The sequence below is a fragment of the Rousettus aegyptiacus genome, unplaced genomic scaffold, assembly GCF_014176215.1.
Source record: "Rousettus aegyptiacus isolate mRouAeg1 unplaced genomic scaffold, mRouAeg1.p scaffold_m13_p_7, whole genome shotgun sequence".
NCBI lineage: Eukaryota > Metazoa > Chordata > Mammalia > Chiroptera > Pteropodidae > Rousettus > Rousettus aegyptiacus.
This window is the reverse complement of record NW_023416310.1, coordinates 107,242,465-107,349,383: the sequence shown is the minus strand read 5'-3', so window position 1 is coordinate 107,349,383 and position 106,919 is coordinate 107,242,465. Positions and strand designations below refer to the sequence as shown.

Genomic DNA, 106,919 nt, shown 5'->3' with positions numbered 1-106,919 from the left:
TTTTTTTTTAGCCTTTTTTTTCTAAATGTGTTTCAGTTGAATAGTTTCTATTGCTATGTTTTGAGTTCCCTAGTTTTTTCTTCTGCTAACCTATTATTAAGCCCTTCCAGTGAATTTTCATTTCTGATATTATAATTTTCAGCTCCAGGATTCCATCTGATCTTTTTATATGTCTTCCAATTCTGCGCTCATTATGTTCATTTGTTTTCTTTTTAAATTCTTCAACATACCTACAACTGTGTTAAAGTTATTGTCTGCTAATTCCATCATCTCTCTTGTTTATGGGTCTGTTTCTGTTGACTAGTTTTTCTCCTGGTTTTAGTGTCATTTTCCTGCTTCTTTACAGGATTAGTAATTGTTATTGGAAGTTGGATATTTTTAACATTACACTAATGAATGTCTGGGTTTTTTATGTTCCTTCAAAGGGTACTACTATTTGGTCTGGCAGAAAGTTAACTTACTCTTAGATCAGTTTGTTTCTTTTAACACTTATTTTTAAGCTTTGTGGTGGTAATGTGGTACCCTCCTATTACGGCTTTATTCTTTTGGGGTTTCTACTGAATGCCTCAGATGTGCAATGAGGTTTCTCCATTTTGACTGTTGCTTTAGTCCTTTTTGAGGTCTTGGGAATTTCTCAGCCTGTAGACCTTTGCCTGGCCTCTTGGAGTTTTGCCTTATACAAAGGCAAATACAGCTCAGCACTAAGGACAAAACTTAAGGTAACTCATTTCCATATTCTGGAGGGCTTTTTCTGTATAACTCAATCTTGTCCTATACCCTGTATCAAAAATTCCAGCTGCCTTGGCCTTCCCAATTCTAAGGTCTGTCACCTTAGAATTGGCAGTTCTACCATGCCTTATATGGGTTTATTCTCCTTGTGCCCTGATCTAGAAAGCTGAAAATTTTGTAGGACACACCCAGCAAGAAAGTTGAAATATATGTAGAAATCACCTGGCTTGTTGAACAATATCTGAAAAGCATTGTTTCATATGATCTGTCCAGTTTTCTAGCTGTTTATGATAGGAAGAAAAATTTTTCATGGCGAAAGTGGAAGTCTTCTCATTTGGTTTAATTTTTCTTTTATATGTATATTGGTTATTTGAATATTCTCATTTTTATAGTGTCTGTTCAATTCTTTGGTCTATTTTCTATTGGATAGTCTTTTTGTTAATCTGTGGAATATTTTTACATATTCTGGATACAAATCCTTTGATGCGCATATGCATTGCAAAAATCATTTACTCAGTGACTTGCCTTTCATTTTTTTAATGCTGTTTTAGATAAAAGTAAGTTATTATTTTTAATATTATCCATTTTGTAATCTTTTCATTTTGTGCATATCTTTTTATGTTCTATTCTAAAATGTTTCTGCTTACATCAAAGTCATAAAGATATTTCTTCCACTTTTTTTTCTCAATATTTTAGTTTTCCCTTTGCAGTTATATCGCCAACCCATCTAGAAGATAGGTATTAATATTCACATTTTCCTCATGTTATTTATTGACTTAGTGTAATTTGTTAAAATAATCAGTCTTTCCTCACTGCATTGCTAAGGTACATTTGACATAAACTTTGTCATCTTAGATAGATGGGTCTGTATCTGAACTGTTATGTTTTATTTGTCTACTTGCCTATTCTTGTCTTCGTTCTACATAGTTGTAATTAATGTGGTTTCTGAATAACTTTTACTATTTGGGATTGTTAGTTCTTGAAATTCATGTTTCTTTTTCTGGAATACTAAAACTCAGTAAGAATAGCAAGAGTCTTGATAACTAGACCACAACCCGCTCTACCCCTCCTTCAGCTCAGAGTAATGGAAACTCAATTCCAGACAGGTGTAGCCAAGAACACAGAGCATTCTCTCCCCTAGCCCTCAATTGGAGGCCCGTGGCATCTTCTTAGGAGCGGCAGGGCATCAGAATTTCTTGTTATGCCCCTGACTAGCCATTGCAGAGGCTAAGTTCTGGATGAATGTAGCCAAGAAGTGGGGTGCCTGTCTTCTGTTTAGCCCCAACTCATAGGACAGAGGCTTTACCTTGGGTGTGGGGCCCTGAATATTCTTGCCACAGCTTGTTTGTAAACTTCCTGTGAGAAAGATCAGGTGTTTGATTTAACAAAGACTCCCATGCCAGGAGATGCAAATCAAGAAAACCAGAGACAGCAGCTCCCCCTCTTCTTTTATGGAGCATCCAGATCCTAAAGCAGTTGTTTCTCCCAGAGAGAGACATGCCACTGTCCTCACTCCTAGATCTAGACGAGTGGCTCAGAGATTGTTCCCAGAGGGAGAGATGGGTGTAAAACAAAGTACTTTGAAGCTCTTCCAAAAAAAATAACAGAACACCCTGAGTTTATTTTCAACAAGACATAAGAATATTGAAGCCTAAGGGTATGTCAAAAACAATGGATGTCGTGATGAAAAATAATGAAAGGGGACACCGATAGATTTATTAGAGATATAAGTTAAACCATAGGGTGCCTAGTTTATCAGAGAGAACCAGGAAATGAAACAGCTAAGAAGAGGCCTCCTCTCAAACACTGACTTCAAAATCTATCCCTGTAAAGAAGCCCAGATTTAATTTAATCAATCTGTTTAAGCCCCGGGTTATTGTTAGAAACAATAGAGCAATCAGTCAACAATTAGTGGGGCTTAACATCTGGGTGTGGGGAGAGAAAGAGAGAGGCGGGGGGAGAGAGAGAGACAGAGACAGAGAGAGACAGAGACAGAGAGACAGAGAGACAAAGAGACAGAGAGACAGAGAATGAATATCAGAGAGGCCCAAATCACTGTCATCCCAGGGTGACTGCACATGCTTAAAGCTGTACCTGCCAAGGAGTGCAACGCAGGCTTCACACTGCTAGGAGAAATTGATGCCACTAAAATAATACACTAAAGAGATAAACAACAAATAACAAGTCCTAAGGAAAGGAAAGGTGGAGGCCAGTATCCAGAGTTGCTATAATATATTACCTAAAATGCTTAGTTTTCAACAAAAAAATGTATAAGACATGAAAGAAATCCAGGAAAGTCTGACTCGTACATGGAGTAAAAAAATCAGGCAACAGAAACTTCCTGTGAGAAATATCAGGTGTCTGATTTAACAAAGACTTCAAAGTAGTCGTAAACATCTTCAAAGAACTAAGGTAAACCATGCTTAACATAATGGAGGTATGATGACAATGTCTAATTAAATGGAGACTATAAGAGTATAAATAATTAAAAAGAATCAAATGGAAATTCTAGAGCAGAAAAATACACTAACCGAAATGTAAAATTCACTATAGTAGGCTTAACAGTATATTTGAACTAGCAGAAGAAAGAATTAGTGAACTTGAAGATAGAACAATAAAGAGTATATAATCTGAAGAACACAGCGAATAAAGGATGAAGAAACACGAATAGAGCCTCATAGAAATGTGGGACACAATTAAGTGCACAAACATATGTGAAATGAGAATGCCAAAAAAGTTTGGAGACAGTGAAAGCAGAAAAAATATTTGAAGAATCAATGGCTGAAATCACCCGATTTGAAGGAAAATTTTAATTTATACATTTGAGAAGCTCAATGAAATTCAAGTAAGAGAAACAGGAAAAACACAGAGATCCACAAACAGAAATATCCTAGTAAAAATATTGAAAGACAAAGAGAAAATCTTTAAAGCAGCTAGAGCAAAATGAATTATTACCTACGAAGTAACCTCAGTAAAATTAAAAGCTGACTTCTTAGCAGATACAATGGACGACATAAAGTACTTGGATGACATATTTGAAATGTTCAAAGAAAAAAATTTTCAACCAAGAATCCTATGTCCAATAAAGCTTTCAAAAATGAAGGCATAATAGACATCCCTAGAAAAACAGTAACTGAGAATTTGTTTCTAGAAAACACATCTTACACAAAATACCAAAGGAAGTTCTTCAAACTGGAAGCAAGTGATCCCAGACAGTAATTCAATCCACATGAAAAAATAAAGAACACCAGTAAAGATAAGTATAAAAGACAATGCAAATGACCATTTCTTTTCCTTTCTACCTCTAACAGATATGAAAGACAATTGTATGAAACAATATGTATGTACTTGTGTTGTAAGGCCTTTAACAAATAGAAATGCAATATATTTGCAATAATAGCGAAAAAGAGGAGGGTGGAATCAAAGCTGTTTGGGGCTAAGGAAATGGCTCCTAATGGTAACTTGAAGCCACAGGAACAAATGAAGAGAACCAGAAATGGTAAATAAGAAGGCTAATGTGACAAAAGCTATAAGTATATGCTTGTCTCTTCTCTAAGCTTCATTAAAAGACATAAAATTATGTAATGTTTTAACAATGTATTTGTAACATAAATGAAATAAGTATATAAATATTGCCATAAAAGGGGGGGAATAGAATAGAGCTATACAGTAGTAACATTTCTATGTGTACTGGAATTAAATTAGTGTAAATATGAGTAGATTCTGATTGGTTAAGATGTACATGTAAACCCAAGAGCAATTACTAAGGAAATAACAAAAAACAGTTCAAAAATTATTAAAGAAATTAAAATGTTAAAAAAGAAAATATTCACTGCCTGCAGAAAAAAACAGAGCAGCAATAGGACAGAAAAGACATGAGACATACAAAAACCAAAAATATAAGATAGCAGACAAAAATGCATCTATAGCAATAATAACATTAAATGTGAATGAACTAAATAATCTGGTCAAAAGGTAGAGATTGTCAGAGTATACAAAAACAAGAACTGGCTATATGTTGTCCACAGAAGATACACTTTAGAGTCGAAGATACAAATAGATCAAAAGCAAAAAAAAAAAAGATAGAAAAAGATATAGCATTCAAACAGCAGCCATAGGAAAGCTGGAGTAGCTATGCTAATATCAGACCAAATACGCTTTAAAACAAATGATGCTACCAGATATAAAGAGGAACATTTTATATTGATAAAAAGATTAATCCATCAGATATATCAATTATAGACATATATGCCCCTAACAACAGAGCATTAAAATACATGAATCAAAAACATGTAGCAATAAATGAAGAAATAGACTACTAATTACAAAGTTGGAGACTTAAATACCCTACTTTCGATAAGGGATGGAACAACTAGGTACAAGAGCAATGAGGAAATAGAAGACCCAAACAGCACCATGAACCAACCAGACCCATAGAACCTGTAAGAATACTCGACCCAACAACAGCAATGAAATTATATAACATATGTTCTCTGACCACAATAGAAAGAAATTTGGGAAACTCACAAACATGTGGAAATTAAACAGCACATTTCTTTTCTTTTTTACTCTCTTTAATGTGGCTACTAGAAATATTTTTTTTTAATTATTTACTTATTTTTTTTATGGCGACATTGGCTAATGAAATCCAATAAGTTTCAGCTGTAAACTTTAACAGTAGGGTAGGTACACATACACACACACACATGCACACACACACACACACACACATATATTTACATTGTGTGTTCACTCCCATAGTTAGATTTCTTTCTGTCACCACATATTTGACCCCTTTTACCCCTTTTACCCCGTCTACTTCCTCCCTTGCCCCTCTCCCATTCCTTCTGGTGACTAGTCTATTGTCCATGTCTATGAGTCTCTGTTTGTTTGTTCTGTTCATTTGTTGGTTTTAGGTTTATATCCCACATATAGGTGATATTATGTGGTTTTCAACTTTTTCAGTCTGGCTTATTTTGCTTAGCATGATTATCTCGAGGTCCATCCATGTTCTCGCAAATGGCAGTATTTCATCTCTTCTTATGGCTGAGTAATATTCCATTGTATATATGTACCACAACTTCTTTACCCAATCATCTGTCATAGGATACTTCAGTTGCTTCCATGTCCTGGCCACTGTGAAAAATGCAGCTGTGAACATTGGTGTGCAAATATCTTTTCTGATATGAGTTTTCAAGTCTTTGGGGTAAATACCCAGTAGAGGAATTGCTGGATCATATAGTAGATAAATTCTTAGTTTTCTGAGGAACTTCCATACTGTTTTCCATAGTGGCTGTACCAATGTGCAGTCCCACCAGCAGTGTATGAGGGTTCCTTTTTCTCCACATCCTCTCCAACATTTGTTATTACTTGTCCTGTTGATTATAGCTATTGTAACAGATGTGAGATGGTATCTCATTGTGGCATTTACTTAATAGCTAGTGACGTTGAGCATCTTTTCATATAGTTTTTGGCCATTTGCATGTCCTTTAGGGAGAAGTGTCTATTCACATCTTCTGCCTATTTTTCGATTGGATTTTTTGTTGTTGTTGTTATTGAGTTGTGTGAGTTCTTTGTATATTTTGGATATTAAGCCCTTATCGGAGGCATTGCTTGTAAATACATTTTCCCATTTGGATGGTTCTCTCTGTACCTTGTTGATGGTTTCATTTCCTCTGCAGAAGGTTTTAGTTTGATGTAGTCCCATTCATTTATTTTTGCTTTTACTTCCTTTGCTTTTGATGTCAAATTAATAAAATCTCTTTAAGTCCAAGATCCTTGAGCTTAGTTCCTATGTTTTCTTCTATGCATTTTATTTTAACTCCATTTTGAGTTAATTTTGGGGTGTGGTGATAGACAACAGTCTAGTTTCATTCTTTTGCAGGCGGCTTTCCAGTTTTCCAAGCACAATTTATTGAAGAAGTTTGCCTTTCTCCGCTGTATGTTTTTGGCTTTTTTGTCAAAAATTATTTGTTCATATAATATGGATTTACTTCTGGACTCTCAGTTCTGTTCCACTGGTCTGTGTGTCTGTTTTGCTGCCAATACCATACCATTTTGATTATCGTCGCTTTGTACTATACTTTGAAGTCACGTAGAGTGATGCCTCTAGCCTCATTCTTTTTTCTCAGGATGGCTTTGGCAATTTGGGGTCTTTTGTGCTTCCTTACATATCTGATGATTTTTTGTTCTATTTCTTTTAAAAATGCTGATGGGATTTTGATGAGGAGTGCATTAAAGCTGTATAATGCTTTAGGTAATATGGTCATTTTAACTATGTTGATTCTTTCAATCCAAGAACATGGAATATCTTTCCATTTCTTTGTGTCTTTGATTTCTTTTTAATAGGATCTTATAGTTTTCATTATATAGGTTCTTCACATGTTTTGTTAAATTTATTCCTAAGTATTTTATTCTTTTTGTTGATATTGCAAAAGGAATCATTTTTTCCACTTCTTTTTCTGATGCTTCATTATTAGAGTATAGGAAAGCTATGGATTTTTGAATGTTGATTTCGTATCCAGAGACTTTACTGTATTTGCTTATTGTTTCTAGTAGTGTTCTTGTGGAATCTTTAGGGTTTTCTATATAGAGAATCATGTCATCTGCAAATAGTGACAGTTTGACTTCTTCGTTTCCTATTTGGATGCTTTTTATGTCTTTCTCTTGTCTGACTGCACTCTCTGGGATCACCAGTGTTATATTGAATAACAGTGGTGATAGGGGACAGCCTTGCCTTTAGAGGTAAGGTTTTTAGTTTTTCATCATTAAGTATAATGTTGACTGAGGGTTTGTCATATATGGCCTTTATGATGTTAAGGTACTTTCCTTCTATACTGATTTTGTTAAGTGTTTTGATCATAAATGGATGCTGTGTCTCGTCAAAGGCTTTTTCTGCATCTATTGATATAATCATATGATTCTTATTTTTTAATTTGTTTATATGGTGTATCATAATCGATTTCCATATGTTGAACCATCACTGTGACCTTGGGATGAAGCCCACTTGATCGTGGTATATAATCTTTTTAATATGTTGCTATATTTGGTTCACTAGCATCTTATTTAGGAATTTTGCATCTGTGTTCATGAGAGATATTGGTCTGTATTTTCTTTTTTTGTGTTACATGATTTTGGTATAAGGTTAATATTGGCCTTATAAAATGAGTTGGGAAGTATTGCTTCCTTTTCAATTTTTTGGAAAAATTTGAGGAGAATAGGTATTAAATCTTCTTTGAATGTTTCATAGAATTCACGGTAAAGCCATCTGGTCCTGGACTTTTACTTTTGGGTAGATTTTTGATGATTGTTTTGACTTTCATTATGCTGATCGGTCTATTTAGATTTTTCAGTATTTCTTGATTCAGTTTAGGAAGATTGTATTGTTCTAAGCACCGGTCCATTTCTTCTAGGTTATTAAATTTAGTGTTATATACTTTTTCATAGTATTCTTGTATGATCCTTTGTATTTCTTTAGTATTTCTTTGTATTTCTTTGTATTTCTCTGTTATAATTTTCCCCTCTTTCATCCCTGATTTTGTTTATTTGTGTCCTTTCTCTTTTTTCTTTACTAAGTCTAGCCATAGGTTTGTCAATTTTATTAACCTTCTCAAAAATCAGCTCTTTGTTGCATTTATTTTTTGTATCTTTTGTTTCAATTTCATTTATCTCTGCTCTAATTTTGATTATTTCTTTCCTTCTGCTGACTTTAGGCTTCATTTGTTCTTCCTTTTCTAGTGTTTTTAAGATGAAGGGTCAGATTGTTTATTTGGACTCATTCTTGGTTTTGGAGGTAGGCCTGTAATGATATAAACTTTTTTTTTATGACCATTTTTGCCATGTCCCAAAAGTTTTGATATGCTGTACTATCATTATCATTCATTTCTATGTATATTTTGATCTTTTTTTATTTCTTCTGTGACCCAGTTATTCTTTGTTTAATCTCCATGTATTTGTGGTTCTACCTGATTTCTTTTTGCAGTTGATCTCTAGTCAGAGCATTATGATCAGAGAATATGGTATGATTTCAACCCTCTTATATTTGTTGAGGCTATCTCTGTGTCCCAGTATGTGGTCGATTCTTGAGAATGTTCCTTGTGCACTAGAGAAGAATATATAAGCAGCTGTTTGGGGATGAAAGGCTCTTTGAATATCACTTATGTCCAGTTGATCTCATGTGTCATTTAAGGATATTATTTCCTTATTGATTTTCTGTTTGAATGATCTGTCCATATCTGTCAGTGGGGTATTCAGGTCCCCTACTATGATAGTGTTTTGGTCTGTTTCTCCCTTTGGTTCTGTTAGCAATTGCTTTACGTATTTTGGGGCTCCCTGATTGGGAGCATAGATATTAATAAGTGTTATGTCTTCTTGGTGCATGATCACCTTTATCATTATGAAGTGTCCTTCAGTTTCTTTCTTTACCTTTTTTATTTTGAAGTCTATTTCGTCCAATATTAGTACCACTACTCCTGCTTTTCTCTGAATGCCATTTGATCAAAATGTCATTTTCCACCCTTTTACTTTGAATCTATATTTGCCTTTCGAACTGAAATGTGTCTCCTGGAGGTAGCATATGATTGGGTTTTGTTTTTTGATCCAATCTGCAACTCTGTGCCTTTTTATTGTTGAGTTCAGTCCATTTACATTTAGGGCGATTATTGAAATATGAGGCTTTCCTATAACCATTTTATGTTTTGCTTTTTGTTGGCTTGGTGTTTGCATTGTTTCCTTGTCCTCGTGTTTCTGTTTTCTTTATTTTGGTTGGGTTTTGTAGGTTTTCCCTCTGGTCTTTGTTTTATGTTATGTACTTTGGTTCTGAATCTTTGGTATGTGGTTACTATTACGAATATGTAAAGGATAGTTAAATATGTATACACATATATATACAGTGTGTGTGTGTGTGTGTATATACACACATACATACACATATATATACAGTCATTCATTTTCTTCTGTGCATGTCTTATCTCCATTCTCCTTTGAGAATTTGGAACTTTGAATCCTCTCCATTTCAGTCATTATTGTCTCAATTTGTCCCTATGTATGCTGAATGTTTATTATTATCTTGCTATAGCAATTCTCTTCTTATTGTTTAAGCTTATAATGCCATATTATTATTAAGGGTTGCACTACTCTGCTTCTGTCAGCCTGCTAGTCACCTTACTCTTAATTATGTATTTTTTGTCATTTTGTCTTAGGCAAGCTGACCCCTTTTGGTATTGCTTCTAATGCAGGCCTCGTGGTGGAGAATTCCCTCAATTTTTGTATGTCTGGAAAGGTCTTTATTTCTCTTTCATATCTAAAGAAGAGCTTAGCTGGATACATTATTCTTAGCTGGTAGTTCCTCTCATTTAATAGTTGAAGAAGATTTGATTCCATTCCTTTCTGGCTTGTATGGTTTCTGCTGAGGAGTTCGATGATAATCTAATGCTTTTTTCTTTATAGGTTATACCATCTTCTTTTCCCTGGCTTCTCTGAGAATTCTGTCTTTATCATAGATTTTTGATAACTTTAATACAGTGTGTCTTGGTGGAGGCCTTTTTGGGTTGAAATATTTGAGTATTCTGTTGACTTGTTGAGTTCCAAGCTCCAGCTCATTCCTTAGATTTGGAAAATTCATGTCCACTCTTTGTCTGAACATGCTTTCTAATCCCTGTTCCTTTCCTCTCCTTCGAGAATGATCATTATTCTTATGTTTCTTCTCCTGATGGTGTCAGCTAGTTCTTGTATTTCTCTTTCACTATTTTTCATTCTTAGGTTCCTCTCTTCTTCCTTCTGCTTTATTTCTATATTTCTGTCTTCGATATCACTGACCCTTCCCTACATTTGGTCAACTCTATTTCCCAAGCTTGCTATTTCATTTTGCAACTATTGCAGTGTGTTCTTTATCTCCAGAAGTTATTTTCAGTTCTTTTTTAAGGTTTCAATCTCCTTGCTAAAAATCTCATTCTGCTCATGTAGTTGTTTTTCCGATTCCTGAAATTGTTGATATGAATTGTTTCAGATCTCATTGAGCTTTTTCATAGCACCATCCTGAATTCTCTGTTAAGTTGCATATTTCTTTGTCTGTAAACTTATTTCATGGAGATTTTTATTTTTCTTTCTGAGATGCCTCGTTGCTTTGTTTGTTCATGGTGTTTAACAGACTATTTCTCCACCTGGGTATTAATGGAAGTGTATTCTGCTTTTTTTCCAGAAAGAAGATTTATTATATAAAGGTCTCTCTTTAGCCTGTTGCAAAGGATTTTTTCTTTTGGTTTTCAGATGGCGTCTAAGCCTCTTTGGGCCCTGTTTTTATAAAGCCTTAATAATGCCTTATTTTCCTTCTTATTGATGTTTTATAATGCTCATTATCCTCAGTCTCCATCTCTGTCAGTATTAGCGACAGTTTCGGTAGTATTTGCTCAGATTCCCATGGGGCTTCATGGTGTTCATTTTCAGAAGATATAGGGAAGGGTGGCCCTCTGGATTGGGGGATGAGTGCTGTGGATTTTTTTTTTTACCAGCCTCAGTTTTGCAACCATAGCTGGTAAAAATCAACTGTTTTCCTCTTCCATCCCTGCTTCTCTGTCGTCTTCACTTCTCTGCTATCTGCCCTGATGACTGGGCCCTGCCACTGGCCACATGGAGCTCCCAGCTCTCCCAGGCAGGGCTGTTCAGAAAACTTGTCATACTTTCTCACCTCTTCCTTCTCCTACAGTGAGCTCCGGCTGTGAGAGGGAGCTTCTTTATTTCTCCCAGTCCACCACTTAATACCCTGACCTGTGGTAGCTATAATTCACAGATTCCATGCTCAGATGTGCTGGTGTGCAGTGCAGGTGTTTTTTGTTGAGTTTTAGATTTCAGCTTATCATTGTTTCAATGGCAGAGATCTGAAGACATCACTAACTTTGCCATGTTTCTAACGTCACTCACAACACATTTCTTAATATCAATTTGGTCAAAGAAATCAAAAGGGAAATTACAAAATACTTCAAGATGAATGAAAATGAAGGCACAACACACCAAAACCTATTGAGTGCAGCTAAGGCAATGCTCAGAGGGAAATTTATAGCTGTAAATGCCTGTATAAGCAAAGAAAAAAGACGCTACAAAAAGAAGAGCACACTAAGCCTGAAGAAATAATATGAAAATAAATAATGAAAATTAGAGTGGAAATTATAAAATTCAGAAGAGAAAAACAATTAAAAAATGAAACAAAAAATTGAATCTTTGAAAAGATTAACAGTTTTGACAAAACTTTAGCTAGAGTGACCAAGAATAAAATAGAGGCGATACCAATTAGTTGCATCAGAAATTTTTTTAAAGTATGACATTACCACTGACCTTCCAAGAATAAAAGGATTATAAAGGAATATTATGAATAAATTTATCACATTATATTATATTCCCGAGATGAAATGAACAAATTATTTAAGAAACCAACTACAAAACTACAAAAACTGACTTAAGAAGGACTAGATAATCTGAAAAGACCTATAATAAATAAGAAGATTGAATTAGGAATCAAAAAACTACCCACAAAAAAAAAAAAAAACGAGGTCTAAATGGCTTCACTACTAAATTCAATTAAACATTTCAAGAAGAATTAATACCAATTGTTCGCAAAGTATTCTGAAAAACAGGAGAGGAAAGAACACTTCCCAACTCATCCTATGAAGTCATTATTAGCCCAATACCAAAACCAGACAAAATTATCACAAGGAAAAAAAATATATCCCAATGTCTTTTATGAATATAGATGCAAACATCCTCAACAAAATACTAGCATACCATATTCACTAACACATACACTATGACCAAACTACAAGAGTTTGTGGAGACTTTAAATGAGATCTTAATAAATGGAAAGATGTTTCATGTTTTAGGGTTGAAAGACTTAATAGTGTTAATATGGCAATATTCCCCACACTGACCTACAGATTCAGTGTAACCCCTATCAAAACCCAAATGGACTTTTTGCAGAAATGAGCAAGCTCATTCTAAAATATGAAAACCCAAAGTACCCAGAATTGCCAAACAAATTTGAAAAAGAACAGCAAAGTTGGAGGACTCACAACTTTGTTATCAAAACTTACCACGAAGCAACAGTTATCCAGACAGTATGGCACTGGCATGAAGGTAGACATAAAGATCAATAGAATAGCATTGAAAGTTCAGAAATAAACCTATTTATCCATAGTTAATTGATTTTTTACAAGGGCGCAAAGCTGTTCAGTAAGGGATGAGATAGTTTCTTCAACAAATGGTGCTCATACAGTCACATGCAGAAGAATGAAGTTGGACACCTCGCACCATATACAAAAATTCATTCAGACTGTATCTAGATCTAAATATAAGATCCAAAACTATAAAACTCTCAGAATAAAGCATAAAGGTAAATCTTCATTACCTTGGACTTGGCAGTGGATTCTTAGATATGATGACATCAAAAACACAAGCAACAGAAGAAAAACATGGATAAATTAGACTCATCAAAATTAAGAAATTTTGTGCATCAGAAGGTACTACCAAGAGAGTGAAAAGAGCACACTGAATGTGATAAAGTATTTGCAAATAATACATCGGATAAGACACATATCTAGAATCTATTTAAAAAGCTCAATAACGAGAAGGCAAATAATTGAATTAAACATGGGCAAATGATCTGAATAGACACTTCTCTAAAGAAGAGCTACAAATGGTCAATGAGAACACGAAAATAAGCTTAACGTCATTAGCCATTAAAATAATGCAAATCAAAATCACAAGATGACACTTTGTGGTAAGATGGCCATGAAAACAATGGAAAATAACAAGTTTTAGTGAAGAGGTGGAGAAATTAGTACCATTACACACTTCTGGTGGGAATGTTAGATGGTGTAGTCACTTTGGAAACAGTCTGACCATTCCTTAGAAAGAAAAGCAAGTTCACTGGGTCTATAGTTAACTTTTTACTATGTAACCCAGAAAATTTACTCCTAGGTGTGTGTATGTGTGTGTGTGTGTGTGTGCGCGCGCGTGTTTATCCAAGAGAAATGAAAACGTATGTCTACGTAAAAGTGTGTATACAGATATTAACAGAGCATGATTTAGAATAGCTCAAAGGTGAAAACTCAAATTTCAATCAACTGATGATGAATGTATATCTTTTCAATGGAATATTATTCTACTACAGAAAGGGATGAAGTACTGATACATGTTATGCATGGACAAACCTTGAAACATGCTAAGTGAAAGAAGGTAGTCACAAAAGACCATATATTATATGACTCCATTTATATGAAATAGCCAGTATAGACAAAAATATAACAACAGAGAGTATATAGTGGTTGCTTGGAGTAGCGGGGAATGAGAGCATAGGGCAATAATAGCTTAAGAGTATGAGGTTTCTTCTTAAAGTGGTGAAATATTCTAAAATTGATTTGGTGTTGATTGAACAATGTCTGAATATATGAAGAACCATTGAACTTTAAATACATGAATTGTGTGGCATATGAATTAGTAGCACCATCTTACACATGGTAAATGGTTAAGAAATACATAAACACTACCATAAATATAGCATTTTATCCTGGCCCAAACCTCAAAGTTGCTTGTGGAAATGGTTGTATGAATCACTGAGGAGTGGTAGAAAGGAGGTTATCAGAAATCAGACAGGATAGAAAGTTATACCAAACATGGATGGGTATGGCTCATAACACACACACACACGGTGAAATGAGGTAGCTGGTGGATGTTGGAGGTGCGTGCATTTACCGTTTTTGTGCACTTCTACATGTTTGGAACTGGGTACAGTTTTCTGCATTCACTCATATTTCTTGCAAATGAAATCACTGTGAGCAAATGCAAAATTCATGTTATGCTCAAATTGACAGTTCAAGCATTTACCCAAAGGAGCCTGAGTTAGCCTGGGAGGATCTAGGAGTCAATCTAGAAATGACTGAACAAATGTGTAGGCACAGGTTTGTTTGTTTACACCATCTGTGGAAATGGCAAATGGTGCCTGAGAGTAATTTTATTCAATTACGAATAAAGAAACATATATTTCTGTGCCTCTGAGTTACAACGTGTATATGTCAAAACATTTGTGAGTGAGAGAAAAGTTTCAAAAAGGGGTTTGGTTAAATAAATTGTTATGGCTATGCAGCATGGAATGCCAGACAGCCACTTAAAGAAAGTGATTCTGCTCTCACCACACCCTGGTGATTCTCTGAGAACCCGATTCACATATCTGGCCTGAAAATCTTTCAGAGGCTAATCCACGCAAGTGGCTGGCCTTGGCCTGGGCTGCAGACTTTTCCTAATACCTCTCAAAGGTCCACAAATCCCTCTGAAAACAGCATCTGTCCTCAGTGTGCCCTATATCTCTTGTTAAGCAGCCCTGGGCCCAACACTAGTGGCAACTGGCCTTGGTTCACAGTTTAGCCCCTCTCAGATGCCTCCAAGCCCAGGTGAGAACCAACTGCAGATCATTTTATAGATCCTACCAGATGGTCCCAGGTGGGACACAGGCAGTAGCTGACCTTGGTCTGCACTGGAGACTCTCCCAAGAGGCCCCAGAACCCACCACCTGGTAGCTGGTTTCAGACCACAACAGAGCATCACTAGAGCCTCACTAAAGCAAATCTTGCTCCATGGGGTCAATTCCTGCATGATAGCTTGTTCGGTGAAGTCGCAGCCAGTCTTCACAGCCAGTCAGCCTGAAAGTAAATCCAACCCACTGACATGCAAACAGAAATCAAGGCTAAACTACACAGGAGGGCACATACAACCCACCCAAGGGACACCCCTGGAATGCCTGCCTCAGATGAACGGGGAGACTGTACCACAGGGCACCGTAGGACACCTACTACAAAAGGCCACTCTGCCAGAACTGGGAAATGTAACAGATTTACCTAATACATAGAAACAAACACATGGAGGCAGCCAAAATGAGGAGACAAAGAAATATGTCCCAAATGAAAGAAAAGGACAAAACTCCAGGAAAAGAACTAAACAAAATGGAGGCAAAAAATCTACCAGACGCAGAGTTTGAAACACCATTTTTAAGGATATTCAATGAATTTAAGGGAATAATAGATTACCTCAATGGGCACTTCAATGATGAAATAGGAAACATAAAAAAGGAGACAGAAAACATAAAAAAAGAAAGTCTGAAATGAAGAGTACATTAGAGGGAATCAACAGCAGATTGGATGAAGCAGAGGATCTGTTGTAAGAGACGCCTGCGGTACAGAATGTTCCTATCAGAATGTCTGGTGCTTGGAGCAACAAGAACATCGGAAGTGGATGTGGACTTGCACACAAGGACACATTGCAGGGAGGGCGCACATACCTGGTGGATTCCGAGACTTCTTGCTCTAGGGACTAGAAAAAGATACGTAAGAAGAGATAGCTGAGAACACAGAGGTGACTTTGAGGCTGAATCTTGGAGTTGGCTGTAGATTGTATCTGTTGACCTGAGAGTAACTATTGTTAAATTAGACAGCCAGCATTGTTGCGAAACTTAATAAAAGGCCATGGAGATAGGGGTTGGGGATGCTAGCATTGCCAATCCTTCTCTCCTTTATCCATGTAAGTTAAACGTTTCCAGACTCTGACTCTTCTTCCAAACCGTCTCTGCAATGAGTGGCACCCAACATGGGGCTCGAAGAAGAGGGTGCGGAACTACACTGGAAACCGAAGGGGTAAGTCTGCTCATGGGTAAGCGATACCTTTGGCATAATTTTATACACATTTCCAGACTACACTGGAAACCGAAAGGGGTAAATTCGCTCACGGGTAAGTGATACTTTCGGCATAATTTTATCATGGGGAATTCTCCGTCAAATGTGGAGGCCCAGTATATTAACTTATTGTCATCTTCAGGAGTAAAAGTGAAGAAAAGTTAATTTTGTGAATTGTTTTTGCATGTAGGTAGACATTGCTACTGGTTCAAGCCAGAGGGAAAACCCCAATTAAATGCTAAAGTGTGGAAACAAGTTATGAGAGCTTTGCGGAGAGCTCATCAACAGGGGGATCCCATCCTTGTTTCTGTTTTGTCCTTATGCACTTTAATTTCTCAGGCTTTACGGCCTCTGCAATCTGACTCTGAGGGCGCTGCAAATGATTTTCCAATACACCAAGGAGGAATGGCCAACAGCTTCAGGATAGAGAAAAGTTTGCATTTACAATTCTTACTTTAAATAATGCTCAGCCTACTCAGCCATATCAATGGAAGGTATTACCCCAAGGCATGCTTAATAATCCTACCATGTGCCAAGCATTTGTAAATATGCCTTTGCAAGAAGTAAGGGAAAATTTTCCTCAGGGACTTGTGATTCAGTACATGAATGATATTCTTTTTAGACATGAAAAGAAAGAAATATTAGAAGAAATGTTTTTATTTGGAAAAATTGCTCTGGAGAAGTATGGGCTTGAGATAGCCCCTGAGAAAACAGAAGATTCCATTCCTTATCAATATTTAGGATATAAAATTTTGCAACAGAAAATTATTCCTCAAAAGATAGAAATTAGACGAGATGCTCTCAATATTCTTAATGATTTTCGAAAATTATTGGGCGATATTAATTGGCTTCGACCTTTCCCCAGTATCCCCACATATGCTTTAACTAATTTGTTCTCTGTTGTAGAAGGGCCCACTGCATTGGATAGTCCTCGGGAACTAATGCTGTTGGCGGAAAAGAAATTACGAAAAATTGATGAGGCCTTACGACAGGCCCAATTAGATCGCATTGAATTTTTTGACAAATTATTATTGGTCATTTGTCATTCTCCTCATTCTCTCACTGCCATCCTCATGCAGGACACCAATATTATTGAGTGGATGTTCTTAGGTCATAAGCCTAAGAGAAAATTAGAGGCTTATATTGTGTTGGCTGGTCCAAGTGCAATAGTGTCTACAATTAATTGATCACAGCCAGTTACAGATTTCTTTGTTCCTGGTCCCGACGGGAATCTCCGAGGCCTCGACGTCTGGATAAAAGGTACCTTTCTGTTCCTGTTTCTGTTGACCAGTCACCAGGGATCCATGGAGAGACTGGACGCAGTCATATCTCCCAGACTGTGGCCAGGCTGCAGGACACTGCCTCCTGTGCCCTATTGTCAGGTCCTGTTTATTGTCTTTGGTCTTGTCTAGGTTGTAGGTGGCAAACTTCTCTGGGTCCACCTATACCCCAGTAATTGTTCTTGTCTGAGTGTCTGTTTTGTGTTCTCTGTGCAAGTGATAGGGGGAAACCAGAGTTCACAGAAGACACCCTTGGGGTGTCTCCTGTGACATTACAAAGAAGGATTTGCATGAGAGCTGGAGAGCACTGCCTACAGTTGGGTGCTCAAGCTGATAATCTTGCAGTCTTCCGAACAGAATGCTGGGGTAGGTCACTTGTTTTCGTTAAGCATGGGAGGATTTAAAAATGTTACAGAACCTGTGGATGACACCTCTCCACCTGATTTACTATGGTGTGCCACTCCGAAGGTTCAGACGCTTGAACATTGGGTTCAGTGGACTCAGTGTGAAGCTGAACAGGCTCGGGTTTTAGTTAATACTTCCTATGGAAGAGTCATTGATTGGAGTCCTTCTGGCTCCACCCGAGTGAAAGGAGAAAGTGTAATTTGCGGTGGCACCGAGAGGTAGAGAGTGGTTCAGTAAGCATTTCATCACACGGAACTTGCAATAATACAGTCATCTGGCATGATGGGGGGGTTCCCTCTCCTCCCCATCACTCCAACTGCCCCATCAAGGGCTACAGATTCATGTATGGAAGTTAGGGGCTGCTTTATTTCCCATGCATGCCTGGAAGGGTTCCATAAGTCAATCTGGGAATTCTTCTCATATCGCCTTTCATCAAAATATTACTCAATTTGCTCAAGCCTGTGTTCGACTCCCCTATATCATTATGAAGTGGAATGAAACTTTAGGTTATATTTCATGTAAAAACTGTTCCTTTTATACTTGTATTAACTCTTCTATTCCTTTTAACAAATCACATGAACGTTCACATATTCTTAGAGCTAGAACTGGAGTATGGATGCCGGTTAAATTATCTCGACCCTGGCAGGACTCCCCTGCCACTATGATATTGCAGCAACTGATGGACCATGTTAAAAGAAGAGCTAAAAGATTCCATGGCATGTTGATCGCTGCTATTGTGGGTATCATCACTGTTACTGCTGCTGCTGCTGCTGCTGCTGCTGCGGCTGGAGTGGCTCTGCATCAATCTGTACAGATTGCTGAATATGTTAGAACCTGGCATTGGGATGCTGAACAATTATGGACTTCTCAAAGACAAATTAACTCCGTATTGCAGAGTCTCAAGTGGCAGATTTACAGCAAGCAGTTATATTGTTAGGAAATCAAATTATTAGTTTGGAGAAACGGATACAACTTAAATGTGATTAGAATACAACTTCCTTTTGTATAACTCCTGTACCATATAATGAAAGTATGTTTGAATGGGATAAAGTAAGATAGCATATTTTGGGGTACGGTAATGCTTCAAGTTTAATTACAGACTTATAAACACATATTGTTGATACTTTTCAAAAACAGCTTCCTGAATTACAGGGGATTGCAGTGCTACAAAGCATGGTGATGGTATTAAAGATTTAAATCCTAGTCCACAAATTCATGGGTTAATGGGTTCATCTATTGCTTCTTGGATAGTAATTTGTTTGTTACTTGTTCTTCTTTATCTAGTCTAAAAGAGATTCTCAAGAAGCCAAGGATTAAGAAAGACTCAGGCCGCTGTGTTCTCAGTAATGCTGAATAAAATTCAGCAAAAAGAAAAGGGGATATGTTGTAAGAGACGCCTGCAGTACAGAATGTTCCTAGCAACAAGAGCAACAAGAACATCGGAAGTAGATGTGGACTTGCACACAAGGACACATTGCAGGGAGGGTGCACATACCTGACGGATTCCGAGACTTCTTGCTCTAGGGACTAGAAAAAGATATTTAAGAGGAGATAGCTAAGAACACGGAGGTGACTTTGAGGCTAAATTGGGAGTTGGCTGTAGATTGTATCTGCTGACCTGAGAGTAACTATTGTTAAATTAGACAGCCAGCATTGTTGTGAAACTTAATAAAAGGCCATGGAGATAGGGGTTGGGGATGCTAGCATTGCCAATCCTTCTCTCCTTTATCCATGTAAGTTAAACGTTTCCAGACTCTGACTCTTCTTCTAAACTGTCTCTGCAACAAGGATCGAATCAGAGATTTGGAAGACAACATAGCAGAAAATACCTAATCAGAAAAGCAAAAAGAAAAAATAATCAAGAAATGAGAATAGTTTAAGGAACCTCTGGAACAACATCAAGTGTAACAACATTCACATCATAGAAATATCAGAAGAAGAAAGAGAGCAAGGAATTGAAAACCTAACTGAAGAAATAATGATGGAAAACTTCCCTAACCTGGCAAAGGAAACAGACATACAAGTCCAGCAAGCACAGAGAGTCCCCGAAAAGATGAACCAAAAGAAGCCCACACCAAGACACATCGTAATTAAAATGTCAGAGGATAAAGACAAAGAGAGAATCTTAAAAGCAGCAAGAGAAAAGAAGCTAGTTACATACAAGGGAGCTCCCATAAGACTATCAGCTGATTTCTCAACAGAAATTTTGCTGGCCAGAAGGGATTGACACAAAATATTCACAGTGATGAAAAGCAAGGACCTACAACCACGATGACTCTACCCAGCAAGGATATCATTTAGAATTGAAGGACAGATAAAGAACTACCCAAACAAGATAAATCTTAAGGAACTCATCATCACCAAACCAGCATTACAAGATATGTTAAAGAGACTTCTTTAAGAGTAAGAAGAAAAAAATAAAAAATATGAATAAGAGAATATTGGAGAGAAAAATTTCATAATGACAAAGGCAAACACACAATAAAAGCTGTAGGTCAACCAACACTAAAGCTAATACAAAGGTTAAAAGGCCAAAGTAGGAATATCATGTATGACTACAACAGTAAAATAAGAGGTACACACATAGAGAAGAAGTAAAAAAAAATGATGAAAAATAAATGAGAGGGTGAGTAAAAATGGTAGTGATTTTAAAAGGTGTTTAAACCTAAGCAACTATCAACTTAAAATAGTCTGTTATAAACATAGTTGCTACATATGAAGCATGTGATAACCACAGACCAAAATCTACAAGAGATATACGAGAAATAGAAAGGATCCAAACACAACACTACAGAAAGTCATGAACATACAAGAGGAGAGAGCAAAAGAATAAGAAATAAACAAAGAACTGCAAAAACAATCAGAAAACAATAAATAGCAATAATTACATACCTAGCAATAATTACTTTAAATATAAATGGATTAAATGCTCCAATGAAAAGATGAATGGATAAAGAAGAGGTGGTACATCTATACAATAGAATATTACTCAGCCATAAAAAAGAATGAAATATTACTATTTGTGACAACAAATAGAGGGTACCGTGCTAAGTGAAATAATTCAGATGAAAAGACAAATACCATATGATTTCACGTATTTGTGAAATCCAAGAGACAAAATAAACCAACAAACATAACGGAAATAAACTCGTAGATACAGAGAACAAACTGATGGTTGCCAGGTGAGAGGGAGGTTGAGAGGCTAGGTGAAAAGGGTGAAGGGTGTATAGGAATATCATCAATAATATCAATACTATATATTGTATCAGGTGGGTTCAAGGCTTATTGGGGGGATCACATTGTAAATTATGTAAATGTCTAATCACTATGCTGTACACCTGAAACTAATATCATATTGAATGTCAACTGTAATTTTAAAATATTTTTAAATTTTTTTTTGAAAAGGAGGTGATTGCTTTTTATACACTGATGTAGAGAGATGTCCATGAGATATCGTTAAGTGAAAAAAAGCAAGTGACTGAGCAAGTGATCCCCTTTAAGTGAGAAAAAAAGGAAGGCAGGGAGGGAGATGTGCAGGAGGAATAGGTCAAGGGACCTGCCACTGTGCCCGGCATGTTGCTCAGGTGTCAGGGCTCATTTAAACGAAGAAGGGGGAGACCCCTTAGGCAAGTTTTCCACACAAGGCCAGCAGCCCTGACCCCTCCCTCATGGGCCACCCAACCTGTTCGTCCTCATTCTCTCCCAGTGCACACGGTCAGACTGTGACCTCATTTTCCTGAGATTGGCCCACATGGGGACAGTCCCTGTCCTCAAATACTTAACAACTGATGTGGGAACAGGATTTGATTCCTTCTGCCTATCTCTGGGGGATGTATTTAGGAACACAAATTTTCAAGTGGTTCCACTTTGTTTGAAGTAACGTGCTTTTGAAGACCCCGCATAATTGGAACATACATTTATGAAGACTAATTTTCCCCTTTGACCTTGAGAGAGAGAAAGAGAGAGAGAGAGAGAGAAAAAGAGAGAGAGAGAGAGAGAGAGAGAGAGAGAGAGAGAGAGAGTGTGTGTGTGTGTGTGTGTTCTTGGTGCTCAGCACTCTACGGCTGCTGGCGCGCATTTCTACATTCACAGTATCTTTCCTCTTCTCCCTGTTCTCGCTTCCATCCACAGACCCTCTTGGACTGCAGCATGGCTTTGTCTGCTTCATAACCTTTCACCACATGTAATTTCAAGCTCTGATTCTTATTTGTGTTTTTCAGGTCTGGCATTAATGCTGCCACCTAAAGAATAAAAAGCTTATACTGTGACAAGCATAGTCACAGAAACCACTTGCAGAATGTGAGATGCAGAAGATACAATACACAGCCTGGGTTGCAATATAACTGAGCAACCATGGCAACGGTTTGGTTATTGCCTAATGGCGTCACCATGTGGCCATAGTGTGCCATCTGGCCACGCACTCAAGACCAGTCATCTTTAAAATCTACTGCTTTACTTAATTTTTTTAATTTAGGAAGATTCACTTTATCTTCAAAAATTGTGCACTAAGTGAGACTATGAATGGTTTTCCGCATGCAATTTCCAATTCATATAATCTATATGTATAGAAAATAAGAGTGCTCCAGAAAGGACTTGAGCTGAACTACTGGAAAGAAGAACTGAATGGACAATGCAAGTCAAGAGTGTCTGTCTTTCCTCTTCTCACTTGTGCTGGGGTGCTTGTGCCCAGAGAAGAGACCCTCTTTAGAGTAGGTGACAGATCCAGTCACAGCGGTTATATTTACCAGTGCTGACTGTGGCCAGCCTCTGTGCTAAGCACACATGCATTTATTTAATTATTTACTTAGTCATTCAAATGGTGTTTTTTGCACTTCCACCACGTGGCAGGCACTCAAGACATAGGAGTGAAAGAGCAGGGGAGTGTTGCTGCTCTGTAATCCATTGGCCTCATCACAACCCTGGGAGGGAGGTGCATTTTCAGTCTTTCTTTTCATCTTGGGAAACTGAGTCATGGAGCAGTGAACCGATTTGCCCCATAGCATGACTCAGGTTAGTGGTTTGGAGATGCCTCTGGCACCTGTGGTCCCCTGCAGAAGCCATCTCTTGGAGAATGTGTCATGTAGGCAGGAAGGGTGAGGAGGAGCCAGGAGAGCTTTGCCTGTGTCCATTCAGTCGCTTACTCAACAGGGGCACATCAGTCCCATCTAAGGAGCTCTTGGTGATACAATGGACAACCCGTCAGGGATACCCAGTGGGAATGTTAGGTTGGACGGGCCTTGAGAGGTGACGCAGCTTGCACTCCAGCCTAGCACAGCAACCTCCGCAGAGGACCTCTGCTTTGGCTTGTATACTTTCAGTGACAAGGTACTCGGCCTTTATAAAGCAGCTGATGAGACAAGCCAAATTTCCCTTTACAGTTGACGAAAAATACAGAAGTCTCATGAAGAAGTGAACCTATATTTTCAATTAATATTTTATACACTCAGGAAATTAAGATGTGGGTATTCCTTTGCCCAAAATGCCAAGTACTTAAAACACCTATATTGAGTAGTCCCCGCCCTCCAGACCATATTTTAAAGTTGCGTCTGCTCTAGATTTGTTTCCAGGTTCCCCGCTCTATGCTTCTATCTCTGTGCCAGTACCAAACCATCCTAATTATTATGGCTTCAAAATCAATCTCATGTCTGCTGTAGCAAGTCACACCTCTTTATTTTTCTCTTTTAGAAGCGTCTCTGTGGTTCTAAACAAATTTCGTGTCTGTTTTAATATAGGTTTTAATATTATTTAAATATGGCTGGGCCAACAGATGATGAGACAACTGGCATTGAAAAGACTCCAGGTACATGTTGCCCCACAATGGGGGCCACACAGGAAAGGTGGGGGGTGGCAAGCAGGAGGCGGAGGGAGAGGGGGAACTGTGGTCAAGAGCCTTTATTGCAGTTTCTTTAGGAAGAAACAGGTGAGGCCAGGTAAGCAGGCTTAGGATTGGCCAGAGTGAATGGTTTCCATGGGCTCAGGGGCTTAGCGGCTGCTCCTAGCCTTCTGGTGCTCATGTCTGGGTGATCAGGCCTGCGGCCCAGGTGTGAGAGCCTGTTAAGTGGATGCTTGGGGTAGGGGCTCTGGATTAGGGGTTTGCATATGACAGGCTCTCTCATTATTGGTTCACTATCTCTAGGAACTGGCTGATCCTGGGAGAGTCAGTCTCTCCAGAGTCACCAAGGCCCCAAATGTCATAGCTTCAGAATCCAGAGAATGACAAATATGATTAATACCATATCTGTTTAAACATATATTTTAAAATTTACTTGTAATAAATTATCTGTAATATGTAGTTTTATAAATTTTATCAAATGCATAGATGGGTGTGTCAACTACCATCCATAATCACGAGACACAACAAATCCATCAATTCCCCCAAATTCCTTCATGCAGTCCCCCAGCCCCAACCTATGGCAACAGTAAATCTGGTTTGCCTTTTTCAGAATATCATATAAATATAATTGTGCGTAGGTAGGCAGCTATTCAGAGTGGCTTCTTTCACTTAGCATTATGCTTTTGAGAGTGATTTAAATTATTGTTAACAGTAATCAGTTCCTTTCTGTTGAGGTAGAACTCCCATAACAAAATTCACTATTCTAAACATTTTTAAAGTATACCATTCCATGAGATTTAGTACTTATAATGTTGTGCAACTATCACTACTCTCTAGTTCCATAACATGTTTTCATTTCCCCAAAAGGGTTTGAGGAATTTACTTATAAGAGGATTTACTTATAAAGCAGTCAAGTCTATTCCCGCTCTTCTCATCTCCTGTCAACCAAAGATCTGCTTTTGGTCTCTAATTTGCTTATTCTAGGCATTCATGTAGATAACTCTATACAATATGTGGCCTTTTGTGTCTGGCTTCTTTCACTTAACATGTTTTTCAGGTTCACTCAGGTCATAGCCTGTGTCAGAGCGCCATTCTTTTTGGTGACTGAATAATATTCTGTTTTATGAATGGACCACATACATATTGCTTGCCCATTCATCCATGGGTGGACATTTAGGGTGTCTCCACCTTCTGGTTACTGTGGATAGTGCTGCTATGACCATGTGTGTAGAGGTATGTGTTCAATTCTTTTAGGTACATACTTAGGAGCAGAATTGCTAGGTTATATGGCAATTCTAGCTTAATTTTTTGAGGAACCATCAAGCTGTTTTCCTTAGCAACCACACCATTTTACATTACTACCAGAAATGTGTGGGGCCTTCAATTTCTCCATGTCTTGGATGACATTTGTTATCTTTTGCTTTGTTGATAATGGCCATCCTAGTGGACGTAAAGTAGAATCTCATTGTAGTGTTGGTTTGCGTTTTCCAAATGATTGATCATACTGAACATCTTTTCATGTGCCTGTTGGCCATTTGTATATCTTTATTAGAAAAATGTCTATTCAAATCCCTTGCCCATTTTTTAATTGAGTATTTTGTCTTTTTGTCATTGACTTGTAGGAATTCTTTATATTCTATATACTAGAACTTTACCAGATATATAATTTGCAAATATTTTATCCCATTCTGTGAGTTGTCTTTGCACTCTCTTGATAGTGGACTGTGAAACACAAACTTTTTAATTTTGATGAAGTCCAGTTTATTTTTTCTTTGTTACTTATACATTAGGTGTCATACCCAAGAAACCATAGTTAAATCCAAAGTCAAAAAAGACTTACCACTAAATTTTATTCTATGAGTTTTAAAGTTTTAGCTCTTACATTTAAATCTTTGATCCATTTTGAGTTAATTTTTATTTATGGCATGAGACTGGGATCCAGTTTCTTTCACATGTTGGATATCCCTCTGTCTCAGTACCATTTGTTGAAGACATTATTTTTTTGCCACTGAATTATCTTGGGCACCAAGGTTGCAAATCAATTGACCATAGATGTAGGAGTTTTTTTCTGGATTCTAAATTCTATTTCATCATTCTTTCTATCTATCCTCATGCCACTACCACAGTCTTGATTACTGTTATTTTGTAATAAGTTTTGAAATCAAAGATTGAGTCTTCCAACTTTGTTTTTATTTTTTCAAGAGTATTTGTCTATTTAGGTTCCCTTGGAATTCCACTTGAATTTAAGGTTGACTTTTCCATTTCTTAAAAAAAAAAATTGCCATGGTCCAAACTCATTCTATAAGGCCAGCATTACCCTGATCCCAAAACCAAAGACACCACAAAAAAATTAAGTTACAGGCCAATATCCCTGATGAACAAGATGCAAAAATTGTTAACAAAATATTAGCAAACCAAATTTAACGATACATTAAAAAGATCATACACCATGACCAGGTAGGACTTATTCCAGGAATGCAAGATGGTTCAATAACTGCAAATCAATCAACATGACATACCACATTAGCAAAATGAAGGATAAAAATCATATGATCATCTCAATAGATGAAAAAAAAGCATTTGACAAAATTCAAGATCCAAAATTCAGCTCTCAACAAAGTGGATATAAAAGGTACTTACCTCATCTTGACAGAGGCCATATATGACAAGCTCACAGCTAGCATCATAGTCAATGGGGGAAAGCTAAAAACTATTTCCCTATGATCAAGAACAAGACAAGGATGCCCACTCTCACTACTCTTATTCAACAAGTATTGGAAGTCCTAGCCCCATCAATTAGACAAGAAAAAAAGGTATCCAAATTGTAAAGGAAGAAATAAAATTGTCACTACTTACAGATGACATGATAATGCATATAGAAAACCCTAAAGAGCCCACCAAAAAACTGTTAGAATAAATGGATTTAGTAAAATTACAAAATACAAAATTAATATTCAGAAATAGGTTGCATTTTTATACACAAATAACAAAATATAAGAAAGAGAAATTAAGATAACAAACCCATTTGCAGTTGCACCAACATAAATAACCAAGCAGGTAAAAGACCTGTGCTCTTAAAACTATAAGATGATGATGAAATAAATTGTTAAGGACACAAATAAATGGAAGGATATACAATGCTCATGGATTGGAAGAATTAATATCATTAAAATGGTCATCTACCCAAAGCAATCTACAGATTCATTGCAATCCCTATCAAAATGCCAATGGCATTTTTCACAGAACATGAACAAATAATCTTAAATTTTATATGGAACCACAAAAGACTCTGAAGAGCCAAAGAAATCTTGAAAAAGAACAAAAAAGTTGGAGGTATCATGCTACCTGTTTCAAATTAGACTACAAAGTTATAGTAATCAAAACAGCACCGTACTGGCCAAAACAGACACATAGATCAATGGAACAGAATAGAGAGCCCAGAAATAAATTTTGATTTATATGGTCAATAAATTGATGACAAAGGAGGCAAGAATACACAATGGGTTTACGGCAATCTCTTCAATAAATGGTGTTGGGATAACTAGACAGATACATGCAAAGAAATGAAACCAGACCATTTTCTTACAGAAGGTATAGAAATAAACTCAAAATGGATTAAAAACTTAATTGTAAAACCTGAAACCACAGAACTTCTAGAAAAAAAAAAAGCCAATAAACACTTCGATGTTGGCCTTAGCAATATCTTTTCGGATATGCCTCCTTGGGCAAAGGCCACAAATGCAAAAATAAACAAATGGTACTCTATCATACTAAAAAGCTTTTGCACAGTGCAGGAAACTATCAACAAGACAAAAAGGCAACCTATTGAATGGTAGAAGATATTTGCCAATGATATATATGATAAGGGGTTAATATTCAAAATATATAAAGAACTCGTAATGCAACTCAACATAAAAAATAAAAATCCAACTAAAAAATGAGCAGAGGATCTGAACAGACATTTCTCCAAAGAGATACAGATGGCCAACAGACACATGAAGAGATGCTCAGCATCAATAATTATTAGGAAAGTGCAAATCAAAACCACAGCAATTGGATAGGGAAAAAAATCTAAATATATGTTGTGTAAAGGAGACATTTCTGATTAAAATATGCAAATAGGTTGAAGTAAGTTTATAGAAAAAGATATGTCATCAAAACAATAACCACAAGAGAGCAGGAAAGGCCATATTAATATTAGGTAAAATAGACTTTAAGACAAAAAAAATTGCTAGAGACAATGGCAATTTATAATAATTAAAGTCATAACTAATAAATATAACAATTATAAGCATATATGAACCCAGCAACAGAGCTCTAAAATATATGGAGAAAAACCAAGTTGAAGAGAGACAAGCAATTCAACAATGATCATTGAACCTTCAATACTCCACTCCCAATAATAAATAAGACAACTAGACAGAAAATCAGCAACACTATTTACAAACTACACCTAACTGACATCTATCAAACATTCCACTCAACAACACCAGAATGCACATTCTTCTTGGGTGTACATAGAATGATATCCAGGATAGACAATATGTTGTACTTTAAAACAATTATAAATTTAAATTAATTAATTAAATGTATAGATGTCAACGACAAAAGGAAATTTGGAAAATTCTACATATATGTGGAAATTAAATGGCACTCAACAGCCAATGCATAGGAGAAGAAATCACAAAAGGAATTAGAAATTAAGAAATTATGCTGCATTAAATGATAAATACAACAAAGAAAATTTATAAAATGTAGAAAAATGTTTAGAGGAAAAATTTATAGCTTGAAACACATGTATTAGAAAAAAAGAAAACTCTCAAATTGATAACCTAAGAAATTCAAAAAAGAGAGGAAACTAAACTAAGCAGAAAGAAATAATAAGGATAATAGTGGGAATAAATTAAATAGAAAATCAAAAATAGAGAAAATTAATAAAACCAAAAGTTAGTTCTTTGAAAACATTTGAAAAACTGACAAAGGTTCATCCAGATTAACCAAGAAAAATGAGAAGACACAAATTGGTAAAATCAAGAAGGAAAGAGGGGATATCACTACTAACTTTACATAAATCAAAAGGATTTTAAGGGAGACCTATAAACAACTTTATGCCAATAAATTAGACTCCTAAGATGAAATAGAAAATTCCTAGAAAGATACAAATTATCAAAACTGAATGCAAAAGAAATAGAAAATCTAAACCTACCTATAAGAAGCAAATATCGATAATAATTAAAAATTTCAAAGTAGTGTGGATGTGGTTATTAAGTGGTAGCGTTAGAGGATCTTGTGGTGAAGGTGGAATTCTGAACCTTGATTGGGTTGGTGGTTATGTGAATCCACACATGTAATAAAATTGCATAGAGCAATGTGCATGTGCACACATACATGCACACACATAAATGAGTGCATGTGAAATGGTGAAATCTGAATAGATGTCGATTTCCTGATTTTAATATTGTACTATAGCTGTGCAAGATATTACCGTTTGAAGTGCAGTAAGCTGATAGTAGTCAATAGTATTAAAATCTCTTTGTATAAAAACAAAAGTCAGATTCCTGAATTTTAAAACCCATCTGTAAATTTCATTAATGTACAGCCCTTTAGATATTGGTTACACAATTTTTTCCTCCTCTGTTCACTGAGAGCAGTGCCTACTGGTATAAACTCCCTCGAAGAGCTACCTGGCCTAGCAAAATGAGATGAGGGGCTCACTAAGTGATGACAATACTAAAGAAGGCAGATTAAAACACACACATGTAGAGGTAAGTACTAGGACATCAAAAAGTTTAAATACTCTGAATATCCTAATATAGTCACCATTCAACTAATAATATTAACTTGAATCAGAGTGCTTACAGGGAGCCAAATTCCGAGTTCCAGCTTGAATTGCCAGGTGGCCTCTACCATCCTGCAGACACAGACTTACTGAAAAGGAATCACACAGGATGTGTTGAGCAGAAAACAAAGATTAGGGTGATGGCAAAGCATGACCTTCAAAACAGAAATTCAAGTTTTAGGTACCAGGTAATACGGCTCCTGGCTGTCTGAGCTGCCCCAAAAGGTATCAAATCAATTTGCTACATCTAAGTTCTGATTTCTGGTCACCGCCAACTGCGTCTGGGGCTTTTGCTTCCCAAGAAAGAGGAAGAGGAGCCAAGATTCTCTGCGAAGTGGAGAAGTTGGGGGTCGCGCCTTGCAGGTCTCCTCCTGGGGTCCTCCCGGCCGCTGGGCGCCCAAGCTGTGCGTCCCCGCAGGATGTGAGCGGCACCGGTGCGCACTGGCTCTGCGCCTCTCTCCGCTGGGGTACCAGGAGTGAGAGGAGAGCGCCGGCGGACGTACGATGCTGACCCTGAAGCTTCCGCCTCCAGGGGGCGCTGCTGATCCCGGAGCCGTTCTCAGCTCGGCCACCACTGTCCAGCACTGTCGCCCGACGGAGCCGGGGCCTGGCTCCTCTACTTCATGCCAACCCTTCCGCACGCAGCAGGGCCGAGAAGCACCTGGGTGCGCGCGCCCTCCCCCACGCAGCCTCGCGCGCCCCTTTCTTCGCTCACGCGTTCCGACGACGCGTCACAGGCGGCACACCCACCAGTGCGCTCTTTGCCTGAGGCCCCTTCGGGAGCCAACGGAAAAGTCTCTGAGCCACTGACTCCGTGAGAAGGACCCGACCGTGCTGAAGTGCGCCACATGGGCAGTTACCTGAGCCGGCCTCGCTCCAGGCCGCCGTCCCCTGTTCTGCCGGGTGGGGACCGGCGGGAGGGACCCGACCGACTCGGGCCCGTTTCCCCGGCCCGCCGTCTTTCCCCGGCTTGTCGGGTTCACTCCAGGGGCCGGTCCCTGGACTTGGCTTCGCCCCATTGTCGTCGGAACCATCGGCGTTTTGTCATTGTCCATCGGCGTCAATATCCAATCCAGCAGACCCGGTGTTTGTTCCTGGGGGTCTTTGCCTCGGTGCCCCGGAGTAGCCCTCAGAAGCCACTACTATCTGCCTGCAGCTGCAAGATGCTGTGCACCTCAGTGATCTTGAAGATGGCATCTGCTAAGGGCAAACTGATGTTACGTTTGGCTCTGAAGCAGACTGTCATCTGCATGTGGTCTTCACTGTCAGGTCACCTTCTCAACCCTGGTGGAAAGGAGACCCGGATGAAGGCCCTCGAACAGGGATGTCAACTGAAGGCCAAGGAAGAACAGGACCCGGCTGCCCTGGTGGACAGCAGGACAGGGCCAGCGTGGCAGGAGGAAGGGCACCCAGTCCCCGAGAGGCAGGCACATCAGAGAAGGAGCCCCATTGGCAGCGGGGGCACACGGTCCGCGTTTAGGCGCCTGGTGGTCAACGGAGTCCTCTCTTCCTTTGTGCCCAGACCAGGCCCTCTGCGGAGAGATTTCTGTTCCAAGGGCACCGAAGACAGCCTGGTTAAAAGGCCCCACACCCACTTTCTGAGCTCATGCAGCAAACGAAACGCCATCAGCAGTTCCTACAGCTCCACCCAAGGTATCCCACCGCTGCAGAGGAGCCGGCCAAGCGGAGCCATGCTCTGGGGCCCAGCCTCAAACCATGCCCAAGGGCCCGTGGAGAAAGGCAGCGGGGAAAGCCAGCGGCCTAGCTTGTCAGCCTCAGCGGAAGCGCAAAGGGGGACCACGCTGGAAAAGGTCCAGGACATCTCTTCGGGGCAGAACCTGAGGAGTTGCTTACCCCCATTGGACAATCCCAGGCCCCTGAAGCGCAAGATTCCCCTGCTGATGCCCTCGAAGCAGGATGATCCACTGATCCTACCCCCAGCCCCGCAGCTGGGCTATAGAGTCACTACTGAAGACTTTGACTTAGAGAAGAAAATTGCGCTCCAGTGGATCAACAAGGTCTTGGAAGGGTAAGACAGGCGGTCTCAGACTGCCATGCCCTCAGCCCTATACATATATTATGTGCATATATGAAACATAAGATATGCATGTATTACATGTAATTAACATATAATTACAATACGTCATTAATGTGCAACATATATGTATATATTGCACACATATGTTACACATGTAATGTGTATAACAGTGCATATTATGTACGGTATATGTATATGTATAATATGTATAGAACAGATAATATGTATTCTATTACATATAATAATACGTATTGAGTATATATGACTTTTGTTAATTTACCGAATGTTCTTGTGTCTTTGCTCTTTGAATTGACTTGTGACCACACCTAACTGTGTCACGTTTTCTGTGGCCCAGCAGATGGGAAAGTAGCTCAGCTTTATGCCTGTAAATGCCAACTCCTGATTTCTGCATTTGAGTGATGGGCTGGCACCCCATGCGTCTGCCTTTTCCCTCTTCTCACCTGCCCCCCTGACTTCACTGTGGGCCAGATCATGCCTCCTGTATGTTAGGAAATGGCTCCTGACAACTTTAGTCTTTAAAAAAAAATTGATTTCGGTATAATTTTAGACTTACAGTACAGCTGCAAAGACAGTACAGAGAATCCCCATCTCATCTCCACTCAGCTTATGTTAACATCTTACAGTACTGAAACCAGGGAACGAACACTGATACAATGATATTAGCTAAACTTCAGACTTTAATTGGATTTCTCCAGCTTTTCCAGTAAGTTTTCTTTCTGTCCCATATCATTCCAGAATCCCAAATTGCACTTAGTGGTCATGCCTCCTTAGTATCCTCTAAACTGTGACTATTTTTTCATCTTACTATCTCGTGTAACCTTGATATGTCTGAAGAGTACCAGTTAGGTATTTTGTACTGCTTCCTTTAATCTGGATTTGTCTGCTGTTTTCTTATGAGTACCTTAAAGTTACAGAGGTAATGTACCCTTCTCAGCACATCGTCTCAGAGCTGCATAATACCTGCATGTCTCCTTAGGGGAAACAGTAAACATGATCACCTGGCAGAAGTGTCTGCCAGGGTTTGCCACTGTGTAGTTACTATTTTTTTTTCTGTGTAATAAATATTATATTATATGTTGATGCTACAGAAAGCACTGTTTATCCTTAAATTTTCACCACTAATTTTAGCATCATCCGTGGATCTTGCTTGCAGCAATGATTATTGTGATATTCCAATGGTGATTTTCTACTTCCTTTATTTCTTCCATATTTGATTTGAGTTCTTCTATAAGGAAGAGTTCTCTCTGTTTAGCCAATCATTTATATTTGTATGGACTCATGATATTTATTTTATTATTTGGGCTATTGTCTAATATTGTCACTATTAATTTTGTTGCTGAAATTGTTTCAGATTTGGCGATTGTGATTTTTATCAGTTTAGCTCCTGAGTCCTTTTTAACATGAAGGCGCCCCTGCTCCCAAAGACTTCTTTACCTTCTAGTTCCACAGATGCACTTGTATTTTACCAGCCCCTGTTCTGGAGTCAAATCCTTCACCAAGGAACTTTGGTTTCTTTTATTGAAGAATGGAATTTTAAAAACAAGATCTGGGCACTCAGGTGTGGTCAGAGGTGCTAGGGAGTCTCAGCTTCTAAGTTACCTCAGTGGACAAAGCTAGGAAATATACATATGTATTCTAGCTCATTCATACACACCTACCTATATTTCTGTACTTATCTATGTGCGCTTGTGTGTGTGTGTGTGTGTGTGTAAATGAGTTCATACTGCTACCTCAGACTAATCTAGAACCACAGGGTTCATTCTAGAAATAATAATCCCCTTGACTTATGTGTAACCTTTTTTCTCCCATAGAAAAACTTGGTTTCTTTATCTACAATGTACTTACTTATTTGTAGCCCCAGTGTATCTGCAGAGCAGTTTCAGCATTGCCAACCCTGTGAGCAAACTACCAGTGTTGGTGTATAATTCTTTCTGTGTTTAGCCTTACAGTTTCCAAACACAGCTTTTAAAAATTCCATGGTTTTGCTCTTTTTTAGTTCCCCTCACTGAGTACACTTAGATACACTTGTCACAATCTGAATTCTATTTTGGGTTCCCCCAACAACTAGTTGATTCGAATTTGTAAACAGTGAAACTCACTGCTCATATTTTGTTCAATATTTTTGTGTCTGTACTCACAAGAGATATTGGTCTTTAATAGTTATGGGAATAGTCAGGTTATCTATTCCATCTTGGATTAGTTTTGGTAGTTTGTGGTTTTGATGAACTGCTCCATTTTTTTTAAGTTGTCAATTTATGAACATATATTTTTTCATAGTATTCCCTCACTGTTCTTTTATCTCTTTTCCTGTTTTAATTTCACTGACTGCTGCTTTTGTCTTACTTCTTTCCTTCTGCTTGCTTGGTGTTTATTTTGGTTCTTTCTCTAGTTTCTTGAGGTAAGAATTTAGATTATTAGTTCTGTTGAGTTCTTTTGTTTTGTAAAGTAAGCATTTATTGCAAAACCACCTCTCTTAGCACTGCTTCAGCTGCGACCCACAATTTTCAATATGTTGTGCTTTAACTTTCATTCAAGTCTACGTATTTCCTATGGGAATTCCTCATTGACTCATGAATTACTTAGAAGCATATTGTCAAATTTCCAAATATTTGGAGTTTTTTTTGCCTTTCTGTGATTTATTTCTAGTTTTGTTTTAGTATGGTCAGAGAATATACTCTGTATGATTCCAATTCTTTGAAACTTGTTAAGGCTTGTTTTATGACCCAGGATAAGTGATAAATCTCGGTAAATATCCCATGGGTGCTGAAGAAGAGTGTGTATTCTGCTGTTATTGGAGTGTCCTATAAATGTCAATTAAATCCTTTTGTTAATAGCATTTTTGAATTTTATTTTGCTGATTTTCTGTTAGTTTTATCAATTGATGAGTGAAGGTTGAAGAATCCCCAACTATCCTTGTCGGTTTGTCTGCTTCTCCTTTCGGGTCTTTCAGTTTTTGCCTCTTGTGTATTGAAGTTTTATTGTTTGGTACATGCACATTTAGGATTGCTTTATCTTCTTGGTGGATAAAACCTTTCATCATTATGTAATGTCCCTCTTTGATCTTAGTAACTTCCTTTGCTCTGAGGTCACTTTACCTGATAATATAGCCACTTCTGCTTTTAAAAAATGTTTACACGCTTTGTCTTTTTCCATTCCTTTACTTTCAACCTACTTATGTCATTATGTTTAAAATGAGATTTTTGTAGGCAACATATGCTTAAGTCTGCTAAACTATCTTTTAATTCGTGTATTCAGACCATATACATTTAAAGTAATTATTGATATATTTGGGCATACGTCTGTCGTTTTATTATTTGTTGTCTGTTCCTTCAATTTCTCATTCCTCTGTTTCTTCTTTCTTTCATCCTATAGGTTACAGAAACACTTTTAGAGTTCCGTGTTGATTTATTTATAATGTTCTTCAGCATGTCACTTTCTGTATAGTTTTCTTAGTGTTGGTTTAGGTATAACCATTCATATATGTAACGTCAGAGCCTACTGGTGTCGGTCGGTGTCTTGCCACTTCAAGTGAAATGTAGAAACTTTACTTCTCTGTATTCTCCTCACTCTTAAAATATAATTATCTTAAATATTTCCACTATCATTGAGCACCACATCAGATGGTGTTATAACTTTTGCTTCAACCATAAAATGTGATTAAAGAGATGAAGGATTATTTATTATATTTACTTCTATTTTACCCATTCTGTTATTTCTTTTTAAATGTTATTTATTTATTTTTTATTAAAGTACAGTTGGCATACAATATTAAATTAGTTTAAGGTGTACAACATCGTGATTTGATGTTTATATTTCTTACAACATGCTCACCACATTAAGTCTGGTGACCATCTGTCTGTCACCTTGCAAAATTATTATCCTATTATTGACTATATTCTCCTTTACCTTCACCCATCCCTCCATCCCTTTTCCTCTTACAACCACTTTGATTTTAGTTTCTATGAGTCTGTTTTTGTTTTGTTTGTTTTGATTCCTTAAAAATTCTACATTTAAGTGAAATCATGTGGTATCTATCTTTCTGACCAACTTATATCATTTAGCGTAATACCCTCTAGGTCTATCCAAGTTATTGCAAATGGCAGGATTCCATTTCTTTTTATTGCTGAATAATTTTCCATTGTGTTTGTGTGTATCATATTTTCTTTATCCATTCATCTATAGGTGGACACCTAGGTTGCTTCCATATCTCGGGTATTATAAATAATGCTGCAATGAACATTAGGAGGTTTTTGATTACTAATTTGATTTTGTTAGTAGTTATCAGTCTGTTCAGATTTTCTATTTCTTCTTGATTCAGTCTTAGGAGACTGTATGTTTCTAGGAATTTATCCATTTCTTCCAGATTGTCCAATTTGTTGGCATATAATTATTGGTAGTATTTTGTTGTAATCCTTTTCTAACATTGGTTTTTGAGGAGGGAATTTGCTGATGTCCTCACTCTGCTGTTCTAGAAGACTCATCCTAAAACCAGTTTATTTATACATTTTCTAACAAAAGTAACATTTTTTTTATATCTGCATCTTCCTCTCAAGGGTCTTAGCACAGTCCAAATACCAATCAACTATTCTCATGAATTGTTTTATTGGTAGTTAGACATCCATGGTTTTAAAATGAGTAAATAAATTAATTATAGTATATAATTATGCATTTCAGGGGTCATTTTTATGCATTCTTCTATGTTCTCTAGGTCCACCTTTGTTCTTGCTGTAATTTTTTTTCAGTAGTTCTTTGACTGAGGCTGTATTGAAAGTAAGCTCTCTGAATCATTTTATATCTTCAAAGACTTTTTTTAGCATTCAATTTTTTGAAAGATAATATAGATAGGTAGGAAGTTTTGAGGTTGATAAATCTAAAATAAATCCCTTTACCACTTTGATAGTAGTGTGTGGTCATCTGAAGACACTATAAGTTTTGAGTCTGTTGGGAAAATATGCTTTCATGGATAAAATTTTGTGTTCTGGTGTCAGGGTCAGTCATTCAAATGTGGATGCTTGTAAATCTGGTATGTGTCTTGGGTAAGTTACTGATCGTCTGTTGACTTACAGATAAAATAAGGATGATCGTAATAAATGAGAGCTACACAGTGCTTATATAAGTCCCACGATGTCAAGTACTTTGCATGCATTACACCATTTATCCCTTATTACATAGTCATTATTATTTTTGTCTTTTACAGATGATGGAGCTAAGACCCAGAGCAATTAAATAACCTGAGGATGACAGCGTTCTGGTGACTCGTTGCATATGAGCTGACTCTCCAGCCTGAGGCAGTACATCACATTCCATGCAAAGTAATTTTGATACTCAAAAAAGATAATTTAATGTGCTAACTGTGGTGTCTGACTTATACTTAAGTGTTTGTGCGTGTTATATCTTATTATGACTTCCTCCCCCCTCCTCTGCCAGCCACATTGGTGGCCCACCAGCCCCTTAGAGAACCTTCCCACTCCCCTTGACCATCATGAGAGTGCTTGTGTGTCAGTCGAGGCGCTGGCTCAGGATGTTCCTCAAACCCCTCCTTCCTCATGGTGCCACAGCTTGGCTGGTTTCCGTGCAGAGCCTGGGAGAAGTGCCCCACCCTCCTCCCGGAACCACTCTGTGTCATGCCACTGAAGCATCTGTATTTATGTCCAGAGCATAATAAAACCCCTCTTGTGTGGCACCGTAAGCTTCAACCTCTGATCCCCTTTTCTGCACAGATGCTCAAGTCAGATGTGTGGGACCAGGTGGAGGACAGACGCCAGTCCACTTTCCTGCACACAACCTCCTCCTCCTCTCCTGCCTCTGTTCCCCAAATTTCACCCATCTTCCCATCACGCTGTCCCACGTTTTCCATTGCGAGATTTATTGAATCTGATTTAGTTTCCTGCTCCAGAGTAGGGAGAGCCCCAGTGCAGAGCCTGAGGCCTGAATCAGGAATGCGTCCTGAAAGAGGGGAGGGTGGCAGCCAGATATGCCACCAGCAGAAGGCTCTGTGAGGCCAGTGCCAAAGGCAGCTAAACTGCTCCAGGTTGAGGGAGGGACAGGTCTGGTGCGGGGAGACCCCAGCGTTAGCTACAGAGAAAAATGATTGTGGCCCCAAGTCACCCTCCAGAGGTCCCTTCATGGGTCTGGAGGAGGAGGAGGTCCCATAGCTGCTTATTTTGGCTACAGTACTCACCGTGGAATGACAGACACCAGACAGGCACACCTTGCTGCTCAGGTGGTTTCCTAGAGTGGATGCTGAGCAGCAGCGGGTGGCAGCGCCAGGAGACTCATGATATGATAGGTGATTCAGGGAACAAACACCAAATCCCACCACCAAATTCCATAAGGCTTAAGTGCAAGGTGAGCGTCTAACACAACTTAAGAGTTCCTTGGCTCCTGGACGAGGCCAGTGGTGACCTAGGGCAGTGCGCTCTGCTGCTGCCACCTCTGAATGGTCACCTGAAAAACAAGCCACCATGGCTTTTACAGGTGAGACTCTCTTCCAGAGGCCTTGGGTTTATGATCTAAGACGTTTCATTTTGTACCGTATTCTGTTTAGTCTGTGGTAAACAGAAGCGGGTCTGGATCTTTTCTAAAGATCATTTGTATTCCTGGATATCATTTGTATTCCTCACCTTGTAAATTAAGATGTCCATAGACAGGTGACTGGGTGTGGAAATGTGGATGGGAGTCAGAAGAGGGAAGGTTGTGGACCAGTGGTGGTCTCCCTGTGAGGTCAGTGGTTTCCAAAGTCAAAATATGACTTTGAAAAAACTGTCCTTTTTTCTCTTGTCTCCCTGCCTTTTATCTAGCGTTAATAACATGCTCACATAAAGGGTACACAGAAGAAGTTGGTCACCATTTGTTTTACACAAATGAGATTATAGTATGTGCATTTCCCTTCATCTTGCTTTTCTTCCCTAACACATCCGAGAGATCTATATGAATCAGCCAATATGGATCTAGCACTTCCTTTTGTGGGGTTAATTCAAACATAGCCCCTCCATGAACACAGGAGGCAAAGAGGACTGCTGGGTCAGTAGCCCAAAGGAGGACAATGAACAAAGTGTTCGTCGGGCTGTGCTTGCCCCCAGGGACACTCCTGTTACTCCCATGGGCACTTCCTGCACCTTTGATCATTCCCATGGACTTTGTCTCTGTGCTTTACTTGAGGACACAGCTGGTCCGGCCCTCCCCAGCACTAGCCAGGCAACACATCGGCTCTTATGCACGGGGGAAGACCCTTGTTCCCTGGGATGAGGCAATGTAATGCCCTGCCCCTCTGCTCGCATTTAAAACAATGCTTGCTCTCGGCCAGCTGTCTTTTCCTATAGCTCCAACCGACCAAGTGCTGAAGCCTCCTTGTATTGTGAGAAATAAATGACATGTCTCACCCTGCTGGCCTGCTTGGTGTGTGTGTGTGTGTGTGTGTGTGTGTGTGTGTGTGTGTGTGTGTTTCCAGAATATCTAAAGCCCAGGAACCGGTTCTTGGCCTGGGGCTCCTGCGTTACAGTTGGCGTAGTTGGCAGGATGTTCCGGAAAATACCCCTGTTGAGGGGGCTTCCTCAAATGGAAACATGTCAGGGGGAATCCCGAGTCTGCCAGGGGGGAAGCCCAGGTTCACTGGAGGGGAACAAACATAGAAATCAGCTGGAGGGAATCCCCATGCTAGGAGGAATCCTGGGGTGTGCCTTCGAGACCATATTGTTTGAGGTGGCCGACCTTGTAGATTCATGTGGCCCATTCAGGGAATGGGGGGACACCGCCACTAGGCCTATGAACCTCTTACAGGTTCTACTGAAAGTAGGGGGGTATTGTTCCTTAAGAAAGAAGGAGCTACAGGCAGTAGCGGTCACAGTGGGATAGCCCTTCCTGTAGGTACTACATGAGGCTATTACTAAACAGATGCTGGCCAAGGAGAGAGTAAAAATGCTGGAAGAGGAAGTGAAGTTAGAAAGACATGAGAGTCACGCAGACTAATAATAAGGACATTCTGGGGCAACAGTTAGAACAGGTGAGTGGGCAACTTCAGGGCCTAGCTTGCTGCCTAGCGAGAGTGCAGGGACAAAAGCTTACGAGGGAGCATGTGGCTGCACAGAGATTGCACAGTCGGCATGGAACCCCAGGAAGTGGGACCCCAGAGCAGAAAGTGAGTTGAAATCAGAAGAGGAGATCGAATTGTTCCTCCAAGTGGAGGGCACCAGTGCACTCAGGATTTCCTGGTTATAGTTCAGAAATTAAAGACTCAACAGGAACGTCCAGAGGGCAGGACCCAAAGAACCTGCCTCCTCCCTTAAAATATCTACGCACCTCCGCCTGGCCTTATACACCGGGAGGCTGGTAGAACTGGCTTCCTGGTTCTGCCAGAAAGGATTGGAGTCCATCGTGGGGTGGCTACTCTGACTCTAGGACATGGGGGCAGACAGCATAGCGCTGTCTGGGGAGGAACTGACCATATGGCCTCTGTCACCACCCCCACCTTCCTTGCACCAATGCATGCATGGGGCAATCGAACATGCAGAAAACGCTTCACTGCTGCATTGGCTCATGGCGGGCTACCTCGCAGCATGGCCAGACGAGGGGCACCTACCGGTGGCCCAGCAGTGTCGGATGTCCCTTTGGCAGCCGCTTAACCAGAGGAAAAATTCTAGCCCCTGCCTGACCGACAGGCAACAGTCTGTACCCTGGAGGGGCCCTCAAACAGAGGACCAATCCAGCCCTCGGTCCCTTGCTTGGAGGAGCTGTTACGGTACCAGGACTCCCTCAAAGGAGAGTCATCGCCGACCTGTCTGGAGGACACCCTCTGGGGACCCCTGGTTGACTAGGAGCATGGCCAAAGTCTCTGGCAATGGGCGGGGCGGGGGGGGGCGTGGTTGCTGCAGGAGACTGGAGTCTTCAGGTAGAGATTGCCATCTACTGGTCTCCCCATGATGTTTAGTGAGTGTTAGCCTTGGTTGATAACTGGGCCAAATGCACCCTGATTCATGCTAACTCTGGAATGGTTCTGAAGCCTCTTTGTGTTGTGAATAATAAACAGCATGTCTCACTTTGCTGGCCCTCTTAGTGGTTTTTTCAGAAAATCCAAGGTCCAGGGGCAGGTTCCTGGTCTGGAACTCCTGTGTTACACCTTTTATGACCCTAATTTTGACAATCACATTAACCCCTAAACTTAAGGCACCAAGCCAAACCCTCACTTTCAGGTCTTACATCTAAGGCCCTAACCATGAGGTCTTACCCCAACCCTAACAAGGAGGGTCCTCATACCCTAACTCCACAAACTCTAACGCTGTTACTGAGGCCCTAATCCATGGTGGAGATAAACTGAGATGTGCTGGTCCCCTCACTGTTGAGGATCACCAGAAAAATTGGGGCAATAACATCCTCGTATATGACGTTTGCTTTGTGATGTTTTCCTCAGAGTGGATATCCAGGAATAAGATAGTTGGGTCTAGGGGGTAGATGTATTTTAATTCTACCAGATGTTGCCAAATCATTTCCCCAAAAGACCAAAGGCTGTTTCCTCCTGCTAAGTGTGAAAAGACCTGTTTCCTGCATAACCACTAGAAATAGGATTTGTCACCTCGAACTTCTCTGCACTGGAAGCTGACCACAAAGTCAGACCCAGTTTTTAGTGGGTCCCAGACAATTGTACAGAGTTCTCTGGGGTCCAAACGTGTGGCAATAAATAAGCTCCATCTAGACAGGTCTCAGATCCCTGGTCTTGTTTTTCAAAATACTCTCCATCCATGCTGGTCTATCTGATGTTTGCCAGAGTGAGGTACATAAGAAATTCTGTATTTGACACTGCTTAGGGCAGGGTGGGGGTGGGGGTAGGGGTGGGGGCGAAGGCTTCCTCCTGAGACAGCGCTGCCTGGGGGCAATTGGGCTCCGACCAGCCTTGATAGGTTGATACTCAAAGCTGGGGGTGGGGATGGCCAGGGGCTGCCTGAAAGATGAAGGCTGCCTCTAAGTCCTACTGGAGCTCTACTCAGTGGGTCGGGCCACTCTGGAAAGGGAGGCCTGGTTTCAGGACTCTGGTTTGGTCCCCGAAGGCAAGTGTATATGAGGTGGCAGAGCTCAGGCATTAAAGAAGGCTCCCCACCTGCTGATGGAGGGAAGGCGAGAGCAGATCCATGTCAGCTTAAGTGGTGAGCACTGTGAGAGATGCATCTCTTGTAGCTGTCACATCATGGTTCTGGCTGTCACAACATCGTTCTGTCACATCATGGTTCTCTGGATATGCCAAACGAGCAGAGTATTTGAGTATTTGTCTGACAAAAGGCACAACAAGGCAATGAGATAAGACTGTTGGCCCAAAAAGCTGAGAGCAACCGGTCCTATCTCTTCACTGCACTTAAGCCCACTCTAGATTGATGCTTCCAGGCCAATAGGTCTTCAAATGTCTCACTCCCTCCTTCACGTTATTTCCCACACTCTTATGACAAAGCCGAACTATTTCCTTGAATTTTTCCCTGATAGAAGGGGGATGTGAGTAAACCTTGAAATCTTTAAATTACTTTATTCATTTACCTTTCCTGTGAAGTCACATCAGCACCTGACTACCATGGGATGGAGGCAGACAATAAGCTAACTCAATATGAGCTCAATGTGATGGCTATTTCGAACTCTTAAGAAGCAGGAGGAATATTGCTTGTAGGGAGAGTGTGACTTCCTGTTGAGAGTGAGAGACAGAGCCAGAGAACATTTTTTTATAACTTTTATAGAGGTTTTTTAAAAAAATAAACAGGAATACTTGAATAGACTAATTTTCAATGAGGCCCAAGTTGGTAGATTGAAAAAAGAACAAAAGTGAAGTGAGCTTACACCAGAGGCCCTAGAAGGTGGGAAGTGTAAATAAGATGTGAGTTGAGAAAAAATGATAAGAAAGATGAACCGAATGAAGGAAGAGAATCTAGGAAAAATCAGTTTGAAAAGAAAGGTGTTGGAACCATGTGTGTGCCATCTTACTGGGTGGAGAACTGCCAGCATGTGTATTGGAGCTAGAAGTCCATCACTCTGGGCCCCAATTAAAGAGAGCTATATAGTAAAGACTGGTCAGTCAGACTGTTTCAGGTGGGGCCTCACCCAAAACTTTAATAAATCCTAAGTATGGGGCCATAGGGTTCTGTTCTGCAATTTCAGAAACTCAACTTTCTTGATTTATCCATAAGTAAGGAGTCCAAGGACTTGCTTGGTTCCACCAAAACCCACAAGTGACTATGTAAGTTCGAATCCCACTACCTGACAAGTCACCCAGTGACAGCAGAGGGCAGCCATGCCTAGTGAAAACCAAATTCAGATATAAAGACAGTTCATCTAGGCAGTGGGGTTTTGGATGAACTTTCTTTTGTTATTTTTCTACATTGTACAAGAGTTATAGAATGAGCATATATCACTTACATGATCAGAAAAATATGTTATCTGAAAATAAGATATTTATTCTTCAACTTTCTGTCAAATGGTACAGAAAATTCTATATATTTTCCATGTGGCAAAATATTCTTCATTGTATCATCTCAATGGAAGGAATGTGAGTCTTCTTGGTACTAATCTCTCAACTTCTCTATGAGTTTGAAATTTTTCTTAATAAAAACTTAGAGAATACTTTGAATATGTAATTGAAAAAAGTTTTGGGAATAAAAAGGAATATACTTATTCTAACTATTATAAATTAATCTGTTTTACCTTATTGTACTTGGTTAAAAAAAATTCATTTTTAATGAAACTGTCAGGACTCTGGTTGTGTCTGTCTATATATGTATATGTACATCTACCTCCGGAGGAAATTATTGGAAGTGGTTTATATAATGAGCCCTGTTTAATTGGCTTAAAGAAATTAAGTGCTTACATAAATTAAGAAATATAACAGAAACTAACCCAAACGTTTTTCAGGATCACATGATCTGGAAATTATTTAATAGTAAAGCTAATTTAAGCTTTATATTTAATTAAAACAGACATGTCTTTAAAGTTAGCAACATTTAATATAACATTTTTACTTTATTTGGGCTTATAAAAAAATCACGATATCTGTTATAGAGTTTGTCAACAGGAAAATATATTTGCCAAAGAACTTACAGCTCTAGAGGTTATAAAATGTATTCATAAATTTGCCAACCTAAAGAATGCTGATTGCTTACTTTTAGTTGTCATAAAATTAAGATTTCTGAGGATTAAAAATTATAAATAATGTGGAAGGAATTGATATGTTTTAAATAGAAGATAGTTTACAAATATGAGATATGTTTTCATTATAGAAAATAAAAATAATTTTGTCCTGGTTATTTCAGAATAGAGAGAGAATTTTACTTCTTGTAATTAAGCTAGCTAAAGTTAAATTGTTATGTTTTTTTAAATTAAGCTTTAATATCAATGATGTTCTTATGTAGAGCTAAGGCTTTTTTTTTTTTTTTCTAAAAGGACAAAATTTCCTTTGCTATTGGTATGCTCTTAATAAGAGATTACAAGGGAAAACAAAGATTTTATGTTTTATTTAAATGATTTCCTGTGCTCTTTATCATCAGGTCTTTAACTGCTTACATATACTGAGTCTTCTTCCTATTAAAAGAGCTAAATTTTTTTACAACTATTTAAATTTCTGTATTTGCCTACAGTCTTTCAGTGTCATCATGATTAAATGGTTAACTTTTGTTCCTCAAAGACCTATAATTTTATTTGAGCAAATGTTTTTAAACTCTCAATATGCTTGACAGGTTGCTCAAGATTCAAAAATTAGTCTTGATATTCGAGATTTTTTATATCTTTCGATTTTTTCAGAAGGATTCTTGAAACACCTCAAAGAAACTATCAAAGGGGGAAATTAAACTAAATAGGCTTAGTTAGTATGTTAAATTACATGGGAAGCATTGTCAAATAAATTATGTTAAATCTTCTATTACATTTATATAAACACAAAAAAATTTAGTCTCTCTCTGAAAATTGTAAATCCTATCATGTCTTTGAAATGTAAACACCTAAAGCATTGCCCACAGAAACTAAAGAAAAAAAAATGGCCTTTTAAAAATACAAACTGCTGTGTAAGTTTCCTTACCAAAAGTAATTTGTAAAACAGCTATCGCTTTTACAAAACCACTAGAAAATAATGAGAAAGCAAAATGTATATGAAAAATAGGATGTATGTTTTCGGTGGAAAGAAGTATGAAACACAGAACTGAAGGCTCAAGGGGCCTGGCCTGAGACTTCACCCAATAAATTAGTCCGCACCTGGGGTAACTCACCCCACAAATGAGCTCTTACTAGAATGACCATGGTGAGAGAAGGGCAAAGGCTGAGAGACTTGTGAGTGGAAGGAAGATGGGAACAGTGGTTTTCAGGAACCAAGAGCAAGAGGATAATGGCAGGAAATGGAGGAGGATGGACCATGGGTCTGGGCAGAGGCCAAGGGCAAGGCAAAGGAGTGCTGGGCTGGCCCAAGCCGCTGCTGGACCCACAAACAGAGCGGGGCCCTGCTAGTTCTCCTGTGGGCAGCTGAGATCCCACATGCCACATGGACCCTCTACCTGTGGGGACTTGCCACCTGCGCAAGCTATGCCAGCTAGCAAGTGGCATTTCCATCAAGGGCCACCTGGCCTGGGAGTTGGATGAGCTGGGTAAGCTCTTTGGAACTGCATTTAAATATCCGAACTCAAGGTTAACAGAAGTCTGCAGCATTTAATGCCACAGCGCCTTTCCATTTGGTATTGCCACTTGCTTTGTTGCCACAGGAAGCTCGTGGTTCTTCAGAGGCTGCAGCCATGAACATAGGACCCACACCTGAGGATGCTTTGATATGAGCGTGGCCTCTCCAGGATCCACATCAAAAGGAAGGGAAACAGGACACAGAGACCCCTGAAAGGGCTCCTCCTCCAGGAGGAACTTGAGAAAATAGGTGTCTTCTAGGAGTGGTTCTTCCTCTGCCAGCTCTTTCGGGGGTGCTCCCCAGCCCCCATCCCCACAGACCACCTGCCCTTCGCCTAGACTAGCCCCACCCACAACCTGGGGCCTGAGGAAGGGGTGACTGGAGTCTGAGGGAGGCTGAGGGAGTGGCCTTTGAAGGCAGCGGTGGATAGAAAGGGGAAGCCGAGGATTAGGTCATGGTCAACAGCATGAGTTCCATGCAGATCCCTGCTCCAACCCAACCAGGTGTGTCACCTTGGGGAAGGGAACCACTGTGTCCGTGTCCTCACCTGTAAAATAGGAGTAACACGTACTATCCACAATTGCTTTGAGGCTTATGAGTTAACATTAATTGTGGAGCACCCAGAATGCACTTGGTGAGCAATCGTTAAATCAGCTTAGACCTGCTAAGATCAAGGAGTCTGGCAGCCAGAGCGCTGCTGGCCCAGTGGTGTCAGGTGGGACCCAGCGCCTCACTGGGCCTCTTTTCCCATTCACAAATCATGGGTAATGAACCATCTCCCTACCCCAAAGTGAGGTTAAATAATCCACCTAGGAGCAAGCAGGAAGACAAAACTAGCTCCACAAAAATCTAAAAAACTAAAATGACTGTGAGGCTGGCCCTTAGCACAGTGGGAATTCTTGATCCTAGGAGTAGGCTGGAGCTGCTCCCTCAGTGACCAGGTGATCCCAGCCCCTGACAGCTGACCCACCTGGTGGGAAGCTCAGGAATGGTTTCTGTCAACCAATTGCCTAGCTTGGGGTTTTAAAACCCACTAATGAAATCCAGGTGGTAGGTCATGAGCAGCATTAAAAAAAAAATTGGTGGCAAATAGAAACTCTCAGGATGCATTACACATTATATGGACAGTTTCAGGAAACGTTTGCCAGTCTGTGTGTATTCTGAGTAGGAGTGTAAATCACATTCTCACTGAGGTCCTGGTTATGATGCTAAGTGCCACTGCCGCAGCATACCTGGGTATCAGCTCAGCATCTGGGAGCTGGTCCTGGACGGCGCCCAGAAGTGCTGGATCAGCCAGCAGAGGGCGCCCCACACAGTTCATTTCCAGAGAGACTGGTCACGGTTCTCTGGGCTCACAGCAAACCCAAGCCCACTGAGGCCTGCAGCCCACTTCCTGAGAAGATTGGCAGTAGGGGAGTGTAGTCTTGGACCCTGTCCACCGTCAATCCCAGCCTTTATTTCACACCAGGCCCTTCCTCAGCTACCCCTCCCCTTCTGGTCATCTGCTTTCCTTCCTCCAACTGACCCTCTTCCTCTTGCCTCTACCTTTAGTCCTCTCCCCTCTCTTTTCCTTTCTTCCTCCACTCTTTGTCTCCTTTTCCACCTCCTCCTCCCTTTCCAGGACACATACACACACGGTTTTTCAGATAATTCAGCCTTTTATTTTTGAAAATAATTCTGTAGCTTCAGTTTTCTTCCATTAACTGAGGTCAGGCAAAAAACGAAAACACACACATTGTTCTCCAACCCACTATCTGCATCCTAATCCGAGCAGACATAGAGGTGTTTGGAGTAGAGGGAGGATGGCCGGGGCCGTCCTGTCCTGGCTGCTCTACCTCACAACTGAGGGGCCCCAGAAGCCAAGGTCTCAGGGAGGAAGGAACCTGTGCACCAAAGCCTGGGAAAAAACAGACACAAGAAGCCAATCTCTCTTCCACCTAGCCAGCACAGAGCCCTCCTAGCGTGACAGAGAAGGAATCAGCTTTCAGATAGGATGAGATCAGGGACAGAATCTGTTTCTTTGAGGCAGGATGAGAGAGGGGTACCCCAGCACACCAAGCCCCTCTCCCTTTCACCCCAATGCCAGGTATGAACTGAGGAGAAGTCTTGCTTTTCCCCTTCTATCTTTCACCTTAGAGTCATGATTTGCTAGGTTACAGGGAAAGAAGAGCTGTAAGGAGGTCAGGGATGAGAAGTGGGAGAAACAGGGCAGGAGGCCTAATCCTGACAACCCAACAGCTCCACCTAGACCCTGATGATAAAACCCCTTTGGTTAGTCTCATTTTGGCCACAAATACGTCCCCTTCTCACATAACCCAGCTTCCCCTCCAATTGGAGAAAGTGGGGAAGGAGGACAGGTTCAGGAGGAGGGCTTGCACCCCAGCTGGAAGAGCCAGGACAGGGAAGCGAGGCCTGGGGAAGAGCTAAAGCTGCCCACCTCTCCGAAGATGCCCCAGGAGAAAACCTGGTGCATGGACATTTGTGGCTCCAACAAGCCCAAGTCTCTCCTTACCACACAGTGGTTTTCTGCTTAACACCGCAACATACCCCAAAAAGGTTCCCCTGATTCGACTCCCTTGAGAATGGGAGAATAATCATCTTATCTTCTGTGCACTCGAATGCCACTCAGAAAAAAAAGAAAAGAAAAAGAAAAAAAGATAATGGACCCCCCCAAAAAAACAGAGGACAGTGCAGCCCAAGACCTGCAGTTCTCTCAGCCCGTGACAAGGCAAGGAGGGGGCCCAGGAGGGAAAGGCAGGCGCAGCTAATTCCAGCTAGGATCATAGCCGTCCCAAGTCTGCGGGGGCGCCAGGTGCACGCGGCGGCCGCGAAACAGAAAGCTGACGATGCCCCTGTAGCCGGCCCTGGGAACCCCCGACTTGAGGTCGTCCATGACTCCCAGGGCCTTGGCGAAGGCTTTGAAGCTGTCCCTGCCCGTGTACTGCACCCGCACCTCCCCCAGGTCACTCCGCTCACTGGTCCTCACTTTCTCCACCTGCAGCAGGGGCGCACCGTAGACGCGTGCAAGGAAGTCCCGGTCGTAGGCCTCCCGCTGCAGGTAGGACAGGTCCAGCTGGGTGAAGGGTACGAAATGCTGGTTCAGCTTGATGAACTTGAGGTGCTGGTCAAAGAACTGCCCGTGGCTCACGCCCTTGCGGCCGAAGGTCATCGTTCTGGAGATCTCGGGCCGTAGGCAGGCCCGGCCCTGCCGCTGCTCCGGCCGCCGCATCCAGTCGTCCCAGAAGGCCTTGGGCCACTTGGGCTCCAGCTCCGCCCACAGCTCGGCCAAGAGCAGCCAGCCCAGGCCGGGGAAGAAGTCGGTGCGGTAGAGCAGCTCGGGCCTGCTCGAGTCCACCATCTGCTCCTTGCCGTTGTCATTCCAGGCTGACACACACCAGAGGGAGGGGTCCGCCCTCAGCAGCGGGTATGTGGCCTGGAAATACTCGAAGAAGTCCGGGGCCACCTCCAGGTCGTCCTCCACCACCACAGCGGCGGGGAATTTGAACCTGTGGAAGACCTGGCCCAGCGCCCAGCGGTAGTGGCGCGCAATGCGGTAGTAGCCCTGGAACTTGCGGTGGTCAGGTGGCACGGCGATGGCGCTCAGGTCTGGCTGGCGGATGTGCGTGACCGCGGGGCCGTAGGAGGCGATGACCTGAGCCGTCTCCTCGTGCCCACAGTCCTGGCTGACGATGATGGGGAAGTGCTCAGCCGAAGGCCGATAGTGCAGCAGCTTGTCCAGGCAGCGCCGGACAGTGCTGCGGTCACAGGCAATGACCAGGATGGGGATCACGGCTGGCGGCGAAGTTGCCGGCCCACGTGGAGGCACAGGCGGGACCGCAGTGGGCACCCTGCGCCCCTGGCCCCACCTCACACGGTGCTTCTTGATCTGCTCCAAAAGCCTGCGCTGCCGCTCCAGCTCCACCTCGGCGTCCTGGGCCAGGCGCATCACCTCGCGGGTAAGCCCTGCAGGGTCGTCATCCAGGGCGCTGTCTGAGGGCAGCCGGCCCGGCCCCGAGCGCGACCAGAAGAAGAGGAGCAGCAGGACGTTCCAGGCCACGAAAAGAATGGCGCCCCACAGCACAAGCCCTGCGGACTGCTTCTTCAGCATCCTGGCCCCCGCGGGGGAGGCACGAGGGGGCCCCAAGCTGCCCTGGCTTCCCAGGCTCACTCCCCACAGTTCTAGGGATGTGTCCTCTGAGCTCTGGGATCAGGGAGCAGCCATGCACCTGAGGGGGGGACAGAAAAAAGCAGCCATCATCACAGAGGAATGGGACCCTGGGGTGAAGGAAGAGAGGGCAGGATTCTAGGAACAGGTAAAAGAGCTAGAAGGGAGGTCTAGGAGACTGTTTTAGAAAGGGGCAGCCGGTCCCCTAACCTGGGCAGCCATCTGAGTGGGAGAATAGATCCAGGACAACATGCTCCCCACTCCAAAGTGAGTTCTGAGTCCTCAGAAAAGCAGCATGTGTTTGAAGGGGAAGGAGCATGACTTCCCTGGAAGAGAAAGAGGGTGAGCCCATCTGCCTCCCACTCCTCAAATCAAATTGCCCAAAGATTACTGATTTACACACTCAAATGTCATATCTCAGGGCAAAGCCAGCACCTCCACCACTAAGGAAGCACCAGAGGCATTTCCCTCCCAAGAAGTCAGGGCCACAGCCAAGTCGCCCAAGATCTACCTGCTATTAACACTCTGTTGGGTGGATCAGCCAGTGCACTGAACACAGAACATGACTGAAGGCAGAAGATGTGGAAAAGAAGCAAACTATTTGCTGATGCTGTGAGAATATGCCTGGAAAACTAAGAGAATCAATGACAGAACCAGCCCAACCAAATAACTGAGCAAGGTAGCAGGATATAAAGGTTAACATGCAAAAATCAATAGCCTTCATATCCATAAATAATAACTCATTAGAAGAAATAATGGACGAGAAAATACTATTTTCAGAAGCCATGAAAATGATAAACTATTTGGGAATAAACAAGAATTATTCAAAACCTATATGAACAAGAAAGTAATTCCTCAAAGACACAAAAAAGACTTAAGATGTTTAGGACATCTCAGCATCATCAAAAATCGCAATAAAAAGACTTTTTTAGGATAAACTGACACTAAAGTTCCCATGAAAAAATAAACATGCAAGAACATCTGAGGAAAAAAATGAAAACAAGCTGAGAGGAGGGACTAGCCTTACCAGATATTAAAACACTGTACATTAGAAAGCCTCTATAATTAAAACTATGTGGTGACAGTATATAAATAAACATCATCCAATGGAATAGGATTTAAACTCTAGAATAAGATCCTACAACAAAGAGAAATCTAATGTATGATAAAGGTGATATTTAGAAATTGTGGGGCAAAAATATGGTCTTACTATAGTTATAACAACTATATAGCTACTTGGAAAAAATAGATAAAATTAGGTCTGTACACAAGAATAACTTCCAAGTGGACCAGACATCTAAACATAAGAAAACTATACAAGTACAGAAGAAAACATGAGTCAATTCCTCTATAACCTAGGTATAGGAAAAGGCTTTCTAAATATGATTCAAAATCCTGAGGCAATAATAAAGTGCTTTTGCGTGACTAAAAACACCATAAGCCAAGTAAGAAGACAAATGACAAACTGGGAGAGAATATTTGCAAACATAGAGGCAGTACTCTAGTAAACAAAGAACTTTTTAAAAAACTGAGAGGAAAAAAAGCCCAAAAGTCCTTGTTTAAAAGAGCAACATCTGAAATTAACATAAATTAAATAAAAATGTAAAAATTTAAAAAGACAAAGGCAATTCACAGAAATGACTAAAATGGTCCTTAGACATATGAAAAGATGTACTACTTCACTCATAATTAAAATATAAATTAAAACTGTATATAGGTAACATTTCTTAACCATCAGACTGATAAAAATGCAAAAACTGTCCTTTCAGTCTCTTAACACTGTCCAATGAGGAATAGATGTGCCTAATTTTGATGATGTCTAATTATCAGGGGCTTTTCTTTTATGGATCATACTTTTGGCATCATATCTAAAAAATCTTTCCCTTACCTAAAGTCACAAAGATTTTTCCGTTTTCTTTTTTAATTTTATAATTTTAGCATTTTCATTTAGGTTTATGATTCATTTTGAGTTAATTTTTGTATATGGTATGAAGGAGGGAACTAATGTTCCTTACAACACCTTTGTAGTTTGTCGAAATGCTAAACAGAGTTACCATAAGACATGGCAGGTCCACTCCTAGATATGTACCTAAGGGAAATGAAAGCATATGCCATGCAAAAACCTACATGGAATGTTTATAGCAGCTGTATTCATAATCACCCAAAACTGGAAACAAACCAAAGGTCCATCGACAGGAAATTGGATAAACAAATTGTGATTTATCCACAGAACGGAATAACATTCAGCAATAAAAAGGAAGAAACTGCTGATATACACAACAGATGGATGAATCTCAAGTAATTACACAAGATGTGGAAGACCAAAAGAAAGCACAAACGCTATGATTCCAGAAAATACAAAGTAATATAAATCTCTAGAAAACATAAAGTAATCTATAGTGGCAGAAAGCAGATTAGTGGTTGCCTGGGGATGAGGACAGTGAGTTATAACAAAGGGTCACCAGAAAACTTTGGGCGGGTGGATATATGGCAATAGCTTCATGGGTGTATACATAATGTCCAAACTTATCACATTGTACATTTTAAATATGTCAATTATACTTCAATAAAACTTTTTTTTTAAAGACATTATTGGATCAAACGACAAAACTGGAGTATAGATAGTAGTTTAAAGTATCACTGTAGGCTGATTGATAGCCACACTGTGGTTATGTAAAAGAAGATCCCAATTCTTAAGTAAAAGACACCGAAGAAATTAGCGGTAGAGGCCATGATAGATGCAGCCTCTCAAGTGGTTCAGAACAAAAATATCGTGTTTCTATTTGGAGAGAGAGCAAATGGAGCAAAATGTTAACAACGGGTGAATCTGAGTAAAGGGAGTATATGTGTCCTTATAACATTTTGATTCTTGCAACTTTTTTGTAAGTTTGAAATTTCTAAATGAAGTTTCTTTAAAATCAAATATGGGGATTTCTGCCTAGCTTCATCCATCAACATGGCCCTAGCTGGCAAATCACTCAGCAACATGCATCTCTCACCTGCTGTCTGCCAGGCTCTGGGAAGAGACTGGGACACACACTCAAGAAAAAAGCATGGTCCCAGACCCCTCCCCGCTGCTAGACCCCAGTACTTAAAAGGATTTATGACACCCTCCAATTCCTGAACAGCTGCCATTCCTGACCACGTGACTCTCCCTTGCCTTCTAGCCTCTGGTCTTGCCCCTTCACACCCCAAATCTTCATGTATGTGCCCTCCTGTGCCAGGTGCTCTGCCAGTTCCCATCTGCCTCATAACCCAGTTCTCTAATCTTAGCCAAAACCTTGGTCCCAGATGCTATCTCTGAGCTCCTGGGCTCTCAGGCAGGCAGATGCGGTGTCACAGGGGCTGATCCTAAAAGACCTCTAAAGGGACCTGGATTCTCCCTCCTGGGGAGACGCCCCCAGTGCCTGCCAGCAGCACTACCACCTGTTATCCTCCCGGAAACCATCCGCCCCACAACTCCGCAGCACCAGTCTTCTCAGAAACCTCAAGTCCATTTCCGTTTTCCTGTGTCATTTACTTTCCATTTTATCAGCAGTCGTGTACCAATCAGGGTTTTCTAGGAGATACAGACACAGATGTTAAGTTTTTTCCTCACTACCCCTGAGGTTGTGGCCAATGCTGGAACTTTCCCTCCAATTTTCTGGACAGGATTCCCTATACCCCAACTTCCTGCCTCCTGGCTGACTGGGCAGGAAAGTCTTCAGGTAAAGGGCTGGGGAAAGATAAGAGAGACTCCATTAGCTGGAGTGCTGGCCTGAGGGCTGGAGGCGCAGACTGGTCTGGCTTATCAATGTGCCACCTTAGACTGCTGGCAAAACCCAAGGGACCAGATCGTTTCCTCCAGTTATTGGAACAAGGTGCCCCATATCCACTACCCTGGAAGACCTCCCCTCCACACTTCTAAGCCATGTAGATCAAAGCAACCTTCTGAAGGCCCCTCAGCATACTGGATTCTTAGCAAGTCTGGAACCATGAGTGGCTGGGTGGTCCAAAAGAAACAGCCACCCCAGGCCAGCCAGACTTCCACCTTAACCCTTGTTCTCCCACCCATGACCCTTCTATTCTGCAAACAGAACTTGCTCTTCTTGCCAAAAAAGAACACAACTTGCCTATTCCCAGGCCCCAAGGCTTCTCTACATGGGCTCCTCCAGGTCCCGTGACATTTCCTACTGCTCGCCCATGTGTTCTCCACAGCGAGAGCCTCTGCTGCAGGGAAGTCAGTGTTGTACACACAGTCAGGGGCACATGCGCTCTCCAGTAGCTGCCTGTGCCCTGAGGGACAAACATGCCCAGAAGGCCAGCCTTTTGGCCAGGAGAGGCCACATACTCCTCCAGGAAGCACTGCATTGAGTCCCACCATCACGAGGGTACTGGAGTAACAGTGGCAAGCCAGACAGCCTGGGGCAGTGCTTGGCATCACCCCAGGTTTCTTCACATCTCTGAGACTCAATTTTCTCACCTCTTACATGGAAACCCTAATAGAACACCTCATTGGGATGCACTGAGGACTGGGTGAGATAATCCACACCAGGTATTTTAGAACAGTGGCTGGCACATGACAACATAAACACTGGCCAGTCACTTGTCTTTTTCCTCTCTGCTGGCTCTTTGCGCTACTCTACTAGCTTCCCTCCAGGAAGCCCACCCCAGGGCCTTTACATGTGCCATGTGCCTGATCTGCTCTCTTCTCTGACTTCTTCACCTGGTATGCTCTGATTTATGCCACCTGCCAGGACACCTTCCCTGATGTCTTAGGACTATGTGAGTTTCACTTCCCCTTCACGACCATCAGCAACAGCACCTCTTGCTCAAGATCTGTCAAATTTCTTGGTTGCAAGTTACCTGAGGACAGACCAGCTCCCCCAGTGTGCCAAGCTGCTGGGTTGGGACCCTCAACATTCAAGAAATTTGCCTGTGACCTAAAAACTGGCTTCTGTGTGGACATCACACACCCATAACTCCTTAATTGTAATTCCCAAGTCCAAAAAGCTCTGTAAAATAGAAGCCGTCTACATTCCTTTGGCAGTAAAATTTGACAGTCTCTTTTGGTGAAATCTAATCTAATCTAATGTGGGGCTATTTACAGACTTTATTCATGCTACTTAGTGTGACTATTCATACATTTGGCTACAGAAGTCATTATGGTGGATTATGGGGTGTTGCTCCAGACTTTACACTACATCATAAATGCACCAGACCACCTTTTTAAAAATCTAAAAAAATCTTAAATTCTGTAACATCCAGCCGCAAGAATTTCAGTATCATGAAAATGGAAGAGACAGTTATTCATTCACTGCCATCCTCCCATTTCAATCCTTCTAACCCTTTAACCTCTCATCCTTTATTATAAAATATTGTTTTAATCCTAAACTATTGATGGAACCTCTCAGCTAGCCTACCTATCACTATTCTTACTTCTCTAAGCAACCTTCCTCATAGCGACAGAGCATCCTTCTTAAATGCACACTTGGCCACAACACTAACCTATTTTAAAAACCATGAGGCTGCACTGCCCACTAAATAAAACTCAAACTCATTATTATGACACATGGAGCTTTCCACAACAGACTGACTGAAATATCCCTTTCCAGCCTCAACTTCAACCTCTACCCCGTGAACCCCATACTCTGGCCTAAGCAGTCTACTTATTTCCCCGAGTACACCTGTATACTGCTGTGTCTCTACTCCGGCTGGTCCTTCATCCTGAAACATTATCCACAGCATTCACACACCCTTTGAAGCCAGTTCAGATGAGTCTTTCTATAACCCCAGACAGAGTCAGTCCTTCCCACAACTACACTCCCACCGCCTTCTCTCCACACCTTGTCTTCCCCCTCCACACTATAATAGAATCTGTGCCCGTGCCTTACCTGGCTGCACCTTACTCCTTAGGACAAAGGCTCTATGACCGCGAAGCCTATCAAAGTGCCTGGCACATGTATGAAATTCAAGTGGTTAGATGGAGGACTGCTTGCATTATTAACTAAATCAAGGAGAATCAAGACCAAATCAGTAGTATTGTAAGGCTGGCTGGAACACTTCCACGTGACCTCTCCATGTGACCTCTCCATGTGGCCTGGGCTTCCTCTCAACATGATGACTGGGTTTCAAAGGTGAGTGTCCCAGGTAAGAGCAAGCCAGGTGAAGCTATAGCCTTTTCATGATCCAGCCTCGGATCACTTCTGCCTTACTCACAAGTCAGGAGAATCACAAGTCCCTGCCCTCACTCGAGGGGAAAGAACCGTAAACCCCACCACTGGGTGGGAGGAGGACAATGACCAACTGAGACAAGATGTGGAATGGGATATTTATAGGTGTGCTCATTTTGGGGAAAATACGATCTGCTGTACCTTCCTTTTCCTAAAACACATCAACAGTCCATAACCCTGTCCGGAGTCCCTGATGTTCTGTTATTAATGACATTTGTCTGCAAGGCATAGATTTAAAACTAGTGTTGATTTGCCAGAGTTGTCACAACTTTTTTAGGGAAGTGGCACAAGATGGTCCACAACATCAAGTACAAAGACACTTGCACCATGGTGGGAGCCCTCGGCCAAAACCCAGGAAGCCCTGGACCAGTCCCCACAACCCCTATGGGTCTCTGTTTCTTCATTCAAAGGCCAGGAGCTGTGAGAACTCTTTCTAAGACTCTGATTCCATGGTGTTCTCCAGGGAGTCCTCTCTCTCCGGCAAAAATGTTTCTTAAACAGCAACAGAACACCAAGACAGTCAACTTCCCATCATGAGCAATAACGGAGAAGTGATATTTAGCTTTCAAAAAGTATAGGAGTTGAAGGAATATTGACACGTTCCCTTCTATATATCTGCCTTGCTTAGTATATTAAAAAGCACTGCTGAAAATATCCACGAAGAACAGGCACAGATAATGGAGACCTAACTGAATTACTTTTTTGTTCATTATAGACCTCCGTTAGACTCCTGTATCATGTACCAGGCTCCATAATTTCAGAAGGATGGAAAAACTGAAAGGGTGTCAGAGAAGACACACTAAATAATTCAGGGGTTTAGAGAATAAGACCCAGGAGGGAAGGGGTGCAGGCTATTCATCCTGGAAAAGAAAAGGCCAGGGGGAAGTATGATGCTAGCACAGCAAAAGCAACTGAATCCAGCCGCAGTGAACCAGGCAAACTTGGGGCAAGTCACTTGACCCACCTTGTGCCTGGGGTCCCTCACTTGAACACAGAGAGGGCTGACTGGGTTGATCATCACCTCTGACGATGAAGAAGTCAGAGGTGAACAATTTCTCCAATGTCCCAAACAACAAATCAATTTAACCAGTCACATACGACACTGCGGTCGTACTACAATGCTTTCTTAAATCTAAGTAAAAGGACACAGAGGCGGAGATTCAGGGGAGCTCAATGGTCTCCAGTAATGGGGTCAAGCAGCAGTGACTGGCGGGAGGAAGAGCCCAGAGGATGGGAGCATCTAAGAGAAAAGGCTACATGTTCTGAAAAGTATTGCAAACAACCAAAACCAAAACTGGACAACATCTCAGGAAGTAATGTTGTAAAGCAGACTAATAAAACAGGCCACGGGGCAAGGGTTAACCAAGGCGGAGCTTCACTCTCGGCATTCACTCTTCCGTGGAACACAAACCAGCCGACCACAGTCCCCGTGCTCCAGGGTTTATGAGATGAGGCCCTTGCACGTCTCAGGGCCCCCCTACTCCACACACGTTAGCAAACAGGTAGGAAAAAAGTTTTCTTGGTAATTTACATATTTCTACATTCCTAGTAACTTGTGGAAAGGACTCTGGAGTGGGGTTTGGGGAAAAGCTACCTCGTTCCGGCTCCCCGAACCCTCTCCAGCGACCCCACTTCTTCCGGCCCGCACCCAGGGACGCCCTGCAGCCGAGTTTCACAACCGCCTGCCCTCCCCGCGCAGCCCGCCCTCCCTCCAACATCTGGAGGCCCGGGATTCCCAAAGCGGAAAGCAGAGCACGACTGCCCGGCGCGTCAAGGGGCGGCAGCCGGGACCCTGGCCAGGCCCCTCTAGCTGGGGCTCACCGGCACCGGGGCTCTAGGGGGATACGAAGGGCTCGGAAAGGGGCAACTGCTTAAGACGGAACCCGAGCCCTGGAACGCCCTCTCCACTCCCGCGGGGCCTCTCCTAGTTGGACCTCCGTCCCCTCTCGGGGACAAGCCCCCGCGGTAACGGATGCCAGCGTCCCCGGGCCCCGACTCACCGGGTCCTCCCAACTTTCCGGCTTCGAACTTGAGCCAGAAGCCGGGAGCGAGCCTGGTGCCCCGGCGCGTCTCCGGCGCTCGCGCGGATACGGGAGCCTTCCGCCTGGCCGGCCCTCCCTGCCGCGCGCAGAGGCCGGGCCTGGGCGCGGGCAACGTGGCCCTTCCCCGGGGAGGCGGGGCCGGACGAGGGGCAGGGCCAGCCGCCCAGACTTGCCCCGGGCCCCGCCTTCCCGGGCTCGCCTACTCGCCCCCACCCTTCGCAATCACTCGCAGACTGGACAGCCGAAGTTCTCCCAGGTCCCCAGCTGCGGGAGGCGCCGTGCAGGCGGCTGTTACTCTGAGGCCTTTTCCTGCTCCCAGTTAGAACTGTATGGGTCGATACCCGACACCACCCTCAAGGCCCCCAGGCCAGGCTTCTTTCTCCCTAACCTTGGGGCCCAGAGCCTGGCGAAGTCTGCGCGGAGAGCCCTGCCTGGAGTTCCCGGGCAGCCTGGGTAGTGCGTTCGCCAAACCCAAGACCAAACCCCAAACGCTAGCTTCCGGGAAGGAGGAGCTGGGCAACAGAGGGGCGCTGGTGCAGGGATGTGAGAACAGGAACCAGGGCGCCAGAAGGGAAGCGGAGGGGAAACACCTGCTGCCAAAAGCCGCAGAGGGCCAGCTGTGGTTTCTTTCTTTCTCTCTTTGGGGGTGGGGAATGACAGCTGTTAGTTCTGCGTGAAAGTGCAGAGACATACCTTTCCCCAAGGTAGAACCCCCCGACCTAATGAGGGAAGGATTCAGTCACAGACTTTTGTGGATGGGGGGCAGAATCCGAAAAAGCTAGATGTCTATATCTGACCCTGAGAACTACTGGCTGCTCTGCAAATGACTCCTGAGAAGGACTGAGCCCAGGGCCAACCCTACCATGTGCTCAGGACACACTCTACAGGCACCAGAACCTATGCCATCCTCTTCCCTCCCCAGTGCGGCAGAATAGGCCGGAAATTTGTATTGTGCAGTTACTGACTTGGCTCACTAACTTGTTTCTACATGAAACCAGGAGTTATTCAGGGTTCTAAAGAAACAAAAGGCAGGGCATGCGCTAGAGGCCCCCGCAGGGACTTCAAGCGCTTAAAACAGTTGCACAGAGGCCTCCACATGCCAGACCCCTCCCTCAGCTTCTCCTTTAACCCTCCTTGCAGCTGTGCAGAGTATGCATTATCATCTTGTTCTACAGAGGAGGAGTTTGAGGCTAAGGGTAGGTGCCAACTGCTGAAGGTCACAAGACATAGTGGAGGACGTGGCCGAGTTTTAGATCCAGGCACTCCTGCCTCTAAAGCTGGCATTCGGTGCCTTCCTTGTGCAGCCTTCAGTGCAGGTACCCCGAGATAGCTGTGTGTCCAGCATGACAGGCTGGACTGTGAGAGAGAGAGAGGGTGTGTGTGTGTGTGTGTCCAAGGTCTCCAGCTTAGCTGACTACATGGACTGTAGCAGGAGATGCAAGCCCACACTCCTGTGCCAGCCAGTGGCCAGCATCTGCACCTCTGCCTCCACTCTAAGCTTTTCCTTATGTAGGGGACATGGGAGGCCAACGCACTCATACTCCATGGAAAAGGATGAAGTTTTTGAAAAGTATAAAAAGTTGGAAAACAATGGTTTGTAGATCCAAGCTATCAGGAACTGAAATTACTCTCCAGGAAAAAGGACATAGTGGGATGCTGAAAGGGGGAGACACCAACTAGGCTATGAGATATCAGATTCCCGCCTCTAACAATAATTCTTCTCCAACTAAGGCAGTTCAGGGAGGAACAAGGTGGAGGGCTGTCTGTGCACCATAACTCACACCTCATCACTACTGTCCTTTGTTTCAATGCCAAGGCTCACAGGAAGACCTAAGAGTAGACATTCACCAATTGCAAGAGGACAGTCTTAAGCAGAAAGGGCCTGGTAGAGAATTGGGATGTACTGATTTTGGGTTGGAAGAGAAAACACTTGGTCTGACAGGCAAGAAGCCAAAATGGTGAGTACTAAATTGACCTGGGAAAAGAGGCCCTGGGTTGCTGATGGAGGTTTCATGGGGAAAGGTTATGAGGAAGGAAGGGCAGAAGAAACAAGGAGCCTGACCCTGGGGATGAAACTCAGACTGGAATATGTGAAAATGGAAGACATAGGAAGGTCTGGTTGCTGAAAAAGAGAGCACAGAAAGAGAAATACTGTATCCTGCCCACCTATCCACTTCCAGAAGAGGATGGAGCAATAAGGAGAAGGAAATGAACAGTGTTCCAGGCAACTGCCCTCCCATTAACCATGCCTGAGATAATCTGAATTTTTTTTAATAATTGGAAAGAATTCATGCTCTAAACTTAAGAAAGATCTCAGCTTGAACCCATTAGAAGTAAAAGCAATGTTTTAAATCAATGCTGTGTCTATTTCCCCCTCTTCCCTCCTCCCAACAGCTCCTCTTCCCCATGGAACCCCAGACACTCAGCTCATGGAGATCAAAGAAATGAGAAAAGATTAACACAACAATTACTGAGCAACATGTGTGACATGGAACTTTTGGTTAGCCACTCACAATCCTTTTGGAAGAAAGAGAGATGTATATAAGTTCAGTTACACAACACACTCAACATTTGGTCAAGTCTGTCACTGGTCCTGGCTAAGTGGCCTGAACATTCTGGTGCCCCTGTGAGAAGATGCCCACATGAGAAGGCCAAAGGCTGTCTTGAGAGGACTATCTTGTGGGAGGGTCAGACAGAGGACAGGACTAGCACTTTCGGTGGAAATGACAAGGGAGAGGAATTCTGGCTCACTCCAAGGAGGAAATGTGTGACAAGACACTGAGTTCCCCCTCCCTGGAGGTTTGCAGCAAAATCCAGATGGCCTCAGGCAGGTCAGACACTGCAGAAGCAGCACAGCACTGGGCAGGCGATCACAGGCCTGCCCCTCCACACTCCAGCAAGTCCTTCCCTTCCTGCTCAGGGCTTCTGTAGCTTCCTCTCACTTATCAAACTGGGAAAATAATCCCTCTCACTCCGACTCACAACAATGTAGTGACAAAAACTGACACAATAACCTGGACACACATAAGGTAAGCACTGTACATGAACAGCACAACTCTGGGTACTTCAAGAGTTTCGAAGCACTCACAGGCCTCCCAGGTGGGATGAGGGCCACAGTGACATCCTGGGACCACACATACATGAGGGATCGCTGTGATCCCATGCCTAAGCAATGACTGGCAGCAGGAATTTGCTGGGTGAAGTGGGACAAGATGATATGCCCTCCCTGAAATCTGGACCTCCAAAACTAGAAGGCTGGCCTGAAAAGGGGCTCCTTTAGGCATTGGACCAGAGAAGGAACAGCTCAGAACCAGGGACTCCACTCAAGCCTGCCTGCCCAAGGAAGGAGGGGAAAAAAGAAACTGAGTCATAAATACATGACCTTCAGTTGCCAATGACCTCGGTTATTGTTGTCAGCGCCCTATGACTGTGAGGCCCAGATGCTGACACAGCTAGTGAGAGGTAAAGAGATGCCACAAGCCAAGCTTCCTGCCTCTCACCCAGGCCACCATACCCTAATGCCTATCAAAATTCCCAACACATTTCCTTTTTCAGCTTTGTTGGCACTCAGAAAAGCAGGCATCTTGGCAAAGTAAACTGGAGTTCCAGGAAGGAATGGAAGGGGGTGGGAAGGTAACTGAACAGGTCTCCTTTCAGTGGGAAGAGAGCCTGCAAAAAACATAAAGGGCTAAGAGATGTCAGTCTGAAAAAACCATCACCATAAAGAGTAGGAAAGAAGACTAGGATATGGCACAGGAAGAAAAGGCTTACACTCTCCCCCTTACACTCTTGAAAAGGCACACTTGCCACACTGACTGGAAAGGCCTGGGGGCCAGAATCCCTCAATCTAAGTCCTCCTTGGACCCATTTGCCTTTCCATAACTTGATGACCCCAGGTATTGTTACTAGCCACACGATGAGACAAATTCAGGGCAGCCTTTCCATTAAGACTAGCAAAGGCCTTGCCAACACATGAATTCAATAAAAGAACAGAGCTTCTTCTCTATGTAACAATTATATAGGCATATCAGGCAATGCCAGTGTTACTGTTTTATACCTACATGGCCTTGAACACTTTTGAAAATCTATCATTTCCTTTGCTCCTTTGTAACAACCTGTGAAGGACTAGGAAAGCTAGTTATTCCCAAATTCCAAGTGAAGAGAACTCCACAGAGATTAACCAACATATCTAGGGCTATACACTAAGAAAATGAGAACTAGGACACAAGTCCTAATAATGCCCGATGCTGTGTTCTGTTCCTCTGCTCTTCCCCTTTTAGGAGAAGGAGAAGAGACAACTGGGAGGTTATTTTGGCCACCTACCCACCACCTCAAGGCAGATCGACTTAGCTCTTCAAACCACAACAGCCTGCCTCGGCTGGGGTAATCCACCCCAGTCTCAGAGTAGCCCCAACTGATTTGGGATCCTATTATCTCAGTGTTGGAAAGGCCCTTTCGGGTAATCTAATCCAAACTCCCTTCAGAGGGCTGAATTCTTTTCATGGTCTCCTTGGCCTAACCTCACAACTGCCATTGCTCACAACCCCTTCCTGGGTGAGAAGCGGCTAGAAACAAGTCTGCACTCTGAGAGAGTGAAAGAGAGGTGAAGCTTCCTGTGTACCCAGCAAGGTGATGGTTCTCATCAGGGTATTTCCTGAATGCCAGCATCCCCAGACTTGCCCCACTCAATACTTTCTGCACAGGGGCAGCAAGACACCAAGTGGGAAATGAGACAGGAACCTTACCTTTCTTCTTTTCTCCCAGCTGCTCCCTTGGAGATCATCAAACCCCCATCCAGCACTCCATTTCCAAAACTGAGAATCCCAAATCAGAGACACCAAAGTACAGCTTCTCTCCTCTTACCCGGGTCCAAAGTCCATGGCTGAGTGGACTCTGAGGGGGAGGAGTCTGGGGGGGAAGGGGTGTGTCCAGGCCCCTCCCCCCCCACTGCAGGCTTCAGTGTCCCTCCCAGGGGTCTGTTACATCCCTTCATTCAGCTGGCTTGTTAAGCCCAGAGTCTGGTGATGGCTGGATCCCAGGTACTATCCCATCTCTTCCTCAGGGAAGTCATCCACTGTGAGGACTAGGCCATCTGTCTTCTGCTGGGACTCAGGAGAGGAAACAGGCCTTAGGACCGGCATGGCCCCAGAGGCCGCTTTCTGCATTAACCTGTGAAATATTTAAATATTATGATACTCTCTAATTTATTACATACCCAAATGGTTCCTAAGACTCCCTGCCTAAATTAGACTTATTCACTCTGCTCTACTATGAAAAATCCTTCCTTAAACACTCAAGGTTATATACAAAGTACCTACTTCACTCACATATTGTCCCCCCAAAACACAGTCACCCCATCCATATGTATCCACATATATGGCTCAGGATAAAGGATCGCACCTATTCTCACAACAGAAAGGTAACCAAAAGCACTGACAGTGTGTGGAGGCTGTCTTCTAAGAAATGTAGAAAAGAACATCCCCTTCTTGTCCTCTTGTCTTGTTGGTGCCACATACTAATCGCCCTACATCTCCCAAGCCTCTTAGGGTGTTCAGTGTTCTAATCGGCTAGCTCTCCCCAACTGAACTAAATCCATGCCAGACCTACATGCTGACACTTTCCACATACATTCTTTGCTCCCTCCCCTTCACCTTCACCCTACCCCTTAGCTTCCAAAACTGGCCGGGGGATGTAATTACTAATGGCTGTCAAACTCTTTCCTGGGGCCACTCCCGAGACTACTATCCTGGAATGCCTGAGGCCCGAGTCCTGCCTGCAGCAGTCCCACAGTGTTCCAATTCTCCAGTCCGGAAGTCCACCCCTGTAGCCCCCTCCAAGTTTATTTCTACACACACACACACACACACACACACACACACACACACACACACACTTCTATCCTGCAGGGGCGTGGCGTCTACATGACCCCGACCCACCCCCGCAAAGACTTTAACTCCACCCACCCTTCTCACAGAAACGCCGTGCAGTATTCACCTGGGAAGGGGGTGACAGCGACCCTCCCGAGACTCTGACTCCAACCCCTCCGCCGCCCGTACGACCCTCGCCCTATCTGCCTGGGTTGTTACCTGGATCCCGCCTGCCCTGTCTCGGCAGGAAGCCGACGCCCGCCCCCCAGCCGGGAGTCCAGGCCCCAGGCCGGGTCCCCACAGCTGGCCCAGGCCCCACCCCCTCGACCCCCGACAGCCCAGCCCTCCCCTCGAGCTCCTCCCCTCCCCCCCCACCATCCACTGCAGCCACTTCCGCCTGTCCTCCGGAAGTGAGCGCGCTGCAACTGTCACCTCCCCTCATCCCGCCTTATTCTTCTACCCCACAACCCACGCCCATCACCACCGCCACCACCGGAACATGGGACGTGGGTCTGCAGGGCTTGCGGTTGTTCTACAGTCACTATTTACAGGACTGAGGACCGGGCTGGGCCGGGTCTGGGTGAGAACAGAGCTAGGGGTGACTGTTGCTGCCGTGCAAGAAGGGGCGGGGTAGAGAGTGCAGCGGAGAGCCGGAGCGCGCGTCACGTCGAACCGCGCGGGATGGACGGCGCATGCGTCACGACGCTCCGGCCAGTTGCTAGCGTGATGCTTGGACTGCCTGGCCCCACGCGACTTCAGCGGGGGGTAGGGCGGAGCGAGGAGCGTGGATGTGGGGGCGGAGCCTACGCCAGGCAGCCTGACCTAAGGTCGCCTAGCAACCGCCCGTCTTGACCTGGGTTCTGGAGGAGGCCAGTGCTGTCCCCTTTCCGACGGCCTCCTCCCACGGAAAAGCAATTCAGAAAGAACTAAGGCCCGTGTTCACCGATCAAGTATTGGGAGCTCTGTGGCAGTGCCAGAGGAGAGTTGTTATTTTTTGTCCATCGCTTACTTTTTCTTTCTTCACTTTTCGCGGTGGCAGGACCTTCCTTCAGTGTAAAAAGAAGGCGAGCGTACTCATAAAATGAGTGCCCCTCCATCCCCCACGACAGCCCTTCGCTGTCCATGCGCTGTGCGAAGCACGGATACCGTCCCCTGAGCAACAGACAGGTTTGCCCGAGTTTCCTTGGCTAGAAAGCAGTAGGTACCTCCCATTCAGGGGTGGCATGGCAATCACGTCTGAAACACACTAGTGCCACTATTGCATGCCACCTGAGATTCGTCTCTAAAGAAACTTTTGCTCTCCTTCAAACATTGGACTTCCAAGTTCCAATACGGTCCTGGTTGCTTTTTTCTAAATATATTGGGCTGCCTTGCTCTTGACTTCAAGCTAAATCCAAGGGGAGTTACTACTAATTTTTGCAGTTCCTATGTCATCTATGTAAGTGATTAGAGGACTAAGAGCATCTTTTGTTCTAGCATTTGGTATTAAATGCCATACCTGACATAGGGCTCCTGAAACCTTTGTAATTTCTGGGTGATAGGAGTGTCTTCTGTTGTAATGAAGCAACTGGATGGGCTCCGGATGGCTCCTGGACACTGGCAGGCCGATCACCGGAAAGACCAAGACTTGATTAAAAGTTTGGAGTTTTTAGCTCCCGCCACCCATTCTTTTAAGAAAGGAGAAAGGCAGAAAATAGAGGTAGTGATCAATCCTGTCTACTAAGATGAAGCCTCCATTAAAATCCTGACACTATGTACAAGGAGGGTAATGTGCCCCCAACTCCACTGGACAGGATGCTACAGACTTCGCCCTATGTACCTCTTCATCTGGCTATTCATCTGTATCCTTTATCTTTTGATAAACTGGTAATGTAAATATGTCCCTGAGTTTTGTAATCTGTTCTAGCAAATAACCAGATCCAATGGGGAGGGGATCATAGGAACCTCCGATTTGTAGTCAAGTGGGACAGAAGTTATAGATAACTTGGGGTTCACATCTGAATGGGGTGGGGAGGGGCAATCCTTGGAACTGAGTTCTTAACGCTGTGGATCTGATGCTAGCTGTCTCCAGGAAGATGGTGTCAGAATTGAGTTAAATTGTAGAACACCTAGCTGTGTCACAGAGAATTGATTGGGGGGTGGGGGGGAGGGAGACACCACATATTTGGTGTCAGAAGCGAAGTATTCTGCATGAGTAGTAAAAGAGATACAGAAGGAAAGACTGGGTTTTTCTAGTACATGTGTTGGGCTGACTTGCTCTTGACTTCAAGCTGAATCCAAGAGAATCTACTACTAATGTCTGGAGTTCATATGTCATCCATTTAATGGCATAGAATCTTGCGAGGACTATGGATGGATTTGCATCCTCCATCCCCCTGACACACACACACACACACACACACACGCACGCAGCACCCCCTTTGAAAACTGGAGCCTAGGCTTTAGTCTTCTGGCATATCTTCTATGCCCATGATTTCTCCAGATTACTAGCAGTGACTAACTTGCATATTTTCAGCGCCGGGAATGTAATAGTTGCTAGGTCAGGAGTCTTGAAATTATTTTGTTATTTGGAAAGATGTCATCATTAAAAACTCAAACAAGCTCAGAGTCTGGAGGCTTGGCTAGAAATAAATGATAGATTTATTTGGGGGTCTTAAAGTTTGCACACTGGGACCGCTAGGCCAAAACCCAGAGGTGTTCCAAAGAAGAGATAAAAGTTAAGCATTCTTATAGTAAAAGTGCATTCTTGAAAATAATCAGCCCTGTGTTCTTAGCCCTAGGCTTGGTCCAGGACAGTTATCAGATGTCAGGCTGTTTGGATAATGGAAAACAGGTGGTCTAGAGGATGAGCACCAGGAGATCTGGTCACATCCAGTGGTCTGGATAATGGATGTCAGGTGGATGTCAGGTGGCCTGGATATTCGAGTCCTTCAGGGGGTTACCCGGAGGTCTGGTATGTGTCCAGATGTATATCCAGGCATTAACACAGGACTAAAAAGTTCAAAAAGTTTAAGTTCCCAGGCTACTTAGAACAAGCATAGAATCTCATTCTAAGCTTCATGCCTTGACTCATAATGCTAATAATTTTAGCAGCTTGGTTAAAGTGACTCCCTTTTATATATTCCCTATCTTCATTTTTTTCTCAAAACATTCTGCAAACAAAATTTGTATTGCTACTATAGTCAAACATAACAAGTCCACAGATAAGTTCCTGACCCTCCCCTATCCCCAAACCTCCACTAAGCTGTTTTTCTCATCCTAATTAATAGCAACTCCACTTAGGCCTAAACTCCAAGAACCATCCCCACACTCCTCTTTCTCACACCCTCTACTTGATCTGTCTGGAAGTCCTGTTGGCTCGACCTTCAAACTACATCTAAGATCCTACACCTCAGCATCCCCACAGCCGCTTTCATCCCTCACCTGGACAACCAGCTCTCTCTGCTTGCCATCCTCTCCCAGTCCCAACCCCAGTAGCCTAGTTTGTGTAGCAAGCAGCCAGAGGAGTCCTGGCATTTCTGTGCTCCCTACTTCGCTTGGAATAAAAAGTCAAAGTTCTTACAGGAGCCTACAGAGCCCAACATTAATTAACTACCCTGTCGACCTCTGACTTGCTCTCCCCTTGCTTACTCCGTCTTAGCCACACTGCTCTCATTGCTGTTTCTCGAACCCACCTCAGGGCCTTTGTACTGACTGTTCCCTCTGATTATAAAGCTCTTCCAGATATTTGCATAACTCACTCACTTCTTTCATATCTTTTCTCAAATATCACATTTTCAATGGGGACTTCTCTGGCCAACCTCTTTAACCCTGCTCTTACCCACAGCATTGCCAGTCTCCCTTACCCTTCTCCATTTTTTCCTTAGCATTCATTTATCAACTTCTAACATATTTATTATGTTTACTACTTATTGTCTATCTTCCCTTACTGGAATGTAAGTTTCATGAGGGGAAGTATAGTTGGCTGTTTAATTTCTTACTGACTCACTAATGCCTAGAACAGGGCCATGTGTGTGGCCCATAGTAGGTGCTCAACAAACATTTGTGGAATAAATTAATAAATGAACGAACTTGAACAACTATTTTTATGATAATATATTCCCATCCAGGCCTCTCTCACATGCAGATGCACGAACATAGTTATAAGCATAGTATACATATTTTGCATGATTTTTATCATCCCACCATGGATACTGTCCATTTTTAAAAATATTTTCATAGTTATAACCATTATTGCTTTTAAAATGTACTTAGATTTTCACATGCTTGTTATAATAAGTTCAACAATGCAAAATTGTGTAAAGAAAAAGTTATCTTTCCTCTAATCCCACCTTGCTGAAGGGAACTACTTTTAAAATAAACAGATATCCTTCCACACACACATACGTATATAACAAGTACAAATTGCACAACTCAAAGATAGGTATGCCTGAATTGTACCTTCATTTTATAATTCAAATCAGTTTCTGTTTTCAGCCTCATTCCCTCTGATGGCAAAAACTAAATCTAGTTAGTTCACGTAATTGCTGGCACTTATGATTTGCTTCTTTATTAGTGATCAGATATAATTTAATTCCAGTGAATTCAGAATTTACTAATGCCCTTTCTTTTCTTCATTCACCTTCACATAATTATCAGTTTTTAAAATGTATTATAAAAGAAATGGACATTCATTACAGAAAAATATTAAACAATAAATAAACAAAATGAAAAAATAAAAACCATTTGTAAATCCAGCAACCAGAAATAATCAAGCCTTCCAGATTTATTCTGTTCATATATATGCGTTTTGGGGATCATATTATAACTAGCTTTTATTGCTTAATATATTGTGAACATTTTTCCATGTCACAAAATATACTTCTATAGCGTTTTTAATGACTGCGTGGTATCCCATTATGCAAATGCACCATAATTATTGTCCCTGTTTTTGTATATTTGAGTTGTGTCCAACTTTTCATTCGTGCAGAATCACTTGTAGCTAAATCTCTGTGCACATCCCTAATTATTTCCTCACGATAAAGTTCTGAAACTAGTGTTCAAAGGTTCACTCATCGTTGAAGGCTTGTGATGCATGTTGTCAGCAGACCTACAAGAGAGGTGGCAGTGCTTTGACACTGGTAGGCAGGAGGGTTCCCTTATCCACACCCTACCAGCTCTGTCTTATCATTCTTTGTCATCGTTGTTAATCTGATAGGACAGGGATTTTGCATTGTTGTTTTAAGTTATATTAACTACTAGTAAAGTTGAACCTGTTTTTAGGCATTGCTTTTATGAATCACTCATATCTTTCGGCCATTTATACATTCTCATTTATCTGCAAGAACTTTTTGTAGAATATAAAATAAAATATCGTTACCTATGTTGCAGATATTTTGCCAGTTTGTTACTGGCCTTTTGATTTTGTATATGTGTTCTTTTGACATTGCAGTTCAGGCCACTAGGCCAGAAGTCTGGTCTTCTGCACATGCTCAGCCTTCCAATAAACATCAAATAAATAGAGATTTTTGTATCAGTTACTCCCCCTGGAAGACCAGCAGGAAGAGTCTCCTGGACCAACATTTGGATTGGGGGTGGGTAAGAGGCTGTGTACACCAGGTAGGTCCCTCTTCCCCATGGCACCCTTCTGTTGCTGTCGGAAGCAGCAGGAAAGTGGCCTTTCTTCTGCCTTTTAAAACTCACTTAAGGGCCAAACCTAATTCCAACCTCTCCAACTAGACAGAAGGTAGCCAGAGACCAAAAAGCTGATCCACAGTCCCCACCAAATTAATGTACTGGGGCTTTCCTTTCTGATTTGGCAGTTATCTATTCTAGCACCTGGCAGGAAGAATCTTCTCCGATTGCCTTGTTTTTCAGTGTTTTCTTGGCCATTTTCACAAACATATTTTTTAGATACATATTTTTTTTCAGGCTTATTTTTCAGATGATAATTATTTTGAATTTATTTTGAAAACTAGACAGTATTTTGTAATTTACTGGGCGTCTCCTTACCCTGGCAAGTATTCCTTGTACTGATTTTAGTTCAAAGTCTGTACAAGTATAAGAGGCAGTTTGTATATTGGCCTGGATTGCATTTTAAAATTCTGACCCATAAGGAAATGGCCCCATTTATTTTCTCCTTTTATCTTATTGTACCTCTTAGCAATTTCTGACACAGTTGTCTGTGTACTTCTCTTTCCAATCCTCTCCTCAGTGACCCCCACGCCACCACCTCCTGGGTGCCCTCCCTCTCTGACCACTCCTTCTCAGCCTTCCTCACTAGCTTTCCCTCCTCCCTCTTCTTCTCTACCCAAATTTCTTTCTAGGTGTCTCCACAGAATTCACAAGGCCTCCACTGTCACCTCTGTGCCAGAGATGCCCAAATAAGTCCCCCGAGACCCTTCTCCTCTATTCTCTAGGCCCATATACCCAGCTGCCTGCTTGACCTCTCACCTTATCCCCTCACAGATACTACAATTCAGGGTCCACAACTGAACCCGTAGGATGCCCCCCCCAGCTCCTCTCCCAGCTTTCTCCTTCTCGGTGAGTGGCTCTATCATCCAACTAGTTGCTTGTGCCACAAACCCAGAAATTTTCCATGAAGTCTGCACATCTTGTCAATCAACATACCCCGCAAAGTTCACCTCCCAGTGATTTCATGACTCTGTGCTCTTCTGTCCATCTCTTCCCAAGCTGGCCAGTCATGACATATCTTGCCCAGGTCATGGGAATTGGGGGGCAACCAGCTTCTTTCCAGGATTTTCTGAACACAGGGAAAGTTTCTCCCAAATGGCAAACCTCAAGCGCAAATGACAGTAGTTTCAGCCTCTCTACTTAAAGGACAACTGGGCCAGCCATAAAAGTCTTGAGTCACACTTCCTCAGGATTTGTTGGCCTTGCTGGACCTCCTCGCCTTCTGTTACTAGTTGGTACTGAGGAGAAATCTGAAACCAGGTTGATGTTTTCCTTCAGAAGAAACTTGGATTTTCTGTTCTGGATGCATAGGAAGGTTTTCCATTATCTACAAAGTTCCATAAACTTTACCAGAATGACTTAGTTACAGTAGTTTTTCCTGGACACGTTGTACCCTTTAAACCTGCAGATTTAAGTTTTATTTTATTCCAGTTCTGCCACTTATTGCAGTATTTCCTTTGGCAAGTTACCAATCTCTCTGTGCCTTAGTTTTCTCATGACTACAGTAGGGATGATAATAATATCTAACCTTATTTATTTATTGTGAGGATTAAATGAGGTCATGCACATCAAGTCCTTAAAATGATGCCCAGCATATGTAGTAAGTGCTCAATAAATGTCAGTTACTATTCTCATGATTCATTCAGAAAAGTTTCAGTGTAGTACTTTTTTGACTTTCACTTTCGTTTCATTTGTTCTGATCTGTAGGAACACCAACGTGTTGGCACCATTCGACTATCTTCTAGCTCCCTCATTTTTATGTCCTAGTTCCCAGTGTTTTCAGAGGAACACAGGTTAATACAATTCTACTCCTCTATGTTTTCCTTACATTTACGCTAAAGCTCTAACATTATACAGCTTTCTTCCACCCTTCTAAAGTATATGATTCAGTGGTTTTTAAACATCTATTCACAGAGTGAAGCAACCATCATCACTAATTCCAGAACCTCATCATCCCAGAAAGAAACCCCATACCCGTTAGCAGGCACTGCTGATTCCTCCCTCCCCTTTCCCTGGGCAACTACTAATTGACTTTCTGTCTCTATCATTTGGCCTGTTATGGATACTTCGTATGAATGGAATCATACATTATGCATCTGGCTTCCTTCACTTAGCATAGTTTTCAAAGTTCCTTCTTATAATAGCATATATCAGCACTTCATTCCTTTTTGTGGCTGAATAACATTCTCTTATATGGATAGACCACATTTAGTTTATTCATTCAACAACTAATGGGCCTTCAAGTTGCTTCCACTGTGCATCTGTTTTTGCCAATGTGAATGAGAAGACGGGACCCCAGTCTCCACATAAAAGGCTACTGAATCCCCAGATGAAGGAGGAGGAATCTGCGGGGAAGTTAGATTTTCTGGAGGGCAGTGGGTATAGGCCAGTGACGTCGAAGATTTTGGGAAATTCCACTTTTAAAATATACGTTACCCCTAACAGTATACACATAATTATCACACCATGTTTGTTCTGTGGCAGGTGGAGACAGGCCCGACTATCAGCATGTTCTGACTTTCTCCTTGTCTTCTTACTCACCTCTCCCTTTGGCTGGGCCCATATTCTTTCCTGAAACGCTTTTTTCTCTTCATTTGTGATTCTTCAGTCATCATACCATTTTCTAAAATCTACTCTCTTCAGCAATTCCAAGAAGCGAGGGTGGACTTTTCTGGAACACTGAAGACAGATATCCCCACCCACTTTTCCGTGGTTTTGTGGCTTTAAAAATAATTAATTAATTAATTAATTAATTTTGCTGGAGTTACACTGCAAATATAGGACTGAAGAGGATGTGACAAGCTCAGACATCACCATAGCTTAGGTATAAAGCCGAAGACTTTTTACAGGTGTCGTAAAGAATCTGGAACTTAGGGACTTAGGTTGAAGGTCAGATGGCGGGTACAGAACATTTGAGAATTTTAGTTCAATCATGGAATGGAAGTTGTTTAAGTACACTTAAAATTGTAGTACCTTTTTGCCTTCTTTCACAATGCATAGGCTAGTATCTGGTCTCCCCTTATTTAATCCTGGTATTGTCACTTTAATCATTTTAATTTGGGGCATTTCTCTCCAACTGTTTTATGAGCTTCTGAAGGGAACAGACCCTGTTTACCTTAAAACACTCCTAGTTCTACATTTGTCCAATTCAGTGGATATTTACCTGCAGGCTCAGATCCCAGCCCTTCTCATTTCTGTGGACTTGGGAGACTCAGTTTCCTCTGCCAAGGTGAGGGTAATAAAAGCTGCACTTTGCCAGGTCAGGTATTCATAAGGATCAAATTAAACCAAGGGTGTGGGAACCCTTTTAAAACTCAAAAGAGCCATGTAAATATGGCATTTAGAAGTTTACAGATAGTAGTCAAAGGGCAACCATTCTGGGTCACATTGAGCTTTCAGGAGGTCACTCAGTGCCTCTCCATTTGAGAAGAGAGACACTCCCAGGCCCCCTCAGAAAGCTGCCTTCAGTCTTACCTGGCCTCTCCCTTTTTCAGGGCTCTCAAAAGTGTGATTATGCCGTAGAGAAAGCCAGTCTGCTTTTAAACACCTTTCTTTAACAGTATCATAAGTTGTGACTTTCACTGGGTTTGTGGGCTGGTTTTTAAATCCAAATTTGCATTTAACCCAGAAGCATTTGCTCAGCTCAGTATTTCTGTAAATCACCTCTGTGGGTGAGGGTTGCCCAGTTACCTAGTAAGAATTTGAAACCTTGGATCCAATGCCAGGAGCCTGAGGTTGTCTTGTACTGGGCCTCCAGTGCTGGGGGTGGTAGGGAGAGGAGAGGAGAGGGAGAAGGGTGGGAGAAAGGAGCAGTCAAGGGATCACAGTCCAAAATACGAGTGTCTTTTGCCTTCATGATATATCAGGTCATAGGAAGAGGGGAAACTCATTCTCAAGAAAGAACAAAGAAACAACAAGTTAAAAACTGAAGACAATTCAGAAACGCTGATAAAAAGAAGTGTTTAGAGGATATAAAATTAATTAGAAATGGCTCTCGGGGGTAGGTGAGTCACCAATGTTAACCTAATAATAAAGTGACAGGCAACAAGCATTTATTTGAGATCACAGATTACAACCTGTGCGCACAGATTCACATAGAAACCCAAATTGTGTCCCAATATGAGGTGAAGTCAGGTTTTTTTTTTGTGTGTTTTTTTAAAATTTTGTTATTTTGATGGGAATGAGAAGAAATAATTACATGAATAAAAGAATTCCTGTTGGTGCTGACAAGCTGAGGTATTCTTTAGCTAGACATGGCTGGCTACTGATTTTGTCTTTAAAAAGAGATTCCATAATCAATAGTCCTTGTGGGCAGGATGTCTGCTTTCCTGTTAGTTTTACAGTTTTTTGTAAGACGGTGTTGCTTTGGTCCAGTCCAAAGATTATTTTTTCCCATTTCAAACAGTCCAAAGTTTCAAGGAGCCAGACATGCAAGGAAACCCTCTGGAATGGCTGCCCTTAATGGCTGCTTTATCTTAAAACGGCTCCACTTATGTCAGCTTTTCACGCAAGGAAGGTCTTGAAGGGAAGCAGAGAAGAATGCCTGGTTTGGGGGTCATAAGTCCTCCTTTACTTCAAGCAGAACCAAGCTTCAGTGGGCATGTTGTACTTCTTATACTCTGAGCTGGGTGCGGTGTCAGGTGCTTGGAAGCTGGAGCTGCCATGACCAGCTTTTATACACCCTGACTGCACCCTCTAAAACAGCTCGCCATGTAGGAGCCGTTGAAAAGTACTTTGGAGAAAACGATTACAACTGTTACCCACCAAAGCATAATTATAATTTTATCATAATTTCTTTATCTTTTTCAAAATGGGTTTTAGCCAGAACAACCATTTTTAATTATTAGAAACATTTTAAATAATGACCTTTATTAATCATATAAAGGGAAACACATGTATTCATCTTTCAAAGTGCCATCTCTGATCTTTTGCGAGCTTCACTGTTTTCTACCTTATTTGGGGACAAAGTTGTGGTTCACATGTGCCTCTCCTCAGAACCAACGCGAAATTCCTTCAGAAGAATGTAAGTTAAAGGCAGTGCAATACCGCCAGTAAATAGTCTTTAGGTATCGTCTGGAACTTTGCAAGGCAATCTGAAAAAGGGGAGGTGGAGGGGAAGGTGGTGGAGCGCCAGCTTTGGAAGTTACTAATCCTTCCTGTGCCTGCCACTTCCAAGCTGTGTCACTGCTGTGTGGTGGTCACCTCTGTGTTGTGTCAAACACTGATGCATTCCTAATGACCATTAAGCAACTGTCCTTTTCAGGCGATTGACTCTTCTAAGTAAATCAGACCCATTTGTGATCACATCTGGGGGAATATCGAGCTTGCTTGCCTGCACTGTGACATGCCTTCTTGAGTGGGTGCAAAACTATTGGAATTTCAGCAGAGAATTGGGTGTGTTGTATGAAATGGATCAGATTACTCAGCTGCTACCCAGAGTGAGGAGACTTCCAAGAAAAAAATTTTGGTTTACGTTGTTTCTGGGCTTTGTCAATGCCTGGAACACCACAGGCACTCTGTTCCAGGGAAGAGATCTGAGGTTGGGGCCGGGGGTCTGAGGAACACAGAGACCCCAGATTCCTTTCTCTTCTCTCAGCCTGGGTGCCACCTCTTCCTTTTCCCCACTTCAGAGTCATCTGAAGTCTTTATTACCAGCCCAAATGCCACTCGCACCTTGAAACCTCTGTAGCTGTCAGAGCTGCTGCTGCTTCGCCTCATATTGGGATTCACCATGGTACAGCTGTCCCCGGTCGTCCTCCACCCCTGCAGCATTTTGAGAGACTCACTCAAGTGGACTAACAGCTACAGGACGTAGAGGGCAGAGCAGCCACAGAGGGAAATTAAGTTTTAGTGAAACACTATATGAAAATCCTCCTGGGGAGGCTATGAAATCACAATTAGGAAAGAGGCAGAAAAGAGGGATATAAAATGTTAAAGATTTAACCCGATAAATTTTGAGACAACAAAGAAAATTATGTGATACAGTAGAGGCAGGACTTGGGCTAAAATCTGACTGAAATTGATAGATTCTAGTAAAATATATCCCTCGAGAAGGGATACAGCCAAGAAAATGTGAGAAACTTGGTTGCATGGGGTAATTGGAAATAGAATAGGCATTCCAAGAACGATATTGTTTTCCTGTTTGAAAAAAAGAAGGCAGTACAATCTGAAAGTAAGTGTGGGATTGCGGGAGATTAGGCCTGCACAGAGACACGGTAGCACAGCCGCTGGGCGCAGGTGGAGATCCTGCCACCTTGGGTTCACACACCAGATCCACCACAAAGCTCTGTGCCTGTTTCCCTCCCCACCTGCCAAGTGGGGAGTGAATAAAGGCCACCTTATGGTATTCTTATGAAGACTGTAGGACTTGCTCGCAATGGCACCTGGCACAATTTTTATAGTGTTCTATAAAATTTGAAAAATCTGGTTGGTCATTACTTTGGAACAAATAAAAAGATAAAGATAACCTGATTAAGTTCTGTGTGATACCACAGGAGATGAAACAGTGTCATTACATGACTTTTATAAGGCACTTCACACCCATTCTTAAATAGCTTGTTATGCTTTTAACTCATTTTCCAGTATGACCCGGGAATGGAGGAACTTGTGCCTTAATCTTACGTGACCCTAACAACATTCAGCACACATTGCAGAGCTTAATAAATACCTGTTCATTTTTTGTTCAATACAAAATTTCGAGCTTCTCCCAACAGCAACCATTTACACATTAGCAATAATTAATTTTTTAATGCCACTTTGGAAGACCCAGATGGCCCTGGTAGAAAGGTCTGGGTAAATCAGTATTAACAAAGGGAGAGAAGACCACAGGGGTGATTGTGGCCTGGGCTTCAGGTCTTGGCAGGTCTTGGCAGTCAGAGGGAACGAGGTGTATTTTCCAGAAAAGTTTGATGAAAGCAAAAGGAAGGGACAGCAAGAACCATAGCCTGTACTTCTTAACTGCCCCTTTCTGTTCAGCTGCAGCAGCTGAGAAACAGACATATCAGCAGCCTCATGACACAACCCAGGCCTCCTGCAAGGCTCCAGAGTTCAGAACCCAGACCAGAGGGCCTGGCTGCCAGGAGATATTAAGGGAGCAGCCTTAATAGCAAGGAAGCAGCGAAGATCTTGACTCAACCATCCATCTGTGTGATTTCAGTCAAAGACCAATTTCCTGTTGGGAGTGGGGAGGTGGGGGGAGGAAGGGTGAATGAGAAGACAAACCAAGTCCAAAGGTCCTAACTCTGAGGAGATGGATAAACATGGCCTGTGTGGACAGAGTGTGCTCTGATGGAAAGGCAAGACTGTTCTTTGGAGTGTGTAGAATTGGAGGCAGGAGGAAAAGACTGGGGTTCTGTCAACAGCTGAGTAGAGCTGGCCACTGTGCTTTTGCCTCTGAGCTAGGGGTGGCAGTGGAACAGCATGCATCCCCAAGGTTTACATGCCAAAGTTCCAGGAGGACCCAAGGGTCAAGTGGACACAGCAGGAGCAGGGACACAGCAGTCTGATGTCCTGTCTGAGAGGGTGCCCATCACCAGATGAGGAAACCCTGCAGGGGGCTGCAGGTCTGTAACCAGTTGTGAAAATTGAGGGGAGCAGGAGGCCAAGCCAAATGACCCTCTTCCTACCAGCAGCAATGCCCATATCCTGTCCAGCCTAGTCTCATTTATAAGATTTAAGACCTTCAAAGAAAAGGGACAGGGTGTCCAACCGGTTGGGTTGCCAGATCAAATACAGGACACACTATTAAATTTGAACTTCAGATAAATGAAGAATTGTCATTATTGCAGGGGACATACTTACACTAAAAAAATAAAAAAAAAATTATTGTTTATCTGAAATTCAAATGTAACTGGACATCCTGGTTTTATTTGCTGTGCTAAATCTGGCAATCCTAACCAGATGACATGCTAAGTGAACTTCAGAACGTTTGAAAATAGTATTAAAGCAGTAGTGGCAACTTCCACAAATGGCTCTGAGTCTTCCAGGCTCCAGGGTTTTGTTACTAATTCATTCTCAGGTGACCTACCCTTTCTAAGGACTGAATCTCTCTTACCTCCAGGGCACTGTGGGACAAAAGGGGAAAGTAAATATTCTTCTCAGGCTGGTGTGATAGGCCAGCATCAGCAGTAGGCCATATGTTGTGAATCCAGGTCAGACCAGCATTCCAGACAGGGGAGGAAAGAGTAGACTACAGTAAGGGGTAGAGAGTAGAGGGGGGATCAGGATGTTTTGCTTGTAATTTGTCTAATAAAACTTTTGTTTCTGTGAATGATTGTGTGTGTACATGGCTAACAACCTTTCTTACTGTCATCTGCATCCAAAAATGTTTGAAAGCCCCTGATAGGACATTGAGACTTGTGGGGCATTACTGTGAAAAACAAATTGGATCAGCAGCCAAGATGAATTAACTGTCACACTCACAGGTGAGGGTGAGCTTTGCATTCGAGAAAAATCACCTGCTGGAATCACCTCACCTTTTCATGGAGTCTGCAGTTCCTGCCCGTGGACAGCCAGTCCTTCACTGAAATCCAAGTTCCCTATTTTCTCATTTTGTTCATTTTGCTGTAGCCATTTACTAAAAGCATACATTGGAATCTAATACTGTTGCGCTTGATCTCAGGCAATAAATATAGGTGATAATGTGGGACTAGATGCGCTGTCCTTATGTTCACAGAGCTTTGAAAATTTATTTAATTTTCTCCAACTGGAAGGCTTTTCAGTGTTGAAATCCTTGGAGATTACTTGCCTTAATTCCTCAGAGCCATTTCAGTTGAAAAAATCACTATTTCTCTCATGCTTTTCCTTAGGAAGAGGAAGAAAAAGTGTTTACAGTTCACTTTGAACTTTAAAAATTCCTATAACGATTAGCTCTTGATTCAGAAATTGTAAATAAAGTTTTTTTTTTTTTTTTTTAAGTTTTATTAGGAGGGAAAGTACACTTCCAGAAGTGGAAGGGGCCCGAGCAAGAGAAGCGTGGCTCAAAAGGCCTAAATAAAGCTGTTTTGTCATACAACGTTACTGAAACATTGTGTCCTGTGATGGTTTAGTCTTTATTGTTCTAGCCATTTAAGTCTTATCTTGCAGTCTTTCATAGAAAACAGCTTATGAATCTTAAGCCTAAATATTTACCGTCTTGTACCAGTTGCTCTGATTGTCACTGTTTCTCCCGATTTGGCATTTTGCATGGATGAAATGGATTTATCATGACTTTCAGTGGACAGTGCTTGTCGGCCGTGGAACATGATAAGGGTACAGGCTTCGCAGGCGGGTGCCCCTGGATTTGAAACTAATCCCGACCTACAGGAACATTCTGACCTTTAAAGGCGTGTGAAGGCTTAACATCCTTGGCAGTAAGATGGGAATAATGAGAGTACCCGCCGTGTAGGGCTGTTGTGGGGTTTAGATGAGAAAATAAATGGAAAGCCTGGTGTGGTAGAGACAGTGCCATACGTTCACCAAATTTCATTTCCATTTCCTCTCCATGAGCATGAGACTGCATTTTCAACCTCCCCAGTGGTTGATTTGGGACCATGTGACTAGGCTCTGGTGTGGACTATTTATACCTAGCTTGGCCACCCAGCCTGGCTACCAGGGGGACACAAATTCCAGGTCACATGGCTACAAGACAAAGGAAGGTAGCCCAACCCACATAGGAGTTTATGTGAGCAAGAAATTAACCTTTATTTGTAATGCCCCTGAGATGTGAGAGTTTGTTCCTGCAGCAATGCCTTGCTCGCCCTGAATAATACACTTGACAGTATAGTAAACAGTTAGTGAATTTTAGCATTTAAGGTGAACTGGTATGGAAAAATTCCATAGATATATATTATTAAGGGGGGGGGGAAGGACCCAGTTGCCCTGATTCCTGGTTTGTTTGTTTTTTTTAAAGGAAGCTACAAAACAATATATTGTGTGCTGCATTTTTTTGTAGGAAAGTCAGGAAAATGAAAAAGTCCATGTGTATTTGCTTGTTTTTGCAAAGAGAAACACAGGAAAGGAGAAACCAGAAACTAATGAAAATGGTAACCTATGAGAGGTAGATTGGAACAGGGTGGGGAGGATATGCGTGGGAGGGAGACTTCTCTGACTAAACATGTTTATACAGTGTTGGTTTTTGAATCATATATTTTACATACTCAAGTAAAAGTAAATCATAAAGAAAAAAATGCCGTAAAATAGGACGATAAATAAAACAAATGTCCTAATAACTGTATAAAACCGAACCAACAGTGACAGAGGATGTTGTTTTGGACAACCTACTCTCACGATACATGTGTTAATATTGGGAACCAGAGATTTCTTGTATAAGAGGAAAAATAAAATATGAAGAGAATTTAAGATGATATTATGTTGAATGCCAGTAACAATATGAACTCATGCTACTTCGTGTATGTATAATCTCCTAGGTGTTTTCCTGGGAGTAAAGGGTACTGACACCATTACACGAAAGGCGCTTGGGCAGTAGGTTATTCCCACAGATCATGAATAGTCCAGTGGGAAAGATTTTTCTCTTTGTACCAGATCCCACATACGCCCCGCCCTGTGCCTGGCCTACCCCTCAGGATCCAGTTGCCCTGATTCCTGGGTTGTAAAGCTCCAGCCTCCATCTTGTCACTTCACCCCCTACAACGACAGATTTCTCTGCCTCTGGCAAGGAAGTCCTTACATCCCTTAGAGAGGGGCTGCAGCAGTTCCCATAGCCAGACCCAATGCAGTAGGACCCATGGAGGTTCTGGCTTTCCCAGTTGCTGGCCACAATCCAGAAGTACAGGGGCATTCGAAAGAGACTCCTTCAGGGTGTGATGGTGCCACATGGCACCTCAGAAGATGTCCCACAGGACCAAGCACCCAGCAAGCTGCTTACAAAGTTGTGGCCAGCTGGCCAGCTCGGCAATTAACCCCACTTGTATTCACCTCGATTCTTCCCCCCTTCTCATTTTTTTTTTTTTTTTTTTTTGCTTTCGTAAGATTGCACTTGTCATAAAATATTAGCTTGTACATTTTATTTCAGTCTCTCTTTCCAGGCATTTTCTTCTCCATGGAGATATGCCAATACTTTCCCAACCAAGTCATCAATCACCCTTAGTGTTACTAGTATTGGGAACACCCAACAAATAAACCTCCTCATGAGACGCCTCTGAAGTTTTCTTGCAAAAAAAATGTTTAACCCACACATAGGCAAGCCCCCAGACCTAACTTCCATTTTAAGGGAAATACAAGCTTAAAAGTAAAAGTTAAAGGACACCCCTGGGAAACTATCAGGCGAACGAAGGATGTGCAACTTTCTCTAAGTCATCTGGTCTGGACCCTTCCAAAGTCAATGTCATAAATTAAAGCCAGACAGAAGTTAAGGTGGGGAGATTTTCCAGACTGACCCTCCAAATAGAATCCACAAACCTTGATTAGATCCTGTCAGAAATTGCATTGGAATCTTTAGGGGACAGCCATGAAATTTTAAATATGTCATGAATATTAGTTGTAATTGTAGAAAGACTGTTAACTTTCACAGGTGTGATAATGGCATTGTGGTTGTATAGGAGATTGTCATCCTTAGGAGATTCATCCTGAAGTATTTAAGGATCGTGATGTCATATTGACAACTAATTTTGAAAACTGTTGTGTGTCGTGGGTGTATGTCTGGGGTGGGAGTGAAGGGTGAGAGAGAAGTGAGAAGACAAATATAATAAAACATGTGAGTCTATTCTTTCAACATTTTTAAGTTTTAAAATCTTCAAAATTAAAAGGGACATAAAAAGCCTCCCAAAAAACCCTAGGTAAAATTTAGAATATACTTTATTTCAACTGTTTTATTTTTCTCAACTAGTTTCAGGTAGACAGCCAGTACTTTATCCGGGATTAATTTCTTCACCTCATAATGGATATTCACCCAAATTGCTATGCTTGCAAAAGAGTTTTACCTCTTGCATGGCTCTAGCAACTTCCCAGATGGAAACAGCTTGACGTCATTTCTGCACAAATTCTGGTTGGCAGAATAATCAGCAAGTAGTACAGAGAGCTGCTTCCTTTAAAGAATCTGCATTCATTGCACAAACTGAGCCAAGAGGCCCCGAGGCACTGTGGAAAATGACTGATCTGATAGAGGCATTATTTATTTTTTCCATGCATTTTAAATCTTGTGTCCAGATTGTAAGGGCAGTGTTCTCTACAGATTAATTGGCAACAGGTAGACACTGATTAACTATTTAATGTGGTAAAATGCACCGTTATTTAAGGCTTCTGTTAATACCACCTCTTGACTCACCAGGAAAACTTCGCAAACTCTTCCTATTAATGAGACAGGTTTACTTGTTTTGACACCGTTTTCCATTATCACCATTTCTCCTACCTCTGACTTGCCCTCCCTTCCCAAGGTGCCTGAGACAGCAGGGCTCCAGTCTGTGTTCACCATCCTGGCTGGTCCCAAGTGGGCCCATCTCCAGGGCCTCCGCCCACCACAGTCCCAGGCAAGAGGGCAATATACTATGTTATATTCATATTAACTAAGCTGGCTAGGCCATGCTCTGGATTCCTGAAGGAGTCTCCCATAGGTGGGGTTGTCTCTGCTCTGTGCACGGAGAGGTCCCTCTCATGCCCACAACATGATCGTAGTGCACCAGTATTCGTTCTTCCCTTTTACTGAGGGTGGCAGCTGTGCCAGTGGGGCAACCAGAATACAATGGGTCGCTTAAGGCCTAAGCTCAGAACTGACACACTCTCACTTCTGCCAACCCCACCAGTGCCCAAAGCCTAATACCAATGGGGTGGGGAAGTTCTCTCCACCTTGGTGAACCTTGCCAAGGGCAGGGAGGGGAGGAAGAATTACAAGCAGATACTACATTGGACCTCAACCTCCCTTGCAGCTTGGCGTGTCCTCGCAAATAAGTCTGGTTAGTGGGATGCTATGTGTGCAACATCCAGGCCTTGCCCTTGTAAGGATTGGGTATACCTTGCCTTTCCCCTGCCCATTAGCTGGGAACATGGTAGGACTGCAGCAGTCACCTGGCCCAAAGGCAGATGGCACAGCTATTATGCCAGTCCTGCCTCTGGATTGTTAGGTATATCTCATTGACATGGCTGGTTTTTGGCATCTTAGAACCTGAGCTAGTACACCACTCATTCATTCATTCAACAAGTATTTACTATCTCTGTGACAGGCATTGAGCTGGGCCTTGGGGGAAGTGACAATGAGCAAAAACAAACTTGGCCATCCGTATCTTGACTGTGGTGGTGGTTACACAATTCTACATGTGATAAAATTGCATAGAACTAAATATACACACACACAAATACAAATAAAACTGGAGAAATCTGTACAAGATCTTTGGGTTGTACCAATGTCGACATCCTAGTGATGATATTGCATTATAGTTTTGCAAGATACTATTTTTGAGTGGAGACTGCGTAAAGGATCTCTGTATTCCTACAACTGAGCATGAATCTAAATGATCTCAAAATATAAAGTTAAAAAAATACAAACATGGACCCTTGGTCTTTTTTTGCTTACTTACAGTCTAGAATAGCATCAAAAGAAAATCCGGAGAGCTTTACTCGATGGGAATATTTTATTGAGTGAGAAAATAACCGTGAACAGACTTCAAACTGAACGTGGTTTGAAGCTGGGCTCTCAGCATTACAAGCCAGTTTTTAAAGTATGATCAGGAAATACATTGAGGTCTATTTTGATTGCTTACTAGACACTGACATTCTTTTTAGGGTAGAAGCACAACAGAAGCTTCTTTGCATACAGGAAAAAATCTACTTCCTTCCTGGGAAGCTGCAAGGTTTTGCTGACAGAAACAAAACTTAAGCTTTGTTTAAGGTCATAGAGACAGCATTTCGGGGAAATCAGGACAATATTAAGTTTTGGTTCCATGACTGTGAGTGTTTGGTTTAGGGCAATGTTCAAACTGTGGCCCCCATTTTGGTTTTTCTTTAACAGTGGGAATCAGAAGATTAAAAAATCAAAAAAATCACTGATGATAACCTCTGCCTGGGGCAGCCCGATTTCAGGTGCAAGACGACAATCTATGCCTTCAAGTCTGCAGAGCAATTATGTAAAAGATCCAAGGGCAGAGCTCCCATGCTGGAAAGCTCACTTTGGAATGAGAAGTGAAAGAGATATAAAGTCTTTTGCTCTTTAAGTAGGGTATCCATATAGTTTATCATACACACTGAGACACCTGTGAAAATAATTACGCTGGCACAGCTTGGGTAAACAGATCGGTTAGTCACTCTATTTTTAAGCCATTGTGTCATTGACTTTCTTTGTGATGGCAGCCTAGCCTTTTCTAACCAATACAGAGGCTAATAGACGCCACCTTTGTCAGGACCGAATAGCCTAGTGGAGGGGAAAAATATATACCATATCTCGGTGAGTTAATGTGATTAAAGGTTTATTTGTTGCTCATGCAAAGTCAAATATGGTGCTGGAGGCCCTCCTTTATCTTCTAGTCCACTTGTTTTGAATATGAACTTCCCAGGTTGTTGAAACAGTGGGAGAGAGAGCTGGAGGATTACAGGTTTTATGGGCCAAGCCAGAAAGTAGCTTACGTTACACAACCCACATTTCACTGGCCAGAATTCAGTCATATGACCACTCCTAACTCCAAAGGAGACTGGGAATAGTAGTTTTCCTATAAACCCAAAAGAGGAACTCTGCCACAGACTCATACTTACAAACTTGGAGTGAACACTGTCTGGCTTCAGCATCTTTAGATTGGCTCATTTACCACTGCATATGTGTGTGGCTGTGCCATTCACAGAGAAATCCGTGAAGGTTGCAGGTGAGCATTTCAGAACAACGTATTGCATTGAATCAGCTTACTTCACTTTCTATCTGCTTCTTTTAAGTTGCAATCTCCCACCATCCACCTCCAGGAACATGGTTTTGTTTACTCCTTTTTATAAGTCTCTCTCCTCCTCTGTATTAGTTGGGATTCTTCAGAGAAACAGAACAATAAGATATGTATACATATATGTAAAGAGAGAGGAATTATTTTAAGGAACTGGCTCATGTACTTATGGAGGCTGGCAAGTCCAAAATCTGCAGGGTGGGCCAGCAGGCGGGAGACCCAATGAAGAATGCTGATTCTACAGTTCAAGTCCAAAGGCCTAATGATGGCATAAATCCTTCTTACTCAGGGGAGGTCAGTCTTTCTCTCTTATGCATGTCTTCAACTGATTGGATGAGGCCCACTAATATTATGCAAAGCAATCTGCTTTACCCAAAGTCCATCCATTTAAATGTTAATCTCATCCAAAAACACACAGAAACATCCAGAGTGATGTTGGGCCACATATCTGAGCACCATGGCCCCACTAATTTGACATGAAATTAATCTTCACAACCTCCCACACCAGTTTTTAACACAGTATTTCTTGTCTAAAGTGTCTAAACACAGGTGGTATGGGGGAAATACAACCAAAGCTGGCTTCAAACCCCAAATTTTACTCCTTTGAACTCCAGTCTCCTTTGTAAATGGGAATAGGATATTTACCTTGAGACATTCTGTAAAGATTAGAAATCATGCACATGAGACACCTAGACCTGTGCCTGACAAATTGTGACAATTATTAAGTTTTCAATGTGAAAAGAGGATTCATTGAACGCTTTACATTTCTGTCTTTTTACTGATGCTTTTTTATTTGCAGGTGGCTCTTGACCCTTTTCATTTCACTCTGAAGTTAAGTAGTGTCTAAGCAAGAGGAAGGTTCCCTGCCACAGTGTATAGCTCTCACATAGTGTCGCCATGTCTCAGTGCTTGAGTTGCCAGCAGCCAGCTGTGTTCTAGGTGTTTTACCTTCCTACTTTTCCATGAGCCATCATTGATGCCCCATGGAATGACACATGTTTAAACAACTTATTTAGGCACTTGAGAGAAAATCCAAGGGGAAGGAGGAGTGAGGAAGAGTGATGAGAATAGAGAAAGGGTGGGAGTTGGCGGGAAATGATGCGAGGAGAAAAGGGAATGGAAATCAGATCTACTAATTTGCTTGGTGTTCCTACACCAATTTATAAATTAACGTTTATGTTCATGACTGATTGGATAAACCAGCTCTTCTGATCCTCTCATTTGACAAAGCTACAGGCTTCTTCATTGAGATGGAGCCAAAGAAATGGGACAAAACCACGTGGGGATGTGTCATAATAAGTGAAATGGTCTTCTATAAGTTGTTTTGCTGAAGGCATGGAGTAGATAATGCAGAGGTTATCAAACTGCTTCTCTGAACTTCAGTTTCCTAGTTAGCAACCAGCTAAACCACTGTATATAAAGACTCCAAACATACTGGCTTTAATAAGACAGACCTCTGGTTTTCTTTACAGAGGTAGGTAAGTGAGTGGTCCAGAGATCAATAGTTGACCTGCTCCACAAGGTCACCAAGGCTGGCATGTGGTTTTGCCATCTCAACAACATAGAATCTACCTGTGGGTTCAAGATGCCACTCCAGTTGTCCCATTTCTCAGCCAGGTGGAAGAGGCAGAGAAAGCAAAGGACTAAGAGCTTTCTTTTTAAGGATATCAACTTTTGCTTCTGCTCACATCCCATCATCCAGAAACTTGAAGGAAGCTGGGCATGTTTGCTGCCAAAACTCTCTTAGGGTCTCATTACTAAATGAAAGAAGCTGAGACTGGGTTCTTTGAAGTAGTTAGTAGTCTTTGTCATCCTAAATTCTTTGGGGATGGTTCAAATCCCTCAACGGAGTCTATAAGATCCAGTGGGCAACACCCCAATCCCCTATTCTCTACCAAGAAGCTGCACTCTCATCTGTTTTGGGGTTCTATCTAAATTTCTATCTGAAGAAAAAGTTTCTCTGTATTAAACATTTTTTAAAGACCATGTTATATAAGATTAGTTTGCCGACATGGAAAGAGAAGCTCAAATTAGTGAGGTGACTTAGCCCAAAGCACTTGTTACACTTTGGGGCTGTACCTGGAACTCTGGCCACTACGTTCTGAATCAGTGAGGGGAGCCAGAGGTGACAGGTGGTGCTGCTGTCCAGCACCAGGACCCACCTCCTTGCACAACGGCTCATCTGCTTTCTCACCCTCCCTCCACCCAATCTGCCTCCCACACTCACCAAACAGTTCTCAAGCTCAGGAGAAAAATCTCATCTTGCTTCATGTGTGGTCATGGGTTGTCCCCATGAAATGTCTTCACAAGGGATGCGCTTTATCTTCACTCTCCACCATTAACTACCACCCAAATTCTCCCCGTCGGCCAGGTAAGAGGATGGGGTGAGGTAAGGTGGGGTGGGTGAAGGGTAGTTGTCCCCTTATTCAGCCTCCTCTTCTGACACAAGAACAGTGTTCAATGGTTTTCATTGTTGCCCCACTCCATTTCCAAAATTCCCCTGAAGCCAAGTTCTGGTCAGTGGTATGTGAAAAGGAAAGTATGCTACCTCCTTCTTCAGGAAGCTAGGTTGAATGGAATGTAGATCAAATGGCTGGATCTCAGGCAGCCTTCTGGCACCACAGAAAGGAAGGAGCACAAAGAGAGGAGTGGGTAACAAGATAATGTGAGCCTGAGTCTCTGATGATTGCAGAGCCACCATGGCAGCCTTGGGCTGCAGTTCCAGATCTTCATCTTGTCTTTGCCACTGTCAATTTAGGGTCTCACTTAAAGCACCACTCATCATCCTAATTGATGGGGGTAGGCTGGGATGGAACACTGCTTTCCAGCTGTCAAAGAAAAACGTAGCCGGACACTAGATAAAGCAGTAAGAGCAGGTTTTATTAACTACTGCAGCAGGGGGAAAGGGTCACATATAAACTGTCACATATGAACATTTATGGAGTGGGAGAGAGAGGGAGAAGGGAGAGGGGAATGAGGGAGGGGGCGAACAGAATCAGGGGAGTGTAAATTTACAAAAAGCGGGTTTGCTAACTGGTGTTTACAAATGCGAGGCTCCTGCCCTCCTACAGAGACTGAGAGACAGGGACACCTTCTTTAAGCGTTGGCTGGAACGAACAGCAAATTCTTTCGGCAGCCTTGAGTTTTCCCAGCCATGAATTTCAGAGGGCCGGAGTAGTCATCCTGGGGACATGGCCTTGAGCCATTAGAAACTCTGCTAGCGTTTTAATCGCTTGACGCCGGGTTTGCGTGATCTTTGGCGCCAAGAGCCCTTCTGCGGTGCTCACAGACCACCGCACTCCCACATCTGGGATTTCTTGGGGGCGGACCCAGAACATCTCGACCCTTAGGATGGCGGGAGAGCCCACCCATCCAGGGCTTCCCGGCTCGTAGAGCCGTACACCCCAGCCCTCTCCACACACCGGAGACCTGGCGGCTGGGAGAGAAAGGCTTCGGACGCAAGCCGGGAAAGGGCGTAGTTGCCATACCCCATTATTTGGTTTTCCCTCATGTTTGTGTAAGCTCGAATGGGCCTTTACTTAAAATTCACGCCAGGGAGTGGGGACGCGGGTCTGCGCCCTAACAGCGGGAGTGGGCGGGGCCAGAATAGAGGCGGAGCCCGGAGGGCGGGGCCTGGGCCCAGGGGGCGGGGCCTGCCGAACTGTTTCAAGGTGGGAACACGGACTGGCCTTGGGGATCTAGCTACCCCTCCCCGCCCCAGGGCCTCACTCCCTAATAACAATCCATCCTCCCAGGTCCAACCCTTACCCTGTCCCTAGACGGCTTTCTTTCTCTCTTTCATACCTACGTCCTTGACTCCAGTTACCACGTGTACTTGCTGGTGCTGCCCAAGTTTAACCTTTCTCCAGCAATGTCTTCTAGTAACTTTCTTCCTCCTCCTCCTTTGCTTGACTAACGCCTACTCAGCCTCAGACCTCTGCCATCAGCTGGAAGGCTGCCTCTTCATTTTGCTTTTCCCTGAGACTCAGAACAGGTCAGTCTCCGATTCCTCCCACCTCTGTACTTCCTGATTTTCTGTCACGTCCCGCCCAATGGTCTTATATGTTGAGGACACACTGCAGACAAACAGAAAGTTTAGCTACTCGCCTAATGTTATCGGAGAGTGACGGTGTCTTGGCCAGTACAGTGTCGCCTCTCAACACAAACTCCTTCCTGAGCATAACCCATACTATACACGGCCTGAGAAGAACGGCCAGGGTTTAATGGGAACGCTTCGTGGAAAGATGAATCGAATTGAAGTACTATGGCTTCCTCCTTCCTGTGGACAAGGCATGGAGAGACCTCCCAGCCCAGCGAATCCCCTGGGGGAGGATACACTTAATATCTCTGGGTCCTGACGCAGACAGACTTCAGGTCCCCACTGTCTTTTCTCAGCTAACCGGTCCTCAGGTGATTCTCTATTGTTTTTGAATTCCATGAGGAAAAATTTCCTTGCATTACATGACTGGTCCTCAGTGCCGTTTCACACCTAGCGTTTCTGTACGCAAACCCAGATGAAATAATTTTTCAGGCTTTCACTTTCAAACCAATTCGCCAGTAGAAATGGAGAACGCACGCTTTTCTGTACTCAATGTTAACTTTTCCCTTCCTGATTTCTCTCCTACCTTCTTTTGTTCCTCCTTTTCAGTTGCATAAGGACTGAACCCATCACACAGACGCCTCATATCCGTAAGACCCGAGATCTTTAGTAAGTTTGGGTAAGTTATAGTTTTCTAGGAATTTTTCTCATTTCACCTAACATTTCTAATTTATTGGCATTAAATTGTAAAATAGCATCAAACTTTAGAAAATCCGTGAGATTTCGACTACAACGGAATGGGTGATATTTTTCATTGTTGCAACAGAGAAAGTTCTTGAAGAGAATGACCCCACAGACATGAAGGATGTGAGGGGTTTTACTTAGGAACTAAATAAGAGTAGGAGTGCCTACTGCAGTTTTGGTGGGCTTTGGTCTGGTAGGCATTGCGGTCTTACAGAAATGAATTGTTTCTTTGTGATTTGGCTTGTTTTTATCCCTCATGGAATTGTTGTCTCAGGGAATTTAGAGGAAGTGAGTTACTCTCAGGAATTCAGTGTATATTCAGAGAAAAAAAATTTTTTTACAGTGCTCCATATTCCTTTTTATTCCTTTATTTGTGCTTTCTTTCTTTTTTTCTGGATTAAGCCCACCAGTTCTGTTTTTTTTTTCACACACACACACGCACGCACACACACACGCACACGTGCACGGCTTAATTGATCCTCTATATTGTATGTTTGCTTTTCTTTTTAGAAATGTCTGCATTTTATTACTTCCTTATTTTTACTTTTGGGAGTATTTATTTTGATCTAACTTTTTGAGATGGTGCTTAGGTGATAAATTACTAGGCTTCCTGATTTTCTAAAATATCTTCTTAGGCTATAAATTTCTCTCTAAACATTGCCGTACCCCACTGGTCCTGATATGAGTATTTTCACTATCATTCCATTCAAAATATCTTTCTTTAAACTATGATCAAGATGTAATCATTTTGTTAATTTCTGGGTCTAATGGGCATTTCCACGGTATCTTTTCTTTCCTAATTTCTAATCTAACTGCATAGAGAACATACTCTGTATGTTTCCAATTTTTAAAAGTTGGTTGAGATTTACTTTTTGGGCAAACATATGATCAATTTCTTCCTTTAGCTTTACTGAGATATAATTGACATGTAACATGGTGTAGGTCAGTGTTTGAAAATGTTTCATGTGTGCTTGAAAAAAAATTTATCCTTGATACTTTGGTGCAGTGTCCAATACACATATCTGTTAGATTGCTCATTAATCATATTGTTTCCATCTGTATGTTTACTATTTTTTACACTGCTTGTCCTATTAATTCCTGAGAGGTGTCAAAAATCTCCCATCACGATTATGGATTTTATATATGTCCTTTGAGTTTGCATATTATTTGCCAACTCTTAAACTGTTATTAGGTAAATACTAACTGTAATAAAAACTGTTATGTCTTCCCACGGTCTTCTCTGAACCTTTGTTTTAATATAATGATACCTTTTATCTCTAGGAGTGGTCTGTGTCTTAAAGTCACTTCGTGCTTTTTTTTTTTTTTTTTAGGTGAGTCTTTTGGATGCAGCTGTAGTGGGGTTTTGCACTTTTGTCCTGTCATAGTCAGATTATTTGTGTTACCCCCAAGTTGCATGTTGGAATCCTAATGCCCACTGTGAGGGTGTTACAGGGTGAGGCCTTTGGGAAGTGATTAAGTCACAAGAGTGGCACCGGCGTGAATGGGAGTAGTGGTCTTATAATAGACCCCACAAAATTTCTCAGTCCTTTCCACCATGTGAGGATACAATTAACAATCCGAAACCCAGAAGACAGAGTGATGTCCAAACACTCTGACTGTAGGGTTCCAGCCTCCAGAACTATGAGAAACAGATTTTGTTGTTTATAAGCCACCCAGTCTGTGGTATTTTGTTATAGTGGCCTGAACAGACTAAGATATTGTCTGATAATCTTTGTCATTTAATGAAAGTAAACAATGTAAATACTAATACTTTTGGCTTAAGACCTACCATCTTCTTATTTTTTAGCTCTGTCCCATCCTTTTCTTTTACTTGTCCTTTTATTTTTAAAGCTCTTTGACATTTGCCTATGTATTTCTTACTTTCTTGGCTCTTTATTTATTTATTATCTCAGAACCCCATCTGGAAACACTTTCCTTCTGTATTAAAATGCATTTGTTAGAATTTCCTTTAGTGGGGGTCAATAGTGGATAATGAAAACAATTTTTTGTCTTAAAATCTGCTGATTTTGTCTCTTTTCTTAAAGGTCTTTTCACTAGATATAAAATTCTAGGCTGACAGTTATCTTCTCTTTATACAAATATTTTCATTCCATTCTTTCTTTTGGCTCCCATTGTTGCTTTTGAGAAGCCTATTGTTCCCTAAATTTTTTTTTGTCTTTAGCTGTTACTTCTTTTTCTTTTTGCACTGTGGTATGTGTAGATGTCTTTTATAAATATATCTTTGTATGCTTTAGGCCTTTGTATCTATAGGCTTATAAATTCTCAGTCCCATTCTCTTTGTCCCTTTTGTTCTGTCCTTGCCTGCTGAGACTAAGATTAAATATGTATTATACTTCCAATGAAACTTTCCCTTCTCTGTATTTTCCCATATCCATGCTGCATTCTGGATTTCTTCACCCATATCTTTCACATTTTTCACCAATTCTCTTTTTCCCATATCACAATCTGTGGCCAAATACATCTTTAACTATTTTAAAGACAATTATTTCCCACAAATGTAACCAATAATTTAATATGTGAAGTCTATGTGGGTCTCTTTTTTTCCTTCTGGTTTTGTCATGTTTCCTTTTTCCCTTATGTGCCTAACTATGTTTGATCATTAGTTGCCCCTCAAAAATCATCTATAATATTCACTTGAAGTCTGGATTGAAGAAGTCATCTTCCACAACAGTTGTGTTGCTTCTGCCAGGTCTCGGGTTGTTTCTCTGGGTTATAAGGGCTGGCCAGTAACCACAGGGTGTCAGGTATGTTCTCCCCGCCCCCACCACTCTGCTTAGTAATAAGGCCACTGTCTCCACAGTCCCCTGGGGCTAGGGGATGGGTTCAGACCTGGTTAATTCTTCCCCCAAGTTGCAGTTTGGGAACCTAGCTTACCTTTGGAAAGGCCTATAAGATTCATTCTCTCAAAAGGGCCTGGCTATAACCTTCTTTCACTTCCTGTGGCTGAATTGGTGCCCAACTGTGTAGCACCAGCAAACAGTCTGGGGCATAAACTGCCTTGGTGTTTCCCTCTCTGATGACAAGATCCCATTTTTAAACTGCTATGCCTGTTTAAATTGCATTCTCCTTTCACCCTCACTGCTCTCTTGAAGAGGAGGGAATACTATCTACATTTTTTAAAATGCAGCCATTTTTACATTGTTTTTGGTGGGAAATTGGCCCACACAACCCAGCTCGCCTTTACCAGAAAGTATGATCCACCTTTTTCAATATTGCCTTTCTCTTTTCTAGACTGAGGTTTTCAGGTCCAGATTTTTCTATATTTCTATCCTAGTGCTTGCTCATACATTTTATCACAATAGTCAACAAAATCTAGACTTTAACACACCTTTACCCTCCTCCCAAATACAAGCACGGTAGACCACTTTTATGCAGATCTTCCAGCTTTTGATTTACCCATTGTCCAACATTTCAGTTTTACCTATCTTTAGCCCTATGAATTAAACACTGCTTTTAAGTGTTTTGATTTACCTACATGTTCGCAATTTTTCCTTCCTGAATATCACGCACTTTCTCTGAAGAGGTAGGGGGTGGTGGTCCCTAAACCAGCCCAAGTCCTGAAGTAGCCTGCATAAGTGCAGCTGCACCTCATTGGATCCAAACCATAAAGTTTATTGGAGTGGCTGCAGACCCAAGTCCACTCCTTGCCTGGAATTTAGCCCAAGCTGAATGTGTCTGTCCCTAGGCTGAGACCAAGAGGCTTGTTTCCTGTGGGTCAGAGGCAATGGTGGCCTCAGTGCGAGCATGTCCCAGTGCTCAGCAGGCTGGGGCGCTCCATAGCCCCAACTGAGCGATGACCATCTTCTCCCTTATTAAATGTATGCCTCTCCTGAAGGTAGGTAGTGCATTAGGTACAGGTGGAGCTCAAGCAGGGGTGTGTGTGTGTGTGTGTGTGTGTGTGTGTGTGTGTGTATGCACGAGGAGGGATGAAGGTCTCAAACCCTGGCCACACAGAAACCTCGGGTAGCCCAATCATCTAAAACAGTTAGTGCTGATCTTTAATAAACAAAAGACCAGTAGATAACTGGTGACTCCAGGAAATTGGTAATTCTATGGTTTTCCTCCTTTCTGCCAAATGGGCACCAACCCTGCCAGGGACTGGCCACTCTAGAGGACGTGTGAGCTTTTCTGATGCTGCCTTTGATCAGGCCAACCCATTTCTCATGCCTCCCTCTTACGAAAAAAAAAAACCCAAAAACTCAGTTGTTTCACCAGATGTCACTGCTTGCTTCTTCCCAGCTGGTGCTGGGAACTTTCCTCTGAAGGCTGTGTCATTCAGCATCCATTAGGGTGGCTCTGCCTGTGGACTTTCCTTTGTCCTTTATTTATTCCTGCTGCCTCACGCTTAGGACAATGGACAGTGCTCAGCAGATCCTCAGCAAGTATTAGCTGAATGAAGTTAATTAAACTGAGATCATATTTGCCAGTGCTGCTTGTAGAGGAGGAGCAAGTGTGGCAGTAACATTCCAAAGTGGAGCTGCATGGCAGAAATGCTTTTCCTCTCCCTTTCCTAGTCCCATCCCTCTCCACCCCATCTCCTCCCCCCATCAAAACTTAATGCTGAGGGTTTGGAGACAAAATGAAAGAATTATAGTCCTAGAGAGGTATGGAAACTTTGTGGCTAGAGACACAGAATCCTAGAGGGCAAGGCAACTATCTGCCTAGATTGTTCTCTTGTAAAGAGTGAATTCTGAGCCAGAGAGACCCGAGTTAGAATTCAGCCTCCAGAGATGGGCCCCACCCAGAGCATGCATGGACTTCAGTCTTGGAAGCCTCTCCCTTTCATCCTCTGAGTTACACAGTTAATAGGAGCATACAAAGTGCTATCTTGTTAAATTCTATCTGTTCCCAACAGAACTGTTTCTGTGTGGTGGTGATCACTTGCAGAGCCTGCGCACTCCCTGGAGTTAGGATCGACCCCCAGCATGTGACACTCAACCCATTCTGTGCTTCTCCTGGTGGATGCACCATCTAACTTCTAGTGACACCTGAGCTGCTGGCCCTGAGGGATTTATCCCTGCTGCCCTCCCTTGTTTGTATCTGGCATAACTTACCCCACAAAGATGTGACGTGAATGGCTTTCTCACATGCTGCTCCATCTACTCAGGCACGGCCTGTTCACTTTGGAGGAATTTCTTTATTGGAGTTCCACCTACCTCAGCACAACTACCTGGTTCTCTTCATGGCCTAGAGTGAGCGAGCTCTGGACAAAGTATTCATAATATTTTACAACAGACAATACACACACGTAGTGCATGAACTCTACAATAACACAGACCAAAACAATGAACCATCTGACAAGATTATTAAGAAACATGAACTTCCTCCTGTTGATTATTGGTAACTAGTTTTTTTAGCTCTTGCAATAAAATGCCCTCCTTCTCAGCATTCCTATTCCTAGGAATCCCTGAATCAATTCTTTTGGTGCAAGGTGCAAATTCATGTTGAAGACATGTTCCATTAATTAGTTAATGTGCTGAATTTCTCTCCATGGAAGAACACTTTATGTGTAGTGTAATGTGTGAGGTTTTCATTTATCACATATTAATCATTCATTGAGGGAGTTCACTCAAAATTTTTCAAGTTTCACTCACTCAACTAGTATAACACAAAATTACAACAGTATAGTCCAATTACCTTTTTTTTTTTTTTTTTGACTGTCTCATGTTAGATTTGGTAGTTATTTTTCCTACAAAATTCAAATTGTTTCAGATTTTGTCATCACTCTCTTCAAATCACTCAATTATATGAAGTTTATACTTCATGAACACTGTTAAATTTATATTCTCAGAAGCCTCTCTCTCCCTGAATTCAATTGTTGGAGACCTTTCTTGGGCTTTTTCTACTGACCAATGTATAACTGGGATCCAAAGCTATAACTGAATGTTTCACATTTTGACTGAAAGAATTTACCCAAATATGAACTTTCTAATGGTGACACTGTGACTCCAAATTGAAATCCTTTCCTCATCCCTGTTTTCTTTCATGTCCAGAAATGTCTGCTTATTTGAAGGTTTTAACATTCCACCACTCTGATAGGTTTTATCCCCAGTATAAACCATTTTACATTCCATAAGGGCTCAACTACCTTGACAATGTAGGCTTCCTTGCTGGGTATGATTGAAGATCACATAGAAAAGATGACTCATGGTTTCATTTGTACTATGTAAATTATAAGCCATGAACAAGGACCTCAGATATTCTTACACTCATAAGGTTTTTCTTCCACTTGACTTCTCTGAGACTTGGTAAGCTCTGCCTCTTACAGAGACAAGCTCATCCTGGTCCCATCCAGAACATTCCCACACTCTTGAGTTCTATTTTGTGGTGGGCCACTATAACTTCCCACCATTGTCACATTTAAAGATCCCTCTCCAGTATGGATTCTTTTATGCTTGGTGAGATTTGATCTGATATTAAAAGCCTTCCCACACTCATTACATCGGTATGGCTTCTTCCCAGTGTGAATCCTTTTGTGTTGGTCAAGAACTGATCTATAATTGAAAGATTTCCCGCATTCACAATTATAGGGCTGCTGCCCACGGTGGACGCTTTTATGGTTGATAAGACTTGAGTGTGAGATGTATGCCTTCCCACACTCATCACATTCATAAGGTTTCTCACCTGTGTGGATCCTTTTATGAACTGTGAGGCCTGAGCTGTTTCTGAAGGCCTTCCCACATCTATCACACACATAGGGTTTCTCCCCAGTGTGGATCCTCTTATGTTGAGAAAGGAGTGAGCTATAACTGAAAGACTTCCCACACTCAATACATTTGAAAGGTTTCTCCCCAAGATGGACTCTTTTATGGCTTATAAGAGTTCTGCTTGAGAAAAAAGCTTTTCCACATTCATCACATGTATAGGGTGTCTTGCCAGGGTGAGTACTTTTATGGTTAATAAGGCTTGAGTGCGAGATATAGGCTTTTCCACACACGTCGCATTCATAGGGTTTCTCCCCAGTATGGATTCTTTTATGCACTTTAAGGCTTGAGTTGTTTCTGAAGACCTTCTCACACCTGTCGCATTCATAGGGCTTCTCTCTAGTGTGGACTCTTTTGTGCTGAGAAAGGAGTGAAGTGTAATTAAAAGATTTATCACATACATCACATTTGTAGGGCTTCTCCCCAAGATGAATTTTCTTGTGGTTTATAAGAGTTCGGTATGTGATGAAAGCTTTTTCACACTCGTCACACTTATAAGGCTTTTCCCCAGGGTGTACACTTCTATGATTTATAAGGCTTGAGAGTGAGATGTAGGCTTTCCCACATTCTTCACATTTGTAAGGTCTCTCCCCAGTGTGGATTCGTTTATGTACTTTAAGGCCTGAATTATTTCTGAAGGCTTTTCCACACTCATCACACCCAAAAGGTTTCTCCCTCGTATGGATCCTTTTATGTTGTTCAAGGGCAGAGCTGTAATTGAAGGATTTCTCACAATAGCTACATTTATAGGGCTTCTCCCCAAGATGGATACCTTTGTGGTTTTTAAGGCTAGAGCGTGAGATATAAGCTTTCCCACACACATCACACTTATATGGTTTTTCCCCAGTGTGAAGCCTCCTATGAACTTTGAGGCCTGAATTATTTCTGAAGGTTTTTCCACACACATCGCACACATAAGGTCTCTCTCCAGTGTGAATGGTTTTATGCTGAAGGAGAAGTGAGTTATAGCTAAAGGATTTCCCACAGTCCTTACATTCATGAGCTTTCTTCCCAGGGTGAATGCTTTTATGAACTGCGAGGCCTGAGCTATAGCTGAATGCTTTGCCACAGACATCGCACTTGTAAGGTTTCTCTCCTGTATGGATCCTTTTATGCACAATTAGGCCTGAGCTATTCCTGAAGGCCTTCCCACATTCATCACATTCGTAAGGCTTCTCTCCAGTGTGGATAACTTTATGCTGAATGAGGAGAGAGCTATAATTAAATGATTTTTCACACTCATCACATTTGTAAGGTTTATCTCCAAAGTGGATGCTTTTATGGTTCAAAAGTGTTCTGCAAGTAATGAAGGCCTTCCCACACTCGTCACATTCATAGGGTTTTTCACCTGTGTGGATCCTTTTGTGGACTCTAAGGCCAGAGCTATTACTGAAGGTTTTCCCACAGATGTCACATTCGTAGGGCTTCTCCCCTGTGTGGATCCTTTTGTGGACTCTGAGACCAGAGCTGTTCCTGAAGGCCTTTCCACACTCACCACATTCATAAGGCTTCTCTCCAGTGTGGATTCGCTTATGCTGGTCCAAAACAGAGCTATAATTGAAGGATTTTCCACATTCATCACACTTACAGTTCTTTTCCCCAGAATGGGTGCTTTTGTGGTTTATAAGGCTGGAGTAGGACATGTAGGCTTTCCCGCATTCCTCACACTTGTACGGCTTCTCCCCAGTATGGATCCGCTTATGGACGCGAAGGCTCGAGCTGCTCCGGAAAGTCCCTCCACAGTCATCGCACTCATAGCGTTTTTCCCCAGTGTGCATAATTTTATGTTGAACAAGGCGGGAATTATATTTGAAAGATTTCCCACACTCATCACATTTATGGGATTTCTTAACAGCACCGCTTTTCTGCTGTAGATGAGGGTGAGAATTTCCATTAATGTTCTCTTCACACTTGCCTTGTTCACTGCTTTTCTGTTCTACAAGAATGGTCTGGTGTGTAACATGTTTTGAGCTCAGATACAAACTTTTCTCAGATGCCTCATCTTCCTGTTCCGTCTTTATATTTGCTGTGTTCTTGGCTTTTCCAACCTTTTCCCTGATGCCACTTTTGACTTCCTTCATCCTTTTTTCCTCGGGCTTTTCCAACCGATTTTCTACCTTGCTGTCCCAATCATGAGTTTCAGCAACCTTAGATTCTTGCATGTGATCCTTGTGACGACCTTCCACTCTTAGCCACAGAGATTCTGCATTTCCAACATTTTCGCACTTTCCAGTTGATTCATCCTCAGTGCCCCTCGTCTTAAAATGTGACACTAAACCAAGAAAATGAAAATATTTGTTCATTTTGTTTAGAAGAATCTAGAAGAATTACTCCAAATTCATCCATTCATTCGACAAGTGTATACTGACTACATACTGCGTACCATTTTTAACCACTGGGACCCAGTGGTGGACATGCCAAAATTTCTGCCCCATGGAACTAATGTTAAAATGCTAGAGCTCTGGATTTTCAATGAAACAAAGAACTTTTCTATTCTCGCATACAGCTCAGCATGAAGGCAAGTTAGAATGGGCTGAAATAATGGACAGAACCAAGGGAAATGTTGATCAGTTTTTGAAAAAGTTCACCGAGTCATGGAAAAACAAACAGAGGATAGAAGAAATCTCTGAAGAAGAGGAGACAAAAAGATTAATAAGACAAAAGAAGACAAAACAGGCAAAACTAAAGAAGTGGAGAAATCAGTACCTGAGTGGAAGTATTGGGGAGGTGCTTATAAAATCATGAGGATAGTTATGTCAGAGATGAAACAGAAACAAGCCTACTGGTTTGGCCTCCTGGATCTCTCCTCCAAGGAAGACAATGATCCTGGAAAGTGAGTAAACATAGGAGTATACAGAGGAACACTCCGGCCTGCTAGACAAAGGGGCTTTCATTCTTACTCGATGAACAGGCTAACTGTAGTCAGAGAATATCAAATATCAGAAGCAAAAGCACAAACCGTTACACACACACACACAAAATAATTCTGCCTAGGTTCAAATACCTAGCTGTGTGACCTTGACAAAGGTATTTAACCTCTTTGTGCCACGGTTTCCTCATCTGTACAATGAAGACAACAGAGGTGGTGTGAATGTTAGAGAACATACGTAACGTGTTGAGAACAATGCATATCTCTTGTTGAGTACTATATGCTATTATTATTTATTTTGTTATTTATTTGAGGTCAGGTTATTGGATCAGGGTTGGAACCTGAGGATAAAGTACAGAACTCAGGAAAGGTAAACTCCTTTCCAGAGGCGTTTAATAGCCAGGCAAGGATGCTTTCTTCCCCTGAAGGTACTCTACACACAGCCGGCACTCTATCAGCATCTACCTACTGACAGACTGACTCCTGAGAAGAAAAGAAACAGTTATAAGTCCCTTATAACTCAACCTTAGACAATTAGATATTTGTAATTAGACTTAGTTAAAATTTGAATCTCCCCTCTTACCCTGGGTATCAGACTCTCTTGGGTCAGTACTTTGGAATTCTGTCAGTCCTACTTAGAAATCCTATATGTAAACGTGAGGAGAAAGCAGGAGTAGTAGAAGAAAAGTAAAATACATATTCTGAGGTAGACATGTATAAAGAACTACATTCACAATCCAACTTATGCTTATAGGACTAGAACGATGGACTGAAAGAAAATTTACGGAAAAAGAGAAGCTAAGAATTCAGAATATCACTGAGACAATAAAACAAAGCACCACTCACTACACATTAAATCAAAAGGGGGTTCAGTGGAGAAAGCTTCACAAAATGACTATTAAGTGATGTTAGGTAAGAGATCTTCAGAGGTCACTGAGGAATGATAGCACAGCCTAGTTCTTTGCTCCTTTTCTTTAATATTTAGGGCAGAGCAGTCCATGTCACTTAACATATGAGGGCTACTAGGTGAGTAGTGGAATTCCAGAGCCATTTGCAACAACATACCTTTTATCTGTGCTTTGAATCCTGCTTCCACACACATCAGGGACCCTGCTCCATCCATTCCCTCTGGCCTTGGACCCTCCACCTCAACCTCTACCCTCAGAAGAGAAAGATGTTCAAGTTCCTATAGATGTGAAATCACATCCCCTAAAATAAACATACAAAAAATGCTGGAGAAATACAGACAAGGAAGAGCTAAGAGGGGAGACTAGCCATACTAGATATTAAAGTGTATTACAAAGGCCCTATAACCAAACCAGTGTAGTACCAGTGTATAGACAAATGGAATAGAATGGAAAGTACAGAAATAGTCCTAATTACACACAGAAATTAAATATGATAAATATGGTATGTCAAATTATTGGGGCAAAGATGGTGTGTCAAATTATTGGGGCAAAGATGGTCTTTTAATGATGTTAGAACAACTATAAAGCTGTTTGAAGAAAGATAAAATTAGAACCATTCTTTACATCACACAAAGGAATAAGCTGCAGAGCTCTAACATAAAAAAGTGACGCTATACAAATACTAGAACAAAACATGAATGAATGCCTTTATAACCTGAGTATACAGAAATTGTTCTAACTAGGATCCAGATGCAATAAAAGATTGATATTTTGACTACATAAAAATAAAATAAATTGCACGTCAAAAATACTGTAAGCAAAATCAAGAAAGATATGACAAAACAGATGAAAATATTTACAACAAACATACTATAAAAGGCTAGCATTCTTACCATACAATTTTCAAAAATGGAAGAAAAACAGACTAAAAGTCCTACAGAAAAATGGGCAAAAGACATGAACAGACAATTCATAGAAAGAAATATTAAAATAGTATGGTTCTTAAACCTGTTTTCAATCTCATTCATAAAAGAAATACAAATAAGAACTAGACTAAGATACCAATTCTAGCCTATCAGATTGGCCACTATTCAAAAGCTTGGCAATCTACTTTGTTGGAGAGGCTGTGGGGAAAACAGGCACTTTCATGCATTGCTGAGAATGCAAACTTGCATAACCTCTCTTGAGGGGTATTTACCAATACTGAACACAAGCATGAATGCATTTATACTTCAATCCAGAAATCGTATCTAGGAATTTATACGGAAGATACACTTCCAACAATACAAAGGTATGTATGTACAAAATTATCCATGTAGCATTATTTGCAACTACAAAATCTGGAAAACTACAAGTTTTCTGCCTATAAGTCCAAGTGCAGATAAGTGGTTAAGTAAACTATGGCATACATACACAATCGAGTACTAAAGGATAATGAGGAACATCTTTATAAACTGACTGATGAGGAGCAAAATACAGGATACATAGTAAAGTAAAAGAGAGTATATATGCTACATTTTTGTGTAAGAAAGAAGAAAAATAAGACAACAGCATATATCTGCTTATGTTTACAGTAATGAGAGAAACCAGAAAACAGTGAAGCCTGTTACCTACAAGGGGTGGGGTGGGAGGGACAGGGGAGAGAGACACTATGAGTACAGCTTTTTGTATGGTTTTAACTTATTGAATGTTCTGCAAAGAATAAAATAAAATCAATGTATATATACACATGCACACATGTACATATATGTGCACATACGTAAATATGTGTACCTTCACATGCATGTATATTTGTATATATATGTACAAATATTATCTAGCTCTGTCTGCTGAAAAGCTAAGAAGCAAGAAACCTGAGCAGCAATGAGCCCACCCAGCACCGTTCTGTCTGTACTACTACCTCCTACCAATGGGAAACTGGTGGTTTCCAGACTGGGGGCAGGACATGAACAAGATCAGCCTGGGCATCCTGTTACACTAGTAGGTAAGAAGATGCTCAAAAAAACGATGGGGCATGCCAACATACAAGAGCACAAGAGCCAGTTAGAACGCCCAACTCAGGATCTGTAATAATTAAGTACAGTAATGAATTATAAACCATTGGAAATAGGATTTCACAAGTCCATACAGATACAAATGGGGGAGAAGAGGAGTCCTTTTGCTTATAGTAGAATGCCAGGGCTGGTTGGCAAACATGGAGAGAGTAGAAGAGTTGGAAAAAACAAAATTAGTGTTCTACAACTCCTGGAATGAAGAATGAATTGGGAGAATTAGCAACGGATTCTAAATCTTTGACAAGGAGCAGTATATCTGCATGGTATTAAAATATGTCCCCAGACTGCAAGGGGAAAATAGTAATTACACGGTGGAGAAATTAGACGATGCCTTGGCTGAGTGTTATAATTTAATATTACCAATGGAGGCAGATGGACATCATGTGTTTCCAGAAGTGACGCTCTGAGGACATCTATAAGAATGCACTACCCAAATTGACTCACAAGGAAACATCACGTAAATCCAAAAATGAAGAACATTCCAATAAAAGGTATTTGTATTCTTCAAAAATATCATTTTCATAAAAAACAAAGAAAGGCTATAGAAATGTTCCATATTAAAGAAGGCTAAAGAGACTCGGCCACTAAATTCAATACATAACCAAGTGAACCTGTACCAGGGGGAAAAACTGTTATAAAAAATTGTATTGATTGACACAATTGGAATATGGACAGTAAGTTAAATAAAATATGCTTACCCTTAGTAAATATACACTGAAGTACTTAGGGGTAAAAGGCCATGATGTATGTGAGTTATCCTCAAATGGTTTAGAAAAATAATTACATGCATGAAAGAGCAAGAGAGAGAAAAATGAAATAAAATGTTAACTACAGGTGAATCTGAATTAAGAGTATCTTTTCATTATTCTTATTATTGAAATTATTATTTACTATTCTTATTCTTGAAATTCTTATTATTCTTATAATTAAAATTATCATTTTAAGTGTACTTTAAGTGTACATTAAAAAATGTCAAAAAGTACACTTTAATTATTCTTATAATTAAAATTAACATTTTAAGTGTACTTTAAGTGTACATTAAAAAATGTCAAAAAGTACACTTAAAATTCCCTCAAGTATATTTTTCCTTCCAGGTCCTCCTTTCATATCCTGCCTCCTGTTCAGTTTTGTCTTAAAAAAGTGGTCCTCACATTCCCATGTCCCTTCATGCCTCATCTACTCAATCTGATTTCTTCTACTCACACTATACTGATGCCCCAGTTCGTTGCCCCGTGGATGTTCTTGGGCCCATTCTATCTGGAACCTTTCCTCTTCTGACTCTACATACGCCCCCTGGACAGCTCCACCTACACACGTGGCTCCCACCACTCCTACAAGCTGTCTCACGGATCCTCATTGAGGGCTTAGATCAACTACAGATCCTCATATCCACTGCTATCCTCTCCTTGGCCTAAATCAAAAGTAGGATCTTTTCTTTCCCTCACCCCTCCACATCTAAAAGAGCTTAAGACACAGCTGATTCTACTGCCTAAACAGTTCTAGAGTTCCCACCCCCAACGCCATCCCCATTGCCAAGGCCTTATGTGTAAGCCTGCCTAAATTCCCTTCTGAACTTCTGTCAGTCTCCCTGCCTTCATTTTTACCCCTGTCCAATTCTTCATCAGATAGCTGGCAAGAGTTGTGGAAAACACACACTTGGTCATTCCCCAATGCCAAATCCTCCCAAGCTACCTGGTGTGGCACTTGAAGCCTTCTGCATCCAACCATCTGAAGTGACTTGCTGACATCAAATGGGCCATGTTAATTATGCCCTCAATGCCGCTGCACTCACTCATCGTAGGCTCTGAAGGACCCTTTCCCTTAACACCCTGTCAAGCTAATTCTTAGTTTCCTCATGTCCTCTGAGATTCCCCATTTGATTGGCTGCTGACTTCCCTGATATGCATGATCACAAATACTTCACTGCTTACCCCTCCGACTTAAGCAGATGCTAGCAGTCTTCTGTTTGGGTGGGGGCACAGCGTCCCATTACCCAATGGAGTTCACCCAATCCTAATGACTGAAATCAAAACATCAATACAAATGGGCATCTTCATTGAAAATAGATGGTTTACAATGAGACTGATATTAATTAATAGAGTTTAAGAAAAGGTCAGTCAAAACAGGCAGAAAAGCACCAAGACATAGGATTTCAGCATAGGAATTTGGGTGGGACACAAACATTCAAGCCATAGCAGCATTTACCCTGGTGCTGGTTTGTGTGCCTTGGTACTTTTGTCTAGAATTTCCTTTAAAATAGTTCGGCAAATCACAAAGAAAGAGGGAAAGGTGAAATAAACGTACCAGAATCCCGATAACCATTGAATATGAGTTATGAGTGTATGGAGTTAATTGTACTTTCCTGTATGTTTAAATTTTTTCATAATTAAGAATTAAAGGAAAAAAGATCACTCATACTAGTCGCAGTGGGAGAATGGATTGAGAGGAGGGAGAACTGAGTCCTGGAGTCTGGGAGGAGGTTATTAGAATCCAGCAAGACGACTGATGTGGTGCTGAGTCATGTGTCCATCATGACACAAGAGGAGTCACTCCAAAAGCACAACTTCTGCACAGAGAGAGCCAAAAGTTTTAATTTCTTAAAAGTTCTAATGGCTGGATTGGAAACTTATTTGGCATATTCCTATCAATAACGTGACCCAGTACCCTGGATGTACTGGTCAAAAGTCTCAGCCAGAAAAAGCCATCCATTCACCCCTTCCAAATTTTATAACTCACAACCTCTGGGTACCTCTGTGCTTGTTGTTCATGTCTGACACCAATGCCTAGAAAAGCCTGTGCAGATAGTATGAAACTGCCCATAATTGTTGCTATCCTTGTCTGAGTCAGGAGATATTTCTCAAGAGCCAAGACAACTATCAGAAAGCAATTATGGCTCCCTCTGACTGAAAATTCCTGCCTTTTAACAACTTCCTGCAGCAAGCAACAGGGACAACACACCAGCATCAACTCTGAATTTCCAGAGTACCAACCATATTCCACAAGTCACTCTACCATCCAAGTTATATCTGGATTCTGTATCTTAAATACTTAGATATTGTATTTGATTTGGAGATAACCAAATAATCTTCTTTCTTCAGAGAGAAAAGAGAAAACAAGAGGAACTGTGAACACAAAATGCTTACCAACTCAGAAGAGTATCTAGAGATAATGTGATAAATGAGAAATAGGACCAAGTGAGAAGTGATATGCAGATGGGAAGAGGGAGAATATGGTTTCTGCTTTAGTTACTGAATTTATAGTTTATGAACATCAGGAGAGTAAATGGTTAAATGAATCAGCTCTATTGCTTAAAAGCAGAAAAAAAAGGATTAAAGGTGATTTTTTATTTTCCTCAAAGTAAAAAATGTAATAGAACATTGTCATACCTGGTAGTGGAGAAGAAATTTCTAGTCATCCTTGGGAATAAGTTAAGCAAAGGAGATTCTGAAAGGAATGCTGAAAGATTTTCTGAAGCTAAAGAGGTGGAGACTGGCTTGAAGAGAGTCACTAACTGAATTAGTTTATTAGGCTACTGTAGTGCTAAACATCATAAATACAAGTCTCAGGAGAGAAAAGCTACTTGGTTTTATTTGTTCTTTAAACACTCTACACGAGTTATTATAATTTTGCCTATTTAACAATCTGCCAATAACTGGCTGAACTGATGTAAAACAAAAATTATTTTAATGCTCTAGTACATCATTGTGTGCAACACTATTTGAAGTTACAAAAAGTGGAAACCCCAATGTCCCTGACTAGGTCTAAAAAATTATGGGACATCCAAAACATCCAAACAATGGCTAATTCAATATCAGAGCACTATAAAAACAAAAACAAAAACAACCAAAAAGCTCTTTGTGTTCTGATGAGCTCTAAGATAAAATGAAAGAAGCAAAGGGCAGAACCCTGAAGAGTGACCTACCACCTGTGTGGAAAAAAAGGGGAAGTAACTCTATCCTTATCTGTCAGTTTTTGCATAAACTCTGGAAGGATATGCTCAAATAAACCAAATGTGGTTATCTAAGGGGTTGGCCCTAGGAACATGGCTGAGCGGAAGGAAACCTTTTCGCTGGCTTCTTATATTTTAAAAATCTGAACCATATAAAATATGATATAACATTAAAAAAAAAAAAAAGCCATGCTTTCAAAAAGAAAACAAGCCTAGTGGCTACCTAGTCCAAACGTCTAAAGCAGCACACTCAGCCCTGGCATCCCATTAATCTTTCACATCCCCTACGCTTGTGTTTCCGTACCTTGTCCCCGGGTCTAAGAGCCTCCTGGACTTTCCTTCTCCCAATCTACTCAACTCAGCTTGAAGAGCCCCTAGGTCACCTCCCCTAGGAGCAGCCCTGTCTGTATACAGGTAAGCTTCCGCAGGAAAAGTGCCGGGAAGTGCCTCCCGCGGGCTCGATCGGCACCAGCGCCAGGAGTCCCAACATCATCCTCCATTAAAGAAAAAAAACGAGGGGCGGGAGGTCGAACCAGATCACCCCTAGGAGGTCCCTCTAACGTTCCTATTCACTCTCAAGTCCAAGGCCAAACTTAACTGCAATAGGGTCCCGACAAGGGGAGCATTCTAAAGCGCTATTTTCACGGTTCTCCTCCCGCCCGAGACAGCATCGACTAGTTAGTTAGCTGAGAAACACAGGAGCGGGGCCTTTCTCTGGGCACGGGGCAGCCCCAACCCAACCCTGGATGCTCGGACAGCCGGAGTTGGCGCCCTTAGGGAGTCTGGTCTGATCCAGGGGCGAGCCCAACACCCCTCGCCCTGCCCGTCGTCTTCCCTCCCCTCCCTGGGACGCGCCTCCTGAGGTGTATAGGAAGGGGGCACGCTTCTTCCCAGAGCCCGCCCGCGACCCAAGGAGCAGCCAGGACCAGATCAAGAAGGGAAGGGCGTGGCAGGCGAGGGCCGGGGGCGGGAACGCGGGCGGCCGCGGACTCACGTACTGGCTGAGGGGACGCCGCGGGAGCCGGGCCACCGGCGGGACAAAAGCGCGGACGGCCCTGCCGGAAAAACCCGCGCCGGCTCCAGGACACTTCCGAGTCCTCTCTGGAAGGCTGGAGGACCGACTCAATGATATGCCTCCATTGGAGCACGTGACCCACGGTGCGCTTGGAGGGCGGGTCTTTTCTTTACTATATTTAGCTCAGGCTGCACTCGGCGCTGGGGCGAGGTGTGGGCGGGGCTGTTAGTGTGCCTGGACTTTCGATTCCGGGTTGGGGCAGGCAACGCAAGTAAGTGTCTGGGTAGAATAAACACTTAACTAGTCTGTATATGAACACACAG

General features: G+C 42.1%; 2 protein-coding genes and 1 pseudogene across 9 annotated transcripts; 1 reads left to right on the top strand and 2 right to left on the bottom strand.

Annotated features, from left to right (window-relative positions):
• Positions 1-18,719: 18,719 nt before the first annotated feature.
• LOC118605119 lies at positions 18,720-19,481 on the top strand (annotated as a pseudogene).
• Positions 19,482-47,120: 27,639 nt separating this feature from the next.
• On the bottom strand, positions 47,121-64,402 carry MGAT1 (alpha-1,3-mannosyl-glycoprotein 2-beta-N-acetylglucosaminyltransferase). 5 transcript variants are annotated; one of them, XM_036224643.1, is made up of 3 exons: positions 64,262-64,402; positions 62,647-63,070; positions 47,121-49,708 (listed from the first exon to the last, which is right to left on the bottom strand). In XM_036224643.1, exon 3 carries the CDS (start codon positions 49,588-49,590, stop codon positions 48,247-48,249), a length of 1,344 nt encoding a protein of 447 aa, XP_036080536.1. In that variant the 5' UTR covers positions 49,591-49,708; positions 62,647-63,070; positions 64,262-64,402; the 3' UTR covers positions 47,121-48,246. The 5 variants fall into 5 exon arrangements, with proteins under 5 accessions (XP_036080536.1, XP_016003258.1, XP_016003256.1 ...); XM_016147772.2 differs by having other exon boundaries at positions 64,241-64,401; XM_016147770.2 differs by lacking the exon at positions 64,262-64,402 and adding an exon at positions 63,988-64,111.
• Positions 64,403-87,154: 22,752 nt separating this feature from the next.
• Positions 87,155-106,708, bottom strand: ZFP62 (ZFP62 zinc finger protein). 4 transcript variants are annotated; one of them, XM_036224709.1, is made up of 3 exons: positions 106,580-106,706; positions 99,736-99,879; positions 87,155-98,073 (listed from the first exon to the last, which is right to left on the bottom strand). In XM_036224709.1, exons 2-3 carry the CDS (start codon positions 99,791-99,793, stop codon positions 95,360-95,362), a joined length of 2,772 nt encoding a protein of 923 aa, XP_036080602.1. In that variant the 5' UTR covers positions 99,794-99,879; positions 106,580-106,706; the 3' UTR covers positions 87,155-95,359. The 4 variants fall into 4 exon arrangements, with proteins under 4 accessions (XP_036080602.1, XP_036080603.1, XP_016003263.2 ...); XM_036224710.1 differs by lacking the exon at positions 106,580-106,706 and adding an exon at positions 105,019-106,563; XM_016147777.2 differs by lacking the exon at positions 99,736-99,879 and having other exon boundaries at positions 106,580-106,708.
• Between the last annotated feature and the right edge of the window lie 211 nt (positions 106,709-106,919).

Excerpts from the sequence above, each read along its gene's own strand:
- MGAT1 (XM_036224643.1), bottom strand. The coding sequence starts at position 49,590 with ATGCTGAAGAAGCAGTCCGCAGGGCTTGTGCTGTGGGGCGCCATTCTT.
- ZFP62 (XM_036224709.1), bottom strand. The coding sequence starts at position 99,793 with ATGGATGGAGCAGGGTCCCTGATGTGTGTGGAAGCAGGATTCAAAGCA. Across the intron at positions 98,074-99,735 it reads ATTCAAAGCACAGATAAAAG|TGTCACATTTTAAGACGAGG; the intron begins GTATGTTGTTGC and ends TTCTTGGTTTAG.